At 40.7% G+C, this 141,563-nt stretch overlaps 5 protein-coding genes and 1 long non-coding RNA gene across 9 annotated transcripts in view; 3 read left to right on the top strand and 3 right to left on the bottom strand.

The window, feature by feature from the left end:
- The window catches only part of LOC137285072 (folliculin-interacting protein 1-like), a 20,558-nt gene extending 11,155 nt beyond the window's left edge, over positions 1 to 9,403 (top strand). For all 4 annotated transcript variants that reach the window (XM_067817276.1, XM_067817278.1, XM_067817277.1 and 1 more), the window contains exons 12-20: positions 28 to 145; positions 1,028 to 1,080; positions 1,917 to 3,143; positions 3,609 to 3,719; positions 4,243 to 4,411; positions 4,884 to 4,945; positions 5,464 to 5,599; positions 6,106 to 6,221; positions 6,526 to 9,403. In XM_067817276.1, the coding sequence (XP_067673377.1) occupies positions 28 to 145; positions 1,028 to 1,080; positions 1,917 to 3,143; positions 3,609 to 3,719; positions 4,243 to 4,411; positions 4,884 to 4,945; positions 5,464 to 5,599; positions 6,106 to 6,221; positions 6,526 to 6,598 (2,065 nt within the window). In that variant the 3' untranslated portion in view covers positions 6,599 to 9,403. The remainder of the gene's footprint in view (positions 1 to 27; positions 146 to 1,027; positions 1,081 to 1,916; positions 3,144 to 3,608; positions 3,720 to 4,242; positions 4,412 to 4,883; positions 4,946 to 5,463; positions 5,600 to 6,105; positions 6,222 to 6,525) is intronic.
- Positions 9,404 to 32,678: 23,275 nt separating this feature from the next.
- On the bottom strand, positions 32,679 to 46,653 carry LOC137285076 (evolutionarily conserved signaling intermediate in Toll pathway, mitochondrial-like). The gene is made up of 5 exons (XM_067817282.1): positions 46,593 to 46,653; positions 37,952 to 38,434; positions 35,724 to 35,947; positions 33,278 to 33,497; positions 32,679 to 33,025 (listed from the first exon to the last, which is right to left on the bottom strand). The coding sequence occupies exons 2-5, from the start codon at positions 38,406 to 38,408 to the stop codon at positions 32,760 to 32,762; spliced, it is 1,167 nt and encodes a 388-aa protein (XP_067673383.1). The 5' UTR covers positions 38,409 to 38,434; positions 46,593 to 46,653; the 3' UTR covers positions 32,679 to 32,759.
- On the bottom strand, positions 40,991 to 46,653 carry LOC137285075 (uncharacterized). The gene is made up of 2 exons (XM_067817281.1): positions 46,345 to 46,653; positions 40,991 to 44,505 (listed from the first exon to the last, which is right to left on the bottom strand). Exons 1-2 carry the CDS (start codon positions 46,366 to 46,368, stop codon positions 42,262 to 42,264), a joined length of 2,268 nt encoding a protein of 755 aa, XP_067673382.1. The 5' UTR covers positions 46,369 to 46,653; the 3' UTR covers positions 40,991 to 42,261.
- A 1,435-nt stretch (positions 46,654 to 48,088) lies between these two features.
- On the top strand, positions 48,089 to 54,846 carry LOC137285074 (uncharacterized). Its single transcript, XM_067817280.1, has 6 exons — positions 48,089 to 48,196; positions 48,806 to 48,943; positions 50,028 to 50,177; positions 51,382 to 51,615; positions 52,521 to 52,687; positions 52,967 to 54,846. Exons 1-6 carry the CDS (start codon positions 48,163 to 48,165, stop codon positions 54,743 to 54,745), a joined length of 2,502 nt encoding a protein of 833 aa, XP_067673381.1. The 5' UTR covers positions 48,089 to 48,162; the 3' UTR covers positions 54,746 to 54,846.
- A 3,408-nt stretch (positions 54,847 to 58,254) lies between these two features.
- Positions 58,255 to 82,599, top strand: LOC137284240 (uncharacterized). Its single transcript, XM_067815973.1, has 23 exons — positions 58,255 to 58,358; positions 60,737 to 60,882; positions 64,301 to 64,441; positions 64,831 to 64,944; positions 65,762 to 65,878; positions 66,895 to 67,026; positions 67,526 to 67,813; positions 68,481 to 68,699; positions 69,604 to 69,747; positions 71,134 to 71,250; positions 71,950 to 72,099; positions 72,969 to 73,088; positions 74,230 to 74,346; positions 74,679 to 74,807; positions 75,141 to 75,254; positions 76,210 to 76,326; positions 76,933 to 77,040; positions 77,496 to 77,609; positions 77,895 to 78,008; positions 78,533 to 78,652; positions 79,496 to 79,624; positions 80,139 to 80,258; positions 81,409 to 82,599. The coding sequence occupies exons 2-23, from the start codon at positions 60,762 to 60,764 to the stop codon at positions 81,549 to 81,551; spliced, it is 2,988 nt and encodes a 995-aa protein (XP_067672074.1). The 5' UTR covers positions 58,255 to 58,358; positions 60,737 to 60,761; the 3' UTR covers positions 81,552 to 82,599.
- LOC137284241 (uncharacterized) lies at positions 68,639 to 106,358 on the bottom strand. The gene is made up of 3 exons (XR_010956888.1): positions 106,298 to 106,358; positions 76,054 to 76,089; positions 68,639 to 68,666 (listed from the first exon to the last, which is right to left on the bottom strand). It is a non-coding gene; the product is annotated as an uncharacterized lncRNA (long non-coding RNA).
- Positions 106,359 to 141,563: the final 35,205 nt, after the last annotated feature.

Raw genomic sequence — 141,563 nt, 5'->3', positions numbered from 1 at the left:
TGATGATGATGATGATGATGATTGCAGTTTTGTGAGTACATTGGTGTCAGCAGTGCTGACCCACCACCTAGCCTGGGTCCCAACTGTCACACCCGCTGGTGGAACATCATCCAAAACTTACCTGGATAAACACTCTGCTAAGTGGGTAAGTGTGTCGTGTGTTTGATCACCATTAGTGGTGAAATGTTTACAATACCACAGTTTGAGTCTTTGGAAGCGTATGCTTCCCACATATAAGCAGGGTTGGTTGGTGATGATGTCTGATTGATATGATTGTCAATCTTGTCACTTACAGAGTTATTCTCTAGATGACTACTGGCTAGCGACCAGTTATTGCCAACACTTGGCTGTAGTGCTTGTGCAGACAGTTTGACTCGTACATTTGTAGTATAGAATTTCACACAATGACACATCACAAAAGTCACAAGCTACAAGAGTTAAAATCACTCTACGTGTTTTATATTGTTAGACATTACAAGTATGAATCCCCTCTGAAGACCAGACCCTAACATGTTGGGGGAATGTCAACATTCACATTCTTTTATACATGTATTTCTTTTCTTTTCTAAAAACAAATTCCAATTATGAAATTTCTTCAATATGTTGGACTTTGAAACACAGTAGTTTTATTACTACATTTATCTGATATTTGGTTAATCAGATGGAAAATTAAGAAATGGTGGTAACTTGTTTTGGTACTTGCTGGGAAAGCACAATATACACTACCATACTTCCTGTTAGCTGCGTTTTGGAGAAACACAGTCGACAACTATAAACAAGCAGGGAGCATCAGTGAATAGCTAATCAATCATCAAGATAATTTTTGTTTCATCATGTGAAAACACAATGCAGCAAATTAAGTAGCCAGTATCGCTTTAGAAAACATTGGCACTTTCATCCTAGGAATGTCATTGGTTAGAAATGATTGTAGCAACATATTAACATTGGGCAATTATTTTTCCAGTGAAAAAGTTAACGTAATGCTTGAGCTATGCAGTTGTTTGACAAAGAACAATTCTAATTCCAGCTGGACACTTTGGCAAAGACACATCCATACAATCCTTTATGGGCTCAGTTGGGGTAAGTGTTTCCTCATTTTGTCAAGGGAGCGGTGGGGTAGCCTAGTCATTAAAGCGTTCGCTCGTCACGCCGAAGACCCGGGTTCGATTCCCCACATGGGTACAATGTGTGAGGCCCATTTACTAGTGTCCCCCGCCGTGATATCGCTGGAATATTGCTAAAAGCGGCGTAAAACCAAACTCACTCACTCACTCACTCTCTCATTTTGTCAGGCTTGTTCATCAAGTGTCTTAAGTGTATCACACCGCAAGATTCCAGGTGTATCATTCAAGTCCTGTGAACAACACTGATGGTTTCATGCCACGCCTTTAATCACGGAACCATACATGACCACCACATTCCGTGGTCAGCTCTTGAAACTGGCATATGTTACTGGTGAACAACTCCAACCATGGATCCCTAAACATTTTATGGTGTCCCCTGCCGTGATGTTGCTGGAATATTGCTGGAATAATGCTAAAAGTGACGTAGAACCAAACTCGCTCGCTCACTTGAGGTCATCAGACTTTCGAAACTGTTGTGTAAATGTGACAGGTTCTGTGCTGAACTAATGTTTTATGCATTCAGTTTATTGAAGATGTTAAGAATTCCTATTTGATATTCATTAATGTTGGCCTAGCTCAGCAATAATGATGAAAATGATGATCATTTCAAGAATTTTAGTTTGGTCACCTCAGAATTGCTTAGTAATAATGGTTGATGTTGTATTGATGTTTTATTTTAGTGGTGGGCTCTTTGTGAAAATTTTAGGGTGTTTTGATAAGTGTATGTGCCATGTCATGAGTTTGCTTGGGAGATATGTGTGTATGACTACAGGGTTCTGTGTGTCATTGTAGGGATCTATATGGTGCTATTGGTGTCCCTCTAAAATTGGCCAGGACAGTGGTGGTGGGCCGGAAGCAGGACTTAGTCAAGAAGTTCCTCTACGTTCTCAGCTACTTCATCCGCTGCAGTGACGTCCATGAGCGAAAGGAGCAAGGGAAGCTGGACGACTTCATTAATGACATGTTCTTTGATACCTCTCCATCTGAGAGCGAGAAGACCATCCTAGACTACGGTCCTGGAGAAGAGGAGGGGAATACCAACAACAGCTGTTCTGCGCTGACGGAGAAGCATGTGTTTGAGGCTTGTAACTGTGATAGAGACAGGATGGACAGGTTGAAGCGGGTCCGTAGCCGGACTGAGGAATGGTTGCAGGAGGTGCAGGATAAGACCTATAATAGGATTGGGGGATGTATTGAGCTGACGGATGTCAGCATTAAGAAATCTCAAGATGTGGGATCTGTTCTGAAGGAGAGGGGAACTGGCAATTCAGACACCTCTGTGAATGTCTTTGATGGCGGTAATGTGATAGATGGAGGACTTGTGATAGATGGAGGTAATGTGATTGACGGAGGTAACATGCTTGACAGAGGTAATGTGATTGACGGTCATAATGTTATTGATGGTTGTAATGTGACAGATAGTGGTAAAGTTTTTGACAGTGGTGATGTGATTGATGGGCAGGACCCTGTTTGCAGAATGGACAAAGAAGGAAATATGGACTCCAAGGAATGTAGGTTATCCACAGCTAAGGTCATGGAAAGCCTTCGCATGGAAAATGTGAATCATGTTCGCAGAGACAGTGGTTCAGTGTTGCAAAATGGTAGAATAAGTGACAGAACTGTGAATGATATCATGTCTGATTCGAAAGGATCTAGCACGAAAGTAGTGTCTGTTCTGTCCCAGCAATTGCAATGTTCGGGGTCAGAGTCAGATCCGAAGCTGAGCACCAGTGAGGTGAGAAAAATGTTTCAGAAGGAAGGTTCCAATAGCATGTTCGAGGAATATTTCGTGGATGGGATTGAGGCAAAGGTTATTGATGATGTGCCTGATCATGAGCGAGTGGTCAGCCACCCTCTTGCCAGCCCCACCGATGGAACCCGAGTGACCGATGGTGTCAAGGTATTGGAGGATGTTGTACCTGAGCTGCAGAAGCAGCAAAGGATGTCCATATCGAGGCAGAACAGTGTGGACAAAGTTGGTCTTTCTACTCGACCAACAACACTGCCAGGCAGATGCAGGTGAGTTTGTCTCAGTTGAAGTTAGTTTTGATGTCATGATGAGACATTTGACCTTTTTGTTAGTGCCAATGAGATCTCAACCCCAGGGCATTGAAAGCGACTTATTGGCTGAGTTTGGCAGACTCTGTGACTTGATGGACATCATGTCAGTCAGAATCGTTTCTCGTACGATCAATCACTTCATTATCTGGCCCAAATTACATTGTTTCCATGGCATTCATTGCATCTGAAATTTGGATAAGTGTATTTTAAGCTAATAACAAACTTAAAGGTTTAATGGAGACCGTTGAAGGTGTTACTTTATTAGATGTATATGTCAACACTGCTCTTAAGGTTAATTTAGTATAAGCAGCGGAAGCAGATTTTGATATGTTGACTTGGGATAAAAAAAATTCATTATTTCACTGACATCTTAATCATAGTAAATCTCTCATCTTATCTAATATTAGTGACTATTTTCTCAAGATCGGTGACTCCCACAGAGCTGGGCAGAAGACGGCATCTGTCCTCTGCAAGCAGCACAGATGTGGAACCGTTTGACCCCATCAACCACTGCAAAGAACTCTCCATGCCTGAGTATGTCTAGGATTGTATAATCATCATTCAGAGAAAATAGGGATGAATTTCAAAGTTTTCAAACATAATTTCACAATTATAATACATCAAGAAATCAAATTACGATAATTATCTATCTGCAATAGGGAAAGTAGTATTCTGAACTTTTTCTGTAGCTGTCAGTGAATAATTTGTCTATCTTTTCACATGCCCAAGTACTCCTGGGGATTAGTGGAATCTTGACGAACAGTACAATGTAGGAAGGACATTCTTAAATGAGATTCTTTAGAGGCATTTAGAAGTTGGTGAAGATATGACTAGCATATGGATGACAATTTCTTTATTGCGTAACAAAATCTTTCATGGCTACTTCTTGTCCCTTCTTGATGAAAAAAGGGACAAGAAGTAGCCCAGAAACGTTGCTATACAATAAAGAACAAGCTGTCGTCCATATATTTGTCTAATAGACCTAAACTGTTTTCAAATATGCTTAGCTCATGAAACTTCTTTCTGTTGATGTCAGTAAAATCTTCCCTTCATACAGTTTACCAGCTGATGTGTCACCATTTAGCATCAAGACGTTTGACAGAAACTTTGGAAGGTCGCTGTTAGCTGGGTACTCTGATCACTACATGTCTGACTTCGTTCTTCATGGAACTTCAGACCAGAACTTCCGTCAGAAGATGCTCAATGACCTACAGTTGGCATCCCAGGTAAGATTCGTATTTATCATATAGATGCTGTGAGGTTTATTGTTGTTTAACACTGCACACAGCAGTACTGCAGTGACATGATGACCCAGTAATTGATAAGTAACAATCAAAGCTTTGATTTCTATCAGTTCCACGTAAACAGTTAATTTCAGGGTGAACTTTACAGCCAAATATGCTTTTTCCAATGTGCCGGAGAGCAAAGTAACCTTAGCGTTATGCCAGTTGTACGTTTATGTTAAGGTTTGAGAGTTACGATCACCTTAGTGCTGAGATCGCTTTCTACAACAGTATCCAGAGCCTTAAGTCAGTCTTCTGAGCTAGGTTCAAATTATTATCCTTGGTTGACTGCACTGGCTTGTGAAACTCTGGGATTTCCGAACACATTAAATGTTTGCATCTTGATGAAAGTTTGGGAGCACTATTCCCTCACCTAGAAGGTAGTACACATTATGAGAAATGTTTTCTGTTTCAGAATTCTGTGCTTGATGAACCAATCAGTGAGGCTGTGTGCATTGTGGCTGACACAGATAACTGGTGAGTTATGGAGATAGTTTCATGACATGGTACACAATGATAGGTTTCCTCTGTTTCGAAAACAATGTCTTGGTGGTTATTTGGATGAGTTGATAATCCTCTGACATATTTCCTAGGTCTGTAAATCCTTTGAACTGAGATACAGTTTTGTAAGTGTTGGACATTTTTCCTCTTTAAATACTTAGTGTGAGAAAAGTTTGTTTTCTAGGATATTGACTTTTTGTCATCTGACAATAACGTAGAAGAAATCACCAACAAAACAGATTTTACGATGACATTACCCTGGTGCAATTTGTTAAAAGTAGAATGAAGAGAGATCCTCATTATTTTTTCTCATGCTATCTCCCAATCTCTAGTCGAGATTGCTTATGCAAAAACCTTTGTGATGGTGTTGGCTTCTGGTTGATTAAATGTTTTGTCACTGTCATTCAGTCATGAACTCACTCAGTGAGTCACTGTTTGCTTGATTTTGTTGATTCCCTACCTTTTCAATACTCAGTTATAAATCTCCTTCGCAGGACAGTTGAAGTTGCAAGTAGTCGTCTCCTGGAGAAGTCGCCATCTGCTTCAATGACCTGGATGACATCACAACTTGTTTGTAACCTCATTGAATCGGTGCTCAGCCTTTGGAAGTTGAAGATGAGTCCAGAATTTGTAAGTGTAACGTTGGTAGGGATTTGTTGAGTCGGTATCATTTGTCTGATCAAGTCATATTGGGTCATTCTGAATTGTAGCTAATAATTCCCTAACTGCTGTAATTTGAATTTACAAAATGTTAGGGATACATAGAGCTTTCATTCTGTTACTCCACTGAGGTGACAGTATCTGTAAGCTCAGCAAAGTTGCCTCCCTTGCCTTCAAGGATCATGGGTTTAAACAACCCTCAGAATAGTCCCATTTGGTGATCACTTTTGGTCTTTCATATTTACCATCCTATTGTGCAAACACTGAAACATTACTGAATTACAAATTGACAGTGCCTTTCTCATACTCAGAGGTTCTGCCAAGGTTGCTGTTGGCCTTTCCCTCCTTGTAAGCATGTTTGGTTGACATGTTTTGATATGATTGAAATACTGTTAAGAGCATCATGAAAACTCAATCATGTGTATGACTGACATCAACATCAGCAGATATAGTTTCATAGAGTGCCTTCTGTTCAGTGTCTCATGCACGTGGAGGACCGCCTGCAGGAAATCTACTTCAAGAGTCAGATGTTGTCAGAGTATGTCAAAGGTTCATCACGGAAGAACATGAAGGAACTTGCTCACATGCTGGGGTGAGCATGCTTAATATTTCATTCAATCTAATACATTGTTAATCTGATAAACGAAGAAACATTTGTTTCTTTCTTAAAATGTTTCTGGGGTAGAAATTGGTCAAGGAAAACAGGTCAATGCAGACAGACAGATGCTAGGGATAGTGTTCAGGGGATTTGATGTGTTGAAGATGGGTTTTTGAGAGTATTTGTTGTGTGTGACCCAACTGAACATTGTATCAGCTGAGCAGTATAGCTGTATGTGCATAGTTGTATGGGCTAGCCTATTTTGTGAGTTTATAATGAACCTTTGCCTCATATCCAGGTTTGATACGAGTGACCACCCACTTCTGGCAGCCATCAGCAGTACACATTCTCCATCCTTCAGCGTCAACTGAACACACAAGGCCATGAGATTTACACAGCTCGCCATCGTGACATACAATCCTGATATGGTTGCTGCATACCTTCAAGCCCAGTGAGGTGCTGACATGGAACTCCATCTCGCACCTGATGTTCTGGAGAATCTGGTGCCCTGCATTGTCCATGCAGTGTTGTCAACTGATAGTAGTCGACCCATTGAGATCATCTACCTCATTCAGCAGTGAAACATCGCCAGCAGCAAGTACAGCAACAACTACAGCAACAACCTCAGCAACAACCCCGTGGTTTGGGGCAGTACAGACATTTATCTCAGTGATGGACTGAAGGCTAAGTGTACACACATGTTGACATGATGAATTGATGTCTGATTTATGTTCTTATATGGACTTGTTATTGAATACAACCTGGTGCTTATTGTTTCATTTGCAGGGTTAGGATTAAATCCAACTACCTGGATAAAGATATAATGCCCTTATTATATGAAAATACAATGCATTGTTACATTGATACTATCCTTCCGTAATTTGTGCTTGCCTGTGGCTGCACTTATAGTAATCAAGTTCTAACCCTGAGTAGGATGTAGAGTTGTTAGACAGATAGTGTTGGTAGAGTAATCATTCTTGTGAAAGTTCTGGTCAGTGTTTTCAATTTATGTTTATACATGTTTTGACTTTGGCCTTAAACATTGTTCTCAGTGTAGAATATATGGACATTTTTAAATAGAAGAGGCTATTTACCTTATCCAAATGTTTGAATAAGTGGATACTGTAAACTGTCTTATTTCCGCGCCTTTACATTTTCGCGAGTGACGGTCACTAAACCTTTTTGCGCCTTCTGATTTTTGCTAGGTACTGTTACAGGGGCGTCTGTGAATGTTTGAGCCATTATGAAATGAACAGGTTTGCGAAGTGAAGTGATCTAAGAACAAAGGTAATTGATTTCAGAATTAATCCTTTTTAGTTGGGTGTTAGAGCAATGGAAATAGAATGTGATTGAGTTTAGCCCAGTGATGACACGTGATCATGATTGAGCAATGACACCTGTATTGTTTTTGTGTTGTTGACTTGCCTGAACAGAGTGTATGATGTATCGATATTATCGCATGTTTTTATTCTCGCGTCACAAAGTCTGAAGCAAAGTTAGTGAAAATTAAACGGTCGCGAAAATTTGGCTGTTTACAGTATTTTGAGAAAATAGTTTGTAATTCGTGAAATAGTTTCTCTTGGCTGAAGTATAATATTAAGCTGTTCAAATCTTGCCATGTTCCTGATCTTCAGCTGACGTTTATACAATGATTTCTTAGCATATTTACAGTTACAGATCTGACAGTTAGATGGTTGAGAGACCTGTTGTGTTTTAGTTGTCTGTGAAATTTTCAAGAATGTTGAGAACTAGTTGTCAGGAAAATATTAGAATGCAGATGATTGTGATGAGTATTTTTGCAGTCTTGTCAGGACACTACTATCTACGGTCATGTTACTTATGTCTATGTTTCATAGTGTTGTCTTGAAAATGAATACCATTTGTCAATTTAATCAATCTCATTTAAATCAAATCTAAAGGCTCGCTACTTCTAAATGAAGATTTGTTGACATCCTGTTAATATTCATGTCAAAACAGCCATTTGCGAAGTTGGTAAACCAGTGTAAGAACAGTAAGAAAACAACATTCTCTAACTTTAAGGAATGACTTAGAAAACATAATGTTACTAATTCCAATATTGAAATCTGAACAATAGAAACTTCTGAAATACCTGATGGATGGATGATATAGTACTTCCAATGAGCAATGGAAGGTTTTTTTGGTTTTGAATGTTTAGAGTGAAAAGGCAATACTTAGCATGGAATCCATTGTGCAGCCTGCAGCTGTCATTGGAAATACACAGTGTTAAAGGTCACATGCTAAGAAAACTGACTGATCTGACAGCTATGCTCTCACTGGTTGGATGGAAAGTCTTTCTGTGGTGACCGATAAGAGGATGTCCACAGATTTATCTAAGGAGTAGCAATGGTTCTGTTAACTAAGATCTTATTTGAATGAAATTGCTGATAACTGTATCAGTGGTTCATCTGTCTAAAGAAAATTCTGTCGCTTACTTTCAGGTTTCAAATGATTAGGTTGTCGCAAATTGTGGATTATGATCTCAAAATCAACCCTGACTAAATTATTTTATTTAAAGTGTTTAGTAAACCTTTCTGCTGGAACTATTTCATGTAAATGTTGCAGTTGTTGATGCAATTTTGATAATGGCTGAGCCACTGGTGTTATTCCTGTTGTTATTTAAGTGCAATCACTTGTGAGTGTCCTTTACATGTTGTGAAAGGGTCCTAAACATGACATTGTAGGTCCTTGTGTCCGCATAATGATTTGTGTCAGTGGAATCTGATATTACATGCTGAAACATTAACTCTGTGATATATGATCCTTGAACTCTTCGAGGTCCCATTTGCTGTTCAATATTTTATAACAAAGTGACGTTAGGATGCTTGGGATTGTGTCAAAATACTTGTTTAATCATCTTCTGTAATACAATGATTGTGAATAATGATGTTATATGCGTTTGATGTTTGCTGTCTTAGTGAATATTGGGGGTTTCAAAGGGTCTCAGGTTTGAGGTTTCCTTTCAAAGTGCTTCAACTGGTCCTTAGTTTCTTGTTCTTCACAGCAGAAGAATGTTGCCCAAAGACTGACATTTAACTTATTTATGATGATGTGTTTGTTTCTGTGGATAGGGATGTGCCAAACCCTTTTCGGAAGAGAACATTCACCCCTGAGATAGGTGTTCTATAAAATGGAATAAATGAAATTAAACAGTGTCAGTAGTTGTCTTTAAGTGACTTTTAGAAGTTTTTATAGTTGATCAAGATCTTTTATTTATAAACCTTTATTATTTTACACATGGCATATTGGGTCATTCCAGATCCCTTCATTGGTGAATTGACACTATTGGGTCCATGTTTTTTCACAAATTGTCTGTGTAAAAGATGAAAGAAGGTTTATCCATGAAAGAATTTGGTCAGTGGCAGTTGCGTTGTTTAGTGGAAACTGGCTATGAAAAGTTATTGCCCAGTATTAAGTCAGGCCACAAGGAAATACTGAGTATGCAAAGTGGATGCTCATGCTGTTCATCAGTGGATTGGCTGGTGAAGACTCGATTATTTACAGGCCGCCATATAGCAGTAATATTGCTGAGTGCGGCGTAAAACTAAACTAGCTTACTGAATGCCCACCTCAAATTATCGTATTATTGATCTCCACCCCCTTGGGATCGAACGGCTCTTGCAACCACAAGGCGTGCCATGTTAATGTGTCTTTCCCATGCTTACGCATTCACAGTTGGGTGGACTGGGACACTTAGTCAATGACTTTGTCCAGAATTCAACACGTTGCTGAACCGGCAATAGTTTCAAGTGTTTGAAATTATTCGTATATACCAACGGACTCGTCGGTACGTTTATGTGCTCAGGGTTGTATATTGTGACAACACTGAAAGAGTCTGCACACACATAAACTTGGACCCCAAGGTTTTAACATCGGGATCTTGAACGAGACCTTGAAAAGGTTCACCTCGTCTTGCCACGAGCACATTCCCAGTGGCTTTGGTAAACCACACTGTCCACGCTTTCCTGTTGTATTGTTTACTGGACAGAGTTTGATAGCATCTTTTTCATTTTTTTTTCTACGCAACTGTACGTGTTTATAAATTAGTACAAAGACAGCAGATAATGGTTGACAGTATCTCGATGTCCGACAATTTGCAAATGTGAATGGATGAACAGTACTAAATTATATTAAGTGGAAGAAAGCTGACACGGGTTGGCTATTGTCTGTCTGGTCGTAAAGATTGTTACAATGCAGCATCATAAACACACGAAGTCCTGGGACCCATTCCTAAAAGTGATCGTAGACGATTGCTACCTGCATCTTTTCACAGAGAATTACGACAGTCGTACCGCTATATTATATCGGATCCGTGAAGGTCCGGCGTAGAACTGGTCCATAAAAGGCGACTATGCTTGTCGTAAGAGGCTTCTAACGGGATGGGGTGGTCAGGCTCACTACCTTGGTTGACACATGTCAACGGTTCCCAGTTCAGATCGATTCTCATGCTGTTGATCACTGGATTGTCTGGTCTAGAATTAATCATGTACAGACTGCCGCCATATTGCTGAGTGCGGCGTAAACCTAAACTCGCTCGCTGTATTTCGATCGCTTTGATGAACTTGGCCCATTCGTAACTACTGGCATCTTTCCATGACCTTCAAGAAGGCTTGCCGATATGACACGAGCGACACGGAACGGGGCACAAATACTGATTTCTTAAGGTGCTCCGAACTACAAGTTATTGCGAATGTTGTCCCATGCTAGTTGAAACGGTAGGTGTCCGGTGGATGTGTGCTGCTTCGATAAATGTACTCAGTAAACTCCTATATGATATATTCATTTAATCCAATGCATAAAACTGAAAGCGAAATATAAAGGAAGCGCTTTAATAAACTGGCGCATGCTATAAAATGCGCCACCGCTGACAGGCTCGTAGCAAGCCTCATTTTTCGTGTATGATCGATGGGCTGCAAAGTTTCATATTTCAATAGTATACTGGCGTCTCCTATTCTCGCGGTACTTACGGATATTGGCTGAAAAAATAATGCTCACAGTTCTTTTCGCATGTGTGCATGTTGTTTTTAAGTGAAGAGATTCCCCCTCTAACATGTGCGTCTATCAACTGCTTGATCCATCAGGTGTTATATCCCACTTGAGCTCGATGAAAAATGTGGTCGTCCGCCGCCGAATTTTTTTAGGCGTCGCGGCATAACGGGAAAGTAACGTTATTTGGTGTAAGGAAGGGGAATCTTATCGGAAAGGGCGGGAAAAAAGTTTAGATTTTTCCAAGTTGGTTAAAACTCACGAATATTTGTTACATTGCAAAATTTTGATACTTCACAGACTTGGTCCACTTCCTAGATACCGGTCAATGATGTAAACAACCGCTAAGTGTCACGCATCGGAGATCTCGGCAGAAAATGTGTTTACCGCGAGAATAGGAGACGGCCCTATACTAGTACAGAGGGCTTCCCAACCTTTTAAGAAACAAGCTCTGGCTGGCTATATTGAGTACACACAATTTTGAAAATTCCCAACACTGCTGCTTTCGCGTCGATGCAGTACAACCCGGAACACAACAGTGATGAGACGGCATATTTACATTAGCGACGGCCTTGAAACAGCCCCACCTTCCGGTGACGTAACGACCCTTTCTCGCCTTTTCTAAAGAGAGCTCTTACAAAGGGACGTAATCCGAAACCTCCGTATTCAATGACAACCTGTAAACACACACGGCAGAGCTATGAGACTAGCTGAGACACATTGTTTCAGGAGTGATGTTTAAAAGGTTACCGCCATAAGGCAGGCTCTCGCCGGTAGTTGAGCTCTTACCTTATATAGAAGCACTTCCTCGTTGCGTTGTCAAAATAAACAGTCTTTGATGGTGACTATCTATACCATTAAGATGGCGGCGGCGTGAGCAAGGTAAGTGACTATCACACATTAGCAACACGTACGTGTACATCTCCATTCCATCCATGCTGTGTGAAATGGAAAAATAGTCACAAACCGAGATTTTCCCAACTACAGATTGACCGAAGGCCAGTAACCCGTCATCATGGGTAAACGCAGACGACAACAAAAGACAAGAGCTGTGCTGACATATGCTGAACTAGATGTTGAGAGTCTCGAGTTACGAGGCGTGCGCAATTCACTAGAGTCTGGTGGGATTGAATACCGAGACTGCATGTCCGATACCGTGTACGGAAAACAGGAGGCTTCCCAGTTTGTAGAAATGATGTCTCAGTCTGAATGGGTACTGATTTACTTCACAGTCAACTTCCTCCAGTGTCCGGACAAGCATCATCAGGTCAGCATGGCAGTTGGTCAAGCAGAAAAGAAGCAACAGAAGAACATAATTGTCCTCATTCCCGACTATCTGATAGCGCTGCTCCCGCAAGTTCTCGAATCCTTCCCAAGGGTTATTTTGAAACGCATGGGGTGGGAAAAAGACATGCTGAACTTACTACAACATAAGGCTCCACCTCTAAATGACAGCATTTGTGACAACAGAAACCATATCAACATATCTAGTTTAAATCAACCCACGACAATGTCGGAACCGGAAAGACCTGGATCTGTTTCAGATGAAGAGAAATCCGCATTCTTTCCTAAACTCACCCTGAAAACAATTTTCAGTCGCATCAGAAGAAAGAGATTAGGAGAATACAGACAGAGTGAAAATGTGCAACACGACAGCTTGGTTAGAGAAATTGCGAAGGCGAAAAAGAAGAACCTGTTTTGGAATGTGTTCGATCGAGTCGTGACACCTCATCGTCCTACCTGTGTGTGTTACATACAGTTCGTCTGCTCCATGGAAGTCCTAATTCTTCTGTTGGCAAACGTGTTTCTTTTTATGAGAAGCAGTGACGAAACATCTCTTCTTTATATTGAAACGCTTATATTTTTCATGCTCTTTCTTACATTCCCTATACTGAATATTGGTTTGTTTCACTCGTGTTCACATGTTATGTCAAAAGTGAAAAGACTTGCGTTTTCTAGGATGATTGTTATATACGAGGTGATAGGGATCGTACTTTCTGCAATGATGTATTTAAGTCTCACCGTCTTTTACGATGGTGAAAATATAACACCCTCATTCAAAACAGCTTGGGACATTTATAGTGGCAATTGGGTACCCCACAGTCGTGAAGATATTCGATTATTGCACTTGTCTGCAGGAAGAAAATTCTCTATAACAACGTGGTGCTTCGTTCTGTGTTTGTATCTCCCAAGTTCTAGAAATGTTACCCCTCGTGTGGTGTTAATTCTTGCACTGTTATTTTACTCACTGCTTGCCTGGCATGAACTACGTTTAACGACAACTTTTCAGAATGGTCTGTCTTACTATCGCTGTTTTTATCTCACGTTGGCCATATGTCATGTATCCATGTGTTACTTAGCAATGCTAGTATGGACATGTTTCAAGAATGATGCAGAACCTGTCTGTGTCAAGAGCTGTTTTCATTGGCGACCATCAACTATACAATTTGGATTTAAGGCGCTCTTATTTGTCCTCGCACTGGTTTACCATATATTAATGACTTAGATTAATTCGTAAAATATGCACTTTGCTTGTTGTCGAAAATGTATGTATAGAACGGTCAAGATATTTTAAGATGGAGGTCAAAATCGTGAGATCAAATGGGTTTCGTTCATTGCTCACAGTATATACCTTCCTCATGACTAGGTCGTATTAATTAGGGCAAGGTTTTTCAAATCATGACCATGCAACCATATCAAATAATTTCAAACGCTTTTCTGTTCATGCTGAAATACCATAATTTACTTGAAAGGTCAGACACTCTGATAATATGACAACACAGAATACACGTGTTAATATATGTCAGGCTTGAGGTCGAGTGACACTAGCAATGAGCTTCTAAAGTTGCACTGTTACGAGTCAGTGGTTTTCTTTAGGGTTCAGAAGAGGGCAGTGATATGTGATAATGACTACATTATGACAGGGAGTAAAGACTTGAAACTTCAAGAGCATCCAAAATATTCGGGCTCAGGGAACATACGCATCAACCCATGTCCTCCTCGCAACTATTCGACAACTTATAATATTACTTGCAAAAGTATTATTATGTTCCAGGAGTAATGGGCTCGTTGAAAACAATGACGTGGGTTTACCTTTGTCATGAAGACTCACAAGAGATCTATGCTGCAAGGGTGAAAAGACTTCTGCATCTTCCAGACATTAGATGCTTTGACGGTAGCACCGATATACTGGGTAATGAACAGGAACTGTCTGTCATTGATGAACAAATGACTAAGGCAAGGTGGATTGTGATAACTTTGTCCTCAGATTCCTCTAAGTCGGAGATGTTTACTTATGTGAAAGGCATGGCAGTAGATAATGCTTTGAACATTTGTCTCAAAAACATTATTGTCCTATGTTCTGTGGATGAGGTAAAACTAATGCCTGATGAACTGAGGATGTTCCCGTGCATTATTCTGGAAAATACAGGATGGGAGGAGGAACTACTTCACATCATAGTCAATACAAAACCTGCAAGCATCATGAATGAGAGCTCGTGCAGAAACAAGCACCATGTCAACTTAACCAATGAAATGAATAAAGCAGGATTTCCAAACGTATCTGAACCCGAATGCAAACTGTCTGGTAATGACAGTGGACAACCAGTAATACCCCATTCCCAGGTGCACAAGGTAACAGCAAGGGCCAAATGGAGGACACTGCCGGACCTGGGACATTCCCCGGTTCCACAAGCAGTCATGACGTATCCAAAGGTTCAGAGACTTGTTCGTCAAGCACAGAAAAGAAACAGCCTTTACAAATACCATGTAACATATTTTGGAAAACACAAGCTCTGCACCTGTTATTTTTATAAAGTATGCACAGTTCCAAATATCATAATCTGTGTGGCCTGGCTTTTGTCTTTTATACGGATACTACGATCAAAAGAAAAGAACCTGTTTCTTGATAACGTTGACGTTGGCTTGTCATTCTGTGCTCTCATACTGGTAAACGGTGGAACTCTAATCTTGTTCAGGAACTGCTCCCAAGTCCTCTCCTGCATGAAAAGCATCAGGTGTTATAAGTCACTGTGCTGGAGTCAACTGTTCAGTTTGCTCGTGATGGGTTGGAAACACTTTTCAACATTATGTATACTTGATGAATACAGAGAATATTTCAAGGTGGAATTCGAACCTGGTTTGAGAATACTCGTATATTATATCATCAAACCTTTCGAATCTATGGCAATGCTTACATTAGTCGTAGCATTTGACGAAAATCAATCCCAAAATACATGGGTAGAGAGGTTAAGCTACATAACACGGTATATTGCCTATTTGATATTAATCCTTGAAATGTTTTTCATAAAAATGCTGGCAATTGTATTTGAATGGATTCTCTTTGGCAAAGACACAGATACTCCTCCACTATCATCAGTTGATTCACGTTTACTTTTGGCTGTCTCAGTTGTACTTCATGTTCGTCAAATATATATCGTTTATAAATTTCGAAAGGTTAAAACTAAGACACTGCCATCAAGCATTGCGAAATGTCAAAAGTCTCACAGGTCTTACATAAATCTTTTAACGCTTCTCTGTTTCATCTTAATTCCTTGCCATATATACTTAAAACTAGATACTTCTGAACTACTCAGCTGGACTGAAGGAAACAGCACATCAGCAGCCACAAATAATACAAACGAAAATCCACAGAAGAGTGTCCTACTTACAGCCTTATATTTCCTTTTCACATTGGAGTACAGAACTTGACAAAACTTGAAATACTTGACAAAAAAGAAACAAACTTTAATCCCATGGTAGAAGTGGTGTGTACATCATTATGAAGAGAGATGTGTATAACGCTTCTGTGATCCAGGTAGAGAGGTTTGCAGCTGCAATTTATGGACAAATACATGACCCCTAACGAGAACTTGACACTTATAAAATTGTTGAAACAGGCGAAGTGTGGTCTCAAAGGGTGGTCAAAGGGTTTCTACTAATGGATAGGACCTGGACTTTAACTGGAAGTCGGCGCCATTGGTCAGCCAATGCTGACAAGTTCTTATGTTAATTCATCTGCTACCGCACTCATTTTCCCATCTCATCTCAAATGTGTTTAATTGGGATCAAGTCTGGGGAACGGGACGGCCAGCCAAGACATCAATACCGACGTTAAGTAAAGGTTGTGGGCCAGGGTGCTGTTGAACCCTAGCCCTACGACGACCTTGGCCATTGTTAAGGTATAGGTACCGTGTCATTCACCCCTCCCATGTCACAGCAGTACCTGGGGGGTCGGGCAGCCTAGCGATAAAAGCGTTCACTGGTCTCGCCGAAGGCCCAGGTCCCATATCTAGTCTCCCCTGTCGTGATATTGCTGGAATATTGCTGGCATAAAACCCACATCACTCACGTCATCGCCAGGATAGGTCCTGTGCTAGGCCGTTTAGCTGGGATAATTGCTGCAATATTGATAAATGTGGCGTAAAACCCGAATCACTCACTCACTCACACCAGTATCATCCCATCTCCAGGATAGGTCCTGTGTATGGTCGTCTAGCTGGTCGTCGGATACCACTGGTGTCCAGTCGATTCCTGACGTTCTGTGCGGTAACAAAATTTAATCTCAAACCTCACTTGTACCTCATTCTTGATGCGACGTTATAGCCTTGCTGGTCTGCAACGGTGCGTGTCTGTTGCTCACGGGCCATGAGACTGAGTATTATCTGACAACAGCTGACGCAAAGGATTTACCCTTATTCTGCTAACCCATACTGGCCACAGCACGCATAAGCTACTGATTCGTTAGTCGTGGCGTGCCCACATTAGACTATTATATTAAACAATCTTAGTGTTTTAGCAATATGTGAGTGTCTGCATTCCAAGGCTGTTGCCATCGCTAAGCTGATCACGTGACACGCTGCACGCACGTTATTGTTGTCGTTCACGATTTAGGTCGGAACAAAAATGAATTGTACGACTACATTTCGGACGTCAAGTTTTTAATTTGGTTGAGTATTTGAAGTTAATCCACCAAAGATTAAAAAAGGTTTGATGTCAATGATGGCATGTGCCGTACAATATTTAAATATTTTTATTATTTCAATATATGCTACTCACCTTCTGACGTGTTTATGTTAAATTTCTTTTCACCCATTTACTCATTTAGTAGTAAACAAAGGTTATGACAAAAGTACCTTATCAAAATAGATTTCACTGTCAGAAACATTTTCAAAAGATTTTTGTTTTTAAACTATTAAGATAATACCATATTGGATAAATGATACCATTTGCTACTACCGAATGTTAGCCATAGTAACTACGGCAACAACCCACATCTTTGTACACAGACCATAATGAATATGTACGCTTACAAATAAATTAGACATTTATGTAATTGGTGTTGTTATTTGTTTGAGGATGACAGTGCAAGAAGATGTAAATGTTTGTTTTCTAGCAGGCATAATACAGAGAGGAGTGAGTGAGCATGGTTTCTACCGCTTTCAGCAATATTCCAGCAACATCACAGCGGGGGAACACTAGAAATGGGCTTTACACACGGAACCCTTTTGGGAAATAGAACCTTGATCATCGGCGTGACGAACGAACACTTTAACCACCAGGCTACCCCACCTGCCTGAAGAGAGGAGGATGCAGGATGTAAAACAAGATGTGCACATGATAATCATGTCCTGAAGTGTCTTCGTCAGATAAGGTAAAACAGGGCTGTGCACAATCTTGGGGTCGTTACAATATAAATATTCAGCTGTTATTATACCAACCCATGTTCTGAACTTTCTAACACGCTTAAGTGAGCCAAACACTTTTACAATGAAACAAAAAAATGTAATTTTTAGCTGATCATCCATTATATCTTGTCTCTACAAGGCTTGATGTCTGCTATATAAACACTCAGCTGCTGACAGAACTATCTTCAAGAGTTAAAAAAAGATTTATTTCTATTAACTTGCTCCTTTGGTGGGAATAGACACATTGAGTCAAGTTACGAGTCCATGTCACGTGAGCATTGGATGCTTGGGGCCTGTTCAAATCTGGAATTCCAATGTGCTTGTTGAACAATGATGTAAGTACTTCAAATTATCCATGGAGAGCATGTAGTAGTTGTAACCCAGGCTGGCACAAGCAAACCACAGATCATTATGAGAGACAATGAGATTCGAACCCCTATCCTGGCAATCTGTGAAAGGGATGCTGACTAGATCCCTGATAAGGCAACGCAATGGCATGTGATATAATACATTTATTACATGTTTGGGTCACTCCACACACTGGCAGTAGCTTCCTCTACGACTATATACCACATCAATTGGTTTGACATAGATCTGTCCTGATCTCCTGCACCAGTTGCAGATCCTTTGGAGGGGATACACACATTCAGCCAAGTTATGAGTCCACGTTACGTCAGTATTTAGTGCTTGAGGAATGTTCTATTCTTGAATTCCCATGGGCTCATTGAACAACAAGCAATGTCACCAAGGTGAGATAATCTCCCACCACAAATTATCAAATCAAACTTAAAAAGTAATGAAAGTGAAGGTCGTATTGCTGAAAATAATACGTCCTGGATCCAACAAGCGCACACTGATATCCATACACATATAAAGAAGGATCCTTCAAGCGCACACTGCGCACACTGACATCCATACACGTATAAAGAAGGATCCTCCTTTGTATGTGTATGGATATCAGTGTGCTCTTGTTGGACCCAGGACGTATTATTTTCAGCAATACAAGCCCCTGTGGTATCCCTAAAATTCACACAACTGTAAAAGTGTCGAAATAACCCACTTCGGCCTGACTAGGCTTTCAGTGGGATGCGTCATAGGATATCCACAATAGCTGGTAAAATCAGGCAACATATGAATAAATGCTGAAAACAATAGATTAGAGTGTAGATGGTAGTTAGGTCGCTCAGCCAGGTATGACGACGGACCGTCGATTCACCTGGCATGAAATGCATGTGTTTGTCTCATCTCTTGATTAATATCTTACATGTCTTTATACAATATAAGTCGAGATATGTAAAAGAGTATGATACCTGATACACGCAAAAAGGCATCATTTTAAATGTCTCAAAATATATAGGTGGCATGACCACCCGGACATCGACAAGACTGGATATGATTTGTAAACTGTTATATGAACAAGTTTATTGACAGTACAGGGGGTCACTGACCCATATTACATGGGATATACAGTGTATTATATCACTGAGCGTCTGGAACATATATCATATATGTGATGACAGAAAACATGCTATAATCACTTGAATGCTAAGAATACATACTTTGCTAGTGATGACAATACATGGACATTCTTAGATGCTAACAACCGTTGAAATTTGTTTCTGAGGGAAATAAACGGAAAATAGCGCGTCAAGGAATCAAAGAACGCTGTACAACCATTCCCAACAAGAATGCAAGATTTTACATTAGCGTGTATATTTCTTATAAGTTTAAAAATGCGACCCTTAATATTACCATAATTTATATAAAATCCCATTATGTGTAACATGCCGTGTACTTACACGGTTTAATCTATTATTATATATTAACTGAGAGCTCTATACCCAAGCCCGACCCTAGCCATAGTCTGCAACACCTGTCCTGGATTTGCTTTTGAGACGACCCCTACTGTCTGTTTCTTTTTCAAGTGATAGTGAGACTCCATGGTATCTATATCCTTAATAATTTCAACATGAAAGTTTTTACTTCAGCTCACGTTTATAATGCCGCTAAGTCTAATTTCAAAATGAGCATTAAAAAAAAGTGTCCTTTGCTTTAAAGAGGACATTAAAAAGTGTCCTAATGTGTAACCAAAAACATTTCTGATATTTGTTATATTAAGAGATTTCCCATAGTGTTGAGGACCCACATCTGGTGCTCCTTGTGAAGGAAGCTTGTTATTACGGTTTTTGACCTCAGTTGAGGTTATTGCATGTTTCTACGTAAGCCACCTTCTAGGGTATTACTTCCGCGAACCTCTTATCAGACAGCACCCATCAGCTTATCACGATATAAACCTCGTGAAGGGGGCGTTGTTCGTTAGGTAAGTGGCGACCTCGATCTCTCTCTCTCTCTCCCTCTAACCAAAAGCATTTCTGATATTTGTTATATTTAGAGATTTCCCATAGTGTTGAGGACCCACATCTGGTGCTCATTATGAAGCAAACCTTCCCCCCCCCCCCCCCCCTCTCTCTCTCTCTCTCTCTCTCTCTCTCTCTCTCTCTCTCTCTCTCTCTCTCTCTCTCTGTGGACCTACACAGTGAGTTGAAATTCATTCCACGCAGTCTAGCCCCAGTTCCCTCACGTATGGAGTTCCACAAGGTTCTGTCCCGGGGCCAGTATTGTTTACTTTACATGTAAAACCCATCCTCAAATGCCATCTCTTCCAATGACTGTGAAAAATTATGCAGATGAGCCGAAATGTCAAAAAGTGGTCTTCCTCGGGATTTCGTTGCCTGTCAAACATGACATCCACTCATGCACTGACGATGCTTTGGAATGGGTGATCAGTTACAAGCTGAAACTGAACACTAACAAAACAGACCTTATGCCATTTGGTGCACTCTCCAGTCAAAACGTTGATTTTACTGAGTCGTGTTTCCTGTTTACTGGGTCCCGTCCTATTGCGCAGTTTAGTGCCATAATCAGTCCAGAAGTTTAGACTAATTCACTTAGCTGGATACATAAATATTAATCAGCGTGATTTGATACGTCTAAGCACTTGTAATTGCAACACCACGTTCCTTCCAATCCGTGGTTATCAGTCGTACACTGAGTAAACGCAAAGACAACCCACATAACAGGTGTGACCAGTGAGCCAGAATCCTTTTATGACCTCATCAAACAGGGGTAGTCATTGATATCTTAAGTTTAAGAAAATACAGAAATACAGCGATATTTCAGTTTAAAATAAAAGTTCATTTGTAAATATAATTTTCTTATAAAACATTGGAATTTAGTGCAACGATACTTATTCGTGGTGTCTATTTTCGCTCTTACACGAGAAAATTCGCATGTGCTGAAAGGTAGGTCATTGTCTGAATAGGTTCATTAGACTCTTGTTTCAGTTTGACCATTGGTAACGTACATTTCACATTACAATCACCATGATAAAAGCATCCATTGTGAACATCTTAAGTTAACATCAACTTAGACATGAAGCTAGAACATTCTCACAAGTAGTCATGTAGATAACCTTTATGAACTTTACTATGCTTAGTCATTCAAACCTACCTCGGGTTCATTGACGATTTTAGGTCTTTCAGTGTTGAAAATCAAATGGTGTGTCCTGCAGTCAGTGTAACCAAGGTCAAGCAGACGACAGGAAGCACATGGTCAGCTTGTGTAAAGCTGTATACGTGGTAGATATTAGTTTCATATTCGTTAGTAACGTACATTTCAGTAACGTTTCTTTCCAACTATGTGTTTATATGAAACATTATGCTTATTTCAGCTTAGAACGATGAGCAACTCACATCAGCTCATGGTCTTATATTCATAGATATCCCTTTGTATAGTCAACCATTCTCTGGAAAGACCTCTAGAAACAAATGGAGGTAACGTACATTTCATACTTACAATTACGTCTTGATGAATGCATATAGACACGGCACCAAAGGCACCAAATGCACCAAATGCACCAAAGGTTTTATTATTGCTTTAATGAGCATTTCATTCTTTTGAAAAAATATTATACTTCAGTTGAAACAAAACATACACTTTCATATCTTCAATGATAGTCTATATTGATGAGACAAAGTATCAGTAACGCACATTTCCATGAAACATGGGACATTCATAGAGTGATCCATTCCTCGGCATGAAACATAGGACATTCATAGAGGGATCCATTCCTCGGCATGAAACATGGGACATTCATAGAGTGATCCATTCCTCGGCATGAAACATGGGACATTCATAGAGTGATCCATTCCTCGGCATGAAACATAGGACATTCATAGAGTGATCCATTCCTCGGCATGAAACATGGGACATTCATAGAGTGATCCATTCCTCGGCATGAAACAATTGTGTTGAGGAATACGGAAATATATTCACCAGAATTCATGAAGCATTAAGTTGCTCTGTCGTTTCCTATGCCCATTTAATCTACATGGTGGTTGTTTTTGAAACATGATGACCTTAAGCATATTGTCTTTTGGACAGTAACGTACATGTCATTTCTGCCTATATCAGGCATTATTTGAGCTGGAAGTACTTTCTTCAAAAAGGTGTAACTTACCCAAATAATTGTACTTGTGGCACACTTCAGTATGCATAAATATTTATGGTGATCACGCCTTTAAATGCTTCTGAATAATGGCCTGGACATGCTTTGGACCTCCTTATTGGGTTTCAAGGCATTACTGAAACAAGCTTTCCCTTAATGTGTACTTTTCTGTTCATTTTTTAATGTGAGAGAAATGTGCAGAGTCCATTTGGAGATTAGCGCTATACAAATGCTATCCGTTATCATCAATTATTACAAGATGGTAGTCGTGTTGGATCCTCTGATTTGTCCGCAGATGTTTGTCCTTTGCGGCGTTATTTATGTAATGTGTTGTCAGCAATGTGTTACTGAACCCATTTGTTAGACCCAGTATCTCCTGGTCTCCATCACATGCTTAGCTCTGAAACAATCATCTGAAGGAAATCACCAACTAAAGGTATATCATTATTGCCTGAAAACATCCAAAATAAATTCTTTTGATATCTGTGTGTCTAAATTAGATATGATGAATAAGATGAGCTGCTTACTTCATCGTATGTCGTGGCACCATGATCGTAAAACGAGGTTTTCCCTACTACAGATTGACCGGAGGCCGGGAAGGCGTCATCATGGATAAACGCAGGGGTAAACAACAAAGGACGAGAGTCGCGCTGACATATGCTGAACTAGATGTTGAGAGTCTCGAGTTACGAGGCGTGCGCAATTCACTAGAGTCTGGTGGGATTGAATACCGAGACTGCATGTCCGATACCGTGTACGGAAAACAGGAGGCTTCCCAGTTTGTAGAAATGATGTCTCAGTCTGAATGGGTACTGATTTACTTCACAGTCAACTTCCTCCAGTGTCCGGACAAGCATCATCAGGTCAGCATGGCAGTTGGTCAAGCAGAAAAGAAGCAACAGAAGAACATAATTGTCCTCATTCCCGACTATCTGATAGCGCTGCTCCCGCAAGTTCTCGAATCCTTCCCAAGGGTTATTTTGAAACGCATGGGGTGGGAAAAAGACATGCTGAACTTACTACAACATAAGGCTCCACCTCTAAATGACAGCATTTGTGACAACAGAAACCATATCAACATATCTAGTTTAAATCAACCCACGACAATGTCCGAACCGGAAAGACCTGGATCTGTTTCAGATGAAGAGAAATCCACATTCTTTCCTAAACTCTCCTTGAAAACAATTTTCAGTCGCATTAGAAGAAAGAGATTAGGAGAATACAGACAGAGTGAAAATGTGCAACACGACGGCTTGGTTAGAGAAATTGCGAAGGCGAAAAAGAAGAACCTGTTTTGGAATGTGTTCGATCGAGTCGTGACACCTCATCGTCCTACCTGTGTGTGTTACATACAGTTCGTCTGCTCCATGGAAGTCCTAATTCTTCTGTTGGCAAACGTGTTTCTTTTTATGAGAAACAGTGACGAAACATCTCTTCTTTATATTGAAACGCTTATATTTTTCATGCTCTTTCTTACATTCCCTATACTGAATATTGGTTTGTTTCACTCGTGTTCGCATGTTATGTCAAAAGTGAAAAGACTTGCGTTTTCTAGGATGATTGTTCTATACCAGGTGATTGGGGTTGTGTTTTCTGCAATGACGTATATAGGCTTCACTGTCTTTTGCGATGGTGGCTCTATGACACCCTCATTCAAAACAGCTTGGGAGATTTATGGTGGCAATAGGGTACCCCATAGTCGTGAAGATATTCGATTATTGCACTTGTCTGCAGGAAGAAAATTCTCTATAACAACGTGGTGCTTCGTTCTGTGTTTGTATCTCCCAAGTTGTAGAAATGCTACCCGTCGTGTGGTGCTAGTTCTTGCACTGTTATTTTACTCACTGCTTGCATGGCGTGACCTACGTTTAACGACAACCGTTCTTTGTTTTTATCCCACATCCGCCATATTTTATGCCTCAGTGCATTACGTGGCGATGCTGGTAGTGGCATGTTTCAAGGATGAAGCAGAACCTGTTTGTGTTAACCGCTGTTTTCATTGGCGACCATCAGCTTTACAATCTGGATTTAAATCGCTTTTGTTTGTCCTTGCACTGGTTTACCATATATTAATGACTTAGATTAATTCGTAAATTATGCACTTTGCTTGTTGTCGAAAATGTATGTATAGAACGGTCAAGATATTTTAAGATGGAGGTCAAAATCGTGAGATAAAATGGGTTTCGTTCATTGCTCACAGTATATACCTTCTTCATGACTAGGTCGTATTAATTAGTGAAAGGGCAAGGTTTTTCAAATCATGACCATGCAACCATATCAAATAATTTCAAACGCTTTTCTGTTCATGCTGAAATACCATAATTTACTTGAAAGGTCAGACACTCTGATAATATGACAACACAGAATACACGTGTTAATATATGTCAGGCTTGAGGTCGACACTAGCAATGAGCTTCTAAAGTTGCACTGTTACGAGTCAGTGGTTTTCTTTAGGGTTCAGAAGAGGGCAGTGATATGTGATAATGACTACATTGTGACAGGGAGTAAAGACTTGAAACTTCAAGAGCATCCAAAATATTCGGGCTCAGGGAACATAGGCATCAACCCATGTATTGATGTATTAATGTAGTCCATGAGGTAAAGAGGTTTATTGACCATGGTATACTCACACACAGAGGTTTTAAGATGATATAAATAATGGAAATTTCCACATTAAATACAAGAAATAAAATCAGGGTTAGACAGACAAAAAAATTGAGTGACACTTCATTGGTTACCAAAAACTGACATCATTGAGTTTTCGAAAAGTAAAGGGGTTAACAAGAACTCATCTCGCTGTGTTTTTACTCGGGCCTTCCAGAAGGTAACGCAAGTTATTGATAATACCATCAGGCTTTACTATATAACAAAAAGATATTAATTTACCCTTCCTTGTCTGTTTCCTATATGGTTAAAAACTTGCGTTTCTTATGCATGTGAGTATATACACATTTCTCTTCACAACGGCACCCTACTTTTGAAAGATTTTACTAGTTATTGAAAAGTGAAGGTTTTGTATAACATGTCCATACCATGACGACGAATGGTATGGATTTGCAAGTCATTAATATTTACAACACAACGCTTGTGGGCTACGTCATGACCTTCTTCAGGTGAATGACATAATCAGTCATTCAGTTTTGAGGTTTACAGTCGGCTTCTGGCTGGCGCCAGCGTCGCCAACGAGGTAGGTGTGAGCTAGAAAAATCAATAAGTTTAAATCAATAATGCGAGTACATGCAGGCCTGCCTGTTTCACCTGTGCAGGTGCTGCCACATGTACATTTCATCTTGTATACACATCCTCTTGGGTTTGGGTTAGTGTGGCTGCTCCTTTACCACTGGCTTTTAATAAACCTTTTAGAAGGAAGCAGCCAAATCCCCCCCACCCCCCCCACCCCCCAATCCCTTTGATCTCTACATCTCGATCTGTAATAATATCTCTGACTTCCTGTATATGCTATATATTTGGTTCGTAATCATATTATCTCATTCATCTGCTGAAGGGGCAAGACCTAGCCCAGACACGTCCTGTTGTAAATATTAAAGAAACACTGTAAATCCATACCATGTGTTGTCTTATTACCAACCGACTTCTAAATGCCAATCAAACATGATTCTGCCCTTGTCAAATATTGAGACGTGCATGTTGTACTAAACATATTGAAGTATCATCATTAACTTGAAAAGTAAGATATATGGGACAATAACAATGGACGCCATGCCGCTGCGTGTGTTTGTACAGATGCTCTTTTGTACTACCATTTTGATTCCTTCATGACTATGATTTGTACTGCGGTGGGGTAGACTAAATGTACAATGTGTGAAGCCCCTTTCTGGTGGTGATATTGGTTACTAAAAGCGGCATAAAACCATACTCTCTCGCTCGCTCATTATATTTTTGTGTGTTGGCTTGGAAGTTTATATGATTTTAGAATACAATCGCTACGTATGTTACAGTTCTTCATTGTTTGTTGTTTCCACACTGAATTCTTCATGGGCAGAGAAAGATTTCGGCTTAACGTTTTGATTCAACTTGGAATTCGATCGTCACAATAACTGGACTCACTTGAGTCATCGACTCGTCCTCAGTGTTGTGACTTAAGGTTTTAACCAATTGGATATCACCACACTATCACTCCTTCACTTGACGGCTTTGTACATTGTCATCCCAACCTGCAAACACTGTAGTGAGACTTAGCATGAATCCCTTGCTTGACATGATATGAAGTGAGGCACTAGATATTTTAAGAAACACCGCCATAAACCTCTTTCACTTCACCTTACCAAGCGACCTCTGACTCCACCAATATCTAGCGGCATATTCACTTCACTGCCAGTGAGTTTGTAATCAAAGCACACTTTACAAATATACAGACGTTGGCGAATATCCTTGACACCCCATGCTAAGTTCAACTTAAAGAAAGTGTTAGATGTATTATTAATTGCTGAAAAATGTATTTTGAAACGAATTTCCTATGGAGAAATGTAAATGTCAGCTACACATCGAAAGGAAATCATTGAGAATCTTCTCATTTCTTACATAATTCACTTAGAGACTTTTCACCTTCAATGCAAGCCAGAGACTGAAATGTACTTTGAGTTAAAAACTTATTACTAGATCTTGTTCCATGTTTTGACGGTGCATAGACCTAAAGGCCACACATTCCTTTTCTGTTGAATTGTATTTCGAAAAGTGTAATTTCGAATCGAAAATGGCTCACTGTTTAAATACATTAAACAGGACAAAATTGCGCTTGTTTTCATATATCTGGGAACGCTATTTTAACACAATCACAATGCTTTGTTTCACAATACCTATATTTTGAGCAATCTGCCATAAGAGCATGTTAAGAAACACGTGTATTTGTGGCTAAAGTGAGTGAGTGAGTGAGTGAGTGAGTTTAATTTACGCCGCACTCAGCAATATTCCAGCTATATGGCGGCGGTCTGTAAATAATCGAGTCTGGACCAGACGATCCAGTGATCAACAACAAGAACATCGATCTGCGCAAGTGGGAACCGATGACATGTGTCAACCAAGTCAGTGAACCTGACTACCCGATCCCGTTAGTCGTCTCTTACGACAAGCATAGTCGCCTTTTATGGCAATCGTGGATTGCTGAAGACCTATTCTACCCCGGGACCTTCATGGGTCTGTGGCTAAAGAACTTTAATGTGGCGCTCCTTACATTTCACTGATCAGAGCATCCAGTTTGACCCAAATGCTTAAGGTGGTAAATATAATAACGTACTGGCGGAAATGGGGAAAAAGAAAGCCTTGTTGTTTTCACATGTATGTCTACAACCTATAAAGCTGATATGTGTACGTGTGTTCAAATACGTTCTCCCTAACTTCAGTCTTGGTGGTAGGGAGATAGGAAATGTAAGAAAGTACTTATCTGAGGAGAGATTAGTGCTAAAACGACTTATTCGGAACAGACCATAGCTTTATGGAAATTAGTGTGCGATAACATTCAGTGCCCATTTGGATATTAGACTTAGCGGCATTATTAATGATCGCCGACCTAAAAACATAATAACTTTAATACTGAATCTATTAGGGATGCAGCTACCATGGAGTCTCACTATCATTATAAAAAGAAACAGATAGGAGAAGTCTCCAAAGCCAAACCAGGACTTGTGTCGTAGACGGGTCGGGCTAGGGGATAGAGATATCAGCTTAGATAGGGATAGATATATTTTTCTAAGGTAAGATAATCCTTTAGGGGAAGTAAACGGCATATCATAACAATCTGCAAATAAAATCCAGTCCTGTCGATTTTCGGGTATTCATGCCGCCTGTACACGTGTACAGCAAGCAAAACGTATGGGAACACCCCGTAAGATGTTAATCAATAGACAGAATATTTCACACACGAAAAAACATGACCCTTTGTGCCTGTAGGCAGCACATACAGTTCATTCCATGTGAGTCGTCAAATGCCTGAGTGACCAAACTGACATCTACCAGATTCTACGAGTAAACACACTTTTCTGGACATCCTATTACGCATCCCACGGAACGCCCAGATATGTAAGTTATTTCTACATATGATATTTGCAATTGTTTGAATTTTAAGAATACAGAGAAACCGCAAAAAACCAACCAAACAAACAAACAAAAGAAAAAAACAACAAACGACAAGAACAAAAAACAACAATAACAAAAAACCAAACAAACAAACAAACAAAAAAGAACAACAACAACAAAAAACAAAAAAACAAAAAAACAAAACAAAGGAAACAAAAAGAAAACAGCAAAAAAATAAGAATCTTTCCTATTTCCGACAGAACAATAGAGGTACTGATATTACGCAAATAAGATTTTTAAAAGTATTATTATGTTTCAGGGGCAATGGACTCGTTGAAAACAATGACGTGGATTTACCTTTGTCATGAAGACTCACAAGAGATCTATGCTGCAAGGGTGAAAAGACTTCTGCATCTTCCAGATATAAGATGCTTTGACGGTAGCACCGATATACTGGGTAATGAACAGGAACTCTCTGTCATTGATGAACAAATGACCAATGCGAAATGGATTGTGATAATTTTGTCCTCAGATTCCTCTAAGTCGGAGATGTTTACTTATGTGAAAGGCATGGCAGTAGATAATGCTTTGAACATTTGTCTCAAAAACATTATTGTCCTATGTTCTGTGGATGAGGTAAAACTAATGCCTGATGAACTGAGGATGTTCCCGTGCATTATTCTGGAAAATACAGGATGGGAGGAGGAACTACTTCACATCATAGTCAATACAAAACCTGCAAGCATCATGACTGAGAGCTCGTGCAGAAACAAGCACCATGTCAACTTAACCAATGAAATGAATAAAGCAGGATTTCCAAACGTATCTGAACCCGAATGCAAACTGTCTGGTAATGACAGTGGACAACCAGTAATACCCCATTCCCAGGTGCACAAGGTAACAGCAAGGGCCAAATGGAGGACACTGCCGGACCCGGGACATTCCTCGGTTCCACAAGCAGTCATGACATATCCAAAGGTTCAGAGACTTGTTCGTCAAGCACAGAAAAGAAACAACTTTTACACATACCATGCAACATATTTTGGGAATCACAAGCTCTGCACCTGTTATTTTTATAAAGTATGTACAGTTCCAAATATCATAATCTGTGTGGCCTGGCTTTTGTCTCTGATACGAATATTAAGATCAAAAGAAAGGAACTTGTTTCTTGGTAATGTTGAAGTTGGCTTGTCATTCTGTGCTCTCATACTGGTAAACGCTGGAACTCTGATCTTGTTCAGGAACTGCTCCCAAGTCCTCTCCTGCATGAAAAGCATCAGGTGTTATAAGTCACTGTGTTGGAGTCAACTTTTCAGTTTGCTCGTGATGGGTTGGAAACATTATTCAACATGGTGTATACTTGATAAATACAGAGAATATTTCAAGGTGGAATTCGAACCTGGTTTGAGTATACTCGTATGTTATATCATCAAACCTTTCGAATCTATGGCATTGCTTACGTTTGTCGTAGTTTTTGACAAAAATCAATCCCAAAATACATGGGTAGAGAGGTCAAGCTACATAACACGGTATATTGTCCATCTGATATTAATCCTTGAAATGTTTTTCATAAAAATGTTAGCAATTGTATTTGAATGGATTCTCTTTCACAAAGACACAGATACTCCTCCACTATCATCAGTTGATTCACGTTTACTTTTGGCTGTCTCAGTTGTACTTCATGTTCGTCAAATATATATCGTTTATAAATTTCGAAAGGTTAAAACCAATACTTTGCCATCATTCATGGCAAAATGTCATAAGGCTCACAGGTCTTACATTAATCTTTTAGCCCTACTCTGTTTCACCTTAGTTCCTTGCCACATGTACTTCAAATTTCGTGAACTAGGCAGGTGGATTGAGGGAAACAGCACATCAACATTCACCAATAATACAAACATAAATGAGAGGCCAGAGAACAATGTCATCACAGTCTTACGGTTCCTTTTCTCGATTACAGAACGTAACATGACCTAATGTTTACTTATTCATGATACATAAAATCAGACCCTAGCAAAAACTGTAAATGGTGAACTAGAAAATGTAATGAGCATGCGAGAAATGGATCGCTTTATTTCTCCGAAAGAGAATTAAGCTCTTTCTCACAATTTCAACAGTGTTAAGAAATTGAGAGTTCCATCCACGTCATTTCTACTATAATTGGTTTGTTAGAAACTATGGAAAACATTCTTCGGCTCAACCACTGTTGAGGTAGGACTTTGGACAAAGCTGGTTTGCTTGTGTGTATGTTTTGTTTCTAGAAAAATCAGTAAGTAGCTATGAGTCGGGGGGAAACGTTCATTCCGGAAGTGATGTATGCATTGTTTTGAAGAGAGATGTCTATCAGGCTACTATGATCCAGATAAAGTGGATTACAGCTGCATTTTATTGAAGAGTAATGCGTGGCGTTACACGACTCCCAACGAGAACTTGCCACTGACCAAACTGTTGAAACTGTGGAAGTCAGTAACAAGTGTGACCTCCAAGTGTGGTCGTGATGGCAACACAACGTCTACTCATCGATAGGACATGTCGAGATTCTAAGATGAAGTCGTTGCCACTGGTCAAAATGTCCTGCCCAAGTACTGCATAGAAGTTCAGTCGGTAGTCGGATATCACTCATGGACAGTCGATTCTTGACGTTCTGTGCAGTAAGTAATGTGTAAACTGATTTGTAAGTCATCTTGATGCGACGTCACTGGCTGTATCTGTAATGGTGCCTGTACATGCAGCTCATAGTATAATCCATGACGGCCACAGTAATTGTTCATCCCTCAACTCAAGTGTCTGAAGAATAGATGTCTGAAGAATGAGAGGACATTTCGATATTAAACGTACGATATTGATGCTTTCCTGTTTAGTAATGTTGTGTCTTTGCATTCCAACACTATAGCGGTATGACTTAAGCCAAAACAAAAGTGAATTGATCCACCATAATGGGGGTGTCGAGCTTTCAATTTAGTCGAGTATTTGGAGTTGATTCACCAAAGACTAATTGAAGCTGTGCACAGTCTGATATCAATGATTGTTTGCTTCGTACCGTACAATATTACATAGTTTTCAACTTTAATATATCAATACATACTACTACGTGCACCGTACCCCTATTATTCTGCCCTACTGGGATACTTGTTATGCTAATACCTGCCATCAAATTTGCAAGAAATGTCAACATAGTGTTCAGGTCAAGGGCTAAAATTTGGAGATTTTCAATATCTCAACCATGTATTGTAATTTAAATATATCAAAAAGAAGTGACTCTAAATTATGTCTAAATCTTAAAAGACAGTAGAACCCCTTAAATCATGAAAAAATAACACGCTAGTATTACATTGTTTAATCTGTCAGAAACGTGTACCCGGGTCCAACTCATTACCCACTTGGCCTCGTATTGGGACGTGTTCGTGCCCTAATGTAAATGATTTTCCTGCTGGTACACTGCAGTGAGTGAATGAGTGAGCGGGTGGGTGAGTGAGCAAGCAAGCATGGCTTTTCATCGCTTTCAGCAGTATTCAAGCAATACCACAGCGGGGGGCACTAGAAATGGGCTTCACAAACTGAACCCTTATTCGAACCCTGAACCCTGATTCGAACCTGGGTCTTCAGAGTGATGAGTGAACACTTTAACCACCAGGCTACCCTACCTGCCTGAAGAGAGGAGGATGCAGGATGTAAGACAAGATGAGCAACATAAGGTAAAACAGGGCTGTGCACAATTTTCTGGTCTTTACAATATATATATTCAGCTGTTATTGTACCAACCCATGTTTTGAGCTCGCTATAACACAAAGTTTGAATGCTACAAAGAAACCAAGCTACTTTAGTATGAAATGAAGAACTGTCATTACCAGCTGATCATAAACCGTTCACTATATGAGGTCTCTGCAAGGCTTGATGTTGGTATATAAAGCCTCAGCTGCTGATACAAGCGTCTTCTTGGAGTAATGAAAAGATGTATTTCTGTGATATGCTTGAATGATTAACTTGCTTCTTTGGAGGGGATACACACATTCAGCCAAGTTACGAGTCCACGTTACGTCAGTATTTAATGCTTGAGGAATGTTCTCATTTTGAACTCCCATGGACTCATTGAACAACAAGCAATGTCACCAAGGTGAGATAACCCCCGCCACAAATTATCAAATCAAACTTAAAAAGTAATGAAATTGAAGGTCGTAACTTAAGATGACGTTCAATGTCAACAAAAACGTGACAAGTGAATGTATGTGATATAATACATTTATTACACGTTTGGTTCAATCCACACACTGGCAGTAGCTTCCTCTGTGACTATACACTACATCACTTGGTCTGAGACAGGTCTGTCCTCATCTCCTGCACCGGCTGCAGATCAGTATCAGGAGTCCTCAGTTTAAACACAACAGGGATGTGCTCCAACATGGGGTTTGTCCTCTGCAGGTACCTCACCCATGTGACCAGTGAGTCCTTGCTGGCCGAGCCTGTGATGCACATGGCCATGACGGTGCCGTCCTCTTGCTGGTGCATGCTCCACTCTGGCAGTAGATCCCCTCTCTCCTCGCTGTCATACCCCTGCCAGTTGAACAGGTCTACAAGAAAGATGGAGAGACTGGTAACTATATGTCTTTTAGTGAGTGTATTGCATATATATTTTTCTTCAGGGTCCATGGGCTGATGTACCCTCGAGGTTTGTTTATAAATAATCTTTAATAAGCTTTTATCAATAATCAATAATCATGCAATATGGTTACACCAGAAATAGGCTTCACACATTGTATCATCTACCCTCAGCCACAACTTGCACCCTCGCACCATCAGCAAGTGTGAGATTCAGAACCTACCCTCTTCCTCCTTCTTCTCCTCCTTGACCACCCTCCCCAAGGCGGGGTCAGCTCTCAGGATGAAGTAGGTCAGTGACTGTCCCCTCAACCATACCTTGTACCCCCCCTCCACAAACAAGGGGATGTCATGTGGATGCTCGTTGATGTGCAGTTGCTGGGTGGGGCTCTGGGCGGAGACGACAAATGTATCCTCAAGGGGTTCTGTTTCCACTTCAATGGTCTGCACCAACACAAATTCAAAACAGTAACAACATTAACAGTTATGTAGTCAGTGAGTTGAATTTTATGCTGCTTTTAGCAATATTCCAGCAACATTATGGTGGGGAACACCAGAACTGGGCTTCACACACTGTACCCATGTAGTGAATTGAACCCGTGTATTTGGGGAGACGAGCAAAAGCTTTAACCACTAGCATACCCCACTGCCCCTAAAAAATATTAGTGTGTAGTCCACTAGACAAACAGACAAACCACAAGAAAAACATCCCAAGAGTCTAAATCAGGAATTATTAATGAATTGAACCTTATAAGTTATGGTTGTTTTCAACATAATACATGTTACTAGGAAGCTAATTTCTCACTATGATGAAGTGGCCTGAAATGGAACAGTTGAAGTCACAGTTTACAACTGCTATTGTCAACATCAACAGGTTTTTTGTCACGTGGACATACGAGGGGTCTCCCCTTGTGAAAACTTGTTGACAAATGTTGTAAGAGAGGCTGTAACTCAGTTTGATCTGATATGAACAGCAACGTTCAAACTACATGACAGCGGTCTGTAAATAATCATATCTGGACCAGACAGTCTAGTGAGCACAGCCTGAATTACTATGCAATTGGGATACAATGACATGTATCAATGATCAATGAAGGGAAGAAGAGGCAAATTTGATAAACTTGATGGGGTGTGTTCCAACTTGAGCAATGTTCCTGCAATCTTTAAAAGTATAAATGAAGGGTATTGAAATTTGGAGTAATCATCCTAGACGTTTACTGCCAGTGGCAAATACATGACTAGCAATAGAGGCATCTATCCCAGACCTATCTAAAACTTGGGAACCTTACAGCACTTTGAGTTGAATCACACATAATACATATCACACCTAATACATTCAGCTTTTTAATCGACATTATTTAGTGTTCCGAAAATATTTTAAGTTTCATAACAATGATCAACGTCATATATAGCAATGCAGTAATGTATCAAACTCTCATGTGTAGAAATTTTGGTTGTCTCAAATTTAACGTTTGGTTGCTATGCAATTTCTTCTCGGTTCTCTTCATTGTTGGTAGTGTTGAGCCCAAAACACCTTCAGTATTTAAGAACCATTCACATTTTATAACTAGGGGATGATGATGATTTTAAGGGGCCACCTACTTTTTCTATGGGGGTTGGGGAGTCATTGATTTTGTACAACATGCAGGAGGAGGTAACTTATTTTGTGAATTTATACTTCTACATAAAATCATCATCACTGGCCTTACTAAATTTCTATGAATGGCCCCTTAGTAAAGTATTTACACCGATCCCTTCCACTTCAATACAACAGTATTTGACTGAAGTAGGCATTGAATGTTGTACCTCCAGTTGTCCTCTTGTTTTCTTGCTTGTTACCAGGGCAATATTCTTGTTGTATGATAGTAGTGGACATACAACCACAATTTGATCAACTGTCTGCACAACTTCTCCATCAGTTTCCAAGACAGCATTCAGACAGCCCAATGCCAACGTTGAGCCAACGTCTGAATGCCATCTGGGACAGTCTTACCACAAGATTGAGTAAGTTGAGTTTTACGTCACATTTTATGTACCAATATCACTGGTACATGGCGGCAGTCTGTAAATCTAGTCAGGATCAGACAGCCCAATGCCAACGTTGAGCCAACGTCTGAATGCCATCTGGGACAGTCTTACCACAAGATTGAGTAAGTTGAGTTTTACGTCACATTTTATGTACCAATATCACTGGTACATGGCGGCAGTCTGTAAATCTAGTCAGGATCAGACAACCCAATGCCAACGTTGAGCCAACGTCTGAATGCCATCTGGGACAGTCTTACCACAAGATTGAGTAAGTTGAGTTTTACGTCACATTTTATGTACCAATATCACTGGTACATGGCGGCAGTCTGTAAATCTAGTCAGGATCAGACAACCCAGTGATCAACAGCATGAGCAACGATCTACACAACTGGGAAATGATGACATGTGACAACCAAGTCAGCGAGCTTGACTACCCGATCTCATTAGCTGCCTCTTGCGACAAGCAAAAGGCTACTGAAGACAAATTCTACCACAGATTTTCACTGGTCCTTACCACAAGAAAGGTTACTGTAGACCTATATCCCTTCCCCACACAGGAGTTAGCTAAGGAAATGCAGAGGTTAGTCATCTCACTTCTATTTACTTGACGCCTGACATTGCTGACATTTGTAGAGACTCTACCTTCCACATGTCAATGACATTCTCCTTGTCGATGGCCATCCGCTTCAAGGCTAGTGCTGCCAACAGACATGGATCCTCGGGGAGCTCCCTTGGTACTGGGTAGGGATTTGCATGTTTGAACTTTGGCAGCCAATACATCATACGACGATATTTCCTGAAGGCGTGGGCATCGGGACCAAATATCTTCTTCAGGATGCTGCCAAACTCATGGTCAGGAATCACACCTACAAAACATACATATACTCCTAACATTGGATGGTAATCATGGGGGAGATTAAGGTTAATCTGCTGTTCTGAAATTGTCAAATTTTCTCCATTTCTGTTCCCTTTCTGTCAGTTTTATTAGCGCTAAATTGGAGAATTGAAACATTGCCATGCTGGATCTTCTTGTCAGATATGCATGATTTTTTGAGCTTCAATCTCACACTTCCCTTCAGTCCCCAAAATTGCTTCCACACAACACATCCACACAATCACTTCCACACATCACATTCACACAACCACTTACACATGACACATCCCCACAACCACTTCCACGCAACACATCCCCTCAATCTCTACCACATGAGACATCCACTTCCACATAACATATCCTCACAAATACTACCACATAACACATCCCCACAATCACTACCACATAACACATCCCCACAATCACTACCACATAACACATCCCCACAATCACTACCACATAACATATCCCCACAATCACTACCACATAACATATTCCCACAATTACTACCACATAGCATATCCCCACAATCACCACCACATAACATAACCCCACAATCACCACAATCACTACCACATAACATATCCACACAATCACTAGCACATAGCATATTCCCACAATTACTACCACATAACATATCCCCACTATCACCACCACATAACATATCCCCTCAATCATCACCACATAACATATCCCAACATTCACTACCACATAACATATCCCCACAATCACCACCACGTAACATATCTACACAATTACCACCACATAACATATCTACACAATTACCACAACATAACATATCCCCACAATCACCACCACATAACATATCCCCACAATCACTACCACATAACATATCCCCACAATCACTACCACATAACACATCCCCACAATCACTACCACATAACATATCCCCACAATCACCACAATCACTACCACATAACATATCCACACAATCACTACCACATAACACATCCCCACAATCACTACTACATAACATATCCCCACAATCACCACAATCACTACCACATAACATATCCACACAATCACTACCACATAACATATCCCCACAATCACCACAATCACTACCACATAACATATCCCCACAATCACTACCACATAACATATCCCCACAATCACCACAATCACTACCACATAACATATCCCCACAATCACTACCACATAACATAACCCCACAATCACCACAATCACTACCACATAACATATCCACACAATCACTAGCACATAGCATATTCCCACAATTACTACCACATAACATATCCCCACTATCACCACCACATAACATATCCCCTCAATCATCACCACATAACATATCCCAACATTCACTACCACATAACATATCCCCACAATCACTACCACATAACATATCCCCACAATCACCACCACGTAACATATCTACACAATTACCACCACATAACATATCTACACAATTACCACAACATAACATATCCTCACAATCACCACCACATAACACATCCCCACAATCACTACCACATAACATATCCCCACAATCACTACCACATAACACATCCCCACAATCACTACCACATAACATATCCCCACAATCACCACAATCACTACCACATAACATATCCACACAATCACTACCACATAACACATCCCCACAATCACTACCACATAACATATCCCCACAATCACCACAATCACTACCACATAACACATCCACACAATCACTACCACATAGCATATCTCTACAATCACTACCACATAACATATCCCCACAATCACCACCACATAACATATCCCCACAATCACTACCACATAACACATCCACACAATCACCACCACATAACATATCTACACAATCACCACCACATAACATATCCCCACAATCACTTCCATATAACTTATCCCACAACCACTTCCACACCACACATCCCCAGCTTCAATCATCTGTATGACCATGTTACACAGTTACGCCATGCTCCTGTAACTCCTCCACATCACCCTTTATTACCATTATCTTCCATCTGTTCCATGAGGTCTATAGCACACTGCTGCTGACGAGGGTAGTGCATCAACTCAACCTGCCAGGAACTCTTCGGGATCATTTTTTCAGGGGGAAATATCTCCAGCAACTTTTTGTATGTAGCAAGATCATTCGCCACTTTGAAATCCTTCATCCTCCTCAAGGCTGAGTACAGAAACTCAACATGCCCCCTTCTGTACACACTCTCCTTAGCTATATACATATCCACAGCTATCTCAAACGACATCTTGTTGGCTTCCCTCAGTCGAGCCACTTCATCAAAATGTTCTGCTGCCTTGCTCTGAAGCTGCTGCTCAGTCTTGTAAGTCTGGATGTCTCTAGCTAGTGAGTTGGAGGATGTGTGAAGTGACCGGCATTGGACATGCTGCTGCTGGACAATCAGCTTCTGCAGCATCCATCTTGCACTTCGCGTCAAGGTCGCCATATTGGAAGAGAGTCTTCACATTGTACCTGGTGTACAGTGAGATGTGTATAGATCAGTTTAGAATAATAGGGAAAGACATTTGACTGACTGACTGAGTTTGGTTTTAACAATATTCCAGCAACATCATGGCAAGCAACACCAGAAATGATGGGATCAATATTGTTCAAACATATGAAATATAATTAAGGATAATCAATAAAATTTCAGTTGTATCACAGAGCAGGGTCGGAGTCATCCACGATAATCTCCAGAGTATATGTTCCAAAAAATCACCACCATACTCTGGATGAATCTGAAGCTTGGCCCGATGATATTATTATCCTCTGATTTCCCCTCAAATCTGTGAACACACTTTTACAGCAGCGCCCGCTATCTTTGTTGACACCGGCAATCTCAATTGTAAGTGCAGCTTAGGTGATTGGCTACTGTCAGAATGCGGAGCCAGCAAAAGGAGGTAATAAATTTATGGGGCCCTGGAAAATGAATCCAGGGTGTAGTGGAGACTTATCAGAACACATATTCTAGAGATTATTGAGGAGTTGTTGGGGAAAGCTAGAAGAGAACCCCAAATTTCATGGATGTGAGACGGATAATCACAAGGCAGGCAAATCTAGAAATTCACCTAATGAAGTGAGATTATTATTATTATTATTATTATTATTATTATAAGTGTTCTTGCATAGCGCACAAATCAAACTGCAAGGCAATTTCTCTAGGCGCTATGTATTTTCCCTCGATCACCGGATGTCAATCTCAACAGCACATCGTATTTCAATCTCAACTCCCTGGGGAGTATACAACTCTTGCTGCCACTAGGCGTACCGAGTTTATTGTGGCTCTCTCATCCTAACAAGGTACCCATTTGACAGCTGGGTGGACTGGGACACATAGTCACAGCACTTTGTCCAAGTTTACTGCACGTTGATCTTTGAATAGCCTGCAGTCTAACAAGACACCAAATGCTTTGCAAGTATTTAGGTCTTTGTAATTATTTTTAGGTTTTTAGAGGGCAAAATTCGATAAAACAAGAGAATAAAATTGATCTGGCCTATACCATGAAATAACAGGCCTGGAGGTGAACAACACTGATGGCCTATTATCTGTTCAGACTCAGGTGTTTGATTGCAAATAAAGAAGTCAGGTGCAAATCAGAATAGTGAGTCGATATTGTCAGCAATATTCCAGGTTTATCAATAACAATAGTCTCGGCCAGACAAACCAGGGCCCCTATTCTTGAAAGGATCCTAGCCCTAGGATATCCTAACTTTGATCCTAGGGTCTAGGATAGGTGTCCTACCTTATTCTAACTTAGGACAAATACTAGGATAGGTTCCGACTTGTCCTAAGTCCATCTCAGTGGAAATCAACATGGTGTGGCACTTGTTTGTTCACCAATTTTGACGTGAAAACTTAATTACAGCTGAATTTACAACAGCACACAGTTTTTATGAGTAAAGAAGATTTTTTGAGTTTATATCATCAATTTATCAGTAGTGAATAGTAGTAGCAATACACATATTCTTTAGATCTACAAACAATATGTATTTTTCTTCGTGCCTATTCTATCCCTTTCTATTCACATTACTCTTTTCTGTCGCATTCCTATGAAATGTCAATGTCAAGGCCAGTTTGATAAGGGAAGTAACTTCTGTTTATCTTCTAAGTGAATTTTCACTTTGTGAGATGACGGATAATGAACGTTCAAGTCATGATAATCATTAAGAGAATCAAATGAAAATATTTCTTGCACGTCTTAATTCTCTTTTTGGCAGACTTTCAAAATGACGATAAATGTTATGCCCTAGTTTAATAAATGAATTTGATATGATGAAAATATTGAATATGTTAACATGTAACAATGTTTAGATCTGATAAAATAGTTAAGATCTATTCGAGCACAAGTTCACTGTATTTTTCTGGATACAATGTATCAATTTTGATTATAAATATAATTAATTACAATTTCTTCTAGATCAAGTAAGTCCACCAAAAACTGAATTTTACCACTTTCCAACCTTTTACTTCTATTTCTAGTCTCACCATTTGTCTTGTAAATGAGATTGTAGCTACATATGTGTTTTTCATGCAATGAATTATAGATAATATTTATTTACTGAAGAGCTCGCTATCCTAGCCAGGATCTGTTACTCAACGTAGGACAAGGATAAGATCGTTTCGAGAATGGGTCTTATCTTAACAGTAGGATGTCATAACTCCTGTCCTAACTAGTTAGGATCTGTCTTAGCTGGGACACTTTCGAGAATAGGCACCCAGGGACTTATAACAGCAGTACAATCCCTGCCTCCAGGATACAGTGATAGATGCTTAGCCATGTGACACTGAAGACAAAACGTAACAAATCTGATACTCCTCAGCCTGGAGTCTTAAGATACTGGACTGAACCATAGTGTAGTGGTTCGAGTGTCCGCCTGTAGACGGAAAGTCACAGGTTCGATCCATGGCCATATCATACCAAAAGATATTAAAATATGGTACTTGTTGACTGGATTGTGGGGATATGTTGTTCCCTGGAATCACGTCATACATGTTTGAAAAAGAGCAATCACATAATAAACAAGTCATTACTCATCAAAATTGTTTATTCATGATTACTGTCCTCATAATTCACGTCAAACCTTTCAGACACTAAAGACAATAATGGCACCAAAGCACTAACCATGACAAAAAACGTCTTGAACAAATGAGGAATCTATCAACATTAATAATATTTGCATTCACATGTTCGTGTCTATTTATGTTCTTTCTCTGTTTCACATCACTGTGTAACAATAGACTGATACAGAGTAACAGTGTTGTCACTCTCTGAACAAATGATGATGATCCTCACTATCATTGTCAGTATGATACCAGAAAGAAATCAAGGATCAGGGGGCATTTCAAAACAAACAGCCATGTCTGGCTATTAAGTGGACCCCTTATTTGGAAAAATTTACACTGCTTAAATACTTAAAATGTTCTTGTCTTTCTTGATCATGTTCTCTCTGTTTCATCATGTTTGTAAACATATTAAAAGTATTAACCTGGAAGAGCAATCTCATAAGAATCCTGCTACAAATTACAATTTTTAAGTTTCTGATGAAGTTCATCATTTGCCCAAAGAAGGTCCCATCTTGTGAATTAAATCTTTATATCAAGTGATTGGAATAAATGACCCATTTAGTTGTAGATATGGTACATAAGCTGTGTTTTCTACACCTTGGAGAGTACAGGTAATTGTTTAGGACTGCTAACAAAGTGCCTTTGACTGACCACTCAGAACAAACTGTGACACAGTTCAGAAACGGGAATTTTCAGTCAATTGCTACTGGCCTGGTGCTGAATTAGTAAATAAAGGAATCAGGGAAGATATAGTCACATTATAAACCAAAGGAAGATGAGTGTTTGGTAATGGCATATTATGATAATAAATTCTGATTCTTTGTTATAAAGAGATGTGGTAGTATTAGAAAGCTTAAATCTGATTGAACCAAAGCATCTTTCAGTTAGATTAATGTTTGCTCAGGGTTCATCTGATGTGACCTTGAAATGGATCCTGAGATCCTGACACTATTGCATGCCAAACCATGACAGATGCTACTCATTATCAGCCATTACTACAACAGATGACAACAAAACCTGTTATCGTCCTCAGGAAGATGAAAGATTCAAACCCAGAATACCATGAATCATGACATATTTTGATTTAAACATCTGATGGCAAGTAGCCAATCATTAACACCATCACAAACAATACAACAGGTTCCACATGGCACTATTCAAGTGTCCTTGGGCACTGCAAAACAGCAATACTTGCCAACTCCTGACTTTTTAATGTATACAATAGGTGATCGAGTTAAACCAAATCAGGCTCAGTCTTCACGCTATCAGTCATAGCTTCCTGTTTTTCTTCCATCTGAAACTTAATATTTAGAACTGTCTGCCTGGTTGTGTCCTCGGCAGTTATGACTATGTTCTCAGTAGGAGCATCAGTGTCCAATAAGTCCTCACTTGGGTTGTTTTTATTTACTATGTCCTCAGTTGGGACTTCCTTACTAAATACACCATCTACATATTGCTCAGAGAGAATCTCCTCTCGAGCGGTGCTCTCATTGAACACTTCCTCGCTTGCTGTGCTCTCTGTGAGGACTACGTCTCCTCCATCCAGGACTTGATCATAAAGTGTCTGACTCACTTCAATAACTGTCACCATTATATCCTGACCATCCACATTCACTAAAGCTTTCTGTGTGTCCACCAGCTGTCCTCCTGGATCAATCAATCCTTCCGCTGCTATGTTCAAATGGGCATCATGTTTTGCCTTAGGTCTTATAAGCATGTATTCATGTTTCCCGGAGCTGCCTGTTGGCGTTACAAGAACTCCACTGTTTTCTGTGTCTAACTTAATCACTTCTGATGTCAGCCCTGGGTCAGCTTCAGGATCCCCACCAACAGTTATTTCTCTCTTATTCATGACTGACTCTGGTGTCTGACTTGCAACAGCAACTTCACCACTCTGGATGCAAACCTCCTCAACAATATCCCCAACTTCTGCTGCTGGAACATCACTAATTCCTGTCTTTGAATCTTTTTCTTCATAGTGTTGGACAAGAACTGTCTGCCTGTCAGCTACTTCACTGTGTCCTGAGGCTGCCACCAAAGCCATTTCAAGATCATTCTCTTGATTACTGCTACACGTCCCATAACTGTGATCACGATCAGCAGCTCTGGAGATGTGCCCTGAAACATCTTCGTCCACCTCTGAATCAACTTCAAAGTCACTTGACTCTTCTTCGAACAAGCTGTCTTCATCTTCTTCATCATAGTCCTCCCTAGACACCTTTGCCCTCTTAGACTGTTTAGGTTCCTTCTTAATTTCTCTAGCACGCTTCCTCTTTCTTCTCCTAAGAGAGCCTTCTTGATGCCTTGCGGCTGGCAGGTGATGAAGAATCTTTGGTTTGTAGGGATAGATCCCTGCCTCATGATAAGACGCAATGATTGCAGGAGTAGTGAAAACTTTCTCATAGGCCTTGCTGGCAATTCTACAGATATTGAACCGGTCAACTGTCTTATCCTGGTGCTTCAAAAGATAGGAGGAACATTCCTTATGGAAACATATGTCCATGGGATTGAAGTTGGCAAGATTGTGAGGATCAACAGTGTATGTACAATGGGGTGGGATGACAAACAGGATGATCCTATGCTCCAGAGCCCATCGGATTACTGGGAAGAGGATGCGAGATCTATGGCCATCATAGAGGAGGAGAACATGAGTATTTTCATCCTCTTCATCTGCTTCAAGGTTCTTCAGGAAGTGGTCCTTGAGGTAATGTTGCATGATTCGACTGTTGGGGGCCCCTGACTCAGACATTACTGCCCCAAGTCCATCTGGTCCCCCTTTAGTTAGTTTAGCATTGGGTTTCTTTCCCTTGAAGATAAAGAAAGGAGGGAGCTTTAGTCCCAAGGCATTAAAACAGCTGAGTATAGTAGCTTCAGGTTGATGAGGCTCATCTGCATAGGTTAATGTAAGGGCAGTTTCTGATAGATTATATATCAAATGTGGTCTGTCCTTCAGATTGTTTTTGTCAAGAATGGACTCCAGCTCTTCATAATACTTCTTTTGTACATTTACAGGTGGGAAAGGACATTTTGCACGAAAGTGATACTCCATGTACGTGATCTTCTTCTTCTGTCTGTCAACAAACTTCTTTATCCAACCACGACTCATTGGTCCTTCAGAAATGTCCCTCTTGCCATAGTAATGTCCATAATCTGCAGCTCCATCAGCAATGTCAATCTGACGGTAACGGTAGCCCACTGCCTTCAGCCTCAACATGTGTTTCACGAAGGACCTTTCATCTTCTTTTGGCATGAACGGGGGTGGTCCTGAGTGAACAGTATTGACCTTTATCCTTCCCTGAACTCGGTCTCGGAGGGTGGATGCTGGAACACCATTCTTAATGGCGGCCGAGCGGATGGACATTTTATTTTCCATGACATCCTTGAAGGCATTCTCCACATCCTGAAGATCATAGTTTCTGTACTTGGAAGTTCTACTCTCTGCCTTTGCTGGTGACCCAGATGTTTTCTTTGCTTTGGGCTGAAAATAGAGGAATGCTTTATGACTGATATATGGAATCATTTCACAGAGGGAGTCTATTGTAATTTTCTTCACTTTCATGTTCTAAGATATACTTTACATGCTCTAACCAACCAGACTAATTTTTCTTCTTGTAATTTGGGAATGTTTTACCCTAAATTGCAAAAAGTTAACAACAATGATTATCATGCATAATGAAAGTTTGGAATAACTATAAACTTAAGTAAGATGGAAGAAACAGTGCTTATAAATTCAGTTAAATTATATTTGAGAGAGCATACAAAGGAAATTTTATACGACTCACTTACATCTATAAGTCTGACATAAACTTGTAAAGTGTAAAGAGGCGAACATAGGTCAATATTAGAAATTCCCTGTGAACAAATTAAAAATAGGATAAAGACTCTTTCAAATTAACAATTTCTTTATCTTTCTCACTTCTTAAAGTTGACAACTTGTATTTAAGACAAGACTGCATGCATATTTTTAAACCAATGACTATCCTTTTGTTACAGGGTAATGGGTGGGGCCACTTATCCTGATATGAACTGTGTTGTTGTGCATGTTTGTAGGACAGGTATGCCCATCGATCACAGATTAGCATTAAAATGCACATTGATATGGCCAGTTGCATTTCCAAAAACCATAGTCATATCCTAAAGCATGCCTAATCTGAAACATTCAAATCAAGCAATTACCTTCTTAGACATTAGATGATTAGTCAAGGACTAGTGAAAATCTAGAAGGATCAGTTGTGTCTTCCTTAGCCATTTTGTATTATCTATGTGTCCGAAAATTAAGTGTTATATCATTTGCAGTAGAGTACGTTTGCAACATTTCTACTCAGAGGATCCAAAGATTGGTAATAATCTACCCTAACACTCACACAACTGACCAAAACACAAGGAGACACAACAGATTAGAGAAGCAATACTACAGAAATATTCTTGAGATATATCTATTGTAATCACTTATCATGTTTATTGGGTGGTGAACAGATTTTGTAATCCAAGTTAACTGAGGACTAGTCGGTGACTACACGTGCAGAGAAAGAACTACTGCCAACAACCACAGATCATGTCTACAACATGTACAAGATATAAAAAAAAATCAAAGTAAAATGGGAAAATGCTTTTGGAATGTTGTCGAGTAATGGCATGTATCCATCCATCCATCTTGCAAGCCACTATAGAATATACATGTTTGCCAACCTAACCTAATCCTAGCCCCAACCCTAACCCAACACAAACCCTAATCCTGACTTTAATCCTTTGATTACCCTGACCCTTTGATTATCAGAGGAAAATAAAATACTGGTAGAATAAGGTAAACATGGTGGTAAAATAGCAACATAATTAAGTGGGGAACGTATTCTATATTAGTGATATACCTGGGGAGATTTTCTCCAAATTAATATTTATAAACATGTTCAAGTCTGAAAAGAGGTCCGCCTGTACCCACTCCTTTGACACAGTAAATCTGCTCCTTCGCCTGTGTAAATGTAACATTTCGAAACTGATATATGTTCATTGATTGTTTTTCACACCTGTTCTATTTGAATTTTTAGTTTATTGAATGTATATTTACCGTGAGGTATGCATGTCAGTTTGTAATTTTGGTTTTCGACTGGGGTGGGGGTATTCTTACCTCATTTTTTAAAAAGCATTTGAAAATACAGATCTCCGAAACACATGATACTTCGGTGGGGTGGTGACAAATATTGCTGTCATGCATGTGCGCGAAAACAGTGACCTCGTTATTTACAGATTTCGCCTACACTTCCGCGACATTGTCAAGCTAGTAAGGCACATCGTGGAGCCATTGGCTATTGAGACTTACCTGATTCACCTTCTTCCTCGCCATAAGATGAGAGTTTCACTTTGTTAAATTAGTACAAAATGTATTCGCCATATTCTCATCTCGCGTGACCGGTGTGCACGAAAACTATGACCCGTGGAAAAATGGAATACGACACAGAAATGCAAAAATATGCGTTTGTTTCTTACTGTACGATCTCATACGTACAAGTGATTAATAAAACATTATTACATGTTGTGATTTTAACTTTAAAATGATTCCACACAAACCTTTATCACATAAATGAAAGACGCATATACGTCTTTGCATAAATGTTTTCTCAAAGTCAGTCGAGGGGAGGCAACTCAACATAAAATTTCTCCCTTGTCCTGCCACTAGTGAGTGCTCACAGGAAAGTGTCGAATGTCGAAAATGTGATACACAGGCCAACCCAAACTTATAAACATTTAGATATCAAATCTCAAAAAAGATCTTAGAGTATTTTCCAGGAACATACTTTGATGAAGGATGAATAAGTAAATGTCCGCATGCATCTATTTGATGTCTTTTCGCAAAACATATAATAACAAATCCATGACTAACAAGGTTAACAGGTGTAATTATAGAACCTGTTCGCCACAAGGTTTAGGGGCAGGTTAGTGGCAAACATGGATGGCGAAAGAGGGAAATAGGCTGCTTCGAATAAACTGACCACACAGCTTGACCAGAATATATCATCGATTTTGCAGGATATATGGGAAGTCACAATACATATTCCAGTTGTATGTTACTCCTTCATCATTAACGACGGCGACGACGATGATGGCGGTGATGAAGATGGTGATGAAGATGGTGATGCTGCTGCTGCTGCTACTGCTACTGCTACTGCTGCTGCTGCTGATGATGGTGACGACGACGAGATTTTTATTAACACTGGCCGTGAAGTCAACCTGTAGATGGTTGGACTAAACACGTATAAAGAGCAAAGCTTAAGGCCGTCTAAAACTTGAGCCGGCTATAACTGAAAAGTCAGGACGAAGGTGTTGAGTAATCCCTGGGAAAGGCAATAATTTGATTACCTTTTTAAAGATACATGGTGTTAGCCATTGCAGCTCACACACAGACACACACAGACACACACACAGACACACAGACACACACACACACACACACACACACACACATATATATATATATATTAATTGGCAAACTATCTTCATATTTACATTCTGTCTTACACTCGCAATATTTGAGCCATAAGAACTAACGTTCGTGCGCATGCGTTCTTGCATAACAGTTTCTTTGATATATGAATAAGCTAATCAATCATTCCATATATATCCAAGTAAATATTGTGCATTTTCAATATAAATGTATGTGTTCTGGTAGCGTTATGCTAATTCCACAACAGCAGTGATGAGAGTGAAATATGTTGGACACGTTTGTGAGTTGATGGTCATGTAGATGGTCACACCTGAAAGTGTTAGATCACAAACAAAGATTATCATGTAAGCCGACTGAAGCCACTTGAGTGTCTGGTATTTTCAAAGCGGTGGGTCATCGTGAGCTGAGGTCGTGGATCCTTGCTCATACTTTCAACGACTGGTGTCTTCATCTAGAGACAATCAGTCACAAGAAGCTATATTCTAACCTATCGTCATTTAAACACCTGTACTGATAAATATACCAAAAGACAGCTGCGGCACTGTGCAATAAAAACAGTATCTGCCGACTCTTAAGACGATCAGCGAAGAAAACACTGTTAGAAGCGCGTATAAAATACGCCGCAGTTGACCCACATCGGACGAAGTGCACTCCGCCATTGTACACAGCGGCGCGAACCGTCCTGTGTTAGGCAACATGTCTGCCGATCATAGCTACTGTGTATTGTTTGGTAAGGTCGTTGATGAGTACTTCGTGCAGCTGCATTAAAACCAACAACACAGACCATAAGAAAGGTTTAGGAGAGTTGTCATTTAGACGGACGAAGGCTTCTCGTGTGTTTTGTCACATATGTGCCACTTGTCTTCGTTTTAAAATTATATTGTACCTCAGATACTAAGGGTACTTACTAAGCAAGTATCCGTAGCTACTCGCTGCCATTGTTAAATTCCATTATTAAATTTAGTTGATATGAAGATATATTTTACATTGTTACGTGTTGACGAGGGGAACGCAGCGGGAAGGACTTACAAAGGGACACAACTTTAATTTGGCAAGACCTGCTTAAAATGATATGCGGTAACGTGCACGTATGATATCCCTTTCGTCAGTTTTAAAGGTAACCATATTTTAGACTATTGTATACAATGCATTCCTTATGGGAATCATAATGAATATATAGAACTAAAGAAGTGAACTATTAGCAAATATATTCTATTTACATCGGTTCATTTCATATCATGCCTTTTTTAAAGAAGAGGCAGACTTAAATTATTTTGTCATTTCTTCGTCATCACCATGAGGACATGAGATCTGAACATTCTTGGTAACATTGCTTTAGCGCCAAAGAGTGGAAACGAGGCCAAAAGTAAAGCGTTCAAGGATTTCGATGACGTCATCTCCGAATTTATGAAGGATCAAGGAATTCCTGGACTCGCGTTGACAATCAGTTTCCATGGAAACGTGATATATAACCAAGGTAGGTCAAGAGTATGCACATTAGTAGTGGTCCGATTAACTGAAATAATCGAATATTGGTCGCACTGACCAAACGACCAAGCAAAACTGAAAAAATGACGCTGATCAATGTTTTTCGATGATTTCTGTGAAGGTCCATGTTTAGAACACGCCTTCACCAACCCATGCTTGCCATAAAAAGCGACTATGCTTGTCGTAAGAGGCGAGTAACGGGATCGGGTGGTCAGGCTTGCTGACTTGGTTGGCACATGCCATCGGTTCCCAATTGCGCAGATCGATGATCATGTTGTTGATCACTGGATTGTCTGGTCCAGACTCGATTACTTACAGACCGCCACCATATAGCTGGAATATTGCTGAGTGCGGCGTAAAACTGAACTCACTCACTCACCCCAGTAGTGAACAAATCATCAGTTGTGAGATTTCAACCAATTCACAAAACTCATACACAGTCACGTTGAATAACAGAGGTGACAAATATGGACGACGACATTCACTCTCATAGCGTAGATATACAATATCGTAAATGCCGGAGAAGGCTCGACATGTGTTATGAATTAAAATTAGAAGGCCTAGAGTGACCTTTCGTTATAGAATTTAGCGGTATCACTTTTATCCAATAAATTCAAACCATCCTACCTAAGAACGAATGGGATATCTCTCATTATACCGTGGGTCATCAGTGAACTTATGATACACAACCTACAGACTGACTGAGTTTAGTTTTACGCCGCTGTTAGCAATATTCCAGCAACATCCCGGCGGGGAACAACAGAAATGGACTTCACACATTGTACCCAAGTGGGGTGTTTTGGCGTGACGAACCAACGCTTTAACCACTAAGCTATCAACCACCGCCCCTATGGAACATAGGAAATTATGGTATTATATTTGTGTGATCCAACCCATATGAAATTGGCAAGAAATTATTATATACCAGTCATAATAACATTCATGTATGAATGAGGATTTTTAACTGTTTCAGAACTAGTCGTATTGTTAAATTGTTTTATGATAGTTCACGTGGAATACGGTTTGTGTCCGTCATGCCATTAGGTGATCGCTACTAACAATTGGTTTTGCAGGCTACGGAATGGCAGGTGTTAACAGACCAGTGACGTCATCGTCTCGGTTCCGCATAGCGAGCATTAGCAAACCTCTCACCGCCATAGGCGTGATGCGGCTGGTGGAACAGGGTCAGCTGACTCTGGAACAGAAGGTGTTCGGTCCCAAGGGTAAGAAAGATGGACACGTTTTGCTTTTGTTCAATGCAATGTTCTATTAAGTACTATTTCACAAGACACGTGAAGATCCGCGTTAGAACTGATCTTCAATAACCCATGCTTGTCGAAAGAGGCGACTAACTGGATCGCTGACTTGGTCGGCAGATATCATTGTGTCCCATCTGATTCTCATAGATGCTCATGCTGTTGATCGCTGGATTGCCTGGTTCACACTCGACACCATATGTACAGACCACCGCCACATAACTGGAATATTACTGAGGGCGGCGTAAAAGTAAACTCACTCACTCACTCATTCACCCACTCACTATTTCAGAAGGTGTGTATACTGTCCTTTTGAAGTGACAGGTTAAGTAAAAGGGGTTTATCGTCATGCATGTTCCTTTGGAACACACATAAGGTGAAAGATGTCATTTGGTATCAATTTGGAATGTTTGTATAGTAAGTGTATAGTAAGTACCCTGAACATATATATTCGTCAGCACAACTTCGTTGTCACATTATCTCCCTCTTATCCGTTAATTCCGAAAGTGTTTATCCCGTTGTCATGGCTATTTCCACCAGTTTTCACCATTTGTCTTTCTTCTTAAGTTTGAGCAGCGAATGAATATACTCCGGATGATCTTCGCATGGGATTACGAGAATCTCTAAAATATTATTTCAAGTGAATCATATCTTCATAGACCTCATTGTTGACGCTTGATGGGGTAGAAAGTAGTGAAAGTGCTCACTCGTCACGCCGTAGATCCGTGATTGGCTCCCATCAGGGAGGCCTTCATATGTGTTACATGATTCGTATGATGGCTCACACGTAATCACATATGTTTATGGTCATTCTCCCCTGAAACCTGAACAGCTACTTTTTCTTCTTTGTCACATTGCCCACTCACGTTGCCCGAACACTAACTCACATATATCTGCTAAGCACAGAAGAAAGGGTTGGAGTGAAACTTCGCTTCTGAAACAAACTAGAAGAAATGTATAAGGGAAATCCTTTCTTGATAATGTTGTGTATACTCAGAAACTACGATCATGTCGTTGCTAGTCACACTCGTCCTTAGGTTCGTATTGGAATAGTTCTTGTCAAGATCAGCGTTGAAAGTTAATCATCATTTGTTTCTTCCAGACATTTTCCAACATACCTACTCCCAGTTGTGATACAACAAAGAGTAAAGTATCAACTTTACTTTTGTAGGTATTTTGAAAGAATTTAAACCAAGCGCCAAGGGAGATAAGCGTGTTTTACAGATAACTGTTCGTCATCTGCTGCATCACTCGGCTGGCTGGGATCGAGATCAGGCCGGAGACCCAGTCTTCTTTAACCTGGACGCCATAGACGCAAAACACGGAGTCGTCTCCCCTATCAGTGACCAGTTTAATGTCAAACTGGTGAAATTTATGATGACGAGGAAGCTGCAGTTTGCACCAGGTAATGCGATAATAAAATACTTATGTCTGTCCCGAGTGTAATTCTCTTGTTACATGCGCAAGCACATGATGGCTTTTCAAGTCCCGAAACATTTTACAGTTTCATATGGGCTAGTGTCAAATGTTTCAAATTCGCAGTGCAGAGATGAGTTCCTCACTAGGAACCTATGACTCACAGATTCACTCTGAACCTGTTCTTGGGATAGTCAGCATCATACCCGGGTTTGCAGGTTTCACTGAAATAGTAAACTTCTGAGACCGGCACCACTTCGAGTATTCCTTTCACATTCATAATAAAATTTTTAAAAATGTCGGAATATAACTAGAAAACTGTTACCAGCGGCGTTAGACCTAACTCTCTCACTACATGTTTCACCGACGAGCACTTCGATGGGCTAAAACTCAAACACAAACATTCATCTGAAGCTGTCTCAACTCGACCTTTGTTGCCATAACTCCTCCGTTCATACTGTAAGATCACGAATATCATTTAACAATATCTTTCTTAGATGTTGATTAGCATTTTAGAGGATGCTATTTGATTCTCATCGGTCAATCTCAAAGGTTACTTGCCACGACCTCCCATAAGGTTTTGTTAGACTCAGTAGTGGAGTGTAACCAAAAGTACTGAGGCTAAGCTTACTTAGACTGCACCATAATGCAAACGAAGAATGTCCCCGTCTCCTGTCTTTACATGCGCAGAGAGCATAAGACGTCCTCAACACTTGTTTCATATGAACACACAGAATAGATGTGTATCAGAAAGATCGTAACACCATGAATACAATCGTACTGAATGTGAACTGTATTTCATTATAACGCAATATTCATCTAACACAGTCTGAAGGTGAACTGTATTTCATTATACCGCAATAATTCAACTAACACAGTGTCATGTGCCTCTAGGTAAGCGTCATGCGTACTCAAACTTCGGCTTCCTGGTGTTGGGGCTGGTGTTGGAAAGAATTACACAGATGAAATATGAAACGTTTATGAGGACGATCTTTCTGCGAATGGGTCTCCCTAGACTACGAGTGGGCTTCACGAAACGGATCCTCTGTGATAAAGATGAGGTGCTTACTGTTAATCACTGCTAAAGAACATTAATGACATGTTTTGACTCTGATATAAACACATTTATAAACGTGTCTATTTTTCATTCTCTCTCCTTAATGTTTCATCTGAAATGGCGTACGAACTTTGAATTTCTCAGCAATGTAGCGTTGCTTATCAAAGAGTGCAATTTTGTAAAATTTGGATCTCGCCTTCATAATGCATAATTCCAATATGAATTAGGACGAACACGATGTTTTGTATTTGTGGAAGCCTTAATGGTATTACTGATGTTTCAGGCTGAATATTTCAATAACAGAGAACCAGCCATCCTGAAGTCCCTCTTTCCCAAAGAGGGTTTGGTCCTACCTCAGTACGGTTCCTTCAGTATGGAGAATACGGGAGCATACGGAGGTTGGGTGGCATCAGTGGGCGACCTGTTGACCATCATGCATTCTCTGCAGCGTGTCTGTAGAGCCGTGGACACTGTACATGTAGGGAACATCAAAGATGCCCGAGAACCAGACACGAAGACCTACCAGACACCTCCAGGGTGTATGGAGAAGTTTCAGAGTGAGCATCAGTCAACATCTTATACTGATGTTAGCCCAACGGATCATGATGGTCAGAGTACAGGGAAGAGAAACGCAGATGGTATGCATGATGAAGCGGATGTTAAGAGGATAAAGTACTGTCACCCATATGTCGAAGATAGCTGTTTCACGTTTGGACAGTCTGAACATTCTCACCAGTCTGAGGTTGAGATACAGTGTGATGAACTGAATACGTCTCAGGATAGAGATGCTGCCATGTACCACAGCTGTCTGGAGTGTCAGACATTCACACCATTCGGGGTTCCAATACAAGACAAATACCCTCCCTGGAATACACATTGTGAGTACGACAGTCAGAGGAACATCTGGGTGAATGATAAGTCTGCAGGAAACGGTGGTTGTAAACAAAAACAGTCGTCAGATAACCCCAAACATGAATGTTTACTTGAGGCTTTCACAGTGGCTGAGATGCTGGCCAGACCTGGTTGTGAGAACAGTAATCAGTGGTACGGTCTTGGGTTAGATGTCCAAGATTGCGGGACCTCTTTTGGACATACGGGGGCTATGGAAGGTTCTTGTGGGACAATGATGCATCACAAATCAGGGTTTAGCTGGGTAGTGCTGATGAATTCTTGGTCAAGAGATATGGATTTAGATGGACTTGTTAAATACGCCCTAAGTACTGTTAAAGGATACCCGCTCTATTATGAAGCAGATAAAGACAAGAACATCCATGAGATCATCTCCCAGGACGGCCAAGAGAAGGTGCTGCTGCTTGCTCCTCTACCAGACGTCAAGGCTCAGATTGCACTTGCTGAGTCAGCTGGTTTTATGCTTACTTGGATTAATGCATCCCATGTTGATATGAACGTATATTTTAATTTAATTTTTCGACAGTCAGTCTCACGGTGTTCAGTATATTTTGAGGTTGACGAAGATGGGTTTTCTGCAGTTCTTCAGCAGGAGGATAAAAGGGGTCGTCAACCAGTTCTAATAGAATCGTATACGAAAGATAACAAAATACTCCACTGTATATTATTTCATGAAACAACACACCGTGATCAAGGACGAATGATATCGCCAATAGTACCAGCAAAAGTGTATCTCAAATTGATAACTGAAAACCGAGCTAGCGGCATGAACGTGACATGCCAGTCACCATCTGTTTTAAACGGTGATATCTACGTGTCGTCCATTTTACGAAAAACCAACGAAGACACAGAGGCCTGGCTTCAGATAACAGCGGAGGAGTTTCTCGTCGAGCAACAGAGGCAGATGAAGAAATCTCGCGACTTGAAATATGTTAAGTTTTATTCTTTAGGCGAAGAGCCCTTTGTGAGTGCTCTTTGGACAACTGAAGCCAAAGCCTGTAATCGATACCAGAGGTATGGTGCTTCCAAGTATGGTCTGCTACAAGAGCTGCGTGAAGCGGCCTCCAGGAACCTCAGACTTCAGTCATGCTCTTCTTATATCTCCGATGGTGTATTGAACTTTGCAGCTGTGTGGAATCCATCTGATGTTTAAAAGCTGTGACCAGCTGCAAGCAGTGTGGACGAAATTGAACAAGTAGCTTGCTCGAAACAAAATGATGTTTTGTTAATGTTTAAATAAATGCTCAGACTTGAGTCTCTTTTCGATACATCGGGGCAAGGTGACAGAATGCCATGCGCGTGTCTCTTGAGTGAGTGAGTGAGTGAGTGAATGAGTAAGTGAGTGAGTGTTTGATTCTGTTTAAAGCAGTTCGTCATGTCGGCATGATATCTTCAGGTGGATGGAAAATACATTCCGGATGTTTTCAACTTTAGTAAAAATCTCAATATTAAGGCACCTAACAATGCAATAGCCTTGATTTTAAACATAACCAACTAAATCCTGGCACAGGCAAGGCCACGTAAATGTGGCAATTAAAGACAAATGGGGTGGCTGATTCCTTGAAAAATATTTTTTTTATCTAAAGGTGGCAGATACATTCTCTAATGTGCCAATAGTTGCTATAGAGGCATTCTCGATGTTAAATATATATAAATATATAAATAAATAAATAAATATATATATATATATATATATAATGTTATATAATGGTACCACGTTCTGGTATCGATTATCACATCCTCATCAAGTGGGAGATAAAGATTTTCCAAAAACCCGACATTGTACATCAGAGTTGGGCTTGAAACATTTTAACCGCCTGGTAACTGACGGAAATCGACGTTTGGGATGAGGTAAAAATATCCAACGCTTATAAGGTTAATGACACTCTTTCTGTTGTTTTATCAGTCCGTTTTTCACTGGTGGAGGTATTCCTGATATCTGCCGATCGAGGGTTGTATCGATTTCTCAACTTCTCTGAAAATGTAATTCATGTTTTGATTTTGTAAATATCTCTATAATTGGCAGTCTGTAACTCAAACATTGGGATGTAATTTTTGCATATGTTTATTTTTGTCAAATCATTAGAATTTGATCGTTTCTGTTTTTAATATATGTTAATATCTATATCGAAAGTATCAAGGCTGAACTGTAATTCTGAGGCTGTCCTTGTTGACCATTTCAGATTTAAATGCTTACTATGTATTCAGATTTGCGACATATATTACAAGCGGTGAATGAAAGTCCTTTACGCCTATTTCTTCTTACCCTCAATGCACCCAAAACAGGCCCTCATGGCATAGCAGGATGCTGCTGACTTCAGCGTTATAGAATATTGACTCAGTCTCGTCGAAGTAGAAAGTGTCAATTGTCCGGCTAAGGTCACGCGTACACTTTAAGAAAAAGTTAAGGGTAGAGAAAGGTTATCGCACGACTCGTTAATTATATGTAACGAGAGCATCACCCAGCTGCCTCTGAAGCCTGAAATGAGACAGACATGTCGATAGTGGTGACGTGGTGTCAGGTTTTAGTGACATTTGATTGTAAATATTAAGGAATATACACACATGTCAACCAAATGAAAAGGTGGGCATATTTGCTAAGTAAGGGCTGTATAATGCTGGCATACGTGGAACCGTGGTTCTCAATGGTGCGTCGAGGTGCCACGTGGTTGAAATATTCTTTATTCAGTCCGGGTTTGATTCCATACTTGGTGTTCCCCGCTGTGGTGTTCCTCAAGGCGACGTATCTGGATACCTTGCAAATAATAGAACAAAATAGTGTATTAATAGCCGTTAGAAATATCATTTAATTCATGTCACGTGGGCACCTAAATCGAGTTTGGGACCGACATATTAGTGACTGATAGCCTGAGCAATGATATCATGCTATCGAGACACAATAACAAACACTTGGATGAAAAAGTACTTTTTTTAGGTTACACGTTGTCACGTTGGTTCCTTGTAACGAGCATTGACTATTTGCTTTACACCAATGGCGTAATATTCCCTAGCCCATTCAAGTCGTTTAGTGTAGTCATCTCTCCAACGCCGTACTAGACAATATTCCAGGCATATGAAGGAACTGAATCTGAAATAGGGTCCGTTTGCACAAAGCGCGCTTAGCGCTAGGAGCAGTCTGTCCCACAGTCCTCTGAACCTCAGTCTTTTGCTAGCCCTCCTTGCGATGCTATAGCCTTAAATGAATCAAGTCTAGATTTCTCTAGGTTGAATCTCCCAACTCTCCAGGGCTCCTTTTCAATCTAAATGGATTTTGTTTCTTTGTAGTCTGCGCTACGAGTAACGTAAACCTTTGATAACGATCGTAAGAATTTCACCAAGTTCTAAAGGATATCTCTGAATATTCTTGAAAATCAGTCATTTTTTTCCCAGCACATATTCACATAAATTTATTTGTAAATAATTGTAGGGCTCAGGCTATTGCAGGTTTATTTCATTTCCAAGTCGTTATTAAACAATGTTGTTTTTACATATATACACAAATATCGTAGTTAAGCACCTCTGACATATCTCACGACTGAATGATTGCAGATCTTTGCAGCATATCTTGGACGTGACTGGTCGTCATGTGCACAAAGGGACCCTCCTGTACAGAACCTGCCCCAACTGAAAGCTGCTTTACACGAGGAATGGTGCCCTTTCAGAGGACCATAAGGCTGACAGGAGGTATGAGGACTAGATTGCTGGCTGTCATACAGTAAGATGGGGGTTAGACTCTGTCTTGACCTTGAATCGTGTAGGGCACGCAAAATGACACTTTGAATATTCACATTCACATTAAAACAGCATTAAACATTTCAAGGCCTTCTTTCACAAAGCAATAAGGTGATGGCAAGTCTCAAAGGTACCTTTAGTGCAATGTTAAAGATTGGGAGTTAAAGTTAACCTTAGTAAAGGTTGCTTCGTGAAAGGCCCCACAGGGCCTTACTAGTTCAGACATGGTTTTGAATGAAAATCAGTGGGTTGTTTAAACGAGCAATTTATCATCGTAAAATCAACATGAATTCCAATCGTATTGTTTTGTTTTTGTTTTGTTTTTGGATGGTCAAAGTATCTTACTGGTCTGAAAAACATCGTGGTCATCACGAGAGGTTTTATGAACGTGTTGAGAACCTGCCATTGCATAAAAGACGGAGTACTTAATTAAGTCCTTAGTGTATACTTTCCCAGTCATTCGATATGTTACATACACTTACGTCACAATGTATTTTGCAATCGTTCTACATAATTTCTAATCACTATTCTCTTAATTTCCTACGAAGATATATATCTAATTATGATATTACAGGACTATTTTAATCATAAATGTTTCAGTTCTACTTTCAGTATACAAACCACCTCATATTCACATCGTAATACCAATCTTCAGTAAATCTCTGGAAACCTTCTCAAATATATTAAAGCCTATAATTGTTCAATGTATTCATTGATGCCTGGAAAGTCGATTATGGAACAACACGCCGGATAACAACACGGCTGGTTGTCAAATGTGCCCTGACATAATCGATTTGGGTGTAGTTAATATTTACCTCAACTTCACACAACTTCATTGCCATCTATTAAGAAGGCAAGCTGTCACCGGACCTAGTGACGACTTAGAGAAACGAACAATACATGACCGATCGAAGAGAAATAAAAGACGCCAAAGTTTGTTGGAAAGGCTTTTGCCTTGGTTCTGTGGATAGACTGTTCTCCGAAACTGCCTCGAAAATGGATGTTTTGGGGTGTTAAACTATACACATCAAGAGGTAGGTTGTCGTTTTTTGTGGGATACTTGAGACTGATTATCGTGAAGGATTAAGTTGGTGTTATTGATTAATGTATTGACTGTGTATATCATAAGTAGGTAAGCTACGGCACAAGTGGGTATATGCACCACTGATATGGCGGCTGTCAATATGTCAGCGACTACCACTTTTGTGACGGTTTGACGTTAAATATGTTATATGTATGTGTTCGAACAAGACCCGATCTCTCATGAAACAGCGGTAATTGGTACATGGAAAGATGTTTAACATTATACCGATGAGGAATCTTGAAGTGCGCTACTGACATATTGTTCAACGTTTCAGTGAGGTACATACACATATGAGTACTGGGTCGAAATTAATCCTGATCGTAGTTATTCAATATACTTACATAGAGCGAAGATCCAACAGAAACGCCTGTACTTTCCCTTTAATATGTATAATGTATGGCCTCTATAAGAGCTGCGTATGGTGCCCCTGGTTTATACAAAACATTTTTACACACACATCAATTTAGTGTGAAATGAGCCGCGCTCAGCAATGTTCCAACTATATGGCAGCGGTCTGTAAATAATTGCGCCTGGACCAGACAATCCAATGAGTGTCAAAGCATCAAAACCGCTATCGGGGATAAGATGACATACAACAGTCACGTGAGATAGTCTGACCGAATCCTGCTTGTTGCCTCTAATGTTAAGTACGGGTTACTGCAAACCAATCTAACCCAGATATTCAAAGGTTACGATAAGCTGAAGTTTCGTGGGATAATTTGTTACCTGACATCAGCAGGGTTTTGAAGACATTAATGATACTGATGATTAAAACGATAATGAGAACTCTTTATGGTACATCTGCTGTTTATAAAACAATGGGACATTTATCTTTGTGTACAGCTGTACAGTATCCGATGTGTATCCTGTGTACACTTCGGACGTCCCTCAGACCTGATTAATTGAGTTGACGTTATAGCTCCGTACACGGCACAGTGGTTGCGGAAGACCATGTGCTGATCCTATACGTTTACCAGTTTGGGGAGATCTCCTAACACCACTGCCCTTATCATGGCGAATCTGGGATTAAGTACAATGATCACCGGATCCTGGACCATCTAAGACAAGCCTCTCTACTTGGCATATCACTTTTTGGAGCCAGTTTGCTCATTTCTGTTTAATAACACCGCGGCAGATATATTCTCTTCAACAAACTTTATGCATAACAGCTTCGTGTATTTTCTTTCGATGCAGATTCTTGTACGGTTGTCAAGCATTAGAAATTAAAGAAGTTGTTATCCATAAAGTTTGTTCCATGTTGTACGTCCCAACGTTAATGTCAAAGGAAACATCTGTACTGTCAAACAAGTCATCCAACACCTTGTATACAAAAGCATACAATTTTATGACGAAGAGTTTATTACAGTATAATTTTTGTATTTGTTAACATTGACATCCAAGGCAAAACACTGTATATGCTGTAACATGTTGTGGGGTGTTGTGGGGAAATATTGACACTGAGCACTGAAGTGGAAACGATTCATGGATCGTTTCATGGATCGTTTCATATCAGTTTGTCAGGTAGTGACGGTACAGACTTACACAGATTGCAATTCCGGCTCCGGAGTGTATTTACTGAACGGATAAGATAAAATAGGCTCAGAGCCGCATAAACCCAACATTGTCGGACTGTGTGCCTTTGCACAGGGTTGTTATCGTACCACGACGGTATGGATCATTGACGTGTATCTGGTTCCTCCTGTACCTGGTTCCTTTGGCCAAGACTATATTATGTACCTCCCGCGAACATCCGGTTCAAACTGATCTTCAACAACCCAGGCGACTGAGGAGGGTTGTGTGTGAGTGAGTGTGTGTGTGTGTGTGTGTGTGTGTGTGTGTGTGTGTGTGTGTGTGTGTGTGTGAGTGTGAGTGAGTGAGTGAGTGTGTGTGTGTGTGTGTGTGTGTGTGTGTACATGTGTGCTATATGGCGTCAGTCTGTAAAAAAGGTCTGGACCAGACAATCCAATGATCAACAACATGAGCATCGATCTGCGCAATGACGATACGGATACGATGAGGTGTGTCAGCCAAGTCAGCAACCTAACCACCCAATCCCGTAGTCGCCTCGAACGACAAGCATAGGTTATTTACGTTCAAACATATATTCACGGATATATTGATATAATGAATGAATAATGTTTAATATCACTTCCAGTTATATTACAGCAAAGTAACACCTCCACATCACTGGTACAGACACTGAGTGTGCTGTATCTGATATTAAGATACACAAGGACACTAATGTCCATTGTGTCGGCGAGAGGATACAAGAAGATACGACATACAACTATGTATAGCGTGTGTGAAATCTTAACCTTTCATTTTCAGGACGAGAGTAGTTGAACGAACCTTGATGGCTGACAGCCGTGCCCCTAGGGGAGGGGGTCTGACGGAGTGGCTCCCCCTCTTGGTGGGCCTGATGGTGACAGTGCACGTGACTACTGTCACTGCACATGGCGGAAACCCAAGTACTGGTAGGGTGCACCTACTTTTGTCCTCCAGTGTATACATTTGACAAGCCCATGAAATCCAAGCACTACTGCCCTGTTCCCGTTTGTAAATGGCACCTTGATTGCATTGAAAGGAAACAGATAGTTATTAAAAGTCAAATCTATAATTGTTAGACTGGTGGATTTGTTGTTTGTATAACAAACAATAAATACGAAATAAAACATATTAGGTTTACATGTAAAGTAGTACCTGTGAGTCGTTATCGCCCATGGGTATGTTACCTCAACAGTAAATCATCCAATCCTTTAACGGTGCAAATACAATTCACGGATTGTATGATTTTTTTCAAAAACTAAATTTCCCTGCTGATGAGTTCGGTTACAAATGTAAATTTCATTTTTCAAGAATACATTGAAACCTCCTAAATGCAGAGCTTGGTGGATCTGTTCCCAAAGAATCCATAAAATGTGAGATCGGAATAGTAGTTAAAGTGTTCGCTCGTCATGCTCATTGGCCAGGTTCGTTTCCCCACGCGGACGCAATTTGTAAAGCCACGTGACACCTTTATTTTTCTGGAATATTTTCTCGTAAAACTATACTCACTCCCTCTATCACTCACCGTGGAATTCATCTTCACAGTGGTGTGATTGTTCTAATCATTTCAGAGTACATACTCTGTGATTACACTCTCTGCTGTAAATAAGATCTGCCCGCCCAATCTGGTTTTACTGAAAGTATTTTCAACATTTAAAGACAAAAAAATCATTTACATGAAACAGCGGTTCTCAACATATCGCAATAACTTTGACACCTTTCAACAAACAGTATCACATAATTATCACTTATGCTGAAGATGTATCTCAGATATTTGTACGATAAAGATATATATTTCTAAAGACATCTGACTTTATTTGTCTTCGTGTTCCGGTTCCCGTCATGCCTTAACCAAGTGCACGTGCCATCTGGCGCCATGTTGACTGTGTAAGCTGATTAAGTACCTAACTGACCTTAATGGTGTGTATGTTGACTACAAATACCGAACGAATACTAGATACAAGTAAATGTTCGACCGACTTTCAGGGGAAAGAAAATGCTAACGTACTCTATAGTGTTTTGTCAAGCTTTTAAACAGAAGACATAAATGTTATGAGATTTCATTTTTTTCGCAACGTGCGTTTCTTTTGCTGTTTAGTATTATATATTTATTTACAAATGGAGTACAGACCCTAATATCAAATACACTCCAGTAGCAAGGCAGGTAAAGCAAAACACGGAAACTTACACCGTACAGATGGTACAATGGAATAGCACGGAGCGTCAAATTTAGAAATAAGTCTTCCACGTGAAACACGTGTAGAGTTTGGAAACATTGCATCGCGGAAAAGTGTGTTCAATGTTGACCCCCAAAGAGTAGACATGCTAGGATATCGATCGAATAATCAACTAAGCTCAGCCCGCATTGTCCGTACATTGTCAGTCTGATAGTACAGACTTATGTTGATGGATCGAGTGTTTAAATGGCCTGTAGGACATTAGTGCAATCTGACATGGGCGTTTGTTTCGTAATCTGAATATTGGCAATGTGTGTAGGTTGAGGATTGATATGGTCTGTAGAGTTTGGTGGGTGACGTGTTCTTTCGGTAACACTGGGTGAAGTTTAACAATGCATGAAAGTTAACATGATATGCATGTTAACAAGATCTTATAGGTTGTTAAAATTATACGTCCGGTTCTGTAGCTGCCCCGGTGTCCACAGCATTCTGAGTAGGTATCGAAGAATGATGGCTTATTGTATGAAGACAAACCGATCTAAATGTTGATGATGCTCCCTTGTTTTGATCAGGTTTCTGGTCATGTGAATATGTGAACCTTTCAGGATATTCACGCTGGGGACCGGTTTCGTTGCAAGGATTAATTATGTACTGATCGATAGAAATTGAAAACGTTTGGGTAACTCAATACATCTATTGATGAGGCTGTGGAGATGTGAACACACGCATGAAATTGATTTAGAAGGTTGAGAAAGCCGCTTTGTCTCTGCAACTACTCGTGACTTTTATGAATGATCATCTCATTTCTGATACCAGAGAGGTGATAGGCACCACGTTTCTTACTAATAGATATGTAACGATTCCTGGATATATGTTAAGGTAATCTAGTAGTCCTATATTTGCGAATATATTTCTGTTGACCGAATTGAGCCACAGTGTTTCATTGACTAATGCTTCCAGATCCGAAAATACTGAAATGGGCAGTATTCTGTAAAGTTGCTGAGCCATCGTTGTCACTGATATCGCCTTGCTTTGTATGCGAATGATCAAATAATCAGATTTTAGTTTTGACGAATTTACGAGTGAGAATTGACGTTTCAGTATATTTGAAGCTTGCTATAACTGTTGCGTTTCCAACATGTTTTATGGTACTGTGAGTATAGACATAAAAGTGGCGTGGACAGATTGCGTAAATTCTTTAACATATACGCAAATACAACACACATTCGTTGATACTGACAATGTTACTAACACATCTCATTATCTGGGATAACTATAAACAACAATGGAATCAGTACACTTTCTGATGTGATGGCTATTGGCCTTAAAAGGAAATGGTATCATTGATGACGCACTGTTAATGAATTGGGTTATAATGTCGAATAACATCAATTATTTATCTCCTATTAAGACCCCTATTTGCCCGGGTATAGTCCCATCATAACATTACAATTATGTCTCAGCTTACATGTAGCAATACTTACGGTGTCTATACTTTAACAACATTGTTATGTTTGACTTCCTTTGATTGAAAGTTAACATAGTGAACACAAAATAAGTTACTGTAGCAATTACTTTGTCATCTGTTTCTATGCAGTTAATAGTGTCTATTAGTTGAAATAGCAAGGTAATTCACTCTCCGAAGTTATATTCTTTCACGTCTGTGACGGATATGCCTGGTTTTAAGCCTGTGACGGATATGCCTGGTTTTCAGCCTGTGACGTTTGTGCCTGGTTTTCAGCCTGTTACGGATATGCCTGGTTTAACGCCTGTCACGTATATGCCTGGTTTTCAGTCAGTGATGGATATGCCTGGTTTTGAGTCTGTGACGTGTATGCCTGGTTTTAAGTCTGTAACGGATATGCCTGATTTTAAGTCTGTGGCGGATATGCCCGTTAGAGCAGGATGCACTCACCTTTTCTAAAAAATCTGTATCATAACTTATTTGCACAAATTCATAAACGCATATTTACGATATGGGACTACAGTGGACTCCCGTAGTTACAGCGATTGACGTGCACTATTTGGGTCCTCCCACAACATTAAGCTGTCTCTTCGCAATTTCTTTTTCTCAAAGTTTAAACTACTCACTCAATCGCTTATTCTATCCTACTGCATGTTGCACTGACCCCAGATCTGACAATAATCAGTCGCTATGGTTACCTCACAGGTGACCGGTGTGTGCCGTGGATCTGCTCTTGCTTCTACTACGGCGTCTACTACGACAAAGGCGATGTGTGGGAGTCTCAGAGCGACCCATGCACTAAGTTCCAGTGCATTGACAATGGCGTCTTCATCCCTATACAGGCTGGTGAGTCTACACAGCAAACAACTTTCAAATGTGTCTGTCCAATCAGATAGTCACGTTTCTGAAGGTATCTCTTGTATATCTATTAGCAAACTGCAATATTAGAACAAGAATCACAAAACGCCACATTAACAAAGCAATGTTATTTGTAAGTATTCCATTAAGTATTTCTTGCTGATAAATATTTCCAGATAATATTTCTTTTTTCGCTTCCCTTATACTTTTAATGATAAAGACTGGCGTAGTGGTAATACGTTCGCTCGTCACCTCAAAATCCGTGGTTAGATTCCTGATATCCATCAGTGTATGAAGTCGCCATTCAAATGTTTTAGTTAAGAGGCGCATTGATCATTCAAGAATTGTGGTCTTTTATAAATGATTTGCACTGGCAGGTTGTTCGTTCAAGGGCGAGTGTAAGGAAAGAAACAGCACGTGGACGGAGGGCTGTTTCCGGTACCGGTGTAGCACGGATGGAGAGTTTTCAACATATGTGCTAGAAGAATCCGGTAAAAGAACACCACCCTAGTCAACCCCCTTAACATGGAGAAGAGATATACAGCCCAAAATGGCCGATATTCCATCATTTGGTGATATTAGTTGTATGATTGTATGGACAAAGAAAAAGTATTCGATTCTCAACGTGTAATGAATTTCATGCAAGCAGTTACCATGAACACTTCAAATTACATTGAAGTCAATTACACGTGTCAGTGTGTTACTGTACATTTCAGTGATAAATACCAGACTGAAATTAAAGTTGTTCTGATACTGTTTCACACTCAAATGCGGTGCATGTCATGTTAGGAACGGCTACATGCAATTACCATGGTGGAAGTTTGAACAAGATAAATCATTGCGGCACCAGGTTTAACGTTTCATAGTCAGTACTTAGCAAATTACACTATGGAAAATGACAGTAAAATATCCTCGCTGACAGACGTCCACCTGCTTGACGACTAAGGGCGACAACTGGCTCATAAGACCGTTTCTTCAAAACGAGTTTTTTAAGAAACCGTGGTCAAAGTGCCCCCCCTCAAACTGGAGAGAAAGGGATACCAGTGAATGGCAGTTATTCAGCAACGTGTCATTGGGCAGTAATGCCGCCATTGTGTTTCGGGAAAACACTGGGTTCTTATTGTCACTGAATACTGAGATAGGAGTATGCCTCATCGAATCTTGATTGTCTTAAGAACAGAGGCAGATCCATTTCACGACATTGATGTTTTTGTGGTAAAAATGACTAATAATGGTAAAAATGACTAATAAACAACTAATGTTACATATGAACGCGTATGTAGTGCACAACATGCATTGTTTCCCCAGCCTGTGTTTGGAAGGACGGCAACTGCTACAGTGTGGGGCAGAAGGCAGTGGAACACTGTGACACATTCGAGTGCCAGATAGACGACGGTTGCTACGTCATGAAGAAAGTCAAAACAGGTAGGAACATTGTGATACGTAGGACGAGCAACAGTGGCCCTAAGTATAGTTCCTTACATTGTAAATATCCGGTGGAGGTTCGGGTAAAAGTAGATCGTAAGATACCGTTATATCGATAGGATGGTGGGGTAGATGACGTCGTTACTACTACTACTACTACTACTACTACTACTACTACTACTACTACCAAAACTGTGATCAGTTTCGCTGATTTGGTTGACACATGTCATCGTATCACAACTGCGTAGATCGTAGGTGATCTACGCCGCACTCAGCAATATTACAGCTATACGGCGGCGGTCTGTAAATAATCGAGTCTGGATCAGACAATCCAGTGACCAACAACATGAGCATCGATCTGCACTATTGAGAACCGATGTCACGTGTCAACCAAATCAGCGAGTCTGACCACCCGATCCCGTTAGTCGCCTCTTACGACAAGCATAGTCGCCTTTTATGGCAAGCATGGGTTGCTGAAGACCTATTCTACCCCGGGACCTTCACTTCACGGGTCAGTTGCTGTTGAGCCTCTGTTTGGTCCAGACTCGATTATTTATAGACCCTCACCACATAGCTTGAGTATTTCTGAGTGCAGCGTTAAAGGAAAACAAACTAGTGCTGCTACAGTTACTAGTTCTTCTATACCTGCAGCTGCTGCTGCTACTACTACTACTACTGCTGCTGTCACTACTACTACTACTATTACCACTACTACTGATACTAGTTCTTCTGTAGCTGCTACTACTGCTACTGCTACTGCTGCTGCTGCTGCTACTACTACTACTATTACCACTACTACTTCCTTTAGTACTACCACTGATACTAGTTCTTCTGTAGCTGCTACTACTGTTACTAGTTCTTTACAGCTGCTGCTGATACTACTACTACTGTTGCTGTTACTACTAGCTACTACAACTTTCCTTCAGTTATACCACTGCTAATACTACTGTTACGTGAGTGCAGTGAATCATGGTACTGTCCATTATGTCTCTAAGTGACGTGTTCTTGTCCCCTAGGCTGCTTGACCCACGACGTGGAGAAGCCGTGCAAGCCGATGCTGAGTTTCTGGCAGGACGAGTGTGCAATATACCAGTGTACTGGGGAAAGGCAGGACAAGCTGAGGGCCAGGATCCTCACACACTCACATGGTACGTGAAATATACACGTGTAACGTGAAATATACATGCGCGTTCTGATTCGCATGCAGTTGTGTGATCCAGTGATTATGTATTAAACCAAAATAGATAAATAGTGTTTTGTTTGTATATTTATTTTTACGAGCATGTCAACGATCACTGCAGAGTATGTTTGTGCATTGTACAAAGGAAACATCCGATTACATTTTGAGTAATAGGATGAGGAAGAGGACGAGGATGAGGATGAGGATGAGGGTAGTCTTGATGCATCAGCTTTAAGATGAACATAATATATGCATGTGCATATGTAAGGAGGGATGGCGTGTGTGTGTGTGTGTGTGTGTGTGTGTGTGTGTGTGTGTGTGTGTGCGTGTGTGTTTAAGGGAGGATGTAATCGTGATGAAGAAGTAGAGAGTCTCAAATGTTATCCATTAAGTACCATATTAGGACTTAAGTACATATGCACGTGACTCATTTTGATTCATACTTCACCTTACATATGACGCTTCAGATGTGATGATGTGGCCTCGTGGTCAGTACGCCCTGCCGGAACCGGTGGGGGGATGTCCCGACAACGGGGAGAACTTCTGGCATGAGAGCTGGTTCCGACAGTGCGGGGACGGGTGTAACTACAAGTCCCAGGAGTTCTTCCTCAAGGGCAACTACACCGCCCACGAACTGGACCACCACTACTGCGTGCACCACGACGTCGATGACCCTTCCATCATTCCGCTGTATCAGACCTACTGGGAACCTGGTCGCTACTGCATCCTCAGATACAATGGGACGTGCCCGCCTGGTAGGTAGTTTTTCACGGAGCATATTTATAAATGAGAAGTGGGCGTTTGGATAGCCTGGCGGTTAGAGCTTTGGCTTGGCACAGTGAAGACCCGGGCTCTCTTTCCCACATGGGTACAATGTGTGAAGGTCATTTCTGATGTCCCCGGGTACAATGTGTGAAGGTCATTTCTGATGTCCCCGGGTACAATGTGTGAAGGTCATTTCTGATGTCCCCTGCAGTGATATTGCGGAAGTATTGCTAAATGTGGCGTAAAACCAAACTCCCTCACCCATTCACAATGAGACGCACGAGTGTGGTCTGAAAACCGAAGGTGAAACTTTCAAAATCTGTAATTAGAATATATTGTCCGCAGCTCATAAGACCCCTTGTGAACCGAAAATCCGAGGTAGAACACCAGTCAGTTAGTGAGTTTAGTTTAACGTCATCTTGTTACAATTTGTCCCTCCTGAATGTTAAAATACTCTGGGTATGGTGTTGAGAAATCAAGTATCGCTGAGTGCACGTGATACGGTTCTTACACGCTTTGGGACACAACTCTGAACACCAAAGAATGTTTTATTGAAGGCTGGCATAATAAATACAGGAAGAACTCATTTTGAACTTGAAATGAATTTCGAAATGTCCATATACAAATAATCTGAAAATCCGTTTCCTGATATTCCAGGCTTCGAGGAGGGATTCGTGCAGATGACAGGCCGTGAATGCAACGCTACCAACGTCACCGTCGGTATCCTTCCTGACGGCAACTACTCCTGCGCTGCCACCCGAATGGAGTTCTGCTGCAGATTCGATGGTGAAATCGAACGGCCCATCGTGCTGCCGGCCAAACACCAGTTTGTGTTGTTTATGGCTACAAATGAATCGGAATGTCAAGAGGTCAGAGGTAAAGGTCATATGGATTTTGAAGTTCTGTTCTGTAAAGTACTGTACCTTCCTGTAGATATACATTTTGTTGTGATTGTTCAGTATGAAACGCCTATTTTACTTCCAATGATGCGCCAAAACCGACTCTTTTTAATGAGCGAATAATTGTTTTGTCTGTTGTACTCCTATAACCATTACATATGAAATACTTGTGATTAGTCTAAAGCGGAACACCAAATTCATTGTTAAAAAACTCGTGGTAAATAATTAAAAGTTGCCCAAAATGTCGTCTGCTTCACTCCCGCCCGCCATCGAAACCACAGACAGGTTACTTAAGTTCGTCGCTCCACCTGAAACCCCCAAATGACTCCACCAACGCAAAGACAAATCTTCAATGTGGTCTTAAGTCATTATTAAAGGGAGAGGTGGGATATAAAGTCCCCGATCTGAGCTGCTAGACTATTGGTAAAATTAACTACTCATGTACCGTCGTGTTTACGCTGCTTCCTGTGTCGTAGGCTGCAGATGTTTATCAATTCCATAAACGGTATCAGGCTAACTGCCGCCCGGACAACTGCCCCCGGACAACTGCCCACCGACAACTGCCCCTTGGCTATCTGCCCCCCATTCATTGTGCCCCCGGACAGCTGCCTCCCGGGTTAATAGCCCCCCGGACAAGTAGCCTAGGGGGCAGTTGTCCAGGGGGCACAATGGACGGGTAGGGGAGGGGCACTTGTCCGGGGGGGGGGGCAGTTAGCCTAGACCCCCATAAACAGAGTCATCACACACACCAAGAAGCAGTGGGAACTGAGATTTGATCAATAGCAATATTTCTCTCCTCTGCGAAAGGACACAGATGTGTATCGTGGTAGACACGTTTTTTTGTTAGAAAGTTGTCAGATTTCAGTATATGTTGTTTCTAGGAATGAAGCATAAGATCCAGTTCTGGAGCTTCTGTGACATGTACGACGGCATGTTCCGGATGATGAATGGATCCTTACCCTTCGTAAAGACCGGGGACAACAACACCCTCATCAACTCCTGCTTCTACAGCCCTATCGGCTGCGGTAGGTGCCATGACACGCCCATATTGTACAAAAATGTAGGATAAAATAACGATATACACCAAGACCACTTCACCAGTGTTGCTTCAAAAAGGACGGCATGTAGTTGTCACTCTTGTCACATACAAAAGATCTGTTTGGCATCATTTCGGCTGATATATGAACAAATACATATTAACACAACAACTAATACTTCTACCTATCAGCCTATAAACACGGCGAGTGGGTGTGTTATATTAATAAGTGGATTATACGCATTTGGACAATCATTTCATCATAAGGTTGGAACAGACAGGAATTTCATAAAACTATTGAACACTCGATTGGTGCTAACAAACTAAAGCAGTCATAATATAGACAATCATATTATATAACGAACAAAATATTGTCACATTCTTGTACGATTAAGTTGCAACAAATTTATTCATTAGAGACTAGTGGTTACACATGTTCTCTTAAAGAAGAGATTTCTTTGGTTCCAAAGCCTCAGAAGGTTTTCGTGACATGGCCGTACCGAATGTTGCTCTTATGAAACAGCTGTGTATTCGATATAAACGCAACTAAAAATGACACAGTATAATTTTCAAAGCAGACAGTGTTTTTTATGTTACCTCACACATAAATGCCGCTGTCGGATTGGCTGAGGGCTCTTCTATTATTTTCAATGTACCCCGCTTACAAGCGAGGTACATTTCAATATAATTTCCGTACATCATGCGTTATTCAGTGCTATTCGAGATAAAGAAGTACTAACATGATGTATCGAATGAGTTGCCACTGGCAGCGGGGTACAATGCAATTTACCTCACTTATAAGTGGGATACACTGAAAATAATAGAAGAGCGCTTAGCCAATCAGGAAGTGTCATTTATGTGTGAGGTAAGATAAAAAGATTTGTACCCGTGCTTCAAACAATTCAAAATTCGCATTCCTTCAAATGTGTGTGTGTGCCCTTAGGGCTCAGTGAACATAAACAAACATCGAGAGTTCATCCACCCATGTCCCCCTCGTGACAAGTGAACATCTTATAATGTACATTGTAGTCTTCAGTGTACATGGAAACAGTAACGTTTGATTTGGGGGATGAGACTTAGAAACTGTCTTGTTGCGTATGTTCATCGATGTTCCTATCGGTTTCCAGTTGCCTCAGACAGTGAGTAAAATTTAATGTAGACTCAATTTCGGTAGACCCTTTCGTTATTGGAACCTGCGAGACATGCCTGTTAGAGACGCCCTTGTAGGTATGTCCACCGACGTTGTTGTGAATTCTAGGACGTTCCAGACACTGTGTAAATGTAGATGCTATTCCTGTTTGGAATTAGGACCAGTGGAGATATGGCTGTAGGAGGCTGCTGATGTCACTGATGTCTCTGTTGGCGTCTGTTCCAGGTTGCACCGATATTGATGAGGAAGTTGTTGCAGTTGGGGAGAGGGTCACTAAGAAGTGTGTGACGAAAGAGTGTCGTGAAATCTTCAACCACAACATACTGGTGGTGGTGGAGGGAGGTGAGCGTCGGGGTGTGGGGGTGTGGGGTGGGGTGTGGGGTGTGGGGTGTGGGGGTGTGGGGTTGGGGCACAGAGACAACTCTGTGTTAATGCAATATAGTTTCACATGTAATTAATATGTTCTCTTCATAAGCACGACCACCACTGAGAGTCCGAATACTTGACCACCGATATCATTTTCCCCTCACATATTTTCTTGTTGGTGTTTAGCGAGCGTGCAAAGAACACTTTCATAAAGCTTGCTAACAATGTATGAACTGTAAACGCCCTAAAGTGAGATGGATCCTTGACGTTTTATGAATAACAGCTTTTTATTCTTTTCACGACGTTTCAGAGTGAATGCCCGCTCATTAACCCAATGAAGTAGCAAGAAGAAGTGCTGAAACGTTGTATAAAGACATAAAGAAGTAGTTATCCATGAAATTGTCATGTATTCCACCTGCTATATGCCTTTCATGAACCCTAAAGTAACTTAAGCAAGTAATGTTAAAGGGTGTTTTTAACACTATGAGTATGTCGTCTTGGTGAAGTTGTTGGGAGCGGTAGAGTCGGAGATCAACAGGATATCGTATGGACCAAAGAAACTGTAGGTTCCTCTTCATCATAAACCGTATTTTAAGGCCCGGTCTGTCTTTAATACGGAGTAGATAGTAGTAACAAACTCGATCGTTTATTGACTCCCCGTCGGTGTGGTTGCAGGCTGCATGGACGACGTGAGCTTGAAGTGCCGGCCTGAGAACGAGACATGGACGGACATGGTGGGAGAGACGTGCAAGATGAAGTCGTGTATCAGGAAATACGACAACAAAACACAAACTGTGTTCTTCGAGATCGCCGATGAGGGCATGGGTATGATAGACTTGTGATTTTTATTTTTCCCGACATGCTGCACATACACACACAAATGTTGGTTTAACGACCCGGTCAACCCATTTGTTAGAAAATCTTAATTAAGAAATTTCGTTACCTTGAACTCTACCTTTCGACAAGATTTAACCATATCATACACATTAACATGTATTCTGAAAAAAATGTATAAGTGTAATGCAAACAAATATGTTACACTATTTTAATTGAAAATTACCCCCAGTGAGATTGAAGATTTACTGGAACTTGTAGAACATCTAGACTTGCTTCGTTATGGGCTTGTATATTATCAAGAATCCAAGTTTTCAACATCTGTCTCGTAATTGGGACATTTTTTGCAGGTTTTAACTTTCCTTTTACAGCTCTCTGGCTGAGTTTTGCCTCATTTGTTAATATACAACATGATGTGTACATTTTTAGATAATATTATCGATCTTAGTTGATTGTCTGAAATCGGTTATGACGTCAAAGTCTGATGAACAAGCAAAACTTACATTATGTTTACAAACAACTGAGCATTATTGACTGAAAGTTATTCACATGCGTGAAGATCCGGATTAAAATATGCCTGCAGTAAACCCATGCCTGTCGGAAGAGACGACTGATGAAACCAGGTGGTCAGACTCGCTCTCTGTGGTTGATGTTCTCGTATCCCAATTTTGTGAACCGATGTCCTTAATAGCAATCACCGGTATCAATGGCAATCAGTTCTTGTCTTATTTACAGACCGAAACTGAGTAAAAAGTAACAAAATATGTTAACAATATAGAGGATGTTGATATCCCCCCCAAAATCTCATGTTCATAATTTCTGGGAACTCAAAGAGGCACGTTGTTTCTTTTCACTGCAAGGTTGCCGAGATAAGGATCAGTGTGTGCCCTTGAACTACACCAAGGTGAAGGGGTGTTACCAGACCCAGTGCCAGGAAGACAAGGTGTCAGGACTCGCCGGCTTCGTGGTAACAGTAGCAGGTACCGATACCAGTGTTGTAACTGGGAATTCTAAACAATGTTAAACCATGCACGTTATTGTTATGCCCATTGTTATGTCCATTGTTATGTACATTGTTCTTGGAAGTGCCTTATTAGCACAACTTGAAATATCTACTTAGAAAAAAATTAAATTGTACGTATGTTGGTAATCTACATCATGCCTAATACATTACCTGCGTATTTAATAAGTACACCCTTGTAGCATAAACCGTTTAATCATCACCCTCACTACGGTAGTTATTTAAGCAGTTACCTTGTAAGTATGATTAACCTAAACATACTTCATGTCACCTCAATTTTCACTGAGTCACATTGACATCGCACCATTTTATCGTTTGAATTATTATTCAAGTTTATATGCACAAGTGTGGTTGAGCGACTGTAAGGAAAACCTCCTTTTTTGTCAATGTCATGGAACTATCGACTGGTCATGTACACAACGATGAAACAATACACTTCCACTAGTCTTTCGGTCCTGGGATAACGTGGTTCTTTTCCGGGCGCTCACGTAGCTGTAACACTGTATGCGACTCTAGGTAGTTTGTAATTCAGATTGGTCGGCTCGTGTTAAACCGAAATACATCCCATTTGTTGTTAGGAGAAGGAGTGGGTTAATGGATTCTTCTTATTCAGTTACGTTTGTTGAACTGGAGGCTCCATGTTAATTCATTCGTCTAGGTCACTGAAATCCCTGTCTTTGTAACCCGATGAATTCCCCGCGTTGCTCTGTTGAAGTTAAAACAGTCCCTGATATCAGCTCTGTTTAAGTTTGACGGTTACTTAATGTAATTTTTCCATGTCTTTGTCGTGATGTGCCGTCCCCTTTTTTACCTTGCACATGTCTATGTCATGTCATATGTCCGTATATAGCTGATTATCAATCTGTTGCAGTCACTATCTTCACTGAGACCAGACATATAGGGGCTGTGGGTTAGCTCAGTGGTTAAAGCGTTCCGGAAACACGGGTTTGATTCCCCACATAGCTACATTGTGCAGCTCACGTGACAGGTGTTTCTCGCTTTGATGTTCACTGATGTTTCATTCACCCATTTCCTCATCTGTCCAGGGAAGCGTAGATCCCTATTGTAATCCAATGTACTTGAGACGGTGTTTCTTCCAGGGTGTTCGGACGGTCGCGGCCACTGTATCCCACAGGGAGAGAATGTTACCCAAGGTTGCATTACCCTCCACTGTGACAGATCAAGGTCAGCCTGTGGGCTCAGTGTCGTCAAGGGAGGTAAGTAAGGCTTCGTCAAGGGAGGTAAGCCGAATGTATCGCAATGGATGAGTCCATTTTCTGGAATTATTTACATTAACTGCTGTCCACATCTGCATAGCCACTATCTTATATTAACAACTGGCAAAATGAACCCAACTATGTTTCCATCTAGGGTTTGATGACTCTTACCGTCCCGCTGGCTATACAGTCGGCTTCTAACTAACGAACGAAACATCAAGTATTCAAGGTCCGACATCATATCTTCACCTTCAAGTATTTGGCGTCCCATGCCCTAAGGAGCTCTGTTGTGAAAACATACACTTCAAACTCAATTACTCTCTGTTTTGCAGGGTGTTCTGCAAAAGGTGGGAAGTGTTTCGAGGTTGGCGAGAACGTCACACAAAACTGTATGCACTACTCCTGCAAGGAGTACAGGACCAGGAAGTCGATCAAATGGAAGCTGGAAATCAGTCAAGCAGGTAGGGAAGTCTGTCAGGCACGTGAAAAAACAGTCAAGCAGGTAAGGAGGTCTGTCAAGCATGCATATGAGTCCACCAAGCAGGTAGAAAAGTCAGTAAAGCAGGTAGGGATATCATTCAAGCAGGTAGGGAAGACTGTCAAGAAAGAAGGGAAGTCAGTCAAGATGGCAGAAAAGTCAGTAAAGCAGGTAGGGACATCTGTCATGCATGCAGGGAAGTCTTACATAATGCATAAATGTCCGGGACTAGTTAAAACCTGTCTTCACTTCTATTATTGGTGTGGTAAGGACATATACAGCAGGAATCAGCAATATCACTACATCTCTGTTCCAGGGTGTATCGACACAAAGGGCAAGTGCTACAAACCGGGAGACAGGCTCAATGCCAGCTGCTGTACCTATGAGTGTATCTTCGGTGACCGACCAGGCTTCTATCCAGTGTGGGCGGGTACGTTACCGACGTTCAAGAAGATGCTCCTTATAGATGTCTTGTTATACAACCAGATAGCGATGTCGGGCGTGTGCATGGCACGGAACTATTTGTCAGTGTCACTTGTTCCAAAAGTTCCAAAGCCAAGACAGCTGCAGGTTCAATCTGCCAAAGGGCGCATATGTTCTTCTTGAAAGTGACATAAATGGCATGAAGTAGGTGCTAACATATATCAATAACCACTCCAATGAATGGTACTGTGGGCTTAAGTGTTAGAATATGGAATTATATGGATCCATCAGCTATTGTATCATTGCACTTTGGTGACGTGACGACATAAATACATCTATCTCCTCATTAATTTCATCATTGATTTGCATAGAGCCATTCGTACAGGTGTTGATAAGGGACATAGAGATGGTGACAACAGTCCAAACAGGAACCTGTTTTTGGATACAATTGTATATCCAGGCTGTCCATCTAAACAGAACGACACTACAAACATACAGACCAACACCGAACCCCAAACCCATACAGACACTCACCCCACCACCCACATCCGTATTGACATCGGCGCCACATCCAGACTTCCACCACAACACCAGACCCTAAGCCAACATCGACAGAGTAACGCCACCCACATCCACATCCACATCCACATCCACACCCACATCCTCATCGCTGTGCACCAGGTCTTCTTCAATCTACCCATGTTGCATAACACATCCAAGGTCATTGCAGAGATACGTCAGGTAGACGTTCCAGAAACCCATTCCAGTGGCTTCCAATCTGGAATCTTCCTGATACTGTTTCTTACCTGCTTTGTCATCCATATCCATGTTCGTCAGTACCACTGAAATGAAAAATACCTGCATTATTTCTTGCTTGCATGCCCCATCAAAGCGACCTAACTAACTCATCCACTCCATCATTGATGGCGGCTGCTAAGGTTTCATGTTTTCATCTTTTTCAGGATGCAACACCAACCTGGGCTGTGTTGCCCCAAACGATAAACTGAAGGTTGGCTGCTCTACCTACAACTGCACAGCGTATGAAAATGGGACTCGGAAACTGTTCCTTGAAAGCAAAGGTATGTGAAGACCAAAAGGAGATTAAAACATGTTATGTAATGACAAATGTTTCACAAAGGGTTCGTTTTTTCATAATTCCACTTAAAATGGATATTGTTTTGTTTTTACTTTAAACAAGCACTCGCAAAATGTGAATGAGATTCGGTACAAATTCTACACCTAAGTACACTCATTCCCATACATAATGCATGTTGGTTTCTCTGATTCTACTCCTTCAAACTTGTCTTTACTTTGGAGACCGTCTCCATTACATCTCATCTTTAGGGATGACAGTAAAGATTAGTTAAAGGCCATGGTAGAACGCTGTTGAAAGTTCATATTGTTTCAGAGAGAGCTGTATGCTTTCCAGCTACGCGATTGTGGTAACTACATATAGCTTGTGGAGTAGGTCCTAGAAACTCTCTTAGCGCTAAGATAGGCATAAGTTAATGTTAATGTATGTCACTCACGACTATCTTAGCGTTAAGCGGACTTCGAAAATCTAGGCCCAGGACACTGTAGGTTATCGACACATATATTTTCCCTGTGGTACTTGCAATTTGGTATGCAGGGTCCTACATTTAGTTCATATGTGGATTCTTTGTAATTCATTCTCATCGTTTCAGGCTGCAAATACAACGGTAAATGTTACGACGTCGGGAGTAACATCACTAATGACAAACGGTGTATAACATACACATGTCATCTGGGCGGGAAGATGAAGAGAACTTTGGGTGAGTGCACATGGCTAGCACAGTCTTCCACATGAAGACACATGATTAACACAGTCTCAGTCTCTCCGATGACACGTGATTAACACAGAGTCAATCTCTCTCTGATGACACATGACTAACACAGTTTCAACCTCTCTCTGATGACACGTGACTAGCACAGCCTCACTCTCTCTGGTGACACGTGACTAGCACAGCCTCATTCTCTCTCTGATGACACATGACCAACACAGTCTCAGTCTCTCTCGGATGACACGTGACTAGCACAGCCTCATTCTCTCTCTGATGACACATGACCAACACAGTCTCAGTCTCTCTCGGATGACACGTGACTAGCACAGCCTCATTCTCTCTCGGATGACACATGACCAACACAGTTTCACAATCTGTACCAAAATGGCAGTGCTTTAACATTTCCACAGGTAACTAGATTGAGCCCGTACTGTGTTACATTTCAGAATGTCCCTGGAAGAACAAATGCTATCCTCCAGACCAGGAAATCAATGATGGCTGCAACACGTACATATGCCGTGCAAATAATACATATAGAGTGGTTCAACACGTGCAGCTAGGTAGGTGGACACGTGTTGTCAGTGTTTGGTTGAACATTCCCTGGGAAAAGTAACAAAACGGTCTTAAAGCGATCATCTAGTAGCGCAGTGTAAGCAATAAATCGACATATAAATCATTCATTCTATGCAAAAATGATATAATGAATAAAGAAATGATACGATGATGATGGTGATGACGACGATGACGACGACGATGATGACGACTGCCTATTAAATGATATACCGAGTTTAACAAATTCAACTTCACGACTCTTACCTGTCTAAAACATAACTTTGTATTGCCAGCCTGCAAGGTGGACAACAAGTGTATCGACCCGGGCGTCGTGTACAAACGCAACTGTAACACCTACAAATGCAGCGAGGACAAGCAGTCCTGCCACTCCTATCTTGTAGAAATCGGTATGTAGAACGTGCATCTGTGGGTTGCTGTGTTTTTGATATAGCGGCTAAAGTCAGCATGAATTAATGACCCCATGTGCCATGTGGTGACTCGAGGCGTCTTCGGTGTAAGGGCCGAACGCATGAACCACCCTGCTACCAACTGTAAGAGCTACGGAAGAGAGATCTACACGCCGTGTATTGAATCCAGTCTCCCAGGACCGACTAACAACTGCGCGCCCTGAATTAATCCTTTAGTCTTTCACTTAGAGGAAAATGCAGTTTGTAGCAAATATATCTGTGTTGATATGTGACATATGAGTATTGAAAGCACGTAATGAAATAGTAGTTTTTACGCCGTACCTCCACTCTACTGGACTCCCTTGTATTACATGTTCCCAGAATTCATATCATCTGTATAAAACTTTACGTTTATAATTTTATGTTTAGGGTGCTACGCTGATCATGATCGCTACTGCGCGGATTTGTGCTCATGCTATCAATCACTGCTTTGTATGCTAAAAGACTTATGCATTTGTTTTCAGGCTGCAAGGATCCGAAGACGGGAAAGTGTTTGGAGAAGGGGGCTATCATACGACAAGGCTGTTCAGACTTCGAATGTCAACCTAAAGGGAAGGAAAACCCCTTCAAGTTCAAATCCGGGGGTAGGAGATTCCTAATGATATTTAACCTCTGTCTCATAATTTGTTTATCCGGAATATATGATTGTCAAGGTCGCCAGTGCCTAAGAAATTGGAATTCGTTGAGGTCCAACTCATTTTTGGTTTTAGAAGACCTCGCACAAACTGGACTGAAATAGGTGTATGGTATGAATGTTTTAATTTAAGGTTCTCCCGATATTCAGTATTCAGTATTCATGACATGCCATATCAGCTAAATATAGTAAATGGGAGAGTCGTGTTATCCTTAACCGTTTTAAGTAGTATATAGAAAGAACATCTCCTTTCTCCTCGTTCTTGGTACAAAGATATCCATCTAGACGTGATCAGGGAGACCCTTTCTGCGATAAAGCACATTCTACTTGCCTTAACCCAGCCATAATCGTAAAAGTTTAGACATAATTCGATCTTTTGACTCGTATAACGTTGTTTATAGAAAACATGAAACACTGGAGAAGGGAGCATTGAGCTCAAACTGGTTCTGTGAATGGGCAAGTCCATTATCTAATAAAATATGATCAGCATGCACTTGTCGCCCAGACTTAATTTTCTTTCTACGTTTTGGAGTTCAGCGCTATGGGAGTGAACCATATGTAGTGACGACTGGAATGATGCTGTAAAGTGTGGACAATTCACTCGCTAATTCACCAAAAACTGCTACATTCGGGAAAGTAATGCTGTGTTATTCTGCAGATAAATGTAAAATGACCGCTAAATACACCAGTACTTCACATGTTATGTAGACATGGACACAACCTTTCTGACAACAAAAACGACAGATTCTTTTGTTATGATGATACCATTCATTGACAATGCTTTGGTTTTCAGATTGCAGCTACAAGAATAAATGCTACAAGCTAAACAAGCCTGTGCCCACTGGATCCTGCGGTACTATGACCTGCGAACACAAAAAGAAAAATGACCCTTCGTCTGAACTAGTCATCAGAACATCTAAAGGTGAAACACGTTCAACCACAGAATATATATTTTTATATTAAAGAAACGTAACTGCAGTCGATTTAATTCAACGGACAAATTAAACATAACAATAGACATATTTTGTCAGATTGTGTAGTCTTACAAATACAATATATTACAGATGATATGATATTTGAGAGCCATACCTCAAATATACTGAAATTTTAGCATAGAGTTACGGCCCTTAATGGCACTTGTATCTGCTGATGTTGCATCTGTCTGTCATTTCAATTGAGTGAGTTTACTTTTACGCCGCACTCAGCAATATTCCACCTATATGGCGACGGTCTTTTGTGAACTGCTGAAGACCTATTCTACCCTGAATATTCACGGATCTGTTGAGTTCTAAATGCCATTCAACCCGATTATGAACCCTCGTCTGCGAACTCAATACTCTGACTGATGGTTTTCATTAAAGGATAACGTGATGATCTGACACGTACGATACACTAACATTGATGTTCAAAGCTTTATCTCGGTTTATTTTGGGCAGGCTGTGAAAAGAACGGCCAGTGCATCGCCCAGGGTCAGGGCAGCTGGGACAAGAACGCTAGTCCATACTACTGCTACAAGAATGTGTGTCACTATGGGAAGATCTACAAAGTCGGCATCCGTGAGTACTCTTACCTCTCATATCTTCCCATGTTCACCTGATTTTTTTTCTTTATTTATAGATTATCGTTTACTTCCTAATTTACAATTCCCATGGAGGGGACTGTATGTGACGCCAATTTATGGTGTCCCCGTCGTGATGTTGCTCTAATATTAATGAAAACGGCGTAAAACCACACTCACTCACTCGTCATATGTTTTCTCTTGAACCTGAAATTTTCTCAAGTTTTGTCAGGATATGGAAAACAGACAAAGTTCGGAGTAAGTTTGTGTTGGTTGTCGTGGAATGTGACCTGATACTGTACTAGGGGAGCTGATTGAAGTCGGGCAATATGTAATGGCCTTGAGTGCCGAGGATGGTCAATACAGAGGTCGAAGGGTAATATCGAAATACACAACTTCATGATATAGCAAAAACCGTTGGTAACGGTAATAAATGTCAAGCCACCTTGACCACTAACCGATGATAAAAAGGTTGTGTCGGACACTGTTTTACAGGTGATCAAGGTGGTTGTTTTGTTGCTTAATTTGACGACGCAAGGACACTTTGCATGGCGTTTAGCGTTGATTGGTCGACATAACAATGTAGCATATAGTATGATCAACGTGATCCCTATATTTGCAATATCATGTCTGTGGTGTGTCTGTATATCTTTCAGGAAAAATGGATATTTTGGATTTCTTTTTCAAAAAGAAACATTATGTCATATTTTGATGGTGATTAATGATGCATCAACTACATGGCAGTCCTTTGTAATTTGTTCGCCTTGCCGAATGTAGCTGTAAAGTATTTCGGGATCTGTTTAACAGCAGAAGTATATGCTGAAGAGGTACCCGTCACAGCATCACAATTTCCCAGTGCAAAGTTGCGTCCCTTGGACGTGCCAGGAACCAATGATTGTTGGTTCAAAACCCTGTTCTCCCCGATTACATTTTTGTTTAGTCAGCATCGTACAAGTTTCACTAAAGGGGTGTGGTCTTAGACCTGCAATACTTCGGGAATTTCTCTCACAGTAAACAGGCACGCCTCTGCATTACCGGAATACGTTCAAGGCGTGTAACCCAAACCCAGGCCCTATCCGATGACATTCTGTGACTGCTACATATACCAATGAACCCGTAACTATACTAATGCATGATATACATTTCAGTATGCAAGACCAAGGACAACGAATGTTTGCAAGTCAAGGACGGTGTCAGCAAGCAGTATGAAATGACCTATAAGGGCCGGAATTGTAAAGCATCATGTTTGCTGAGAGGCAACCAGATAAAGATACTAAACATCAGATGCTAAGACAGTAACATATACGTTACCAAGCATCATTTATGTTCTTTCAAATTATGAAATGTTTCAATGGTTATAAATTGAGTTGTTTTGTTTTCAGTTAGCGATTTTCAATTCATGAATTTGAGAGCAAATAAAAGCAAAGATTGCGGAAATGTTATGTTGATGCAGCAACCCATTCAAGTTGTGTCCCAAACAGATTTTGTTATTGTCATATCTTGTGTCCATAAATACCGACATTTAAGACTTAGTGTTTTTCTAAGTTAGCAGTACCACAAAGATTAACTTACCTTACAAATGAACTAGTTAGCTTATACGTTGGATGATGTTGGATTTTCGTAATTCCGCTCACCATTGTTGACACACATATATTTTTCGTTATTCTTATTTGATATATGCATTACTCACAAGGTCGAATGATGTCTTAAATATTACACCAACAGCCGAACAAATGTGAACGGCAGTTGGCGTAGCAACGGAAGCATCCATTTCCGCTGAGCAAGGGTCTATTGTGGAGAGCGTAGATGCATTTGGAGTTCATCCTGGGTTACCTAACCCACGAGTGAACATGCCACCCCTGCTGTTGAGATAGACTGTTCCGATAATGCAGATACACTGGTATTTGGGTCGTTGCTTTGCAGTTTTGTCCTTCCAACGAAAAATATGAACTCATACGGAAAAATTGCAATCCTTATGTGTTTCGGGTGGTAATCCAGTACAGAGAAGGAAATTATTGTCACGAGTATTAAGGGGTATTATTTATTGTACTGATATTCGAGTGTATCATGTGATTAGAAACTGCACATATGATTGGCGGTCCTAATTTTCACAACCATAGAATATTTTGTCGATTAGTCAGCATTTACCTTTCGGAACATAGAAATATTTGAAATAATACCACGTCACTTCCTATAAGTGTGCAATAAGTGTGTAAGCGAAATGTCTCCCTTTTGCAAGGACGGAAAATCCCGATCGATCAATGCAATACATTGTGTACTTATGTGACTATATGTGACTGTAATTACAACACCTGGTGCAGTAAAGTTTACTTACTGATGCTCCCACTGTGTCTGTATGTCTACTTTACAAACAGTGTCCTTGAAATGTGCCACGATTGAAATATACCACCAGTATAACGCCAGCATAAATCTACAATTGTCTCTCCATGTTTATCCATGTAAGGAATTGAACCTGATTTTCCATGATGAGAAGACGTTTTGACCATTACAATACCGCCTCATCGTCTGTGAGTGATGAAATGTGTTTAAAGGAAGTCAGCACATTTGTCATGCAGACTGTATGACACTCTGCATGGATCTAACTATGAGTGATTAAGTGAGTTTAGTTAAGCTCATTATACCCAGGTTAAGAATCGAACCCGACCCTTCAACATGACATGCGAACTCCTTAACGACTGGGCTACCTCGACGTCTAGCCCACTAATTGTTTGTGATGAAGTACTGGTATGACATATTGAAAAGTGAATAGTTGTGTCTGTTAAAACGAGACTTAACTGTTATAATTCAGTTCGGTCGGACGAGCACCTGAGTCAACAGGGTCATTTGCAAAATTGGAATGTTTACAGAGAAGGTTTAGAGAGTGAGTTTAATTGTACGCAGTACTCAGCGATATATTCCATCTATATACCAACGGACTGTAAACAATCGAGTCTGGGCCAGATAATCCGGTGGTCAACAGCATGAGCATCAGCAGAAATATTACACGATACAAAGTATGTTAGTTACAAGATACCGAACAGGCAACAGCTTACACATCATTGAATCATAAAATGCCAGAGGATCTCTATTACATTACATTAACCAGGTGGGCATTCATACACTATTACGTCACAATTAGTACTGAAAGGACAAATAGCGTTTTAAAGCAATCTATTTGCAGCAGTATATCATATCAGTTCCGCATAGTCATGCAGGGATTGGCAAGAGTAAGAGCTTGTAGTTAGAATACAACAGCGTATATGGTATGACATGATAACATGTAGTTAAGATACCATAGCTTACAGAGGAGATATAACAGTGTTGCTAAGATACAAGAGCTTACAGAGGAGATATGATAGCATGTTGTTAGGATACAATAACTTATAGAGGAGACATAATAATGTTAAGATACAGTAGCTTATAGAGGAGACATACTAGCATATAGTTAAGATATCATAGCTTATAGAGGTGATATAGCATATAGTTAAGATACCATAGCTTACAGAGGAGATATAATAGTGTTGTTAGTGCACAATAGCTTTCTGAGGAGATATAATAGTGTTAAGATACGATAGATGAGATGGTTAAAACACAATAGCTTATAGAGGAGATATAATAGTGTTGTTACGGTGCAATAGCTTACAGAGGAGATATGATAGTGTTGTTATGGTACAATAGCTTACAGAGGAGATATGATAGTGTTGTTACGGTACAATAACTTACCGAGGACATATAACAGTGTTGTTACGGTACAATAGCTTACAGAGGAGATATGATAGTGTTGTTACGGTACAATAGCTTACAGAGGAGATATAATAGTGTTGTTACGGTACAATAGCTTACAGAGGAGATATGATAGTGTTGTTACGGTACAATAACTTACCGAGGACATATAACAGTGTTGTTACGGTACAATAGCTTACAGAGGAGATATGATAGTGTTGTTACGGTACAATAGCTTACAGAGGAGATATATCAGTGTTAAGATACGATAGCTTACAGATAAGATAGTTAAAACACAATAGCTTATAGAGGAGGTATAACAGTGTTGTTAAGGTACAATGGCTTATAGAGGAGATAGTTAATACACAATAGCTTATAGAGGAGATATAATATCATGTAGTTACGATACAATAGCTTACAGAAAACACATAATAGCAGCATACAGTAAATATACAATAACGTATAGTAAATATACAATAGCTTACAGGGGATGTATAATAGCATGTTGAAAAATATGCTTACAGAGGACAAATAATAGCATGGAGTGTAGTTATGATACAATGGCTGACAGAGGAGATAACGGCATGTTGTTGAGATAAATATGAAGAAGATGTAATATCGCGTAGTTAAGACATAACAAAGCACAACATAGTAAACATTCTTACGTGAGTAAATAAGAGTCGAGTTTATAAATAACTCCGCCACAGACTGCTCTGTGACTGATTGTCGTCTATATGTAAACGTTATCAAGCCACTATATATGTCAGATACTGTTGTCACTGCAAATGTACGTTACTCTATCTTGAGAGAATTACAACATTTACTTTGATGGATGTGTTGATTAAAACACTAGGTATGGATGAGGTTCGTCGTGAATTAGATAAGCTGGTCAGCTTTATGTCACCGCTCGTACACGTGGTCGTGTGATTTGATAAGAGTAGATGATAAACTTAGCAGAGATACAGATAACTGTGTTGCGTGAATTCTGTTAGCTTAACTCTGTCTGACCAGCACAATAGATACAGATACTGGTCCTGGATCTTGTCCCATGGTGTTTATCAAGTTGACCCGTGGCAGGTTTAAGAGCATGGTACGTGGTCGGTCGCTTTGTTATGCTGACAATTTCCAATCGCATATAAAATCATGGATTATTTGTAAAACCTTTCCAATTTTGTCCATATAAATACATAAACTAATATGTAGCGAAAGCGTGTTTTCTAAATTGGTCGACGGTTCAAATCCTTTTCTGAAAAGGACATGGCAAATTTCAAATAGAATAGAATACAGTCTCGAGTACAATGCGTGTTACAAGCTTTCCGTGCAATGTTTCTGCAACAGTCCTCAAGTAAAGCAAGAGACTTACAGTTTCTCTAAGACACGAGAGTTCGTTTAAAGAATGAACAATAATATACACAACATAATTTGTGGGAGTATTGTTCGTATCAACACGGTGGGAATACATTTTAAACGTCAAGATGTCTAGTAAGGTATAAAACAGATTAAATTACTCAAAAGCGCTTGGATCACAAGCGTAAATTCCATTCTAAAAACTTACTGCCTAATTGAAAAGACATTTGGTAGAGGAATGACAAGTCATTTTGGTCTTTGGTATATTGACACCGTGGGTCCACGACACATAATATAACAGTCTTTTTTAGCATTGAGAGTAACAATATTCCTCATCGGGAAAACAAATGCACGACTCGTCCGAATTGAGTGTGCGACACCATACCCAACGGTAAAAAGCGAGAAACCTGAAACTGTCAGTTCCTATTCGCAACCCCAGAGAGCACCAGACTCACCGAGCATCAGATGCTGTGGTCCAGTATTGTACAGGGTGTGGGGGTTATTGCCGCGAAGAGCATTTTACTGCCGCTTCATCAGTGTAACCATTCTCCTTGTTATCAGTTTTTAACGCCTGTTTTGTGGTTACATGTTTAGTACGTGCCTTACAAATTACTGGCGGAAGTGAGAGAGTGTCACAACGTCGATTTAATTAAGAAAGCTCAACATTTAATCAACTACAGATCGAGCAATGAGCAACGATTATCAGTTCTTTGAAGTTCTTTGACGGATAGATCAATAACTGTTGATTCACGACCTGTGTTGAATATAGCTTACATGCTATCAGGAGTAAATTGAAAGCCATAGATTAAAATTATGTATTTCTCTTCCGAGTGTGTTACCATGTCAGTGCAACCTGAACTACACGTAGAATTCAGGCTATGGGTAACACAGTAAGCTGAAGTTACCTCCCTTTCCCCGTAACGCGCACGTTGACTGACAGCAAGCACGACGACAAGACAGGCAGCTGAAGTAACAACATCACTTCTACAAAAGCTCAGTTTAAAGTCTTGCATTTGTGTGTTAGCTTTCAAATTAACACATTCCTGTGATTTAGAAGCTATGTTTGTCAGACTAATGGTATTAACTGTATAGATAGAGTTCGTACCCAATTCAATTTGCAAGGCAGTTTGAGTACGGTGGCTGGTGTATAAAACATTATATTAAATATAACACACTAACTGAGTTACAAGTGTATGTAACAATGACTACACTAATGCGTTGTCTGGTATTTATAACATCGTACACAATACGTTGTCTGGTATTTATAACATCGTACATAATACGTTGTCTGGTATTTATAACATCGTACATAATACGTTGTCTGGTATTTATAACATCGAACATAATACGTTGTCTGGTATTTATAACATCGTACACGATACGTTGTCTGGTATTTAAAACAGCGTACACAATACGTTGTCTGGTATTTATAACATCATACACAATACGTTGACTGGCATTAATAATGTCATGCACTAATACGGTGACGAGTATTTGTAACATCATGCACGTATACGGCGACTGTTGCTTTGAACATTATCGTACATTTATGCGTTGACCAGTATGTGAAACACCAAGCAAAATACGCTGACTGGCGTATATTAGATCATTACACACTAACACAGTGACTATCTATTTCATTATGGCATTATGACACACAATGATGCCTATAACATCATACCGTTAATGGTGTATGTGACATTGCCCACACATTTGTACCATATCTGGTGTATCAAACACTACTTATTACGCACTAATGTGGTGGCTGGTATTTATAACACCGTGCACGAATACGGTGACTGGTGATTATAACATAATCATACGCATATACTTTCCCTGGAATATATACCATTATGCACTAATACGTTGTCTGGTATTCATAGCATCGTACACAATACGTTGTCTGGTATTCATAGCATCGTACACAATACGTTGGCTGGCATAATAACATCATGCACTAGTACGGTGACTGGCGTTTATAACAAACAAACAAACAAACAAACAAACAAACACAAACACACACACACACACACACACACACACACACACACACAAACACAAACACAAACACTAACACACACCGTTTTATATTTACTGAACCAAAAGGTAGAATATGATGTATATGATTATCGTAAAGTAAATATTATATGAGCCAAGTTTGTTATCTGCCATGTTGCTATCATGTTTCACATTAAAGAATGACCGTTTCATAACATCACGCATACAAGTTTACTCCCTGTAATAACAAGTAACATGTATTATTCGTGTTAATGCCTGAAATCTACAAATTCAGTTTAACAATTCCACTTCAGCTTAACATTAATTTTGTACAGAACAACGTTTTCCTTACATACAAAATTGTCCTTTCATACTTTTGGGAAGAAACTCGAAAAAAGCGACTAACGAGGTCCTCTTACCTAGAAAACCAACATGACATGTGGCTTTATGCATGTACACGCGTTAGTAGGTCCATGCTAAGTGTACCGGCGTTGCTGGGCATTAATTATTCTTGGCCGAACCATGATGAGATTATAAATACGTCATCGTCTACAGACGTTGCGGTCAGACGCGGCGGGTTGAGCCAGGTTAATCACCTTGACCTTCAAATGTTTTATCACCTCGGTAAAACACCATTACGTTCTTTTCATCTAACACACCAACTTCAAACAGACTGGCGGTTCAACCTGAGTGCGTGTAATTGCGGGGCCAAAGGGGCCACTCGCCCTACCCCTTGATTGCCTCTTGGGATCAGCAAAATACGTATTTATTCTCCAAAGCACGACGTTTATTGATTAAAGAGAAGAGACTAGTAAATGTGCGAACATCTCCCAGCTTATAGAAAGCTGACAAAGAGCCCGGGCAAATACAAACCGGTAGAAAACGACACGTTTAGCAGACCCGCAGAGGAAACACGCTTGGAAATGCGACCCTGTTCAGCTGTGCTTGAACGTGCTGTACGTGTGTTATCAACTCTCAGAACGAGGCTTGAAGGGCAAAACGGCCATGTTTTCACGTGCTGTGATAGAGGGTCGATTTTATGGGAGGGTATGCTAAATAAACAGAGGCAGAAAGGCTTAGCGGAGATGGCTGTGATTTTAAGTGATTATTTCACTTGGGTTAGATTGTGCTCGCCAGCCATACGGGTTAATTTGGCGCTTATCGAATTGCTTGAGAATTCCGCCGAACTACACTCTTTGATAGCATTTGTTATGCCATCTGTGAAGGGGAATAACCGACGGTAATTGTCCCAGATTCAAGATGTGGCCAGTTGGATTGTTAATGCTTAACGATACATACATCATCCCCAGTATTATCTTAGAAAATAAACCTAATCCATTAATCCACAATTACCAGGATGCATCACGTTATGCGATAGCTTACTTTTGCTGTTTGTCTACGATCGTTTCCTCGGTAGAAAATCGGTAAAACTAATTTCCCCAGCTTTATTAACCTCACCAAAAGCTAATGGTGACATTTATCAATACGGCTCTCAGTAAGCATGTGTGCATGCACGGACCACGCCCAAGACGCCATAAGCTCCATTTTACTGACGTACACGATGCCGTTTCGTCGATTAGTGTTTTGTATTGTTCCAAAGACGTCTGCTATATTTCTCCTTTAAACAATCACAAAGAAATGTTGATAACGCGGGTGGCGATTACAATGAACTTCCCACGCATGATCGCCAGGAGAATTTAATTTGCTTCGTGATATGTCAGATGGCACGGACATGAACTAGAAACTGTTACTACTCAGTTTAAATGGGTTGAAGAGGCGAACCATTTCAGAACATTACGAAGACATCTCTGTAGAATCTACGTAAAGGCGCATTAACGTGAGTGCCCAAAATAAACTTATGCGTGAAGCGAAATAAATATACACCTCTGTATCAACTAACTTCACAAGTGTTCGATTCTCCTACAACCCGTACATTCAGCAACATTGTGATGTGCTGAAATGACTAACGAAAATGTTCATTAAAATACAAAATTGATCAAACTGACGAAGAGTTAGGTTCAGTGTTTTTGTACTTGTATTTAACTACCTGTCACGTGACAGCTCCAACTCAAACACGATATTCTCGCCATTTAATGCGGGTTGGACAATGATGAGGAACTTATGTGTAGTGAATAAACAGGAAAATATACAGATTCAATAAAAATACATAAAATCATTTGATTGCGAAATTCGAATCGCTTCGGCAATTTTATTACGCATGGGTGATAAATCATTTCAAAGCATTCAGTAAACTGCCAGTATTTCACCCGGACAGTTTGAGAGGTCACTTGATACAACGAAATCCTAGCTGCGTGTGCGACGGGTCTGAAAATAAAATACTTCTGTTTACCTATTATTGACAGTATTAGATTGATTGATAGTTTCTCTGGAAATTTATCACCAGCTAATGGCGCCCTAACTGCAGTTTTGAGGCAGTGTAAATGGGAACGCATCAGAGCCCTCACATATCAGGACGGGAATCGATAAAATTTGAAAGAGTGTTTTTTAATACCAAATATAAATATTCGTAAAGAGATACAATGTATGCAAATAGTTCGTGGTCAATTGAAATTTGAAGGAATAATCGTGATGTCTTTGCGACCAAAACATAATTATAGTGATGAAGTCTTAAGTGGCAGCGTTTACAAAATATAATAATGGTGCTTCTGAAGATCATATAATCTGTTTTAGAAGATGACATCTCAGGGACCCTGGGGACGAATCGGTCCCCAGTTCCCCTCGTTGTGATTGGATTGCAGTGGGTTTTAGTTAGTTCCGATAGGTGACCAGCCAAATATACTATCGACGGCTTGGGTCGTTCTTCTACGGCTATCGACCACTCGTTTCCATGACTGATAGATTTTTGTCTGTGTCGTTGTTTGTTCTTTTTTCATAAGTATTATACCCTCTCATTGTATTTCTTATTGTTAAGTGAATGGGTGATCGAGTTTAGTCTTACGTTGCTTTTAGCAATATTTCAGCAATATTAGACCAGAAGGCACCAGAAATGGGCTTCACATTTTCATACTGTAACCATGCTGGAATCGAACCCAGGTCTTTGGCGTGACGAGCGAATGCGTTAACCACGAGGCAACCCTAACCAACAATAGGGTAGTTCTGTAGGTCATGCGTTTGCTAGTTCCGCATAACTAGCTGTTCGATTCTGTCCGGTGTACAATGCCTGACGCTCATTCCCCTCTTCACCGGATGATAGCACCAGGATAGTCAGACTTGCACTTAAAAAAACTTAACTCTTCCACTCACTTAGTGATAAAGCATTTTAAAACAACTTTGGCATATCCATTTAACAAACAGAATGGCGGTTCCAGTATTCCTGGAGCCTTATTTGAAATGACTTCCAACCACGCAAATACCATGCGTCTGTACATCATACAATTAACCGGGGCCATCAACCACGCCCGGCACAATGATTTTAATATTCAAACGGTAATATATCCCTAAAAAATCTAAAATCTTCAAAACGTGCACTTTCTCAACGCATGCAAAAGATGCAGATTTTAAACGATTACGTCTTCAGCGTTATGTTCCCCGACAGTTCCCAATTCATAAAGCTGACCCCGTCCATTAGTCATTTGACCCCGAGAACCCTCACGTCCGTGTAACCGTAAATCTTGGCAAATCCGACCCGGAGTCCTCCGTCTAGCGTTTTGATAATTACAACCCTTACATAACGTCTTTCTGTGCTTGTGTGAGTCAGCGTAATTTGGATGATATCAGTAATTACACTAAACCTATCAAATAATGCAATCAAAAACATCAATACGCCATATCGTATCCCAGTCCACTCAGATAGGGTTGAATTAGATATTCTCTGCCTTCACAGCGCGTGTCCCAAATGAACACTAAATCTAGTTATAGACGAAGATGGTGCCAAGTCGGGCCGACGTCGTCCTCGGAAACAGATCCAGTAATCAGGTAGTTTTCTCTTAATTTATCGATTACATCACTGTAATGTGGTGTGGGCCATCTCTTAGTTCAAAGTCGTGCCTCGGAGTTCTTGTGATACGATTTCCAGGGAGTGTTTTCGATTGCAGTCAATCTTCATCAATTCCTGATGATGGTTCGTGACGAAATTGTTCCGTGCACGCGACGAGATCGATACGCACGTGCTGCGACTTCCTCTTGGCGAATTCGGATGGGATTGACTTGCTGGACGGTTGAGGGGATTTTTATCAGCAGCTGTTGGAAGAAATAATGGGGTCCAAATGTTTGTCCTAAGCACGGAATTTAAATCTATTTTTGCCCTCTGGAACATTCTCAAAAAGAGACTTCGCAAATCAGGCTAAAACCACCGGAAGAAATCCTTCATAAGTATCCCAGTAAATACCTACCCACACATTAATTAAATAAAACTTTCAGCTACAGCTAAAACAGTCAATTCAGCGAACACCAGGTGCCTGAACACGCCTACACGCTGAAGGCAGGAAACGTCGCTTTGAATTCAGATGCGCCGGTAAAATATTATCCTCTATGACAATATTTCAGGAAATGTATTCTCATTTGTAAAGTCAAGAAACACCAACTATCAATACTCTTTATAAATTCTACTTTTTTTGTACCAGATCTAATGAGGTTTCTTGTCTGATGACCTTCCCCAATGCTGTGCTGAAGGTCACATTCATGACACACGTGCAGGCATCACGTTACCAAACCCAGACGAAAGAGAACACGTTGCCTGAAATTCATATCAGTGTTTTGTCTCGTTTGTCACTCAGCGTGTCAATCAAACGTGCTACCAACGCTTAAAGACGATAGTATGACAGGTAACGCAGTTATCTAACCCTCTTTAGAACGGGGGAATATTTCCGTTCCCTAGGCGGTGCGTCATGTGGAAGACAGCTTTAGATTGACGCCAATCGCTAGTCGAAAACAGGGTAAAGGTGAGTGATAATACAGAAATCACCCGCTAATGTGAAGTCTTTGGCGGCCTTAAAATATGTTTGAAAAGGGACCGTTTGTGTTCAAGTGAAACAGACTACGACGTTCAGAATATGGTGAATGCCGTTCAATATTATATCAACGACAATCACTGGATCCTGGCACGCCTATGCCACATAATTCTTCAGTCTTTGTGGTGCCGTAGACGAATATGCAACATCCCCTCCTCTCAAAGATACTCAAAAACTGTTACAGAATCGTATTTTTTTCTTTGTCATTTGACCGCATGTTCGATTGTCAACTGAAAATGTTTTGCATGAATGCAACGAGAAAATATTCAAATATTCAAGTACCTGTTAAAACATGGGTATATACTGAATATAAGTTAATATTTTCATTGCATTTGTCCGTATTTTAGGACACCGAGCCATTACCTATTAATGGCTGTTACCCTGTCAAATGATTTTAACGTTTTAATGATTTAGTTTTAATCTTAACTTGAACAATGGTTTAGATTGATATGGCATGTATTGAATGTTTCAACAAATAAAGCTTTATTGCGTATATTTTCTGAATCACCCATCACTGTTAATAAGTTCAACCTATTTCAGCGTGAAATTATCAGGAATTGTCCCAGGGTAAATACTGTCGATCGTTTCCACAGCAATCACTTGAATAAACTCAAGTTAACCTCATCGCAACGGTGGTCGCGTTTGCAGGCCGCCTAATGGGCTAAGGGAGGTAACTCCAAACGGATTGATTTTCTTGTTCATCTACGGGCCCGCGATTTGACCCACTTACGGCGCCGTAACACCCAGCAGAATATCACCAGCTCAACATACACACGTACATAAATCAAGCTACGCTATCACAAAATGGAGGTCATCTTTATAGTGCCGTGCGGCAGTCTCATGAAAGAGCTAGGTAGTCGCGGAAACGCCGAACTTAAATGAGAAAGTAGTGTGCCAGGGCCTATTCGTCAATATTTCTTATTGGGTTTTAAAGCCCCGTGGAGCAGTTTTTGCCAAGGAAAGAGGATCGATTTACTGAAGAAGTTGGGTTTATTCGCACGACACGCGATAGTTGAACGGGACCGCTAGCCGAAAAGAACTCCTTTGTCCCCGTAAATTTAAACGGCACAATACGGTTGTATTCACAGGGTCAACCCGTGCGCAGCGTACGACCCCGTATTTCTGACGAATTACCATCGGCTTGAGACGGATAATACAGCCGCTTTGTTGACGCGAATAACTTCAGCCACGGTGACAGCAGCGAGAACTATTTCTGATCATTAATAATATACCAGAAATAACAAGGTAGTAAATACACCCTTACCACATCCACGTACGTTTAGGACTACATCGATAAGACCCCTATTATTTATAGTTCTGATATCAGGTCATATGTTTATCCAAGATTAATATTGGTTTAATATTTGAGTTAACAAAAGTATTTTATCTACATTTTATTGATTTGCAAAACCAATCTGTCATTTTTGCAGTGGTGATAAAATAAACAAAATGGCGACCATCATATATCACACAGACACACACGAGTAAAAATAAACATCTGTAACAAAACTGACAAAATCAATACATACATGACACGACTGGTGATTATGTTCGTACAAAGAGGGCGTAAATACAATACACCGCGGTTAAAATAGTTTAATCGTACATTTCTCAAAAAGTAGTGAAAACAGTTCGTTCCCTGCCCAGAGGAGATATTACACCATTTGTGAGGTTTCTGTCAGTTTCCAAAAGCAAAACATGCAATCAAATTATGATACATGTAGATGAATTAAGTAAATACAAGGCGATATTAAAACAAAATATTTCCCAGGAATACAAAGACATTGTTAAACCTTGTGTAATAAGTTTGATTTCGAAAATATGAATAGTGATACAATCATGTGATTGGTTTTCACTAGGGGACAATATATGTGAAGAATGTAAGTCTTTGTTTCCGGGCTGTTTCCAATCAAAGTATCAGGGGTTAAGTCAGTGGTGTATGTTATCTTTGGCTTACGTGAACAAACGCCATTTATCGGTTAAGCTGTTGAAACGGGGACGATGGGATGCAATGCTAAAGTAATGCTCATTTTCGTTTTGGTTTTCGGCGACATATGGCTTTGTTCGGGTGTCAAGTTCTGTCTTAAGTTTAGCATGGCGTGTTCGAAAATATTATGAAAGTGATTTACTCGCAGCTTTTAAATCCCATAATATACTGTTTTAAATTTAAGCTGAAAGCAGCCCTTTGTTGGAGGAAACGTGTACTTTCTGACCCAGCGTACAACCCTCAGGCTGTAATGTATCCACAGAGGGTATAATTAGAGAAGTCGCAACTGGTTTAGGATAGAAACTGACCCGAGTTTAAACAGCGTCACGGTTCACCAACAGTGGACCTCTGTGCGAGGCCTCATGAACATGGCGGCTGGAGTTATTTCGAGATTGAATGTCTAGATATCGCTGCACCGCTTGTGTTTGGATTCGATCTGTATGCAGAAAGCTTTGTTTTTGTTTAACTCACAATCAATAAAACCCTTCTGTTTTAAGGTGGGGGTGACTTGGGTTTTAACGTCGCCTGTATGCTTAATGAGTTGATGTAACGACTTGTATGTTCTCATTACGTTATGCCCTAATTTAAAATGGAATCCACACAGCGACGTCGTATACATATGGGCGCGACCTAGGATAACTTGGCATATATCTTAAGGTGGATTACAGCAATATTACGACGTCGTATACATATGGGCGCGACCTAGGATAACTTGGCATATATCTTAAGGTGGATTACAGCAATATTACGACGTCGTATACATATGGGCGCGACCTAGGATAACTTGGCATATATCTTAAAGTGGATTGCAGCAATATTACGACGTCGTATACAGATGAATGAGGTCCAGAATAGGTTATCTGAGCTCTTAAATTGGATTACAGCAATATTTACGACGTCGTATGCACATGTGTGCGGCCCAGGATAACTTATCTGATCTATTAAGGTGGTTTACAGCGATTTTACGACGCCGTATACATAAGGGCGTGACCCAGAATAACTTAACAGATGTCTCAGGGTGGATTAAAATCAATATTACGACGTCATATACAGATAGTTGCGGCCCCAAATAATTCATATGATATCTTAAAGTGAGCTACAGCAATATTATACAATGCTATTGCTACAGATAACCCTGTCCCAAAATAACCTATGTGCCGACAAGACGACAGTGGTGTAGGATACGACGTCACGTCGCTACATCCAACTTGTCTCCCCGACTCTACCCTCACCGACGAACGTCATGCATGACGTTTCCTTGACAACAGGATGTGAGACGTGGAACCATTTGTAGATCGCACGAAATATATTCAGTTAAGATTACATGTTTATCATTCTGTTTAACACAATTATGAGTCAGTGATAGAAGTACTTTCCGGGTGTTCGTTTTTTTTAATGTTTGAGTATGTATTCAACAGAAACTGGTTGTTGCCACTGCCAGGAAACTGAAAACTGAAAACGTCTGTCTGTCCAAAAAACTTCAATCATATCGAATTCAATACGACCACGATAACATCGGCGAGGCTATATAGTGTTTAGAACATCACATTTCTAAGCGTTCAATTACTGTTTGAGGGAAATAGACGCTTACAAAAATAGAAGTATTGTAACAGTTTCTTCTATGCGAATGACGCGAGAATCTATTGGATTATTACCGCGCCCGGGCTGGGAATGAAAACCCCAAAATAGCAAATGAACCACAAAGGACTTTGAATCGGATTATAAACCTATAATATGTGGATGACGATCTGCACAACCTGATCCAATTCATCGGCCATTTTCAAACATGCTTGAAGTCTTTCACCCTTTGAAATCAACATCTCGCTTCCGGGGCTGAGAGCCCCCTGAATGTATCTGAATTGACCTGTCCTTAGCTAAAGACTGTGTAAGAACTATCTGTTGACATACTTATTCATACGATCGATGGCTGATTTCGCATTAGTCCTCAACACGACATGATCAGGGCTCCGGATATATTTAGACCCGTTCATCCAATCGAACGTACACTCCGGTGAAATCGATGAAGGTTTGAACTCCGCCGACGGCTTGTAAAGCCGTCAGATTAGATCGTATAAGTGTTAGTTGGTGCATACTGTGGAACAGAGAAGTACCCATTTATTATAGGACAATATGAACAAACGCAAATATAAATTAGGCAATAGATTTTATTGATAATCGTTACAACAACGATTATTTCTCGCCTACTCTTAGAATGAACCCGTAGCTCATACACTGGGCTATTTATCTTGCGCACGACCAACAGAATAATTAAGAAATCAGAACGATTTCGTTCTAAACGTATAATTATAGACACAACCCGATTACCATACAGTGGAAGCTTAACCCGTCTTGTCTCGGCTTTGGCATTTATGCCTGTGATGTATTTGTCTGCGGTCGACTACTGATAACGTCATGCAGACTAAGTATAGATGTGCGAAAGGGTGACCACGACCAACCTTCAGACAACGAATGACGTCACCATGACGTCATCAGCAGTGTCGTAGCCCTACACCAGATCAGCGTAGCATACATATCTCGTAAGTCTGCATTACCTCGGAAATTACACCTGCAGCGTTACGAGCGTGCTGGAAAATATGATGGGACAAACCATCACGGAATACACGTCGTAGAGGTTCACTAAATCATCGTAGTAGATCCCCCGTAAGTCCTTGATACTTTACCAAAGTCTTAAATGTTTTGTGGAGCGAGGTCCTAGTGGTTTGACTATTCGGCCTTTAGTGTTGTGAGCGCAATATGAACATACTCGTGTTGTCTTGCCGGCTGTCGTGTATGTCGTAACGGGGCGTCCATAAGTCAGTTTGGGTATTCAGCTGGTCGCTGTCATGGCAACGCAATACCAGCACACATGTTGCTGTTATATTATGCTTTGTTCCTAAATAAAATAGCACCCATTAAAGTCCCAGCGATTCCCCTTAGTTTTTACTAGCGTTTTTATTGGTATTGACTGGGTTCCCGCCTGACGGGCGTCTGCTATACGTGTGTAGCTGGCTAATCGTACCAGCTATTAAACCAGTTAATTATTGTGACCGACGGCCTTCGTATTCGACACACGCATGAACAGGCTTGGTAACCTAGAGACTGGTGAAACACGTGGTCCTTTGTGAGTGAGTGAGTTGATATTTAACGTCACATCGGCAATATTTCAACCATATCGTGGCGAGAACCATTAATACATAGTGAATGGTAACAAATCTGTCATTGACAGTGAACATTGTAAAAGAACATCTACACTACCTTTAAACTCGGGTAAGCAAAAATGAAACTGTGAAAGTTTTAGGACTTACGTACCCTCTCAGGAGGACAATACAACCACTAACAATACCAGTTGCTAATTTAAACTACCAATCATTACGTGGTCCTTTGTATTAGTGGTAAACAGTCTGACGCTATAACCGTGTGCAGTCTGGTGCTATAACCGTGTGCAGTCTGGTGCTATAGCCGTGTGCAGTCTGGTGCTATGAACGTGTGAAGTCTGGTGCTATAAACGTGTGAAGTCTGGTGCTATAAACGTGTGAAGTCTGGTTCTATAAACGTGGGAAGTCAGGTGCTATAAACGTTTGAAATCTGCTAAATAACATATATAATATATATAAACATATGTGAAGTCTATTGTTGCCTTTGGTGTGAAGTATGTTGCTATAGTGAGTGAGTTTAGTTTTACACCGCACATACATACATCACCTTACGGCACTGTAAGAACGACGAGCGTTTGTATCGTTTATATTCCTCAGTGTAAACGCAACGCATGAAAATGATGCAAGTGCATATTAGATCTCACAATGTTTGGCTATTTTCACTGTTTGACGTATTCATTCATGCTGATGCTCAAGTAAACAATGGATCGGTATTGTCCTAATGCTTTAATAAATTTGTGTCACTTAACATTTCGGCGCACTGTAACACATACACTAGCTAGCGTGATTTCTCTTGGAATTAATACTGTGGAATTCAAAGCTGTGGAAAAGTATTTTAAGATTCAATTTCCGTTGGATAAACATGAACAGAACAACTTGGACATATGACACGATATGCACCTCACGTTTACGTCAAGGCAATGTCACTTTGTGACTAGTCTGACTGAATTCTTATTACAATACTGAAACGGATATATTGCAGACTGTGACATAAATCCTTGTTCAAACACTTGCAGCTCTATTTGTGTTAGCAGGGTGAAACCTCTGTCTGCATTGTGGGCGAGAGTGTGTGGATGAATGAATGAATTAACGAATGAACGAACAATGTGGCGAATAGAATACACACACACATACACAGAGCGAGCGAGAGAGAGAGAGAGAGAGAGAGAGAGAGATGCCTTGATGAGATGCAGTGCCCACCATAAAAATGTTTTGAGAGAATTTTTAAAACGTAGACCATGTAAAACATAATACAAAAAAGTATAAGAAATGTGCTTTTATCCCATTGGTAATATTTTGTTTGTTTCCTTTCATTCAGTTAATATAGACGAATCAAAACGATTCATACTTCAACAGTGAGTGGATAAGTGCATTACTAGTTAACGTCACACGTTATTTAAGTTATATTGTGATAACAATTTAATTTACAGAAGGACAGTAGAAATACTAAAGTGTCACAGACATATAGTACACTAGTACATTACCGTAAGATTAAATCAGTACAGACAGTACAAAATAGAAATGGGCTATAGATATATCACCATCAACTGAAGGTAGACCACCATACAAGGAACCACGGGGACTTACAGTACCTGTGCTACCTGCATGGACCCTGGTTGGATTTACGTCATCCCTTCAGTCAATGGTGATTGTAGTCTAAATTCGCCATACTTTAAAATTAACATATTCTATGATTAAAAACACGTGGTATGAAGAGAAACATGTTAAGGAAATGGTCCTTACTGCAAACACGACACGACACGACACGACACGACACGACTACGAATCCAGAATGGGGAAAAAATATTAACAGATAAACAAAATTACAATTTTGTTAACGTCAACATTATTTCTACAATAAAATAAGTAGAAATTAAGAGAGACTAAATGAGTATATATCTTCTTGTGAACATCTTGGAAATACCATCTATTGAGCTATACCGGTGTTTACTCAACATTAATGAATTAAATATAACCTGATGTCATTGTACATTGGACAGTCAGTGAGGAAGTGAGTTTTATCTTCTGATGTGTCTATACAGACGTCTGGCTTCAAGTGGTGTGATAGGCCGGGTATAACACTGTTTCAAATTTGAGTGGAAGACTGCCGCATCTCAGTCTTGCAAGAAGCGTTCCTTTATCATAGGAATGAAAAGATAATTTTCTGGTATTTTGCCCTTTTAAATTTTTCTATATGTTGTCAGTTTGTTTCCATTCGGGCAGTTCTTATCGTTGCAGAGACTTTGAAACCAGTTTTCTTCGTCTAATACCGAACATTTATACTTTACACTCTCCAAGAAACTTAAACAGAAGTACTGATGGCTGTTTTCAGGTCAACATTTATTTTTGTTTGCAAGGGAGACAATCCTTGAAAACCATGATTTTCTTCGTCACTTTGACCAGGTCATGTGGAGATAGAATGTAGAAGTGGTCTGTTGGGTTTAGTTAGCCTTGTGTATAGTCTGGAAATCTCAACCCTTTGCTCAGTTATACAGATTTTCCATCCCCCCTCTCAATTTTAAGTTGGTGTTGGAGTTGAACGTTGGGCGCCAAGCAAAATCTACTTGCCCTGCTCTGAATAGAGTTAATACAACTGTAGTCATTAAATCCCATATTGCTTAGCAATACAGAAGCACAGGTTGCAATGGGCTTTCATATAGCTTTGTGTGTGTGTCATACGGCATACCACCTACTGATATACATTTTGCTTGAAGGTTTGATATGGAGCTCTACCAGCGAATTTGGCTATTTCCTGAAGGTATGCTGAAGGTCCAAATATTCATCAAGCGACTGTCCTAAATGATTATATTTTTTGTCTATCATACTTTCATGTGGCCCACAAACACATGTTTACTGTAAGTCATGTTGATATTCTCATTGCTGAATCGTATTTTCTTTGTTTTATCAGTGTTGGGTTAAACGCCATTTAGAGCACCTCACTGACACTGTGTTTAACATGCTCTGTGCAGTGGCTCTTCACTTGGGGCAAGAAGCAAAATGTCATCCGCAAAGAAAAACAACGACACGCAGATATTATCAACACAAATTCCACACTCTAGAGCATTTGTATGTTCTACAAGATCATTAATACTGGGAACAGAGTAGGGGATAGGGAGCATCCCTGTTTCGCACCGTTGTTTATATTAAGCATCGGGCTCATATGACCATTAACCCGCACTGAACATTTCAGTTGACTGATGAATAGATGTTTGAACAGATTCCAGTTTGACATAACTTAAACCATAGGCAGTCACTGATCACATTTTCAAAAGCCTTTTTCAGGTCAGCGAAACATGCGAAAGTAATTTGTTTTGCTATCTTTCTGTCTTTGACGATTCTACACAGTAAACATATGTGCTCAATACAGCTCCTACTCTTCCTGAGTCCATTTTGCTCTTCTGATAAGATATCATGATTTTCCAGCCATGTACGCAGTCTCTCGTTGAGGATATCACAGTAAATTTTACGTGATAACAGTGTGATTCCTCAATATGATGTTGGTTTTCTCACATCAATACTCCTAGGTTTCACTATTGGATTTATAACTCCGTATTTCCAGTGGGATATAGTGTTATATTCCATTTTCAAAATGATGGGTATAAAGGTTATGCAATAATTCAAGAGAATTTTCATTTTTATGGAAATTCATCCAGTCCAACCGCTTTGTTGTTTTTCGCTCTTAATACAACACATCTGACTTCGGATAGAGATATTGGCGAGTTCAATAATGATAAATTCTGGTCATTTTTGGAGTCTGGGTCTCAAGTGTCATCATAAGTGTCTCCAATGGTTCATTAAACAACTTGCTGTGGTCAATAGTGCACTGGTTCCCTAACTTCTCTGTTACCACATGAGAGATTTCCATCAGAATCTCCTTTGGTATAAATGAATGTCTTTCATGTCCTATTTTACCAATCTCTTTCCCAAAATCCTTTCCACTTCCATCGTTCAGCGTAGATGACAATGAGACCTGCTTATGGATTTGATGTTGACGCATGTGTTTCTTCAGTACTTAATCAATCTAGTATCATACGAGATGCTTGAAATTTCTGAATCAGTCTGTTCTTTGTGTGGTTAGAACGTTTGCACTTGATCCGTTTCTTTTCAGCAATACATACACTGTTCCAGCAGTCCCGAAGGATATTGCTCCATTATGGCTTTTGACCTGCATTTGTGTCTGGGTGATGCTGGATTATATGCAGTTTTTCTTGGTACAAAATGCTCCAGTTCATTTATGGTTAGTTTCAGAAATTCATCACATGCTTTGTTCATGTCATTTGCTGATTCCAAGTGTTCACTGATTTTTATAACTGTCGCCTGGGTTGCATCTATGTTCTCATTTAATAACAGAAAATCTTGTGGAAAATGTTGGAAAAACTTAGTTTGGACATTAAGGGATGTTTTTGTTTTTCCTCATCATGTTTCTCTTGAACGTCAAATCCTGATATTGATATACAGTGAAGGATAGTAATGAGTGTCCTGGTACTCTTTCAGGAACTGGTATGTCTGTGGATAATCTCTGATATCGGTTCCACACTGGAAATGCCGATTAGTGGTAATTGCTTATGAGGTACTAGTATATAGTCTATCACAGATTTGCCCCGTGGTGTTATATAGGTGAAAATGTTACTCTCATTTCTACCGTTTAGGGTACACAGATTACAATCAATTAGGAAATCCAGTAGTAATGAACCATATGTATTTTCAGCATAATCCAAGACGTCTGTGTTAAATTCTTATGTTTTGGAGCTACGTGTCACCCACTACGCTATCATCTAGTACTGAATCAGTGAAATATTGCAGGATTTGTGTTTTGATTAGAAATCCAACCCCAGCTGAGCCTCGATTGCCTTGTCATGAATACGTTTCCATTTATTGCTAAAGCACTGATATCCTGGAAGATATATATATATTCTTTGTTTTTCAAACGTTTCACATAATGCTAAAATATCAAAGTGTTTTTTCACAGTTATAATTTTTCTAACACAGATCTTCCTCGTTAATAGCGAACGCCTTATGCACTTGACTACCCGACTGCCTAACAACTGGTCGAAAAACTGAAGTGGTGTCACTCCATCCTGTTGAAGTAACTCATTTCACCGGCGACTGACTATAGTTTTCGCAATATCACTGCTGGTGACACCAGAAATGGGTGCAGCCATTGCAACCATGTGGGGAATCGAACCCCTCATCGGCGTGATGAGCAAATGCGTCCCCACTCACCTGTACCTTCCCGAGGCATTACATTCCCCCAAGGAGAATGCGTCATTCAAGTGTGTGTCTGCAATTTGATGCTGTACATGACATTGTTATTGTTAGGCGTGTGTCTGTAATGTGATGCCGAACATGCTATTGTTGCGGCAGTAGCAAAGCAATGAAACGCTGTTGAGTATCAAATCGTTGCCCTCCCAGGAAAGAGAAACGATAAATGTCACTCGATGTAAAAAACAAGAATCCTTTCAACAGAAGTCGTACGAGATTTAATCTGAGACCACAGTGTCATTTAACATTTCACTACGGACACTAGAAACTAGGCATATAATCACGATGGTTTACATTTCGAAATTTGCTATTGTGAAAGAATACCTTACAGATTGGTATCCAGTGTATAAAACTGATCGACCCGAGAACAAAAATATTGCAACACGTTCATCTTGGTGACGTGTGTGTACCGATCGGCGGAAATTATGAGTCGTGTTATTCCAGGCGCACGACGTTAAATTGGTATGGAATGGGTATATATAGACTAGGATATGACATCAAACCGTGGTTAGCACGGCGACTTAGACACTCGATTGACACAAATGACAGAATTGCACACGTGCGTATGCGACTAGTCCTGAAATAGACAACGTAACCTCGCAGACAGCTGGCTTGTCGGTTGACAGGAGGGAAACGCTTTTTGTCTGTGACGTTGTCGTCTTGAAATCGATAGGAATGTTGTCGTCACACAAGGGGACCTATATCCGCGAGACCTACACTTGAATACGGAGCCGTTTGACATTATGACGTAGCCACGACACCAAGCTGCTGGCTGACAAGGCGCAGGTTATTGACACGTGTAGGTTTCAGTGTCGATTTCAAGCCGTGTGGCCTACGTGATGACCATTCTATCGCCTTGGCAATTTCTATCGATTCGTAGTCTTGTAGAAGAATTAAGTTTTAAAAGCCCCAGCGTCGTAGCTGATTTTAGCCCGTTAACATTGTCGATCTCTTTAAAATAACAGGTTAACATGTTGTGCATTTCGCCTGGGAAGAACCGTCGGCGTCATAAACACGTTTTTCTTTAAAGACGCAGTTATCGGAAGTATATTGGCTGTTGGTGTTTTTAAGCATCATGTCCTCTGAATAGTATACATCAAAGGCTTCCTGACTATAACCGCAATGTCAAGCCGATTGCCCGTGCCTGGCGTGCTAATCAGAAAGTGATGGTTATACAGGATAGGGGATATGCATAATGACGAGTACCAATGCCCGATTGCATCTGACTGCTAGTTCTTTCAGTTGTAACGATTTTGCCGGCGTGTACGTGTCTCGATGTCCCTGTATTAATGATGCCTTCAGTAATGCTTATTCAGATAGCATTAGGCCCCCGGGTTAGACGTTGCTGTAAGTCTAGTCTGTGGTGAGCGATGTCGTAATTATAGCCGTCTTCAACACCGGCATCCACAACAACGTGGCGTTATGTTGTACTTTGTGGTACAAATGCTGCTGCCACTCCTCCTACTCTTACTGCTGCTCCTGCAGCTACTTCTACTACTACTACTACTACTACTACTACTACTACTACTACTACTACTACCACTAGCACTACTACCACTATTACTACTGTTGCTGCTGGTCTTACTACTACCACTGCTACTACTGCTGTTGCTACTACTGCTACTACTACCACTACTACTGCTGTTGCTACTCTGTGTCCCCCTCTCTGAGAGAGAGAGTGAGGGGGGGGGGGGCAGGTAGGCGGGCAGGCTAATAATATAACTTCTTATTCGTTATATTTATTTTGTTACAAGGCCACTGGTTAGAGCGTTTGCTAGGAGCCTGGAATTTCGGTGGTTCGATCCCCAGCTGTTTCTTTCCATAAGACGTTAAAATACGCGACTTTTATCGCTCCCACACGCTTGGCATCTAGAAAATATATCAAGGTTCCGGCGGGCTCGGAGATAATGTGTCTGAATGGAGCTCAACTGCGGCAAGGTATCCTGGTGGGTGAGCACTATAAAAGGGACATAAGACCGGATGCCGCTATATAATTACCATAATCGTTAAAGCGATATTTAACCCCATTTCGCTACATTTATTCCCTAAACCTATTGCTCCTAATAGGTCAAAGGAACAGTGGGGTAGCCTAGTGGTTAAAGCGTTCGCTCGTCACGCCGATGGCCCGTGTTCGATTTCCCATATTGTTACAATGTATGAAGTTTGTTTCCCTCGCTGAAAGCGACGTAAAACCCCACTCTCGAATGACGTCACACACGCCACAAAGTATATTCACAAGCCCAATGAAACATCAAATGTTCCGGGTTCCGTTCCTCAAATCTGCCTTTGTTCTACGAATATGGCGAAAAAGCAACTTGGAGTCGAGAAGAGATTGCCTGTGAGACGTCCATGGACGTTATGATCTTCCATGTCCATGTAATCAACCCAGAAGGATATCAGATGGTGCCAAGACTTGTAAAACTCGTAGAAATAAAATCAATCCGTGTCAGTTGCCTGATTGTGTTATCTTCATTATCATATCCACCGTTGCCCACGTCGTGCTAGAGGCCTCAGTTTGCTCTGACAGAAGCTCGACCCGTGACGGAATTCAACGATCGGGGTTTCGCGTTCCAAATTCGCTCCCTCGAAATTGTCAGCACAATAGTATGCTCCGGGTTTTACCAAAGTGGCAAACGTTCACTGAATAATTTGGGATTGACTTCCCTACTGGCACAACGTGAAGTCGCTGAGATGTTGTTTAAGCCGATATTAAACTAGACTCACTCATAGCCTCTACACGAAACAACAGTGTCTCAATGTGTGTGTCCCGTCGCGTAATGGTTCCCAGCTTCGTGTATGCGTACAACTACAGTACTTGTTAATTAGCTCTGCCCTCAATTTATATCATTTTAATAAATTTTGTCCCGTTGTATAACGACAGTCGGGATGGAGTCGGGGGACATTTCAGCCACCTACGACAAGACCACTCCGCTTAATCCGTCCACTGGGAACTTGACGCAGAGCCAAGCGGAAATTGTGGAGAAAGCAAACGAATTCTTCCAACACTCCCTGCGTGACAATATTGTATAATTTTAGCTTAGGCTACGTCAGGGAGGTAGAGTGTTCGTGACGGATTTAGCTAATAGAATTAAGCAATATCTCGCCAGTTAGTCTCTATGGGGAACGCATGACAACCGTCACGGATATAAACGCAGATGCGTATGTGTGATTGACGCAGGAGCGATAAACATGATATGAATGGTTTACCAGAGGACCTCTGTTTACCTTGTGTCTCGGCGAGGTCTGTGCTGTACAGAAATAGTTATCGCCATATAAATTAGGTGATATTTTCTGTAAATTAGTTGCGATATGTAAACAGCGAGACGTTGTATAAACACTTTCGTACGAGAAGCAACTTGCTAAATGTCCCGACATTCCTAACTGTCATGCGCAATGCTAATTTTAAATGACTTCGGGTACTTATAGAAGGAAGCCAGTGCTCCTCGTCCTTTTCGCTCTGAACGTCAAGGCTGATATATTCTCAGGCTTCCATTCACGTTAAATGTTGTGTTTTAGATGCACGGGAAGAGTTCGAAAGGTGAAGATCTTCACGAGTAGAATTACATCACACCCAAGAAGTACTTAGTATACGTACCTTCACGGAAATGGACGGGGTAAAACCGCATCACTCTGACCACGAGTTCAATGGCTTTGGGATCAATCGCAATAGAAAGCGCTGTATTGATTCGATTGGGAGAATACATTGGTGACGTCATCAGGTCTGACATTGTCTGATGCGCCGACGTACATTAAGCAAAATGTCGGAATGATCGCGGGAGACATTTCGAGAAGAATCCATAGATCTAAATACAGCGACAATCTTTACATTCCTTTCTACGGACTTAAAACAATAATTAATTTCAGCATAAGAGTAAGGAATACAAACATTAATCAACTTTTAATCTAAGAATGATTATTACGGAAGGTGCCAAGAGGACCTCAGGCATGGGTAATACGTCTATATGTCGAAACACGTATCTTAATTTCTGGTCTGGTATGATAGGTCGTGGACAAGTTGGTAAACAAGAAATGCTATCATACGTGATTTGCAAAGAAATGAGGACAGGTGACCGAAATCCAGTGTTTGTTTGCGATAGAACTTGCGTGTACATTCGATGAAAAATTATTTGTTTTAGGATTATAGATATAGCATAGTTATTCATCACAAGGCTTATATTTCATACCGCAGAGGTCGTGCGTAACCTGATCTTCGATTGTAAAATTGCCATCTTGCTGATCAATTTCCAGACGGCGCTTCTCGTCATAAACTAGCCTCTGAACCTGTAAACGTTGAGTCGGGGGATTTAGTCGCATAGCGATTACTACAACGATTTATCCAGATCATGCCTGTAAATGGAGATCCGTTTTCGGTGATAAATCATGTATATAACATGTTGATCTCGGACAAAGTATATCGAAACATCTTTTTAAAATCATACTCCACACGCTTCTGAATCTCGCCTTGACCTACATTAGTCGTCTCCGCGGAGTATGTCTCTACAACAGCTGTATACATGAATTCAAGCGAAACAAAATACATCGAATTTCAATAGGCCCTACAAGAACAGCTGCCAACACCGTTGCAAGCACTTACACGTGTGGTTGTTAAAAGCGGAAAAAATGAAATTGACAACATTTGTCGATAGCAGGGTTTGTATTGCCTACGCAGGCGTGAGGATGCATACGGACAGGGTATCGGGGATACAAATCTTATTAAGAAAGCTTAATCTGGAATACAGCGTTGATGTCTTAATAAAACCCGTATCTGATCTTTAAGAGGGCTGTCGTCACGGAAATGTTGGGAGATTAGGATAAGTAGTATTTTTGATCGTGTGAGCGAGGAAATATGGGCTTACTGTTGCCATCAGTTTTAGGTATCAATGTCTTAGCTATATAGTCCAGGCAGTTAACATCGACGAGGTGTATTCACATGTGAATGTTTTAGTCAATGCAGAAACACAGAGGCAATTTTATTGCAGTATACGATGGCGGAAAAATACCATTTTAGATAAATTGTAAACACATTGGAAATAATTACAATTTTCTTGCTCGGAGAAAAAGCAAGTTCAAGGTTGAATCTTGACTGCACGCAGGCCCTTAATCTGAATTCGTGCATGCATGTGATTTGATTGTATGTATGACTGAACTTTGAATGCGTGCAGGAGTGCCATTTTAATGCATTCACGGCTGCAGTCGAAACGTTTGCATGGTTGCACCACGTGTACTAGCCTTGCTCCAACGCTGTAATGAATTTTTAGCCCATGGGTGTATGATATCCTTCTAGGAGGCAAGTCTACATAAGCAAACAGTACAACCTAAGGACGCCAGTCAATTATTTATATTTTTAAAAGTTTTCATTTAAACTATTAATTATTACCTTAGCGACGTGTGAAGTCTACATGTTTTGCATGCACGACGTCGCTGCATGATAGAGATGTATGTATGTATGTATGTATGTATGTATGTATGTATGTATGTATGTATGTATGTATGTAGTGTGTGTGTGTGTGTGTGTGAGAGAGAGAGAGAGAGAGTGTGTGAGTGAGTATGGTTTAACGCCGCGTTTAGCATTATTTTAGCAATATCTACCGTTATATCACGCACTGTTCCCATGGGGGGTTTGAACCCGGATTATCGGCCTGATGGATGAGCCAATGCTTTAACCGCTACGATATTCCATCGACCCAGATACATGAGTGAGTGCAGATAAGCATCCAGTTGGCTGTCAATACAAACGAACAATAATAAAGTGTGAGCTGGATGGAACGTTTTCCCGAATCTTTCATAAATACTCATACCGTAAATCCAGTAATTTTCATGTTCCTGTACGACAATAACAACGAATGCCTTCGTCACAATGACTACAATGTTAAAAGGTGAAGCAAGCAACGTTGAAACAGCGGAAAAACCTTCGTTGGTGTCGATTGGTCTGTAGGGTAGCCTAGTGGTAGAAGCGTTACCCCTCACGGAGAAGTCCCGAGTTCGAGTTCCACAAGGGTGGCGCCTATTTCTGTTCTCGTAGTGATATCATTGAAATTGCAGTCTGAATTTTGCCAAAAGCGTCATAAAACGTCACTCGCTCACGCGCTGTGTTGGAGACTGCCACTTTGGTCAAGTGGGTGTAATGTACACAGAGAGCAAGCCAATGGTTAGACCCATCTTCACGTTCTGCCAAAAGACATTCACAGATGGCACTAGCTTGTTGTTTCCGTGCCTAAACGTCGGTACTAGGGGGACAGAAAATGATTTGTGGTAGTGGGATAGTTTGAATACGACGTCAAAAATATTTTCTCTCGTTGTCCATATGCTATTAATCAGGAGGATACCTGTTTGTGTTTGTGGAATAACTGTCTGCGTTACTATTTTGGAATAATTGGTTATAGTGTGGGATGTCCGATTGTGTTTGGGAGGGAGGGGTGGGGTCACGGAAGTGTTTGTGTCTTGCATACCTGGTTGTGTTATCCTTTAAATATACACGACAACGTTCTAGTGATGTGTTCTGTTGTCTTCGTGGATCACATTGATGCAAGTCGACTCGTGACTCCGCATTCTTCTACCCAAGAATGTGATTGCGACACGTGTATTTTTGTGAATTACGTTTCCCTATTTTCTTGCTCATTTCAGTTACATCATGGAATCACCCGTGCAGATCCGGGTTAGGATTGGCCTAAGCAATGCATGATTGTCTTAAAAGGGGTCGCCCCGACTTGGCTGACACATCCTATCGTATCCCAATTGCTCAGATCGATGCTTGTGATGTTGATCACTAGATTGTCTGGTCCAGACTTGACTATTTACAGACTGAAAGACTGAAAATTGCTGAGTGCGGACTTATACAACAAACAAACAAGTGAAAGTAAAAAGAAAGGTGTAATGTGTTTAAGAACCAGGGATAATAATGACTCCGCTTCTACAGAGGTCAAAAACAGTTAACACAACAAAGTATAAACACATTCAGCTGTAAAAGATAGGATCATTCATCGTTGAATTTCATCAACAATCATAAGAAATGCTGTAGTTTTGTTTTACGCCGATATTTCATGCACAATGCTCGCTTTAGATTCCTTTGGCCGTATTCTACGACATGGAACGTTCTGTTTGTCGAATGTTGGGGAAATCGACTCGAAAGTGGAGAACCTCGCTCAACCCGATGTCGTCACGTAGCCAGACCATATTCAGTGTAGATTTACTAATGATCAGCGACTTTAGGTAAATCATCTTATCAACGGATAATTTAGTGGATTTCTGGCACTGGCTTGTTGAGGCATAAATGTATTTTCAAATCACGCGACTTAGCAATCCTTATGCATTGCACGGAGAGCCTTGCGGCACGGCGTAATAACAAACGATTATATTGCGTGAGACGTACGGAGAATTTTGAACACAGGTCACGATATGTACTTATTGATTAGATAAACGACTCGTTTTGGGAGTTCAGACTTGTTTAATGTTGCCCGTAACCCTAAAACAGTTCATCAGAGAAATATGGACGCAACGTTCACAATAAATGCTTACTGGTTCACAGTTAGACGGTGCTGTTGTTGACAATAGCAATTTGTTGTTAATAGCCTCATTGCACCGAGCAACGCTGTTGTTCTTGTTCCTCTCCGTGGAGTGTTGTATGGACGACACGGATAGCACTCTGTGTCTGTGGGAGTGGCAGCTTCCAATTGTCCACCTCCTATGGACTGAAGCGTCGAAGACACTGGCTGCACTGTGTGCCTTGAGAAATGGCGGCTGATTACCTCGGAAGTAACAGTGGGCAATTGTACAATCAGTTATGGACTATTCACTTGTGAATCTTGTTCTGTTGATATGTACTATAAATGCGAATAGAAGTGATGTATTAACCGGTTTTCTAGAAACGATTTATCAGCGGATGGTATTGATGTCGTTTCATTTAAATTGTTGGAATCTTTCTGAATTTGGGAACTCCGACAGAGCATATGCGGCGGGCGTGTATTATTTGTTTCAGTTACATAGTGTTAAATCAAAGGTTATTCTTGCTGCTGACTTTCCTGTCACCGCTACAGACAGGGAGGTGGGGAAAAGGAGGGACCAGTCTGTTTTCCACTTGTCACCATTGGGCACCATTCGTCCGAATTGACACAACGTGCACGTGCCCACGAATGATTTGTCAACAGAAACCAGAGAAGGCAGGAAGATCCTACTCATAGTATGTATGTTTGTGATGGTATATGCCGATTGTGTGTTTGTTGTAAGCATGCATATGGCTTGTGTGTTGTTGCATACATAGACGGCGGTTGTTTACAAGTGAGTATATCCAACTCTTATGACACAGTAGAATGTATAAACATGATAAACATACGAACAGGATTAATACGTCATATTCTAAACGAAGCTGTAAATGCCTGGTGAAACTTTGAACAACATGTAACCATGGAATTCCACTCAGTGAGGTGTAAACCACGCGACGTCACGCAAACGTGCTTGTATCCTCCGAAAAACCCGTACGTCTCTTAGGAAATATCGTTGTCAACTCCAGGGGATTTTAAAACAAATGAATTACAGCTGTCCTAAAAACACGCAACACTGCCCATGCACATACTAAACAATAACGAGTCGTACATTTCTCCATCATGCGCAGTGTTGCATTATACCGTCAGTGGTACTAAATCGTGTATCAGGCCATTCAAGAGTGGGACTCCTAACACCTTATTCGCGCGTTCCCTTTCCCTCACGCGTGTAAATAATGGCATAGAATAAACTCTTCTGTGCACGCACTTACACCCACAGACCAATGATATGTTGCACGAGTCTGATGAGTTTTCTTATGTCTGCAGATGGATTATGCACTTGAAAGAAGAACGAAAAAATAAACTTTCGTCAGGATGTAGATTTCGCACAGAATGACTTTCCAGCAACACGTGCGGAAGAGCAACACGTGCGGAAGAGCAACACGTGCGTGATGCACATTGAACACGTGCACACTGACGACATCATGTAAGCATATTGCGCGAGGAATGTTGGTGTCTGGTTTAAGGTTTCTCTGGTCTAAAGTCTGAGTTACTAAATATCGTGTATCAGCGATGCCGGTTCTATAGCTACCTATTTCAGAGATTAAATATAAATAAATTAAAAACAGAAATGATGACAAAGTGATATTGACGACTGAATATGTCTTGGTATATTTATACTCTCGTATAAAGAGCTATTTAACAGCAATGTATCTGATATATCTGGTGGCATTAAGTCCCACAGCTATGGCATGGCTAGAGCGATCGCTTAACGATCCTTTTGCAATATATCAGCAGTATCTATCAGGACGACACTAGATGTGGACACGTGATGTTCAAACAGATCACACGTAAGACATACAGGAATATGTTACATCACTGCAGTCAAAATGTGTTACGGGACAGGGGTGGCAGACAAAGTAAGAAGGTCAAAACCCCACGGGGACTTGGAGCCCTTATGATAACAATAGGAAACCAGCAAATGCAAATTTGCTAATCAATATGTATTCATCCTCCCTATTTTTTAAATGCTGTTAATTCTGAATGTAATGACCGGATGCCGTATTTTTGGTTGGAGTCCATACAGTTACTGTCTCTCGGCGAAGACGTTCCTATTTCGTCAGTGGAAACATAAACATGTTCCTCTGTGTGCGTGCGCGCGCGCGCGCGCGCGTGTGTGTGTGTGTGTGTGTGTGTGTGTGTGTGCACATGTGTTCTTTACAGATCCATATATGTATGGCATTGTTAACCGTGAGAAATATATAGGCGTTTCATAAAATTATTCTTTCTCCAGAACTTGTATCAGTGAACTTAAGTTTTATCAGCTGAAGCTCCGGAGACCATATACCTTTATTTAGTTCGTTTTCTCAAACGGATTTAAAGTCTCTTAGTTATCCATAAAGTCTTATGCTTCATAACTGACTCATCAAATTCTAAAATGCTGATGAAACAAATCGATGGAATTGTTCGTATGCATGTTGCACAACAGGAAGAACGAAGGTGGTGTGTGGGTTATTATGGGGCACTTATCCTACGGGGATTATCTTCGTCTGGGCTTTTGACCTATGAAGCTTGTGGCCTAAGGAACTTTTATCCTCACGCTCGTGTAATGAGGTGTTCTTGTGTTGTCTTTCACCTACCCAGGCAAGGACGCTGTCGTTTTAGCATCAAAAACACATCTTCTCTTGTTACAAATGTGTGGACAGGTTTGTCCGTGATAGGAAGAACTCTCGCCAGTGATGATTTTGGTTACCGTTGTAGCTGTCGTTGCGGTTGCAGTTGCAGTGGCCGTTAATTTAGATGTGATGTCGCTGGACAATCAGACATAATGTAGTTGACGGTGTCGCTGGACAATCAGACATATTGTCGTTGACGGTGTCGCTAGACAATCAGACATGTCCTAGTTGACGGTGTCACGGGACAGTCGGAACTATCGTAGCTGACAGTGTCACCAGACAATCAGACATATCGTAGCTGACGGTGTCGCTGGACAATCATACATATGGTACTTTAGGACGTTGTCACACAATCGGACATATCGAAGATGATCGTGTCTTCGGACAATGAAACATGGTAGTTGGTGGCGTGATCAGACAATCAGACATTTGGTACTTGACGGCATTGTCGGATAATCAGACGTAGTTGACTGTGTCGGTGAACAATCTGACATATCGTAGACACATGGTAGTTGACAAAGAAGGATATTGATGATGGCGCCGCCGAGCACCAAACACTTCGTAGTTGTCAGCACCGAAATATCAGACATAGCGTAGTTGATGGTGTCGCTCAAACAAGGAAGCATATCGTAGATGACGGCGGCGACGTAACATCAAACATTGTTGATGAAAATCCAAAGTCGTGGTTCGTGGAGTCAGCAGACGCGCAGACAGGCCGCAGTTGCCGACAGACATTCACACTCGCTGAAGTACTAGCCAACCAGTCTGGCAACGTAAATGAGATGCAAGTGACCACGTCCTGATGACATGAAAGTCGTAGTTGACGGTATCGCAACACAGCCAGATGCGTGTTACTGACGCTGTCGCCAGACAATCAGATAGATCGAGACTATCTGACATGTACGAGTACTGTTTGCGACCCACGACAATCAGATATAATACATCATGTGTTTTCCTCTTACGATATGCATTACAGACGTTGACGTCATTGATTTCCATGGAGAACGCTGGGCGATGCATTTTAAGTGCATGGCTTGCTTCAACTACTCTTTAACCATTTGGATAATCCATTTGTGTCAATAGTGAACACTGAAATACGAAAAAGCTCATGCTCCAAGTCTTCCAATTTGATGAAGTGACCCATGACCTTCTCTTTCTCTGTGGTAAGAACTGATGCTGCTGGGCGTTGGAGAGATGTTCTTTATACGATCTCTTGATCAATAACCAGCGTCAGACATTTACGGACATGTATTCCTGTCTTATGTTTTTTCACATAAAAATTTTTTTTTTCATTGCCAATCTTTTCTGATTTGTGTTAAATCGTATGTCGAGTAACACGTCTGATTAGATTTGTTTTCCTATAAAACAAATCGGTCACAAATTGTAATAGTTGTACCGTTTGTGATGCAAAAGTCACGGGAGTAACTGTATGTCTCTGAATAAATAGCTTAAACGTAGTAATTATTGATGAAGTAGCCAGGGGCTGTGAGGAGCTGTGTCCCTTTGAGCCGTCAGAAACATGTGATCGTTGTTTCTTATCCTTCTTGTCCTCTTTCCCAGTTTTTTTCATCAACATCACCGTGCTTGATGGTTTCAAAGAAATTGCAGTGATTGAATATGCTTTCACGCCATACCCTCAATAACACGGCTTTGAACACAGGAAATGGACACCACACATTGTATCAATGTACCCGGATTTTTGTGAGACGAGCGAACACTTCAACCATGAGGCTACCCCACCGGCTCTTGAAAGAAGTTGCATGCGTGTGACAACACATCGGGTTCCACCCTGAATTGCTTCCTTCCAGTTCTCTTCTACAAACACAAGTTACAAGTACCATATACGTCTCCACAATTTGTGTACTTATTGTCTTGATTCACATGTACAAAGCGGAGCGGTTGGGTAGCCGAGTGGTTAGAGCGTTCGTTCGTCATGTCATGGTTCCGAGTTCGATCTCCCACGTCTCACGCAGTGATATTGCTGAAATGTTTTTTTTCCCAAAGGAATGTAAAACCATAGTCACTCCTCTTTAAAACTTTACAACGTTTATGACAGTGCAGCGCTGAGATCGCTTTGTACAAGCTAGGTCCGATCCCGGTAAGCCATATTGCCATACACGAGCCCCACCGTGTTTTTCACAGTTTTCCTGACGTGTTATGAGAGGAAAGCTGTCATTGGTTCGAATGGTAATCGCTTGATTATAAACTGATTGGTTAAACATGTCCCTCTTTTATTCTATCGATCTGACGTTCCTCTTCCCAGGGGGCGGCATTACGCAGAACGACACGGGGGTTCGGGGTCCTGTCTGTCAGCAACCCTACCATTCGTAACTACTCGCGTCCTTCCGTGACCCACAGGAAGATTCGTACCTTTATAGTACACCATTGTTGCCAAGAATTTTGTCAAGCCGTTCAAATCGCACCTAGAAAAATGTAAAATTAAACAAATAGTTTCTTTGCGATTATCGATTTTCATTATAATTTCCGTGATTATAAAATTATCTTGTTGAGGTTTGTTAACAACATGCGAAACTTACTCAAAGTGACTTGTGTGTTGTATTATACATTTCTGGACATTTTTGGAAATCAGTGTTATCTTTCCTTGAAAACAGCCCTAGACTATTTTCATTTCCGTGCCCTTTTGCGCTTAGGCAAGACCCATTCATGAACATGGCCATGAGAAGGGTGCGAGTCGCCATCAGGTAGGTCGTAGTTACGAATGTAGCCCTACTTGCATAGAGGCCATGATAACATCGGGTAGCCTCCCTCGATGGTAGATGCATGCCATGGTATACCATGGCCATGTCTTTCACTGGACCGACGCTTTCAGAAATGATTTTTGATGGGCCACCATCGTAAGGTAAGTGCATCGCAACGACAGCACGTATATCACCACCACCACCAACACCAACACCAAGAACAAAACAACGACTACGTTACGTTAATAAAACATTTTTTAGTTATATGTGAGCGTAAAGATTTTATGTTCACCTGCTTAAGTCATTGATTTGAATTGAATCCCTGAGGATTATGGTTCATCCGTTCGATCGCAGACAAGCTGTAGGTTTATTTCCCACTTATCATACGATGTATTGGAATCGGTCATTCAGAGTAATAGGTTTCATTAAGTTGGGTGCGACTCATTGATCACAGTAATATTAGTACGAAGGACAGATAACTCTAATTTTGGACGTCATGAGCGGAAGTTGGGGGCTAAGAGGGAGCCATGCGCTCTGCGTCGTGAAGTGGTAGTTTTGAAGGTTTATTTTGCAGAAAGGGGCAGGTAAAAGTCTGTGTTCGCCAGGAGCCTTCGAGTTGATAATCGATGAATATGTAGAGACTTACTATACACTCACATTGCAATTGTCATGCGATTATCTTTACGTAGGCTAATTTAAATTCCGAATTCCCACTCAAGATATGCCTGAGGTTACACACAGCAACACAATTACTTACAGGGCGTTGGGGTAGCGTGGTTAAGGGGTTCGCCCGTCACGCGGGTTCGATTTCCCACATGGGGGTGATATGTGAAGTCCATTCCTGGAGTCCGCGCCGTGATAGTGTTGGTATATTGCTACAGTGGCGTAAGACTACACTCACTCACCCACTCACCCCCTTGTCACTTGCAAGAAAAGATTGAAATATGCTATGTATCAGCATAATATGCATGTGTCTACTACATGCTGTGTTGATGACACAGAACCACTGACGAAAGACATGGAAATATATCCTAATAAACACACAAAGAAAATATTGACTGGTTAAGCAAAATGTGCAATTAAAAACATCATATTCGAAACTCATGACCAGAGATGATATGTTCCTTGTTTCATATCACACTAAACAGGAGTTTTAAGTGGTTTTTATTATTTTGGCAAAACTACTGAATGCAGTTATATTACCCCTGCGTAGACAAAAAACTTAGTTATTGCGTTCTTTTGCGTGAAAAACATCATTTTCGGGAATCGATCGTTTTTCTCTTTATATGTAACTATCGTCGCTGCGGCCATTTTCCCCTCTGATTCGCGTATTCAAAGAACCAACTCATTATTCTCACTATAATTGTCAGTATAAAACACGCATTGGATATGTGTTTTCGCGAAATCGATTTTATTGCGCGTATTGCCACCGATTCGTTTGCTGTATCCGAGGGGCTATTGATTCGGGGACATTGTTGAATTATTGCGGAATACTTAATTGCTGGGTCAACCTAGGCATAAATAGTCGCATTTTCGATAAATACACCGAACGATTTACGACACCGGAATACGGTCGTTTTCACTTTGTTACTTCACAGCTGTTGCTGAAATCGACAAGTCTAACAGCTGAGGGTCTGTGTGTATTGTAAGTAACGTATAGATATAGTTTACTTAAATAGGATACTTAAGAATTGTGAGAGAGTCTGATAGAAAGAATATTGGATAATTCATGATTCGTGGCGTCAGAAATCTACATGAGGTTAAAGTGGGGTATCTCGGTTGCAAGACTTGTTCTTATATCAGTGACACTGGGATCTCTGAAATCAACATGCTTTTATTTCCTGGAGGGGACATCAATTGTATCCATTTACGGCATAGCGGCATGTGAGGATAGACGAGAAATTGAACCATTGAACAATAGGCTTGATCTGAAGACTCATCTCCTGATGCCATGCAGCACAAAACGAATCTTGGCGAAATTGACGACTGGCAGAAATCGACAATCTAATGATACTTTCGAGAGCATTTCCTCGATACACGAAATTGATCACTTTGACGGGTGCCTGGTAATGGTGTGCAAATATACCTGTAATAAAATACAGTCTCGGTAATTCAGTTCTCACACTTCTCGTGGGCTCAGTTAACGAGGCTCAGTTTTGTTTGTTTTTAGGGCATCGTGTAGAAAATGTCATCGAATGGAATCGTTTTCGGTCTCAAACAACACCTTAGGGTTTGCAACCATGAAATCAATCCTGTTCATGAAATGGACACGGCGTTTGTTGCCATTGAAGAGCAACTGAAGATACGAATGTGAAACACAAATAAATGTATTCCGAAGTAAGAAACCGTGCACATAGTAAGATCATTGGAACCGATGGACGCTTCAATTTCATTCATTGAACTAAATAAAAAGCTGCATACTTTTGCAGCAGGCAATAGAGGTCCGCACCATTATATAAACTGAAATAATTAGACGCCTGTAAAAGAAAACGAATTGTCGCCAGGTGCAGGTACATAAAACGGGAATCGGGAGACCAAAATGGCCCCGTGTAGTTGCGTACGTCCAGTGTTTGTCTTGTAATTTGGTGCTCACTCTACTGACTATTAGCTATATTCCTTAGTGAGTGAGTGAGTGAGTGAGTGAGTGAGTGAGTGAGTGAGTGAGTGAGTGTAGTTGTGCGGTCCCTTGAAGCAATGTTTCAGCATCGGTTGTGGACACCAGAAATCGGTTCCAATCATTTAACACATCCGCGAAATCGCACCCAAGCATTGGTGTGACCAGGTTACCCAACCGCCCCAAGCGTCTTGTAGATTTAAGTTCATAATGCCAACAAAGTTTCCTTACTTGGTATTTAGAAGCTGGTGTGGCGAAAAGGAACAATTAGTATGGATAGCCAGCTACAATAAAAAAAGTTGTCTATCGCTCCTTCTGCAGGCTACACAACGTTTTCATTGAGTTCTACTGCTGCAAACTGTCTTTTATCACAGAAGCGGTGTGACAGCCACTTTCAAAGACCAGGTTTCGTTTTCCTTTGTAAAGTCGATTCCAAGCACCCGCCGTGGTAGGGCTGTAAGTTTGATGACTGTGGTGTTAAAGAAGTCCACACTTGTCTGACGTGAGCTTGCAACAATATTTGCCCGTATGTCGTTGAACCAAACTCGCACCCTCTATCGGAACAACAATCTTCTTTAGAACGAGTAATTAAAGTGGTGAACTAACTCCCAGCGAAGACTGATTTAGAAAGGGTAAGTGTAGCGAGTGATGGTAACCTGGTATAATGGAGGTTCTTGAGGGGCATTTAGAAGTCGGTATTCTATTTGCCTCTCAAGATGTATCCATCACGTGGTATAATGGACTAACAGAGCGCGCGGAGATCGCGCGAAAAGTGGGCGAAGAAACGAGCGAGCAATGAGCGAGCAGTAACCGAATGGGTAATTTGCGAATGGTGAGTGTTACGAGTATGTATTTTCTGTATACTTTTGTTATTAATTAAGTAATGATTATTATTGGGTCACAACATTTAGTATTTTGAATATTAAATATGATGGGTCACATTTCGTTTTAATAGCTGGTCAACACGTATAGCATTCGGGTTTTCCGGAATTTATCTGCTCCTAGTTTTCTATGTGTCTACTTCCGGGAGACTTATTCGAGGCCATTCTACAGTATTGACGATGTTCGTTTGTGCCCGAAATCATTATATTGCATAATGATGCATAATCTTTGCATAATAATATAATTTGAACGTTTATGACTTGTCATGGTGCTGTTTTGCTGGTTCACAAGGGGATTTCTTACATTGTTGTCACGGTAAATTCTTAACCGTAACATGAGCGAATGGTGAGCGAGGGGTGAGCGAATTCGCAATGAGCTAATAGGGAGCAAGTGCTACACGGGTCGCAGGCAAATAGGGAGCAAGTAGCAAGCGAGAGAGTAGATACAGAGCTATGTGGTTTGTGTGGTTTCAGCAGCACTCCAGTTGAGGGGCAATGAGTACGGACTTGTTGGAGACTCGAACAACGGCCATCCTAGTCAAGAGCCAACGCTTTGACTACTCATCCATCGTCAAGACCACGAGGCGACTTGAGCGAAACACAGTGTATTTTCTTAAGGAATGAAACAAGTAAAACTGAACCATGCATCAGCTGGCCTTGATTAATGTCCTGAGACAATTTCTCATCAGGTGATCACATTAAATGGGAACATATTTACAAGGCAATTTACGGAACTGCAAAGATAATTAAACGCTGGTGTGACTTCCTGTCTGCATTGGATTATTGTAAACACGGTTTCAATACTTGGCGTGTAATGTTTGATTGGGGTCGCATACTCCCCGTCAACAGTTTTCTAATGACGTTTGTGATGTGAATAACGACATGTAGGGGAAGAGATTGCTGTCGACAGACTTCCTCTATTCACATACGGATGTCTTTTTAAACAAATATTTATATTTATATTTCTCCCCTTATATTCCACCCTTGTCCATAAAACCTAAAGTTGTCGAGGATCTATTTGATTGTCTGGTTTGATGAGGACGCGTAGTTTTGTCATCAAGAGTTGACGTTTCGCTGGATACTGCATGGGAACGAGGTCAACTTCCGAATCCTAGCAGTCGGGGCCTAGATGTTCGAAGCTCTCATAGCTCTAAGATAGTCGTAACGTGATGTCAATATATTGTACTTACTACTGTTTAGTGCTAAGAGAGCTTCGAAAGTCTAGGCCCTGAGAAGTTTTGCTGATGTAGACACCGTTTGTTGAACGATCGCCTCTAATAACGTCTTAAGCCATATTTAAGCCATATGTTTACGTCATATTTATGTCTCCTGTCATAACGAAAACATTCTGTGGTGTTTTGGGGTTTCGTGTATTGTTACTATGTGTGGTGTCATGGTAACGGAATTGAAAAAAATACACGGAAAAGCTGGACAGTTGCCTCTTTTGTTTCACTCGTGGAAACAGACGTCAATAATTTTCTATTGATGACGGTCGGAGCTTGGATGGATGTCTCAAGAGTTGGAATGTAATTCGCATTCGTGCCTTCAAATAAATTACTTGATTTGCAGTTGGATACGCCAGTGAATGTAAATGCCATCCACATCATTACACGCTTGATTGGATCGTGTTTAGATAGTTTATTTTGATGTAGCTGAATGCGCGAGCTGGATGTAACGCCGTTCCGAACAATAGTCTATTTATACCACACGTGTGAGCTTGGTGGTGAAGAAAAACCCTTGATTATGGAGAAAAACCATTGATGATGGAGGAACACCTTTGCTTACGAAGCTCATGAATACCTACCGCTTTGGTGAACCCGCAAACCCACGTATAGAACTGAAAAACACAATCAGGATGCACCGAAATTCAAACCCCTATCACTGGATTCTGCTGTACCTGACTGGGGCCGACCTTACCCCGAAACTGATGTATATGCAGTGTAGCATGTACAGGTTACAACATATATAGTACAAGCGAACATATATAGAGCGAACACAATCTGAACACGATACGAAAAAAGCCTTGGCTAAAGTCCATTATCCTGATTCGGCGACACGAATGGCCCAAACCCTTAGATTAGAAACACATGGGTGGACGTTGGTATTAAAAACACACTTACATTTGTAAACACGGACAATTCTATCGTTTGCAAAATGGTCAGGAATAGCGGAGATTTGCTGTACAGGGTCAACACGATGGCTCATGACTGCAAAACACCGTGCACAGCTTCCTTCCCGTAGCGACATTTGCATCAACAACCTTTCACTTTAAGCTGTCGTATTGTTTCGGTGTTTCCCGGCTCCCGACTGCCCAGAACTGTCGTTCCGAAATGATGTATTAGTTTCCTTATCTCAAGTTTGCCCGTCGCTGTGAAAATGCATGCCGTGATGTGCTAGGAAAGAACATCCTTACCCGCCCACAAACAGGTCAACCTTTTCACATCGACATGTATACAAAGAAACCAGAGGAAAGCGACCTGATCTCTGAAATGTAAATCAATTTCACGACTGTGACCAAGTGTTCAGTGGTTTGGAAATGCCTAAAAAATATGTCACACAATTTCTCGTATTTTTACGTCATAACATTTTTTTCGCCAGCTCACATTCTTGCTGGTTGAGGTTTGAAATGTGAAGCACGTATACCAGTACGGAGCTTCGTATATTTTCGATCCTGACTGCTCTGGCGAAAGGTACACTGCGCATCCTGTGGTGATTGGTGTAACCACAGTAACCAAATAGCGTTTCAGTAAGCAAGTAATATACTTAGTCTAGTATATGCAGAGAGAATCATATATCCTTGTGCTGTGTACGGAGGCGGTGGATGGAGGGTAGAGGAGGAGGCATGACAGCGTAGCCTGTCATACAGACCCCGAAGCAAATAAATCCAAGGTCACGCAAGATTAGAAAATGTGGCAAGTCTAGAAGTCTCAAAGCTCCTTTTCAGTGTGTGTGTGTGTGTGTGTGTGTGTGTGTGTGTGTGTGTGTGTGTGTGTGTGTTACTATGAACATTTTGTCTGTTAAGTGTGTTCATTTCAGAGACTAGTGTGGGTGGAGCTGAGTGAAGAGAGCTTGCATTAATTGACACTTTTAATAAATTTCAGTTGAATAAAGGCAGGGGGCGCTAGATATACATGTACTTATACTTTACTCATTAGACCCATGTTGGGAACGAGCCCGTACTTTAAGCGTAATATGGGAATGCTTTTACCAGGTGGCTACATCTACGCTCTGGTTGATTCGAAGCCAACGTGACCCTGAAATACTTTGTTAACGCCGTAAAGATGCTAGAGTTCTTTCTAACAGCTTCCGTTAAGCGGTTTTATAAGCAAAGAATACATGATTACTGAAGCCTCATGCAAAATTAATCACACAAATACCTGTAATTATAGGCCGAATGTTTAAATTTGAATTTCACACAGACATTTTATGAAGCTTGACGTTTTTGTATCAGATGACATAAAAGGAGTTGTGGCTGTTGTTTGACCCAAGTGTTTATCACAATAGTAAACAGGCAGTTATTCTCAAGTATGCCTGTTGCCAGCGCGTATCTCCGGCTCAGCAGGAATTTCAAGTCTCGCAACATGATCACACGTTATCGTGTATCCTGGTCAATATAAGCAGGTCAAACGCAAACCGCCTGCCTTTCAGTTTGAAAGCTTAGTTACAGGGGCATGACGGCGGAACCGATCGACTCCCACAAACATGTCTTCACGTCTGGGATATTTACAAAAGACGCGAGTTCGGAGAGCGTGAAGACGAATCACTGAGAACAATACGAACCCCGTGGCGCCTCCCGGAGAAAGGAAACCACACATCTATGTAACCCAACCGTTTTCGTGTACAAATAGTTCGAACCGTACCCTGCTTATCTTCTGTTGCGAAACGTTATGCACTTGGAAGACATCGCTCCAACCCCCCGCGGAATGTGAATAGCGACGTCGGTTGTATGGCGATTTGCCGGATATCCCTTCGCGCTATTTCGACTGAACTTGGAATGACGTGTCTCTACTCTGTGCTATCTTTTAGCATATGCTCTTAAACGACTGTTAGCTTTGAGCATTGTGGAAACAACATTTCCTGCGCGGGAGGCACACGTTTTGTTGAGTGAGATTTGTGAAGGGCGATATTACGGCCCCGTAACCAGCCTCACCGATCGCGCTAATCTGGTCGCCATTTTGAAAACCAACACAAAGATGCAGCCACAACCCGCCTCTTTCTTCACACAATGAGAATCGCAATATTACGCTCTTTTGTTAAAGATTATTCCCGGAGATATTTTAGTATAATGTAAACTAAGAATACTACCAAAACGGGTCGTGATATTACTTAAGTATCACTTCATGAAACAATGTGCGGTTTGGTTCATAAAAAAGGTTTATGTTTTGAAGAAGTTAGACTGTCGTCCATTCATGTCTGGTGACTGTATGCTGTGTGTCGTACGTCTTGTTTAATACTCCCTTGTCTGTATGAAAACATTCATTGCACGCATGTAATGCTGAAGGGCTGATGATTTAATATAGAAGGCTGTATCATTAGGGATGAAGACAAATTAAACTTTTGTGTTTCAGCTTCTTTATTCTTTCGGTGCCACTTTTCTACAACATATTCTGCCGTCCACTTCCCGGGTACAGTGAGTGAGTGAGTGAGTTTAGTTTTACGCCGCTTTTAGCAATATTCCAGCAATATCACGGCGGGGGACACCAGAAATGGGCTTCACCCATTATACCCATGTAGGGAATCGAACCCGGGTCTTCGGCGTGACGAGCGAACGCTTTAACCACTAGGCTACCCCACCGCCCCCTTCCCGGGTACAAGTACCAGCAAATGTTGATGGTCGATGACTAAATACATGCCTGTGTCTGTTCTGTGGTATGTTGAATATAGGCATCTATTTTGGGTACCTGTTTGATTTGTGGTATTTGCGGTCAGTTTACCTTATTGGTTGTGTCTGTTCTGTGGTATGTTGAATATAGGCATCTATTTTGGGTACCTGTTTGATTTGTGGTATTTGCGGTCAGTTTACCTTATTGGTTGTGTCTGTTCTGTGGTATGTTGAATATAGGCATCTATTTTGGGTACCTGTTTGATTTGTGGTATTTGCGGTCAGTTTACCTTATTGGTTGTGTCTGTTCTGTGGTATGCTGAATAAAGGCAGTCTGTTTAAGTACTTGTTTGTCTGTTTTGTGGTATTTGCGGTCAGCTTACCTGGTTGTGTCTGTTTTGTGGTATGTTGAATGTATCTGTCCATTTGATCCCTTGTCTGTGTCCGCTTTGTGGTTTGTTGAACGTATACACGTCAGTATAAACAGGGAATGTGTCAGTATAAACATTGAATGTGTCGTTATAAACAGTGCATGTGTCAGTAAACACAGCAAATGTGTCGGTAAAAAAATGGACATGTCAGTAAAACAGTCAGTGTGTCAGTCTTCGTAGGCTATATATAGATGTGTCAGTATAAAGGTTATATTTGTCTGTATAACTAGGGAATGCGACTGTGTAAATGAGGACTGTGTTCATATACTAGTATATGTCTGTGTGGATGGGGTAAAATTTAAATTTTCTGTTATCCCACTCATACCAACCAGTCCTGCAACACGATCATTCAACTGAAGCTTTCTAAATTCTTATCGCCTGCAATTAATTGTTCCCGTCGTCTTTGCCCCCAGCCTTTACACCTACAAAATAAACACACGCCTCCTTTAGAAATGTTAGCAGTGCAATTACATGATAATAAAATTATGTCCTCCCGTTGAATTCGCAAGATCCCCACACGCGCAGGCCGTCTAAAGACTAGCCCCTCGCGTCATAATCTTTTGAGTTTTAGTATCCTCACCTACGTCCTGATATAAACAAACTATTTCATTTGGAATGGCACCAGCATTTATATATATACATACATATATATATATGTATATATATATATATAGTTTACAGAGACGCCTTCCTCAAGTTCAGGAAACTGTACATAATCACACTTTAGTAAACTATATACACGCACTCTTTCAGGAGACTATATACACGCATAATTTCAGGAAACTATATGAACGTACAATTTTAGGTTAACTATATACAAGCACACTTTCAGGTTAACTATATACAAGCACACTTTCAGGGAACCATACACTCAGACACATTTAGTGGAACTATAAACACACACGCGTTTTGGGGAATTGTACACACACACACACACACACACACACACACACACACACACACACACACACACACACACACACATCGCCGAAGCATACATACTTCGAGTTTAGGGGTTGTATACATACACACACATTTAGGGGAAACTATACACTCGTACACGTTTAGGGGAGGTATGGACACAGACACGTTTGTGGGAATTATACACACAGACACGTTTGTGGGAATTATACACACAGACACGTTTGTGGGAATTATACACACAGACACGTTTGTGGGCAATAAACATACGCACTCGTTTAGGGCTGACTAAACGTTGGTCGTAAACGTTTCGTTGCTAGGTAGCGACAAATATCAGGTATAATTCATTTCGCTCTCACCTTGGGACCCTCACCTTTTAACTATAGGAATATACGTGATATGTGAATAATGCAGATCACATTCATAACACGCTTCAACTGTTATCACATTAAATTTCGGATCACTGGGTGTGATCAGTGTTCTCAAGATGGGCTGTTCTCCTCGCCTGCAGCTGTAAGGTCAACCTACAGCCACAGTTTATCGACAGATAGTGAGAACTGTTCCACATATGCGTTCAGTTTAATATGAGTTACCGTACAATTCATAATGAAACAACGTCTATAACCAGACACCATTGTAACTATGTTTACAATCAATTATAGTCTGTGGTACGTCTTGTCACTATTTGAGGTAATATATCGTGTTCAGGCCAAAAGAAAACAGTACCGTGATATTTATTTCCTCGTAAACCCAACCGATTTTATTAGCGCTGGAGTTTCAGTCACACAGCAAGTCGGCTAAAATGTCCAGTATTGCCCTGGCAGTCCAGTCTTTGGTGTCTACGTCTGGCAGCTTCGGTGTATAATAATACATTCTCTTTCTTTAAAGAGCGACAAGCGATGCTTGCTCTTATGTTTCAGTGTTCATCGTTCAGCACGTACGAAGAATCTTCAAAACATCGATTCCCAAGATGGGCATAATGTGTGAAGCCCATTTCTGGTTCCCCCCAGTGATATTGATTGAACGTTGCTAAAAGTGGCGTACAAGCATACTCACTCACTCACTCACTCACACAAAACGGTGAATGATGAACGTGTAGGTCTTATCCAAGTCTGCCAAACTTCTGGCCAAACTGACGCAATCCCTCATTTCGACGTACAGCTTAAATGAACGTGTTTGTTCGATGTACAACATACATTTACGTGTTTGTTTGACTTACGAGACATATTTATGTGTTTGTTCGCCTTACAACATATCTCTTTGTCTTTGTTCGTCTTAAAATATATCTACATGTTTGTTCAAACTTACACTTGATCTAACTTTGCATGTTTTTACCATGTGTTCGCGATCACCTGGTATCATTACGATTTTTTCATATATTTACGCACAAATGGTTTTGATACACTCGAAATCGTACAATAGATATACAGAAATGGACAGTAATTTTGGATTTCATGTTAATAACGAGTGTTTAAACGACCGGAAACATTACATGAAGCATTTATACACTTTCTATCTGAATGGTGTGATTGACAGACAGTCGTTTAACTGGTGGATGCTTTATTTTAATATCAATTTTCTCCTTCATTTTATTCTATTCTGTTGACCATGAATTGAGATAAATTTCGATATTTTTTACTCTCTGTAACGCTTTTCATAACACGAAATATATGAAACTATACAGGCGTCCTTTATTTCGCTGCATGTGATATTGGATAATGTGATTCGGTTGCCATGCAGTGTAATGAACCGTTAGGATTTTGTCAGACTTGCTCAAGTTCCTAAGGTAATAATTAATAGTTTAAATGGTGATTACAAAATGAATATGAACAGTCCTCTGACAGACGGGTGGACTGTCCACCTATCTACAGTTTCATCTTTAAAGAATAGAATTGTTAAACATCCATGGACTTCCGGTCTTCGGTACAGCCTTGGAAAAGGCCAGGACGTTCTTAATAGTTACAGATAGTAAGCGATTACTCGCATACTAGTAAAGCTGGTTTAAACGATTCATAATCGGAAATATCGCCGGTGAGAAGAAAAGCATCAATGTTTATCGAAATGAAAACTGTGTCATGCATAATATGCTACAAAAACCTTGAAATGAAATATTGTGTTAATTTAATTACACTACTCAAATCCATGAATGATACATTACCATCCACTAGCCAGGTGAACTATATTAATCTTTTTCAGATATGTTGAACTTTTTTGCTCAAAGTTACTTCTCATTATTGATTTATGTCAATAATGGCTCGATATTTAGTCAAAGATTATCGATCGCTCTGATCTATATGTGTAGTCAGAGTAATCAACTGCTCCCGACCATATTCCATCAACCCTGTCATCAACAATCTTGCAGAGGACTCCAAATTCCAAATTACTCGTCAATGACGATTGGCTAAAGGGCGTGATGACATCGGTCTTTCTCTCTCACATATGTCAGTATAATGTAATGTACACTATGTTCATGTGCTAACCCTTTTACTGGACGTGAGATCCTACAGAGTGGCAGATAAGATTAGAGAGGTTACACTATATACCACAAGAAGTCACATTGCAAGAAATAGTTGAGGACTTTCGCGGACGACTCAGTACTTTCAATTTCAAACCTGGCTCAAAGACATGATTCGGCGTTTTGGGCAACAAATGAAACACATATAGAAACAATAATGGTGATACTGCTGATGGTGATAATGATGTTGTTGATAATTATGAAGATGATGATGATCAAAATGTAAAACATCAAAAATATAATTATAAACAGTTTGGTATATCATGTGCAGATATGTTAATTTCGTGTTTGTTAACAAATGAAACCGATAACGAACGTTTGACAAACGGTTCACGTATTTGGCGATCTCTGCTGAGGTTCCAGTTTCTCGAAACATTTCTCGTTTGTCACCATTGGTATATCTAGATTCATTGTTTTTGTGTTTGAGCACGTCATGACTAAGCCGTTTCTTTGTGTTAGAGCACGTCACGACACACGTAATCTTTGTGTTGGATCCAGTCATGATGCCTATTTTCTTCCTGTTAAAATTCACCATATCCTAGTGTAAGGAAGGCACCGTTGGCATCACACTACAAATTGTAATATTCCTCATATTGTACTAATCCCATTGTTTGGCCATTGCCACCACAATCACTGGCATATCTCCAGCAACAGTATTAATAATTAACAGTACAAATTTTGTTTTTGTCTTTTATTTAGCATCACCGTTGGCGCCGTCGTTTCCTATTTGAAGCAGCCGCACAACACTTCACAGTTCATTATCAACGTGGTCATAATAATGTTCATCATCGTAATTGTCGGCGGCGTCATCATCAACTGTATTGTCATAACTGTCGGCGTCGTAGTCCTCTCGGTTACTATCAACACCAGTACATATCAATACCGTGAACATTAATAACATCATATAAACATCAACTTTACCGTCTTTAAAAGCAAAGGTTCACATACTCAACTAATCCTCTTCGGTGTCTCCCATCTATGGTGTTCCCTGTCGTGGTATTGCTGGAATATCGCTAAGAGCGGTGTAAAACGTAACTCACTCACTTCCTGGTTTCTGTCTCTGGGATGCACAACAGTGAGGTTTTACAGTTTCAAATGAAGCCTAAAACTTCACAACGTTTGTAGTGTACATTATTTTGCCAACGATGTCTTGCATCTTGCATTTGAGTAAATTGATTATCCATTTGGATGTCTGTCTACTGTCCATGTTTTTTTCTTGTTCTTTTTCTCTTTTTTGAATGCTGTGATGCTTAATTCATACTGACAAGCGTTACAGTCATATAATATTATATTAATGGGGAATGCTATTATCTACTGCGTGTGCATATTAACAAAAGACATTGATTTCAGATGGAGTTGGGATTACAATATTCCAGCTTACTACATTATACCTCGAAGGGGAGTCAAACCTGGGCCTTCGGTGTGCTTGGCGAACGCTCTACCAACTTGGTTACTCCACATTTCAGATACATGTATATATGATTAAGCAATGTAAAGTCAATGAATATTATTTAGTCACTAAACACATATACTATCCCCAAAATGAAACGCATACGAGATTTCTGTTTTTAAAAAAAATCTGTTAATTACCTTTTGTGTTCAAACAATCTTCAACATATGTAACACATGTGTTGATAGCATAATTTTGAACAATTGCACAAGTGAAAAATCTATTTTACTTGAATATGTTGATTTTGATGAGATTTCTTACAAGGATTGAAAAGGCGTCGCCACAAGGCAACAGAAATCACTTTCCAGCTGAAATTGTGGACCAAACAGCATTCACTGTCGGGGAATATAAATCTAGATTACTTTCAGAAATTGGCATTCGTTTTGGAGGAGTTTCAAGGTCAAATCGCTGCGTCACGTCTTAACCCTGCGACACGGAACATCGCCATTGAAGGAATGCATGCTGGAGATTACCAGTCTTCTGTTGCCAGGCGTCTGAATGTTAGTCTGAGCAAGATATCATGGCTTGCAGCTCGCTGCAACAAAACAGGTATAATGGATGACCGTCCCCGTACAGGCAGACCTCGAGTTATCACTGCATCCCAAGATCAGCAAATCCGGGGATTACAGTTGCGTGATCGTACTGCCACGGGCGAGAGCACAGCAGCCATTGTGCCTGGACTTCAGAGGATATCCGGTCAAACAGTACGGAACAAGTTGAAAGAGACTGGTCTGAGAGACAAGAAACCCGACGTCAGGGTCGTGCTACGTCGTCACCACCACGCTGAGCGTCTCAGTTATCTAAAAGTATCCACTTGGTTGTATTACCGTCAGACATTACCGTCTCCTAAACTGGCGTAAACTTTCCTGCACTAAAGTCTATTTGTAGACGAGTTATATATTGTTGAAAATACAACATTTTCGCAACAGATTTCTTTTCTTTTTGGATTGCAAATGTTCTTCTAACCCAACCATCTATATTTGTGTGGAATGGAACACTCTATACCTTGGGAATGGGGATTTTAAGGCATGTCGATATTAAAATGTGTAGTAAAGCGATGGTGAAGGCACTACGTGGAACATGATCAAGCCACGCCAATATACAGCACAGAAGTCGCCAAGGCCAAAAATTTAAATATCTGTCCTAGTATATGTTAGATAGATGATCATGCCGAGCCCTGGATTGCCCCTCCAAGTATAACGCGCGCGTGCGCACGGCAACGCACACGCACAGAGAGAGAGAGAGAGATAACAAACAACGGAAACAAACACACAGTCCAAAAATGAAGAGACCAACACACGACAAAACAAAACAAAAGCACTCATAAAACAATACTTCCATACTTAATACCCTTTGGGGCCACAATCTCACAAACAGCTAGCGGGGCGGTGGGTAGTCTAATGGCTAAAGTATTCACTCGTCACGCAAAGGATGAGGGTTCGATTCCCCACACTGGTACATAAGTGAAGTCCATGTCTGGAGTCCCGCGCCGAGATATTCCTGAAATGTTAAAAGCGACATAAAACTAAACTCACTCACTCTTACAAAGAGCACATACCAACCGAGATATTTAAATGGAAAAGTAAAAGTCTGACTGAACCTAAATTATTCATCACCAGAGCAATAACATTTCAAACTTTCATGTGGTATGCTTCCGTACACAGGGGTATATACATGTTCATGTTCTTTTTAGTAATGTTGACACCGAAACAAATAGTCACTATTTGATAAACATTTGTATTAATGCCGCGTTCCGAAGAGATGTCGAGTTCATATCTTCTATGTAAATACATTGAGTTACTGGGTGATTCGCAAAATTGTATGCAGCAAATATACATAGATGGCAGTTACACGCCAATAAACAGACGGATATGGCCTACGAGCTCTTTAACCTAAATCCGTCGAGTCATAAGTATATTTTAGACGCTTACACTCGCTCGCCGCGATAAACCCGTGTACAGTATATCGACATCGAATTAAATACATCGCTTGTCCGAGGGTTAAAAACGCCTGCAGTCAAGTCTCGTAGAAATGCAATTTATATTGACGGACACGAAAGGTTGCGTTTCCCCGAAGGAGCATCCGGCTACGTCACGTGACCGATTAACATGGCCGATCCACGGTAAACGACAAGCTTCACTTTCCTTTCTTATGTACGAGACTTGAGGCATATAGGGAAGCGTTCAGATAAGACAATCGGTTGAAACGGCAGTCCCAGCTTTTGTTTTAGTACAAGTTGACGAAGCGAGTATGAGGGCAGAGGTTGTTCAGGACCTGCCAATTGAGCGAGTCTACGCTGCAAAGGTCACGATTTCACGTACATTTTGAAAAGATCCAAATTCGAAATGTAAACGAATCGGGGAATGGCTGGGGTATTGGTGGGAGAAGAAGGCGAGCTTCTTTACAAAGAACACGTTCCATATTGCGTCGCTGGTTGAACAAATTCTCCGGCTTGAATAGAGAGATATTTGGGCTTTATTCGCGGAACTTGGCAGCCAGGCTGGTTTTCAAAATGACGCTTTATTATTCATTAACACGAATATCGTCTCGATAGCTCCAGCTTGCCTGCTGATCGTATTTCTCGCCAACAGAGCAGTGGGCTTAATTTTTTCTACACTATTGAATCTTGTGACGTGCAGTTGCTAACAAATATACGCGCTATCAAAGGTTGATCTCACTTTGAAATATTCGAAGTCCGCATATGCTTGTACTTGAAAAATTGTGTGCGTGCTTTAGGTGGAAAAGCCAGCGCGTTTCACGTCCTTTTCCCCGCGTACACAGTAATGATAAGGATCATCATGATAACTGATAAGGATGATAATAATAATATTATTATTATTATACGGGTGTCGACAACGTCCAACGCAACTGAAACTAATGTTTGTTAAACTTATATTTTATATTTATTTCAAAAGGAAGGAATGATGTCGTTTTAATGAAATGATAACACATAACTGATCTAAAAGGTATTTAACACGCAAGAAGGTAACGGAGACAGTACTACTACTACTACTACTACTACTACTACTGATACTACTATTACTACTACTACTACTATTACTACGTCAGAAGGGTGGGGTAGCCTAGCGCTTAAAAGCCTTTACCCTGTTTCGATTCAGGTCTGAGGTACAATGTGTGAAGTCCATTTCTGGTGTCCACCCCCGTGATATTGTAATACTGCTGAAAGCGGCGTAAAACTAAACTCCTACTACTGCTGCTACCGCTACTGTTATAACGACTTCCACCTCTACGATTATTTTTGTTGCAAGTCTATGACTTGAACACAGCGACTGATACAACGATTACCATTTCTGTACTTACACGGTTTGAAAATACTAAGGAAATACGCATTAGTGCCACTTCGCACGGCCACACATATCTGGGGAAAACAGTGCACTCAAAACACGTGGACAGTTACAGCCATCATCCTCTTCAACTAAGTGAAGCCAATATCTTCACCTTCTGAGATATATATGATATCTACAATCCTAGCCCATTGTCGTCATTGGCAATTTGCAATCGATCGAAACAAAATGCGAGTAGACGCGTGAGGAGCGAAACTGTCGACGATGTAAGCATGCACCACTCTGGTCAATTGTTGTTTGTGAGTTATAGCATCATTACGTCTACAATTATTCCACAATTGTATTCCATCCATTATCGATCAAGATACATTTCGTGTAGACAGACAGGAATGTGTCTATATGAGATATGGATTTACGTGAATTGGTGTTGTGAAATATTAATTAGAAATAGTATTGATGTCTGTTATTATGCAAGACTAAGAATCCCAGTGATGTGGGGGACAATATAATTGTTACACCGTAACGTAAAGCTACACCGTAACGTAAAGCTCAGCGACAACGTTGATCGGATGAATGAGTGAGGAACATTAATCGGATGAGTGAGGTATTTGTACGCCACTGCCAACGAAACTCTAATACCACCGAAATGGTCTTTCCGTCTTCTTTCTGATTGTCAGTGTGATATTATTATCCCTGTAGCCCAAGGAAACATGCACACCTGTCAGTTAAGCAAAGCCACTGTACATCAGAGTGTATTGTATCTCAATCTATTGTTATAAAAACCCGGCAGCCACTAGCTGCCATAACTTCATTTCGGGAGTGACGTCATCGCCGCCATCGCTACGATCTCTGTTCCCTGAATGGTTCCCTCCTGATGCGAGTTACCCGAAGCAGAACACCTCACGTCGTTAAAACAAATGAAACTGTTATAGTTGCCGAGTCCAGTTTGGGATAATTATCAGGATCGAAATGAGCCATGAATCACTACAGATATCATACAGTAAGAGCCGTGAATGGCTTCAAATAGTTCATACGATTCATACGACGTATACAATTTTTCACGCAAGAGGTGGGTATGTTTTATTGTTTAGGTGTAGGAAAAGTGTCAGTATACGTGGGATTGCATAATGATGGAATGGAACGATATTTAGTAGAATTACGCACATGTGTCTTCTATTTTGACAGAATGATTTTTGGACGATGTGGCCTATCCAAATATAGATATTGATAATTTTATCATACCTGGAAAATAAAACGTACTCACCCCTCGCGAGATCAATCGTTCACTTCCTGCTATGAAACAGTTCATACCGCTAGTTCTTCACAGCTTCTATGGTGTGGGTTTGTTTTTTTGTTTTACACCGCACTCAGCGCATTTCAAGCTATATGGCTGCGGTCTATAAATAATCGGATCAGACAATCAAGTGACCAGCAACATGAGCATCAGTCTATAAAATGGGGATACGATGGCATGTGTCAACAAAAGTCACCGAGTCTGACCAGGCGACCACGTTAATCATCTCTCACGACAAATAGGGGTTGAGGGAGACGAACTGTAACCCTGATCTTCACGGGTAGATTATGCTGCTCACAGGACAAGGGGCTCAGTCAAGGGAAGGTATTAGGATAGTGAGTGTGAGTTTAGTTTTACCCCGCCTTTAGCGATACTCCAGCAATACCACGGCGAAATGCATATGGGCTGCACACAATGTACACCCGAGGAGAATCAACCCTGATCTTCGACGTGATGAGCGAACGCTTTAACCACAAGAGTACTGCAATATAAAACAGAGATGTATTGCATTGAAAGATCGACGATTGTCCCATGTCTCATGAGATTGAAGGAGTTAGACCCCGAGTAGTTAGTGTGATCGAACGGAGTTGTAATGCATGGTTGATAGAGTATAGTCCCAAGTCGATTGAGAGAAGAGAATCTTTCTGGATATGGACAGTAATATCGGGTGTGGGGCGCCGTGTATTGAGTGTCGGGCGTTGGATGTCGGGTGTTGAGTGTCTGATGTTGGATGTTGGGTGTTGGGTGTTGGGTCTATGTTGCTGAGCAATTTGTGTAATTTACTGAGCATGCGTCAGGTGTTTTTCGTAGCAGTAGTTTATCGAATAATTGCGTGTTTTACACGTGAAGGAGAGCTTTTGGGCACATTTCTGTTGGGAGTGTAAATAAACACGTATATATTTGGCCTCAATACGAACCTCTTGGCTTTCTAGCGTCGAAGAGCAGCACAGTTCAAGTCAATAGTGAAATGTCAACATTACACCTATGCCAAACATCCCATGCTAATGTGTCACGTAATTGTGTTACGGTTGACGTTCGTATCGCGCTTGTTGTGTGAGTGCACTTTTACATCGCCAGATGGAACATATACACTCAAGGTGGGCTTTATGATGTTTGAAGAAAATGAAAATTGAATGGATACTGTTTGCGCTATCCCATTCTCTGGTTCCATTGCGCTAAACATAACGGCCATACTTAATGCAGTCGTTGCGAAGCAATGGAGCGTATCCCTGACTGTATTCTTGTAATAGTCGATATAATAGAAAAGTAATACAGCTTCAGTCGTTGAATATTCATGAATAGGCGAATCACCCGCTTTGAGATTATTAGATCAGAGCTAATTAGAGCAATATCGGTTACTCTACTCTACTACAAACATTAACAATAACAATGCATTAGGTGTTTTTTAATAGTTGTTTACTAATCATTGGAATTTTAGTCGTTTCAGATATGTAATTGTTATTTAAATCCATAATTTTACTTGTAAAAGAGATCTCTTAATATCCCGCTATAATTATTGACTGTCCGTTTGGCCACGCTATTTCCGCCCACTACCACGTCAAGACAGGCCAGCGTGTTAAACAACCCCAGATGAATTAAGAATAGGTTTGTACAGTGCGCGGTACTTTTGTCGTTAACCGAAACTGCATTTCGAGTTTTAATGATAACCGACCAGACCCCACGGCCCGTTGTCAAGGATACGGGGACGACCGGAACGGGACGGTGTATTCTAAATTTCCTTCTCCTCGAGTTACGATCGCGCTGTAGCTTGCCTAAAACGAAAGGCAGACATTTACAATTGACGCAGTTTCTGAGTGGGACTTTCAGCTATGTAGACGCCACACAAGTGCTTGCCCTGAGTTGTGGGGAAAGGGATTTGAGAACGCAATGCCTTCTCGAAATGCGGAGCCGTAACCGGATGTGCGTGTGTGAAAAGGTCGGATTTGATCGATTCACGTCGCGTAGGGATATAAAAGAGGGAACAGGCGTACAAAAACACAGATGGAAAACACACGGCAAGGGTAAATAATTAAAGTGAGCCCCGCCGACTAAATCTTCTCGTGACAACGATTTTTCTCGAGTGAAATTAAATCGACAACACGCGGAGTCACCATTGTACCGTCAAATTAACTAAGGGTCTGTAATTTAGCTTGATAGAGTACGTAAACACTGGCGTTCTGGGTTGTAGCTTTATGGACCATCACTTGGCCGTTGTAGCCATGTTGTTTTTGGGTGTGACTGAAAGAGTTGTTACCCAAAATGGAAACCGGTAGGATGATAATATGCATTAGATCTATTGGCATGGGTTACGTGTAATTCCCTTTAACAGGCCACGGGTTTTGTGAATTCAAACGTACGTGCGTTTTATGCATGATTTTGTGCTGATCTTTGTTTGGCGTAAATATCACATCCACGAACAGAGTAAATGAGTTTCACAAACTCTGTTTATCTGAGAATTGTAACGAACAAGACCTTTATCTGACACGAGCAGGGTGTCTATGTTCGTTTCATCACGTTTTGGGGCCGACGGTCGTCTTGGTATTTATGTTCAAGATCTACAGAAGATTATGACATCAGACGTTTAGGTTCGTCCGTTTGTATGCGTGTAGTTTCCTGTATGACACATTTAAGTGTGACCTCGAAGTTGGAAAACAGAGATAAAGACAAAATGTGACGTCCATTCGACATGCGCAAAATTCGGAATGAATAGATAGTAAACAGGGGCTACGCAAAGCTTTGATTACGATCAGATCCTGGTAGGAAGGTGATGCATAGCGTGCCGCATGTCATCTCAGGATGTGTGCTTACATTTGTTGTAAACATCTTGGTGCATTGCGAGCTACATATCTTGCAACGTACGGTTTCGCCAGAAGGGAAACGGAATGGATTGAAATACAATTTCGGAGACCGATATATTTTTTCGTATCTACTTTCCTTTTTTGTGGGGTTCTTGGAAGGTTGGTCAGAGGGAATGACGGGAAGGTCACCACAACAGTGAGTTTAGTTTTACGCTGCACTCAGCAATATTCAAGCTATGTGAAGCTGGTCTGTAAATAATCGAGTCTAGACCAGTCAAGTGATCAACAGCATGAGCATCAATCTACACGACTGGGATAAGATAGCCTCAATCGGAGAGTTGGAAGATATTAATACATGTCGGAAGGCCTTTTTATATATAGTACATATTTTTTATTTTGTATTTTCAGGGATCGCAGAAAAAATATAACAAAGCTCGCAGAGGGTCTTCAAAAATACAACAAACATTGAGGGAGGGTCACTATTTTCAGCCCATTCTTGTCCTTACCGGAGAGAGAAGTCCCTTAATTCGATCTGTCTAAACATACAATACGTCCAATACATCGTTTAAGACGACACCACCTGACAAAACAAGTTGTTTACTGTTTATCATCTGTCGCATGTTAAATTGCCGTGACTGTGGCATATGTAAACAAATCGATGGGGCTGGCAAGGAGAATTGCCAGCGGGAATATAAATATGACTGATTTGTTTTTAAAATGATACATACAGTTTCTGCATATTCAATACGACGTCATCACTACGCAAATCGGTTTTAAATGGGGCTGGCTGGATATCATTTGTGCGAAACCTTTCTGAATATCAGGATCGAGGCAATCGTTGTTACGATAAGCAGTATTGATCGTGCATGTATTATTAATTGTGTCTCGGGCGTGATATATGCAAGAGCATCGATATGTGTCACCTTACGATGTCGGAATAAGATAATGCGATTAGATAGGAAACACCGAAGCAGCGCCATCAGATCAAGCTTCGCTTCCTACCTCTTGACTGGTTGTGGTAGGTGTAACCTTAAAATGTTGGTTCCTGGCTCTAAATTAACCATTTAATGGTTTGTGGTGAATAAATGGATGTCAGCTACTTTACTTCTGAGGAACACGGCGGAATATATTCTTACTTCTTCATCAGGTGAATCGACAATAAGTCGACATCTATACAATTTGGCCTATGGTGTGTGGTAAAATGTAAAATGTCATAACTATTTGTAAAACTTTGTCCAGTGTCCCCATGCTTTCTACTTTATACGTATATCCCCTCACAGGCTTCCGATAGGCTTACGCCAGTCGTTGAGTAGAGTTGCGTCTCGTCGTCTTGGGTTCGGGTCCAGATTCCTGTATATTTCGATACATGGTTTGGTTGCGGCAGACCTGTACCCCTAGGTTCTGGCGTGGAACCTGCCGAACCAAAGCTGTGATTCTGCATCAACCTGGCACGCCTAGAGGTATTACTAAAATCAGAGCCTCCTTCATCCGAACTTAGTCACCGATATATTATTGGTTGGGAACACCTTTCGTACCTTAATAATGGAGACTGCATCGACATAGTCGTGCTAAACTGACTAGGAAGCAAGTACCAAGTACCGTGTAAGCACAACCTAATACGATAGCACATCTGGCTATGTTCCAAAAACGTATCTTTGCCTTAAGATGGCTGTTACTCTCGTACTTAGAGCAGCCGCTATAATTAGTTTGCTTTTCAGAATGGGGTTGTTCCCCGATCGTATGGCTATGACCTACATTGTGGCAATACAAAAATGTACAACATCAACGTCAGATTTTGATCAGTGAAGATTCATCGACTTAGGTGAAAACCGAATAAAAGGATAGCTGAAAATATGTGATGACTCCTTGTGCTTAATATTTAACACATTTCAAAAAGTGATGCTCTTTGATTCTGATCTTGATGTGTTCTATAACAGCACTTTCTCAACACCCAAAACACCGTATATAACGATTCTCCTGGGTGCACTTTTGCATTAAGTGGAGATTACAAAATGTATTTTTGAAATTATAAACAGAAACAGCCAACAGTAACATCCTAATCGGCGAACGGGGTTTCGAGCAGAACACATAATTGGCTAAAACCGAGAGGAACAGCGGTTATTCCCAATGATTATATATCAGTTATTGGAACCGTTGGCCTGAGGCACAGTTCCTGCAACTACAATATTGTCTCTTCCACCCAACCCTACCTGTAATGTAAAATCTCAAAATGAAGCAAGTCTAGAGTTCCTTTTTATTTGCCTTCCTTTTCCATTTAAATGGAGGAATTTGTGTTTAGTCAAAACTATAATTATACATTTGGAGAGTGTTAGTCTCGGGGACCTGAGGCCAAAAGACTATAGATCCCTTGACGTTGTGATTCGTCATTGGACCCTTCAGCGTTTAAGTTTACTCTCCCTAATAACATCGTATGTTGGTGTATACAGCGTGTGCCCAAAGAGTGTCAGATTAGATCCCCGTCCGTATCATACTGCAAGACTTCTTTTTGCCTTGGCGGATGTTCGTCTTTAAGGGAGTAAAACAAAGACTCGCCTGTTCGGAGTCAGTATAATGTGTTTAACTGAGGTGTCCGTATTGACGTGCAGCATGGTATCACACTGCGCTTTTAACTGTATTCCACTAATATGATGACAACACAAATGTCCGTCCTTATAACTGCCAGGATCCACTCACAATTCGGAATATACTTTGATTGGAACCAGGCTCTGGCTAATGGACGTCACAAAAGAGTAAACATCCCCACTTGTACAACTTGAAGCTTGTCTCGCATGTAAGAGTACCGTTGTAAAGCTGGATGATTGTCTCTGAAACTACTCACGCGGGGGCTCCCGATTGGCCTTTCATCTTCATGTCGGGTCATATCGACATGGGCAGTGTCACGGGTTGGGGTAATGTGATTCGGTGCATTTACGGGGCCAGAATCTCATGAAATATTGTGACGGTCCGAAGTAAAGAAATCCGATTGTTCGTCAAATTCCAGTAATGATACCTTCTCCGCCAACATCAAGCAGATAAACTGTTTCTAATAAATGACTTCCCCTCTTCCTGCATTATCAATTTTATCTTTTTTCCTTCGATAGGTATTATTTACTGAACAAAACACTTCTAGTCGATTAACGATCGACGCCGGCGTCTAATAGCTTCAGGGGGATGACTATTCTTGAATGAAAACCAATACTTCTATACAGTGTACGTGCAGAAAATAAGATGGCGGACAGTTGACGGAGGGTAATACGGTTTTACATACCTCCACACCTGACTTCTAGCGTATCAGACGCTATTCAACACCAGACATTGTCGGTTTCTCTCCAGACGGAAGGCAATCAATGCATTAATACCTAAAGGTTACACTGTAAATAATGCATAGCGGAGTAAGATATAAAATGGACGATGTTCGTGCATGTATGACGGCGAATGATATGAATTATCCGCTATCAGTGCGTCCGAGGAGGTTGGCATTTCGGCAATACGTGACAGTGGAATATCCCGCGATAATTCCGTTGCAAAAATCGATAAGATTTATGTCAAAATAAAATCATCAGCGATTATGTGCCAGGCTTCGCCATAATGTCCCCTGTCCCGCCGATCATTTCATGTGCTAAGCGGTAATTGATAGGGATTTCATTTCGTCACTTGAAGGGGTTTCAAACGAGGAAATCACCGATGGCTCTGCGTCGACGATGTCTCGGTGTTTTGTGTAATGCCGTTGCCAAAGACGTCATAGCCTAGTGCGTGTACCGCGGATGCAGTGGCAACTAGGCAAAACATCATCCTATAAACGTTACCGGGGGTCTACCGATTTGCATGAAGTAGGATCAGACCTGGCGTTTGATATTGAAAGACAGAATCGTTCTATTCAGAGCAATGTTTTTGACCATGCATTATTTAGGATAGTTGTCAGGGGTTAGGTTTTGTGATACAGGATAAGCTTTGCGATTATAGTTGCGGCAGCCTCTGAAACGGGCACGTATCCAGTTAAGCTCTATTTAATGATGTTTGTTTTCTAACATATCGATAGAATTGATGCATGGGATTCCTCGGTTGGTCCGCAGGGCTCTCCTTCGTTATTGCACGTTTGTGGGTATAAGAACGTTTATATGGCGATTCATGCTTCGATCACACGTCCGAAACCTTCGACCAGGTAGCTGAGCACGTATGTTTCCCCAGGAAGGGATGATCAATACAATATTATAAACGAATACGCAAATCAAAGTATACAATTAAAAAGATGACGAAAGTGAACATCCGGTTAGAACTGGTCTCTTGTAATAAGGGGCGACTAACGGGATCGGGTGGTCAGGCTCGCTGACTTGGTGGACACGTCATCGTGAACCAGTTGTGGAGATTAATGCTTATGATGTTGATCACTGGATTGTCTGACCCCGATTCTATTATTCACAGCCCACTGCCATATAGCTTGAAGATTGCTGAATGCCTCGTCAAACAACAAAGAAAGTATTTCAGAATTAGACGTGACCCCAAATCATAAACATGTGAAGTCGATACCAAACAGAAATCAGTCGCCCTAACATTGCACTGAAGATATCGGTCACAACGATAGTATCAGTGGTACATAGAGTTCCATTAAATAACCAATTCTCATTGTGTTTCGTATTTAATAACCATCACAGAACAGTACATGAATATTGCCCCAAAATTGTATATACAAATGAAGAGTCAATTCATCCCCACCCACCGAGCATTTAAACACCTGCGCTATGACAAACTATTGTAATGACATAATCTTATAAAGCTATCTCAAATGGAAAAAAAATATGTATACTGATTAGATACTTTTATTTTGACATTACGGGTTATAAGACCGTCTCATTTCATAACAAGTCACATATTACAGCGGAGCCCAGTTCATCCCTTGAACCTGTCCGGCTTAACAAAGCTCGGGATTAACGGATGTTATGAACGACGTAATGCCAGTTTGCGTTTACCTTAATCGTTC

Source organism: Haliotis asinina, chromosome 5, assembly GCF_037392515.1.
Source record: "Haliotis asinina isolate JCU_RB_2024 chromosome 5, JCU_Hal_asi_v2, whole genome shotgun sequence".
NCBI lineage: Eukaryota > Metazoa > Mollusca > Gastropoda > Lepetellida > Haliotidae > Haliotis > Haliotis asinina.
This window is presented reverse-complemented; position numbering and strand designations above follow the sequence as displayed.

Excerpts from the sequence above, each read along its gene's own strand:
- LOC137284240 (XM_067815973.1), top strand. The coding sequence starts at position 60,762 with ATGGCTGACAGCCGTGCCCCTAGGGGAGGGGGTCTGACGGAGTGGCTC. Across the intron at positions 67,814-68,480 it reads CAATGGGACGTGCCCGCCTG|GCTTCGAGGAGGGATTCGTG; the intron begins GTAGGTAGTTTT and ends CTGATATTCCAG. Across the intron at positions 69,748-71,133 it reads CTACAGCCCTATCGGCTGCG|GTTGCACCGATATTGATGAG; the intron begins GTAGGTGCCATG and ends CGTCTGTTCCAG.
- LOC137285074 (XM_067817280.1), top strand. The coding sequence starts at position 48,163 with ATGTCTGCCGATCATAGCTACTGTGTATTGTTTG. Across the intron at positions 48,197-48,805 it reads TAGCTACTGTGTATTGTTTG|CGCCAAAGAGTGGAAACGAG; the intron begins GTAAGGTCGTTG and ends ACATTGCTTTAG. Across the intron at positions 50,178-51,381 it reads GAAGGTGTTCGGTCCCAAGG|GTATTTTGAAAGAATTTAAA; the intron begins GTAAGAAAGATG and ends TTACTTTTGTAG.
- LOC137285075 (XM_067817281.1), bottom strand. The coding sequence starts at position 46,368 with ATGGCGAGGAAGAAGGTGAATCAG. Across the intron at positions 44,506-46,344 it reads CGAGGAAGAAGGTGAATCAG|CCCAAAGCAAAGAAAACATC; the intron begins GTAAGTCTCAAT and ends CTCTATTTTCAG.
- LOC137285076 (XM_067817282.1), bottom strand. The coding sequence starts at position 38,408 with ATGGCGACCTTGACGCGAAGTGCAAGATGGATGCTGCAGAAGCTGATT. Across the intron at positions 33,498-35,723 it reads ATGTCATTGACATGTGGAAG|ACCATTGAAGTGGAAACAGA; the intron begins GTAGAGTCTCTA and ends GTGTTGGTGCAG. Across the intron at positions 33,026-33,277 it reads GGAGAAGAAGGAGGAAGAGG|ACCTGTTCAACTGGCAGGGG; the intron begins GTAGGTTCTGAA and ends TCTTTCTTGTAG.